Source organism: Girardinichthys multiradiatus, chromosome Y (assembly GCF_021462225.1).
Source record: "Girardinichthys multiradiatus isolate DD_20200921_A chromosome Y, DD_fGirMul_XY1, whole genome shotgun sequence".
In the NCBI taxonomy this organism is placed as follows: domain Eukaryota; kingdom Metazoa; phylum Chordata; class Actinopteri; order Cyprinodontiformes; family Goodeidae; genus Girardinichthys; species Girardinichthys multiradiatus.
Genome location: NC_061818.1, coordinates 25,620,047 through 25,735,409, shown reverse-complemented (window position 1 = coordinate 25,735,409; position 115,363 = coordinate 25,620,047). Strand labels below are relative to the sequence as shown.

General features: G+C 39.9%; 1 protein-coding gene across 1 annotated transcript; it reads left to right on the top strand.

The window, feature by feature from the left end:
- Nucleotides 1–2,413: 2,413 nt before the first annotated feature.
- On the top strand, nucleotides 2,414–94,866 carry LOC124864599 (BAH and coiled-coil domain-containing protein 1-like). Its single transcript, XM_047359444.1, has 30 exons — nucleotides 2,414–2,672; nucleotides 3,087–3,230; nucleotides 5,329–5,656; nucleotides 43,978–44,160; nucleotides 56,187–56,309; nucleotides 56,409–58,685; nucleotides 59,795–59,906; nucleotides 60,008–60,207; nucleotides 60,348–60,509; nucleotides 62,730–62,983; nucleotides 63,068–63,413; nucleotides 65,096–66,034; nucleotides 69,462–69,631; nucleotides 69,982–70,118; nucleotides 70,304–70,417; nucleotides 73,611–73,725; nucleotides 74,018–74,240; nucleotides 74,353–74,544; nucleotides 76,186–76,359; nucleotides 77,132–77,412; nucleotides 77,667–77,747; nucleotides 77,941–78,070; nucleotides 78,466–78,580; nucleotides 78,983–79,058; nucleotides 82,153–82,261; nucleotides 82,340–82,453; nucleotides 83,815–83,976; nucleotides 91,133–92,376; nucleotides 92,484–92,720; nucleotides 92,830–94,866. Exons 3-30 carry the CDS (start codon nucleotides 5,485–5,487, stop codon nucleotides 93,037–93,039), a joined length of 8,652 nt encoding a protein of 2,883 aa, XP_047215400.1. The 5' UTR covers nucleotides 2,414–2,672; nucleotides 3,087–3,230; nucleotides 5,329–5,484; the 3' UTR covers nucleotides 93,040–94,866.
- The last annotated feature ends 20,497 nt before the right edge of the window (nucleotides 94,867–115,363 follow it).

Below are 115,363 nucleotides of genomic sequence, written 5' to 3'. Positions count from 1 at the left end.
GATTCATTGTAGATTTTAAACAGATTAGTTTAGAAAGTATTTGTCAAAAATCCCCCAGTGGCTGAACATATGAAAAAATAACATATTGCAACATTCCTTACCCGTAATTTGCAAGAACAGCTAAAAAATATATTTTTCTACTGAAACAATGTAGTTATTTAAAATAGGACAATATATATAAATCAAATGCAAAGAGGTAAACTGTTGATTTATCCAAGTCAGGGGTGGCCATACAGAAGCCATTAAAATGTTGGTATTGTTCCATAAGTGTTGCCAGACCTATTTTATTGGGGCATATGCCCCAGGATATATCTTTAGTGGACCCAACAAATTCCAGATCAAACTTCAGCAAAACGTTGTGACCTTTAAACAGTAGCATGCTTAAAAATCCACTTTAAAAGATTACAAGAAGGACTGACTGCTTGGAAGAAACAAAAAAGAGAAATGAGTAAAGACAAAGGGATTACGCAAAGTACTGTTTATGCAGATGATAATGTATTGTAAAGCCAGTTATATAAAATAAATGTACTATAAACGTTCTGAATGTTTATGAAATGGTTTTTATATATGTTCAAAAATCTGAAGCCAAAAGATAGACAAAATGTCTATCTCAACTTTAAAGGTATTTACTAAAAGACCACGTTGTACCAAATAAGATAAAGGTTGTGATTTAGAGCATAAATTCAGCAGGAATCATGTAACTTTTTTTCAGAATTTCTCATTTCTCTCTATTTTCATGACATCTTTTTTTGACTGATAACAAAACACAGCTGGCTCACCAAAACTAAAAGCTGTTTTTGATATGGCTCTTTGCCTAGGGCGCCACTGTGTCAGGGGGTGGAACAATTGCTTGAAATGAAAAAATGTATAAAAGTTTTGTTTATTGCATGTGTTAAAATTTGGCTGTAAACCAGGGCTCACTAACAACGCTGGCACTGAGGTTGATGTCTAATTAGTGATTCCTGTGTAATACTAAACTAAAGGGCTATTGCAATGTTTTTTTTTTTTAGACTTTAGTTTGCATCTAACCTCTCTGGTTCAAAATTTGAAATATTTACATTGGTCAGAGCATTTAAATTGATTACCGCGTGAAAAATTGCAAAATATGGACTGCTCAAACCCAAATGAATTTTTACCTACTGAATAAACGGTTATCTAACACAAACTTTGTGAGCAGTGATACCTATACTCTATTTATGAAAACAAAAAAGGGGGTGAAGATAACCAGGGCACCATTCCTGCAAGAACTGCCAGTGGCCATAACAGAATTTTGATGGCTGAACTAAGAAGTTTAGATCACTAAAAAACCTTAATCCAAATTAGTGTTTTTGAAAATACTGTCTCTCTGTTGTTTTTCAGCCTTGATATTTAATACTTGTATAAACTGAAATCAGGCTATTTGTTTTGAAATAGAACTGTTACTTGTCTAGTTATACCGGTTTGTTGTAGGGACAGATCTGGCTCAAGATTGTGTGGGGGCTGATGAACAACTGTCAAACACTGTCCTTCTTAATCCTTTTTTTTTCAAATTCTAATGTAAATTTCAAATTTTAAATCGAAAAAAAATATTTTTAATTACATTTTCTTGTAATCAAATTCAAAGAAGGCTCCTTCTTCATAAATGCAACTACAAATATGCAGCTGTTCTGGTTTCTGTAAGCAGTAGCTTAGTTTGCCTATGCCTAGGGCAGGCTTTATGTAGAGGGATGGGGGATGGGAGGGTTATGGCAGAAGCCATCACTGTGTGATAGATGCTTAACAGTGGTGGGCTGTGAAGGACAAATCAATCGATCAATGAATAAATGTCCCTACTCTGTGTTTTTGTCTCTTAAATTACAATTAATAAACATATTAACCATGTAAAGGAGGGCACTGCTCAACTACCTCCCCACCCCAACTCCTGGGTGCCCCTTTGGTGCCACCATTTACCCAGGTTTACAATACAATGAAATACAATACCCCCCCCCCAAGATTTACATTTAAATGTTTTAAGCATTTTCTCTGCCGACATGTCCCGTTTAAAAGCTGCTTGATATGATTTTTCGTCATGGTTTAACAATGTCATTAGTAAAATAAACACCTTATTTATACATCCAAACAACATATTTAATTTTATTTTGACCCCATCCATCCACCACCACCACCCCCTTCTCTCCTTCCCCGCCTGTGTTTAACCTCATGGTGCATTTTAAGTTGTGCTCTGATGCAACGAGCTTCATTGTGAACAATCTCGCCATTAAAGTGCTTTAAATCTGGCGCTTGTCACTCCGTTTAGCACCGTCAGTCAGCATGCCATTGGCTTTCTCTGCGGGCCAATCAGAGGCTGCCAAATCTGCGGGCGGGCGGCACGAATCCATTAACATGCACTTATCCGACCAATAGGAGAGCGTGTTTACCCTGCCCAAGAGACGCCGAGGTGCGCAGTTGCATCGGGAGAGAAACCGCTGCTCGGAGATCCGAGCCGCAATCCAGCCAGGCCGGAAGCCCCAGTCCCACTGGCCTCTGCTTTCACAGACTGAAGCAGTCTACTACTGCACAGCCTCAGATGGAGATATTCCACTCTAGCCACACTAATCTCAGATTCTGATTTTAAATGGGCGTCGCACTTGCACCTTCTGTCCCAGAGTTTTGTGATTTTAGAATTTATTGTTATGCAAGGATTTAACACACCAGTAAGTAGTAATTTTATATACTTGATATATATATTTTTAATTTAATTTAATAAAACATTTTAGGGCCCGGCTCTTCGTTGCGAGATGACTGAGACAGTGTTTTGTCCAAAATGCTAGATGTGACAAGCTGTGCATTATACACAGCACATTGGTACGATTTTCCAAATAACAAGGCAGGATGTGGCAATCCTCTGGAATATTTATATTTATATTTTATTTATTTATTATAATTATTATTATTGCATGTTGCAGTTCTGTAATTACCTTCCAGATTTTATTTTTTGAGATTTTTCTACTTGTTTACAATTTGTTCATAGACATATTTTCGAAATGATAATAATAAATACGTTTGTAAGAGGGTATTTAAATTTCCACAGTCTAATTGTTTATTTTGCTAAAATGTGGCGATCGTAGATTACGGCAGTTTGTTGCAAATTCCGAGAAGAGGGGCATTGCCGGGAGAGAGCGGGAATCATGTACAACCGCTTCGGGCTGAGGTGCACTCCCAGCCGGCCAACTCAACCGCGGAGGTCGGCCTTCCTTCGTACGACCAGACCCGTACGTCATCATTTGATTTATACAAGCTGCCTCTCTGTAAATGCAACTGATAGTCGCTTAAATTTAATCCTTTGAATTTTAAAATTAAAAACATAAAAAAAAAAAAAATTTTACTGGGTGAACGAAGCCGCGCATATCGTCTCGTTTAAAAAAAACAGCCGCAACTAAAACCTTTATAAATTAAAAATTCGAGCATTCACAAAGCTGCAGCCGCTCACAATTCCCGTAAATGCGACACCTATTTTATTCATCGCTCCTTACTGGGGAATCCAGACTGGAAGGAACAGCATGGCGAAAGGGGGGAGGAAATGGCCGACAGCAAGGCGCTTTCTCAGTGTGAAGACAAAGGCAGTCCTCCCTGACGAGCGGCCATTCACCTTGGATCCCCCTTTCAGTGCACAAACCGGCGACCTAAATGCTACAGCCAGGCTTTTAAAAAATTTATCACCTTGTGAAATCACATACATGCTCAGAAATTAACACAGGAACCTCTCAGCTGTGGCGGATTATTTCTCCCCTTGCATTTGGAGCGGCTTTATTGTTGCTGTAGCTCTGAATTCTGGGCTGTAACTGGAGACATGGGGTGATAATAGAGCTGAAATGAAATGGTCTATATGATAACAATGTGCTTGGCCATTCTTATACGGTACAAATGTGACATATTTGTCTAGTAATTTAATTTATAGCTACGTGATATTTTTGTCTGAAGAAGTAACCCTATGGGACCTCAGGCTGAGTTTATGACAAACAACCCATTATTTGTTTAAATTCCTAATAATTTTGTAATATAACTCCAATCTGCCTTCTGCTGGCCTGCTATATGTTTTAATTATTGACAGCCTTCTCTGAGGAAATGAAAGCCTAATTTCAACCTTTAACAGCAAAATATATTTTATAGTCATTTTATGAAGGACTGTTTTCCAATTTATGCCCAATGATGCCTATTTTTTGGGGTTTTGTGTCAGAGGATGTCACTGTAATATATTTACTACTTAATTTGATTACCTGACCTGAAATAGGTCAAGTCAGATAAAGACAGTGAGAGTGCAGTTATTCACATGCACATACACGCACACACACACACACAAATGCACACGCAGAAACTCATGCAGGGTATGCGCATGTGCATGCACGCTGACACACACATGCAGAGCAGGGCTTTCAGGAGTTCCTACATCTCTCTTATCAAATCTATATGATATTTTTAATTCTAAATATTTCTCCTATTATTTTTTTGACATGCTCTTGAGCCTTATGACCTATGATCATGTTCATTTATTTGTCAATATCCTTCCAATAGGACGATTTGTAAAAATAACAATTATATTTCCACCAGATTTGTTACAAAGTATTTTATTAATTTAAGTTGAAAATATTCTACTTTCTACCGATTACATCGATTAAAATCAATTTGCTGTAAAATGTGGACACAGTTTGGGTTTGGAGATAACAGAAGCAAGAATCGCCTGCATCAAGCCGAGACAATGAAAGGAGCAGGAGATGGAAGGCAGCGTTGTTTACCTCGGAATGTTGGCTGATAAACATCATTTTAACCCAAATAGATAAACAATAACTTCCCCCCTCTTAAAACACAATCCTCTATTATAATTTGTTGCAAACAATGGTTAAAAAAAAAGACATATTGTATGTTAATATGGTTATTATTTTGAAGAGGGCGACTGATATTTGGCATTTGGATTGATTATCTGGAAGGGTGGTGCAGTATATATGGAACTTTTTAAGATTTGCCGCCCTGCCTGGTGTGCATGCGTGTGTGTGTGTACTTCATATCGGCCTATGCATCCAAGGTTGATCAATAGAGCTGAAGCTGAGCCTGCAGTGACGCCTCGCTGGCCGCCTGCGTGTACTGTGGCTACATTGCCAAACCGTTTTCACTCGAACTGTTTTTTTTTTTTCTCCAAAGATTTTATGCAAAAACGCGTGGAAATGTTTTAATTAAATAATTAATTACTTCATCATACAAGTTAAGCATTTTTCAAATATAAAAGCGCACTGCTATGTAGGAGTGTTACATCGTGAAGGAGCTTTTTATTTTGTCTGATCGTGACAGACGCTTTGAATTTCTCTGCCCTGACAGAAAAGATGATCGGGAGCTGCGCTTTTGGCTGGAGAAGCCTGCGATCGACTGGATGCAACACATAGACAGCGAAGGGAAAGGATTATTTTATGGGTTTGCATCGGATTTCCATTACCTTCCCCGTCCGGATTTCGGATTACTAAACATTCCCGCGGAATGGAAGGACGGGATTTTGCTGCTCCGGCGCACCTCCTTTCGGAGCGGGGCGCCCTGGTGCACCGAGCCGCCTCTCGGATCGATCCCTCGGGCCACAGCTCCGTTCAGCACGCGGGTCACTTCCCACCAGGGAAGTACTACCCGTCACACATACCGATGGCTCCCCACTCAGGTTAGTAGGAAATCCACGAATGTTTTGACATGTTTCTCGGCTCCTAATGGGGGGGGGGGGGGGTTCTGTTGTTTCTAATGCGCCCATCCGAGTATATGATAGGTATGTGTGGTGTCGTACAAAGCGGAAAAATATATTAGCGTTAATTGCTCAGGAGTGACTTTCGACCGAAATTCACTGCTCAAACATAAACTAACAATAAAATGAAATTACATTTGCATTAAAACCCTGATAAGACGTTTTTGATTAATCTGAATCTATACTTGAAGCCGCTTATTCCAAAAGGCAATGAAGGTAGTTTTGTTAAACAAATAAGTGATTTGATTAATAGGTAAATGTCACACATTTAAAAAAAAATCCGTTGAGGACCTGGTCTAGTTTTTAGACACAGCACATTTGCACTTGTTTCCCTGTCTTGCATGCAAGCATAAGGAGAATCTGTCACTTCACGTAAAACACATAGGTGTCTCAGCAGCGCCATCACTTAACTTAAATCTCTATATGTCAAACATTAAAGGTATACAGCTTGGATGGAAAGGTCTGCATGCCCTACAATGCAAGCTAATGGGGGTGTTAAAGGAATACAAGCAATGCTGGGGGAAAAATCCCATTCTGCATTGGGCTTTGAAGTGTCTGGGTGCAAATGTGTTCACAGTGCATGCATCAGGTTTAACAAGTGACTTAGGTATCATTTGAACCCAAATGAACACGTTACAAACAGGAGAGCATGCAAAGAAGAGTCAATGTACCTCCAAGCATGCATACTGATTTATGTGGAAAAACAAAAGAAAAACAACTCCATATGCAAAGCTCCAACAAAACAGACAATAGCAAATAATTTCACTTAATGTTTTACTTCAGAGCCACATCTGATATTGTTTAGTCATGAGTTATATTTAAACTTCAGTTCTAAAAATGCAAAAAAAAAATAAATATAAAAAAGACACATTTTACAGGTGTAATTGCTTTTATTTAGCAGGTACGTTATTTAAATAAGTCAAAGTAATGACATTTAGTGCTTCAAACAGTTCTGCTTCTAAAATATTGTTCTGTGATAGTATGCAAATTAAGCTTCTAAAAGGACTCATGCTGCATCTGAGGAGCCCTCATTTCTGAAAAAAAACAAATACATATTTAGCCACTTAAAGGTAATTTTATCTGCTGCAACTGTAGCAGAATTAAATATTTGTGTAGGTGGTCTAGCTGAGTTAGAAATCCATGCACCTCCTATATGTATTTTGTCTCATATTTCCCCACATTTTAGGCATCAGTTTATTTATTTATTTTTTTGACACCCTTTTTATGTTGCTCCAATATAAACAGTGTTGTGGCAGGCTAACTAAAGATATTTTTCAAATTAAACGTATTTGAAAAGGTTTTGAGGTAATTACAAAAAAATAAAAAAATAAATAAATCCAGCTAAACATGAGGCATAATTAGCCATTCAGGAGAATTTACAGGTGCTGTTCACGATTCATCTCTCACCACACGTTTGCTTTTGGCATCACTCATACATGTATGCACAGAGAGCCTGCTGCATTTGTGCATCTTTTTTTTTTCTCCATGCAGATGTCTTGTTGGGAACATGAACGCTAATGCTGGGTGCGCGATGCAGGTGCTTGCACCGTTCAGATGTTGTGTGCCTAATATTGAAAAATTTCAACATGCTGACTTATCCTAAAAATGTCATCACTATTCAATGAGCCGCAGAGGTGCTTTATTGTTCACCATGAATTGTCAGAAATGCATGTGAGGCACTGAAAAAAAGCCTTAATGTCCTGTAGATAAACATGGTTTAATTCTCTACATTTTCTGCTATTGATTAAATTAACTTACAGAACAGCCTGGCATAATTTCCAATGGTATCAAAACCTGTACTAGGTTCTATGAAAATTATTTTGCTATTGCGCTCAGCAGATTTGCAGTATTTAATTTATAGTTTAATAATATTTGAAAATGTCAAGCATGTCATAATGCAAATGGGCAGATGAGGGATGAAGCTTAATTATACATGATTTTCATTTTTAAGGTGGTGATGCACTGGAACAATAGATACCTGCTGTTAAAGTAGACTATTTCTCTTTAGTAAGTTCACATTTTTAGTGGACTACAAAAGTATTTATGTGACACTGTTTTATTTTTTTATTAAATTGAAGTGTTTTTAACTAAAAGCAGTATATTTATTTATTTTGTTGTTGTTGTTGTTTCTAAAGCTATTTATTTATTTATTTATTTATATATGTAAGAGTAATTAGAGATACGCCAATTAGGCTTTTCCTGGCTGATATCAATTTCCGATTTTCTTTCAGCAGTACTCTGTCGGTTCCAATTTTGACTGATTCAGAGTTTTTATTCTTAGGAATATAACACATCATAGAACATAAAATAAAACAACAAAATTCTTCAGGTTCTTTGATAGTGTTGGTAGTTTTGAATCCAAAAGAAAACAAGGGATTTACGATACATTCTTTTGGGTGATGTGAATTGTGAGTTTTTCGTTGGCGTGCATGTAATGAAGAGCAAAATAAAATCGGACTTCTTTTCCCAGCCGATCAACGATTAGAGCCTTTAGAATCCAACAGAAAGTCAAAGAATAACAAATTATGTAAATGTCTGCATCAAAGCACACATCCCTTAACGTATTTTGGTTTTACTTACTTTAAAAAAGTTTAAGTACATGCAGTTCTTTCACATGTTTATTGACTTTATTTTGATTTATGAAACTTGGAGCACTTGGAGAACTTTTATATTTATTTGAATGCTTCTGGTTGTGTTCAGATGTTTGTCTAAATGATGTGCATGTTTTGAACCACGCCAAAATAAATCTACCTACGGGTATCAATAAAGTAACACTGAATCTTTTAAATGGTGGAAGTTCTTACTGTTGGTGATTGTGAACTGATTTTTTGGTTTTGACCCACCGATTACCAATCAAGGGAATATTGAAAGATTTCAATCTCTGGCCGATCAATTAGTGCATCTCTAGTAATTATATTAGATCAAAATAGAGATTGCTCTTTTATTGAAATCTGCCTATTTGATCTCATCTGTTTGAAGGCATTTTTTGCTAATTTATTCTTAATTAATTTGAGCAGCTCTGGAGTTTTAGGATGTTAAACTGGTTGAGGGCTGATCATCGTGATGGACCAGGTCATTAGCCTTCCTTTGAGTGACCTTTGTGCAAGCAACATAACATCACAAACCATGCGTAGTGTTTGCTGAGTGTGTTCCGTTTCTCTGCATTTTACCCCGCTGGGGACTAACCTGCACACTAGTTCACATGAATACTTTACAAAGAGCATGAATATTTCAGGGTTGATGTAAAAATGCACTGAGAGGCAGGTTTCTGATGTGGCTCGTTGAAAGGCCTCGTCTGACTTTGCAGAGGTATTTATCGCGAGCGCTTCTGACACCTTTTGCTGTTGAAAAGAGGGATGGCAATTGCAACACTCTCGCTTGGCACAGTTCCCAGCAGGGTTGCAGAATTTTAACATATTATGGGACAAAATATTTTATTTTTTTCTATTGCACATGCTTGTGAGTTTGGCATTTATTAGGCTTCACCAGGCGCAAGCATGCAGTTCCACCTTACTTGCTGAACCATGTTGGTTAGAGCCGACAGAGATTCCGTCAGTTTCCATTTGCCTCTGTTCATCTTCACCTACTACAAGTTGGTCATTTGTAATGCACACCAGGTGGTTGGTTTATAGTGTACACTTGCACTGTGTTCTGGGAATGTGACATTGGAGCAGGTCCTCTCTTTGTATACTCCATGAAACAGTAAGTCCTTTAAATGCATCCAATACAATTTAATTGGGCCAGTTCCTTTACAAGGACTTTGAAATAGTAATTATATCTTCCGCAGGCTCCAGTGCAAAGTTGGAGACAGACTTGTCTTTGGCTGTGAAGCCTGTATTCAGATGTTGGGCAGTGTCAGTGCACAGAGACATAGAGGGGCTGTGTTCCACTGCTGGCATTTATGGCTGCGGGTTCATCTTTCAGCCATATTGTTCTGATCAGGCCACTCTGGCTGAGGTGTGGCTGTGTGAAAGCAGCGTGGGGGTTCAGAGCTCTGCTCTAAACACCCCATATAATCAAAGGTCATATTTGTGTCATCCTCCTCGCTCGGGCTCCCCTTCCTTTACATCTGCCCTTCTCCCTTTCCATAAGTTGTCCTCCCCATCCCTTCCAATGTTTCAGTCTCCTTTCTTTCCAGCAGGAAGACTCTTGTCTCTGGGAAGCAGTGGTCTTCCTGCCACTTCTGTTTTAGCTACCCTTCTCTGCCTCTAGGCCATTGTTGCAGACCCCTGCTTGGTGTGTGTTTTACAGCTGCTGTTAAAGATAAAAAACAGTCCCTTCCACCCCCTTTATTGTTTACTGGTAGGATGTCCCTGTCATTGCCTTGGTTTTTATGTTCTATCTGGATATCTAAGAGCCTCCTCCTTCAAAGGTTAGCCTGTCTGTCTGCCATCACCCCCCACCCCCCAAAAGAGGGATAAATAACTTTACAGAGAGTTTTATTGAATGTTTCATTGCAGGACTATCCCATGGGTCTGTGATTGTTGAGAAGACCCTTCAAAGACAAACGCAGACAAACATAGGTGTCTCTGGTGGAGTTAGCAAAGGGCCGGTTACAACCAGGGTCTTTAAAAGAATAAAACCTCAAGAAGTGGTTTACAGTTATTTAAGGGGAGGGAGGGTTTTGCTTCAAGGCCTTGGCACTCATGTTTTGTGAGCACTTAAAAGATTGCACCATAGTACTGTTCACCTATACCCGACTTATGTCTTTGAGGACCCCAGGCTGCAGTTTGTTTGAAGGGATAGTTAAAATTTTTTGAAGTGAGGTTCTGTAAAGTAAGTATCAGTAATATATACCCTACCTGTAATAGTCATGTCATGAGTTTAAAGAAAAGGGAATAAATCCCCAAAGAGGTTAAAGCCTAACAACTAGGCCAACAGGGGCCTTAGTTTAAGCTGATTTTAGCAACTCGGACTGAGAAGCTTCTTATCAGTGGGATACAACACTATATTAGTGTATTTTAAGGGTGCTTTGACACCAGAGCAGTCTGGTGAAGACTTGGTTCAAACAGGAGAGAAATGCTGAAAATATTCACACCTTCATTTGGTCTGACTCACTTTCACTCCATTACTTTTTACCAAACTGCCTGGACAATGCCATGCAGTTACAACAGCTACTCATTTGGGCCACTACAACAAGAAGCTGCCCAGAATGAGCAGCAGGCCAGGCAGCGACTTATCCGGACTTGTTTTTCTGTATACAAGAAAAGAATGCAGCGGTACAGATAAAACTGACAAAGATGAAGAGAGTATGACACACTGGTGTGGTTACATAGATGCAGAGTGAGGAATTACAAAGATTAAAAGTTTTCAGATCACATATATGATTGTAATTCATGTCACTTTCACCTTTGAGTTCACTTTAAATCTATCTCTTTGCTTTACTGTCAGCTGTGCTTCCATTGTAAAGGTTTACTTGCAAGTGAACCGAGACTTCCATTTTCAGGAGTTTGCATGTTTGGTCCACAATCAGAGTTCAGAGGAACTTTTTACCTAAATATAGTGGACTCTTTGGTTAAAAAAATCAAATGTCTTCACTGTCACGTGAGACTATTTTTAGTTTAGTTGCTTATTTCTCTGTCAAACTAGAATTTTATTTTTACTACACAAAGTTAAGTTGGTGGAGGCATCATCATTTGTGACTTTTCAGTAAATGGTCTGAGCTGACATAGAGCTTTCTTGTCATACCAAGCACTCAAAGCTAAGTAGCTTTCACCCATGTGCACTCTCAAACATTCACACATACATAGACAGATATACAGTATGGCTAGGTAACTTTGGGCTCTGTGTCTTGTCTAAGGAAACATTAACAATAGGGTGTCTTGTGTGCAACAGCTTTGAAAATGTTAAATTCATGTGATTCTCCATATTCTAACCCTACAGCCTCAACCAAGGTAACTCTGAGTAGTAACATGGACATTGCTTGGCTGTGAAAACAGCCACCAACCTAACAAAAGCCTCTTGGGTAAGTGCAGGCGTTTATTGCATTTAATGTAGCATTGTATCTCAAGGATATGAGCATTGTCACAGTTAGTCGTTTAAAGTTGCTAGTTAGCAAAAACAGGAGGAAGCATCCACCTGCAAGGCTGGTTTGCAAGCTCTGTTATTCTCAGGCTCTACCACTTCCAGTCCTTTTCAGGTTCCTGAGTTCATTGCTCTTGCGTGCTAATGCCTAAACCTAACATTAACTGTGAAACCAAACCTTTACCTCTTTTAGTAACTCTAACCTAAAATGCTAACTAAATTGATAAGTCACTAAAGTATTGTTGTCTAGGTTTTTGTTGGTGCATGCCCCAATTGGACACAATATCATGCATAAACCTGAAGGATTTTGGACTGTGGGCTTAGAGTAATGTTAAGAATCTGCAGCCATCTGTTGTTTAAAATGGTGGCCTCACATCTGACTAAATGTTAGCCTTATACCACCCTAAGGATGTCTTCACTGAAGTCCGCCTGAATAGTGGAGGCGTTGCTTGGCATCCTATACCTGGCTGAAATAGCACCTTGCCTGGTCCTGCTGCTGCCACAGCCATCTGTCCCTTTCCCCGTGACACTCCCCTCCTCAAACGTTTGGCAAGGGCGGTCAGGCATCGTCGAGAGGGTCAAATAGTTTTACCTATGAGAGTGAGATGTTTTCAGCGTATTCAAACATCTACACAATTTAAACACAGACAAGCCACAGCTCTTTTTAGTACAGTTTTTTGCTTATTTTGTAAGTTAAATGGTATTTGTAAAATCAGATTAAAGATTTAATCCAGTTTTGTTTCAGAAATTTCTCTGCTCATCTGCCAACCTTTTCCAGCTGTTTGGGATCTTTCTTTCAGGGAGAATTTTAGCGGCAATGTTGCAACAGATACTTGCCCTTCAAACAGACTTGTCCCCAAACTTACACCATGTGGCAGGGTGCCACACAACCCTCGCCTCGAGCGTGGGGCGTGCACACAGCCCCAACACAAAGGAGACTCACGGGTGAGGGTGACTGGCAGGGAAATACCTTCCTGTATTGGATTTCAGAGCACTGGATTTCAAAACCCTTTCATCTATTTTAAACTCAACATAAGGAAGTGAGAAGTTGAATTAGGAATTCAGTAGCTTTTGTTCACTTTCTTTGACTAAAGGTAAGGTATGGTAAGGTAGGTTTATTTATATAGCGCTTTTCAGCAACGAGACACTCAAAGTGCTGTACATACAATTACAATACAATCACAAAGCAAATAAACACAGATACAGACAGAAAAACAAATCAAATGATAAAATCAAACAACAGAGGTAATTTAAAAAAGTAAATAAAATAAAGAGAATAGAATGATGGACAAGAAAATGAAAGGAAAATTGGACTGAACGCAACTAATCATGCCTAAATGGCACAGTCAAAGGCCACTCTAAACAAATAAGTTTTTAATCTTGATTTAAAGCAACTTAGGGTTTCGGCGCTTTTACAGTTTTCTGGCAGTTTATTCCAGATTAGTGGAGCATAAGAACTAAAAGCTGCTTCTCCATGTTTGGTTCTGGTTTTGGTAAAGCATAAATAGTCTAAAAACTGATTCATTTACCCCAAATCTAGCACAGCAGTTTTGCGTTTTCTTTTTCTCTTTTTTCCTGTGTTTCTTTACCCCTCCTTCTCTGACCATCTCCCAACATCAGGCAGTTTCTCATTGGGCCGCCCCAGGCCCACCTCAGCGCGTGGCCATATTGCATGCGACAGCTGTTAGACATCATTAACGGCTCAAGCAGAAAATCCAGATTACCTTTTTTTAATTCCAGTGTTATTAATGTGAACGTTCAATGAAAAGAAAAACAAAACAAAAAAAGCGGTAAATTGCTTCATTGTTGTAATTTGATTTGCGGTCAGTGACAATACTGTATGCGTGTTAGTGGGTGAATATGTGTGTGGCAGTGTTTGGGTTGGTGGGTGGGTGGTATTGGATGGATGTGTGTGTATGTTTTTTCCAGATGTCCAGCATCCTCTTCCACAGCTGAGGCACCCTGTGGTTGGCTGTGAGGCGGGGACAGGTGCATTGTTAACCCTCCAATGACTGTTTGTCCCTGCTAGAGCTGAAGTTGAAAAATGCTTTAGGATATAAATGCAGTTTGTCTAGATGTTCCAGTTTATTCTGCTTTTATAGAAATGAGAAATGCTGCCCTGATGATGCAAATATTCTCTGAACAAAAGAAGTTCTCGAATTTTTCAACTTTCTGGCAACATTTCCGTGCATCAGTACTGCAGAGGCTAAGACTTGTACTTTACCACAAACATTTCTCATTGTGTGTGGAATTTTGTTTGAATAAAAATACTGACATATCCTTGAGGCTGATTTATCTGGTTTTGGAGATTTTAGCCAGTCCTAATCTCTCTTTAAGAACTATAAATAACAACATTCAAAATATTTCTTTCTAGTCTTCTTGCTGTGATCAGTTATTATTTATTTCTGTTAGGAGCAGAAGTGATATTACAGTTGCTGATAAACAGAGTTTTACAGAGTTACAGAGTTTTACTTATTATTTTAAAATAAAGACAAAGTGATGACGGAGTCGACATTTTAAACTGTCTCTAGCGTTTTATATTAACAATTAACAGGGTTAGCATGGAAGCATTACTAACTGTGTGCTGTGTGTATTCCTTAGAGAATGTAGAGACTTATCCTAACCAAGATATCCAAAAAGGCCTCCACCATTTCACCAGACAGCATGCTCCATCACAGACGAGGTTAAAAGATCAGAAGGACAAAACAGACAACTTTGTTGTGATGCAGCCTTTCTAAGTATCTGCTGGAATGGCGCTAAATCTATTCACCCCATTGCCAGTGCAACAAAATATCCCCAAGTTGGGTACAAAACAACCCAAGTCGCAAAAGTACAAAGCGTTGAAGGAAAAATGACACCTGCCCAAGTGTAGCTCACAGTTATAAGAGCCTGAATGAAGGGCCAACATACCTCTGTAGAAATTCAGTTTACTTTTAAATAACCTGCTTCTCCCATCTTCATACTTAAAACACCTCACTGATACAGAAAACATAACTTTGAGTCTTCTTCCCTCAATAAGAAACTTCCACACTGAAGAGTGTTAGTGCCTCATTTTAGCAACTAGTTTTATTGCCAGTTCTCATCAGCCAAGGTTGAATGTTTCAATTTTAACTTGGCTGCACACCAGTCAAGGTCGGTCAAGCTAAAACCCTGCCGATTCTGCTTACTATCCGATTTCTCGTTTCTTTTTACAGCATGCAGTACCAAATAAGGGTACGTTTTTCAGAGAGTAAGGATAAGCATCGGGAATTACAGTTTAATAAACCCCCTAAGACCATCCCGCCACAGGCCTGGTTGTCAATCCAAAGGAAACTTCTTTAACTGCAATGAACAAAATAAGCATATTTGCCTTTCTTTTTTTCTTTTCTTTAAATAATAAAGAGCTGTACATACAAATACATGTACATACATTTCTGTATCCATGTTTAAGTTCCTCTAAAGTCTATATATTAATACTTAATGCCTGTACGCTTAGATCACTTGTAACCAAATTCAAAATTCTTGTGTGTGCACACAATGTTGGCCATTAAAGCTAATTCTGATCATTTTTTAAGGATCCTTATCTATAACCTCCTCTTTTTCACATTCAGTTTTACCCTTTTGCATGTTGTCTGAAATGTAGTCATGCTTTAAAAGAATTGATTCAAATGACTTTAAACCTGTTAAAGATTTGCTCAACTGAATAATAAAACTCTAGAATTAACAAATGAGTTGTTTTCTTTTTACCACAACCGTATGTAAGAAAATTCCCTCGATAGCAACACTTGATAGCAATTTGCATTTCTCTTTTATCTGGTCCATTTTGCCTGTTATGACCACTAGGCTACACTGCATACTCTCAATACAGAATGCTTCACCAAGATGTGGGACAAACGACTGGCTTTGCAGCAACAGATGTGTGTTTGTCTGCTGTTGGTTCATGCATATTAGCTCATATTAGCTCTTCTCGCTGTGCCCATCCAGTGACCTAGGGGGGATGGGAGGACTGAGAGAGGGGGATGGGACAGACTTGTGTGCAGTGAAGAAGGAGAAAAAAAACTGAGACATGCAACCAGACCAACAGACACTGCAAAGCGACATCAAGACTAGATGCACACTGTCACATGCTGTTATACACTTACTTGTGAATCTCAAACAGAAAGACAATCACACACACACACATGCACTCCACACAACCATGCCACACAGACTCACACATCTCGCCTCCCAGGAGGCCGTGGGGCCAGTGGGACAGAGAAAGCTTGCGAGTCAGGTTCATCTGTTTACGTCTAATTATAGAAACAGGACTATTTCTGCAACTGCCGCTCCAGCTTTTTTTATATCCTTTAGAGAATAAGAAAAAAGGGGAAAATGAGAAAAAAAACAGAGCTTTGACAGTCCTTTCTCACAATAGTGAGCGGTTATCTCATCCCTTCAGCGCTGCTAAAGTCCGCAGTCCCTCAGTACAGTACAAGGAGACACATACAGGAAGGGGGAGAGCAGCTTGTGTTGTAAACCCTCTCATCTCCGTATAACATGAATGTGCAGATTTACAAGATGACACTGTCTTTATTAGCCAGCCATTAGACAACTACCCTGATTAAAAGAAAATAAATACTTAACCTCTGCCCTGTGGGCTCTTGCTTTGCTCCGAGAGAAAGTACTGTCCCTCGCAACAGCCACAACAAAAAGACAAAAAAGTAAAAGTTAGGGATTAGCATTGTATCTAATGCATCTAGCTCTAAAGAGACAGTGCCAACATGGAAGTTAATCCACAATCTTGGTTACTGATATCCAGCTGAGTCGCTGAGTGTCTGTTGTTTGCCAGGGTTGCCTGGAGGGGTAAGCAGTAAGGGGGAGAAATGGGAGGGAGACGGGGGGTGGGGGTCGCTAAGCCACTGCTTGGGTATGGCAGGTGAGAGCCAGATCAGGACGGGTGGTGTTGTGGTTGCAGCTTCATGCAGGTGCTTTCATAAAGATCCCCCAAGGCCAAACCCGCAGCCTGCTGGGTGCAACCTGAGCCAGGTGGTCCCCACCCCCTTTGTAGCAAACAAACCACCTCACAATGGAAATGTACTTGTGCGCACTCTGCTTCCAACGCCGACTCCACGTGTCTGAGACGTGGCAGGTAAATTAATTGGCTGTGAGGATGTAACATAAATGCTGAGATAAAGGTACGCAATCTGGCCATGGCGATGCATAACGGCCGTGATGATAGCTCCATTGTGTTGATGTTGAGAGGGGTGTTTAGCAGCAGAGCCAGCAGGGCCTATTCAGGAGGGCTGGATAGCATCTGATTATTAGTGGGGAATGCTTTGAAGTGACACCCAAGTCCTCCTGCTCACAGGCTAAAGGCAGTACCATCAGTATAGGGAGTGTTCCCTCTTCTTCAGTCTTCATTAGACAATTTCCCAATGCAGCTCTGTCTTTCCACCTGGCCTCCGCACACCTGCTTCTTTCAGCTGAGAACTTCTGGGAGCTTTCAGGCTTTTACTTATTATGTAATTGTTTCATGATTTTGTGTCATTGCACTTTGTCATGTTTTGGAGGTTTTTATTTTATTTAAAAGCCTGCAAGGAAGTTGTTATTGTGCGTTGCAAAAGTTCTCACACAGTTTTACATTTTTTCCTATTTTGTCACTTTGCTTCTACAAACTTCATAGTGTTTTATTGGGATTTTATGCAATTGAAATTCAAAGTTATGCCTATTCTGAAGTAGAATTACCATAATATATGGTTTGCAATATTTTTGTTACAGCAACGACTCAGAAAGGTGTTGCATCTTTATGCTCATATCCTGATACCCATAAATAAACCCAGTGTGCAGCTGCCTTCAGAAATCACCAAATTAGTAAACAGAGCCCACCCTATTAGTTGTGCCCTTTATGGCAGAGTGGCAAAAATAAAGCCATCATTAAAGAAAGCAATATGAAGTCCCATCTGCATGTTGGCTCAGCTCATATAGGGGATGCAGCAAACCTGCACAAAAAGGAGTTCTGTTCAGAAGAGACCGAAAATAAACTTTTTAGACCATATTGAAAATGCTATTTGAAGCAGAAAACAAACATCCTGAACACATCATCTTTACAGAAAAAGAAGACCGTGGTAGAATGTGGGGGTATGCTGAGTCAGGGTTTGAAAGATGCATGGAGGTAAATAAAAAAAATCAAAGCAATTTTATGTGTTTCAGCAGCCCAGTCAAAGTCCAATCATAGCTCCAAATATAAAATCATTAGCAAAACAAAAACATTTACACATGATACCCAATCCAACTGTGTACAAATGCACTCCACACAGATTTTATATGGTAAACAGTAAATCGCCTGAAATTGTATAGCGCTTTATGAAGTCCCCAGAGACCCCAAAGCGATTACACTACAATCAGTTATTCACCCATTCATACACACGCTGACGCTTCAGAGGTATGTAAAGACAATTAAAAACCATGTACTATTTTCCCGCCAATTCATAATTACACAAAACCTTGAATCTATTGAAGTTTATTGCAACATGACAAAATTCGCAAAAATTCAAGCAGTATGAATATTTTTACATGGCACCGTACTTTTAACATGTTAACAGTGGTCCAGCTAGAAAACTTACAGCATTGATGTGGCACAAGTGGGACACGGCTGGGGGACTATTACTGGGATCCATTTTGATCTCCCGTGGTGACAGACAAGCCACAGCTGTGGATGTGTTTGCGAGCAAGCGTGTCAGTGCATTTGGTCGTGAGAGTTTAAAAAGCCATGCCAGGAGAGGCAGTGTTGGGTCTGTCAGCTGTTGGAGTAAAGTAAACTATTAGCAGTGGGACAAGGCAGTGCTTCTAGTGAAGAATTAGAACCAGTTCTAATTGCAGTGAGGTTGGGCTATGATTACATGCTGGCTAATGCACTGACAGACCTCTTACTTGGCTGCCTCTCAGAACGATGCTGAAATGGCTGAATGTCTCTTGGTTATACAGCATAATGGGAGGGTGTGTGAACACACTTGTGTGCTCGCGTTGGCTATGTGTGGGTGGCTGCCTGTGTGTATATGTGATTAAACTTGATTCAAAGAGTTATTTTTTTGCAGGTTTTATTTTTAACGTTTTGCATTTTCGTTACACTGTGTGTGTATGTGTTTTCATGTGATATTGGTATGCTGTCTGTTCCTCGAGTGCTGTCATTATTTGTTGTAGAGGCAACTTTTCTTCCCAAATCAAAACTCAGCTGGCGCAACTGTCTCTGAGCAACGGGGAAGGGCTGTGTTTGAGATTTTATGCAGGCATGTGTTGTATTTGTTTGTGTGTATGTGTGTGTGAGCGTTCATGCCCACGGGAAACGGCAATCAAAGGAGCTGTGTAGTGGAGAGATTGTATGAAAGGAGCGAGAGGAAACAGAGTGGCAGGCAGCTGAGAGGGCAGCATGTGGGGATGGGTGCGGGTAGTGGGGGGACGGACGATGCAGGTGCCTAATTCTACCTCATACCCGGGCATTTTGCCTTCCATCCATCCATCTCGTTTCCAGTGCTGTACGGGCCTGTTTGTATCGTAGATCCACCTGCTTCAGTTACAACAGTGCTGTTATGTCTTTGAATGTAATTAAAATAATAACACAGAGGATCATTTATTCAGTGGTATTGAGAATATTTCCTGCAAGATTACTCAGGTAAAAGTAGTTTTTTATGTATATATCTAATCAAAATGCCAAAATGTGGAATGCAATGCGATTGCGTCTACCGTTTTTGTTTGGGTTTTAATACAGACATCCATGTATTTTCACCATGGTCAGAAAGTGACATAAATGATTGACAAGAATTTACTGGAATTTTGTTGTTTATCTGAGCTGATTACTTACTGGGTTAGTCATGGTTCGCCAACACCCTGAGGTTTCTTGGTTCCTATATTTATTTCAAAGTGTTTCTAAGCAATAGTTGAAGCTATGCATTTAGAGTGTTAGATAGAAACTGCATAAATGGAAAAAAAAAACAGATTCAGTTTACCAAACAAGTAAATCTATGCTTAATTTGTTTTGTCGGTCCTTGTTAATATAAGCATAAAAAAACTAAATAGCTTTGCTGATGACTTTTCTATGGGGTAAGAACGCTGTCAAAAACAATGTGTATGTAAAGATGGAAATGTGTGCATATTAGTCAATAGTTGTGCATAAGTAAAATCCAAAAGAGGTATTGTATATTTTCTCTGTAAGAATACAAAATAAAATGTTACAACTTCAAGAAATTACAAACACAAAGTTCAAGTTTACAGTTGTGGTTTATTCTTTATGAATACAATATGCTATAACAGTTTGTGAATATGATTTATTTTCTTTGAGAATACGAATTTACATCAGCGACTTGGTGTCACGTGATCTCAGGCTGGTTATTGAAACATAATTAGTCGATTCGCGTTGCGCATGCATGAAGAAGAAGCAGCACTAGCGCCAAATAAACGGACCAAGAAACTACGGTACAAAGCCAGGTAATGTTAAAAAGTTTATATATGTCTTAATGTTGTTAATATATGCTCTTGGTCCGTCACCTTGGCGCTAATGCTGCTGCTTCTTCTTCTTCTTCTCTTCTTCTGCTGGCGGTTCGCAACAAATTCAGAGATGCATACTGCCACCTACTGTACATCATTGTATAACTCCACCCACTATATTCTATGTTTTAGTTTTATATTTCATAAAAATAAGAACAATGCTTTATTTATAATACTCTTGATTTCCTCCCTATCTCCCCTCTGTTCCTAATATTCCTTTTAGACTGAATTACCTCCCATTCTGGCACTACGTTTACTGGCGGTGAGGAGTGTGACAGCGCATGCGCAACGCGAATCGACTAATTATGCTCCACTAACCAGCCTGAGATCACGTGACACCAAGTCGCTGATGTAAATTCGTATTCTCAAAGAAAAGAAATTGTTTTCACAAACTGTTATAGCATATTGTATTCATAAAGAATAAACCACAACTGTAAACTTGAACTTTGTGTTTGTAATTTCTTGAAGCTGTAATATTTTATTTTGTATTCTTATAGAGAAAATATACAATACCTCTTTTGGATTTTACTTATGCACAACTATTGACTAATATGCACACATTTCCGTTTTTACAAACACATTGTTTTTGACAGCGTTCTTACCCCATACTTTTCACTATCAATCTGGTTGTATAACCATGTTGAGGCATTAATGTCTTCTAAAGGTTTTTTTTTTGCCTTATAGCAGCACAGAAAAGCTTGAACAATTAAATTTTTCCAATACTGTTCAGTAGAAACACTTACAGCAATCAGTTTGGTAGCCAATTGCTAATCTCCAGTTTTTATAAAGCTTTGGTCTGCCAATACTGATTTTAGACCACTTAGCTTTGTCTTTTAAGAATTTTATTGTTAGAACATACTGTATAAAAACATGATTCCAAATATGTTTCTCCCCTTCATGCTGTAATTAGTCATTAATTATTTATATTAGGAGTAGAGGTGATTTCATGGCATGTTTGTGACAGAGCAGTTGCTGATACAAATCTTAAGTTAAAATATTTTAACATTTTAATATATTATTAACATTAATATATTTAAACATTTTAAGTTGCCTTTACCATTGAATATTAGGAGTTAGCATATATAGCATTACTAAATTAGCAGCCTTTTTGTTTACTCCTTTGAGAATGCAACCTTAATACCTTAAGTCAGAGATCTCAAAAAGGATTTCATCATTTCCACATACAGCATGTTTTATAACACAGGTTTAAAGCCCAAAAGGAAAAAAGAGCAACTTGCACGTATTCTACTCAGCCTTCCAATTGCCTTCTTCAATGTTTACTCTTGCTTGCACCTTGAAGGCATTTTGAAATTTGAAAGTAGATTTTTACCAATGTTTTCTTAAATTAACTGATGTTTTGTCACTGAAATATCAAAGTGATCCATGCAATATATAAATAAATAAGCACGCAAAAGTGTTCCTGATGTTACAGTAACAGTACAAAATCAACAGTTTTACTCTAAACATTGTTTTTGTTAGAAATCTTTTTTTTTCCAACACATTGGTCTCATCAGGTCTAAGCAAGGGAAGCAAAAGGCTTCTAATTGTCCTGCTGAAGATCCAAAGATATGCTTGTATTTCAGGGAAAGTGATGTGATAGTTGCATTATTTCTGATTCACAGAATCTTCCTATTATGAGGCTGACCCATTTTTTTATTGTAATAACCACCATCACATCCACCCATTTTATTTCATAAAAGTCTGCCTCACTTTAACTTTGTTGCTACCAGAGTTTAGCGGACACAGCATGTTTGTTCCCTTCAGAAGGCTGCAACCTTTCCAGCAGCAGACCTGCACCCAAGATGTGAGTGAAGAGTACACAGAAGGCTCTCCTCAATATCCAGCCATGGTTGGTTCAGGCTTAGTTGTGGCGCAATGGGAAATATGGTTATTGTAAAATTGGAAAGTTGTACGTTTAATTCTATCTACCAAGTTGTAATGTTCCTTTGGTCAAGACACCTAACCTCAAGTTAATCACTGATCTGTGAATTGGTGTATAAATGTGTGGGTATTAGTGAGTGGGTCTGTTTGAATGTGGCTCCAGTCCAAAAGCCTTCTGAGTGGTCAGTATAACTACAAGTTTCCTCTGCCCCAACCTTCTTTTAAGAGGCTTCCTTACAGACTCAAAGAGTCTCTGAAGTTTTTAATAGCTTGAAACAAAGAGACATTTGCTTTTTTCTGATAGATTTGGCTTATGTAATTTTTCAGGTCTGTCATAAAGTCACTTTAAAGCCTTTATTTGACAGAAAATATCAGGTTAATGTGGAACATAATTGCTATTGGTAGATGGAGCAAAAGTATTGTATTGTCCCCATGGCGGAGGAATTACCAACCTAAATGCAAGGCATCCCTGTTGATAAAATAATGCTATTACACAACAACAATGGCACCAGAAGATGAGTTAACAGGGAGCACAGTAATGGGACACATTTAAACTAAAGTCATGTTTCATTTTGACCATCATCAAATTAGCATTGGCTTTTAATAATTCTATTGAAAGCAATAATATTGCTGTTTCTGGAATACTTTAATACTATGCTATCACCAAACCCCATTTACCAGTGCTACTAGAACTAGCTTCGTTAAGGGCCAGTACGTAATGTCACCTACACCCTCCAGTTGCATATAAAATTCTGAATATTCTGTCCATTAAAGTTAATGGAAATAGAATTTGCATATTTGTATTATTGAGTGTTATTTTAGATAAAATTAGACTTTGCAGAAGTGAGGATGATACTGAAAGTTAAAGTGAAAATTGGCTGCTATTAGTTGCTAACACCTTGTTTCATTATGGTTGTTAGGAAACTAAAGGACATGTCATTGAGTTACTTTGGTGATGTAGAAAATCTGAACCACTCGGGCTAATGTTTGACAAAGCAGTGAGGTATGAGGAGAGAATTAGTCATCCTTGGTTACTGGACATTGCATGGGTAGAGTGTAATCATGGAAACCGGATGGATAATCTAATTTTCACATTGGTAAACTATGCAGGGATGGGTGGTTGGGGCTGCTGGCGCTGGAAGATTAAAAAAATACTTTTGCTTTTGGCTGTTTCCATATTTTAACTTTTTTGTGTTCAGTTTTAAATGTGTATGAGAAAATGTCTGTATTCCCATTTGACAGATATTCTTTCAGAAAGTGGAGCTGCTTTGAGGATCAATACTGAAATACTGTATGCATCAGTACACACATAAAACACACACACACACACACAAACACACACACACACACACACACACACACACACACACACACACACACACACACACACACACACATACACACACACACTTGTGCACTGTCTCATCTGTCACTTGACAGAGTTTTCTACTAGTCTGTGGGCTCTCTTTCCCTTAAAGCAGATGGCGAACATTCAGAATGAAAGCAGATCCTAAGTCCTTTTGGATCTCCATCAGTCCAATGGTCTCTGGGTCTGTTGTGCACATCGGCTAATGTTTCTCTAGCTCTAACTGAGCCTTTAGCTCTACAACCCAACAGTAGAGGTACTTAACCTTCCATAGAACACATAGGTTGAGTCCTGTCTTTTTGTCAAATATTTAAGTACGTTATATGTTGACAGTTTCTCCTGTCGGTCACGTTGTCTCAAACTCAAGAAATACTTTAAAAAAAAAAAAAAAGTTTTTTGGTGCTTTGGTTTCAGCTCTCTCACAACCTTTAATGATTGACATATCTTTATGGACCACATTTCCCAGATCTGCCTGTCCTACTCACCTGTAGTTGCAACTGCAGCACCCTGCTCTCTGCCCACTGTGGGCAAATGAACAGGGTTTACTTGTGCATGCCTGCTTGTTCCATGCTTGCTTTAGAAGCCTGCACCACTCCCAACTGTTAGTGATTTTTTGAGACCAGCTTCTGTGCTACTAAGCCAGGCTGCTGTGCAACAGCCAGACCGAGTGGGGAGCCTTAGAGATTCCATTGCAACACACAATATCTGGGGGACTGTGCTGTGCAAAGGCAGAACACATATTTCTGTGTTGGTATTTGTGTGCATGTAATAGGAGGAAGGTGGTTAGCGTTGGCTGTTAGGAAAAAAAGGAGTTTGGCTTTTTAAGTGGGGCCTTAGACTGCCTCTGCTTGCTTCTCTTGATTTATGGGCTTGTGTAGGAAATCTCCCATTTGTCACTTTTCATTTATTTTCCCTAACTTATCCTTCATTTTTTTCTTTCTGCTTTTCGCTCTTACACCTAATGTAAAGATAAATCCAAATAGAAAGGAATAAAAATCTATCTAAGCCAACAGGAAAAGGGTTTTTTCTGTGCAAATGTTTCCGTCCATGGTTAACAAAATACTTGTCTTAGTGGTTATGTTTTAGTCAATATTTTACATGTTTTTTGAGTTAACAATGTGTGCCATTAGGTGGCATATATGCAATATTTGTAAGAATTTCAAACCACTTGTAACTACATTATTGTAGCATTGTTTAACATTATGAGATTTCAAAATGCCCTGATTTTGTTAGGAGAACATTTCTCGTCAAAAGAAAAAGTTTTAACCTGGTTTGCTGCAAGTACCTACTAGCCATCACATTTCAGTACTGAGGTCACACTTAGGTAAGATTCAGTTTGAAGTCTGCATGTGTGCTGTGAAATTGTTGTGGGCAAGTGTCATGTTACACCTTCCTCACTCAGGTGGAAGCTATAAATCTGCCTTTTTCTGGTTGGCTGATGATAAAACTGGAGGTTGAAGTTTCATCCGTAGGTTAAAGTAGGGGAGGATAGCAGAAGGAGAGGAAAGGGTTGGAGAGAAAGAGAAGAACAAAAGAAAAGACAGTGCCTTGCAGAAGTATCCTGATTCCTATAGTCTTTACAAATTCTGTTGTGCTGCAATTATAAATTTCAGTGTTTTTAATTTTTTTAATGTGATGGACCCCGTGTAATGCATCATTGTAAAATGGAAGATAAATAAATAAAATGTTTCAAGTAAATTTTGAAAAATGTTGGATAGGGCGGCACAATATATGTTTTAAAATATTGTCTCTATATCAGTGTATAGACCTTAGAAAGGTTGTAAGCTGGGGACACACTATACGATTTTCTGCCCGATTTACCCCCAAAGTCTGCAGTAGTTGCAGTCAGTTGGCAGAGCGAGTCACAACAAAAATCTGTTACTGTGAGATGGGGTGAAGAGTGGAGCCTGCAAGTGTCTGAGGGGAACCAACCCAATCCGACCTCAGTCGCAGTCAAACAAACATGTTTGTATTTTTTTAGGTGGATATGGATGCAGTGGGGCAGTGTGAACCGATCACTGACCCAACTGCACATGAGTGTTGCTGACAGCCAATGAAAAATGGAGAAAGTGCTGGGACAAGGGATAAGGCAACAGCTGCAAGCCGACCTTTTTTTTTTATTACTCTATTTACATTATGAACATAAACGCACAAAAGCCAGTCAGTCAGTCAGTCAGTCATTTTCTACTGCTTATTCCATAGTGGGTCCCGGGGGAGCTGGTGTCTATCTCCAGCAGTCAAGGGGCGAGAGGCGGGGTACACCCTGGACAGGTCGCCAGTCTGTCGTAGGGCAACACACAAACAACCATGCACACACTCATTCATACACCTCAGGGCAATTTAGAGTGACCAATTAACCTAACAGACATGTCTTTGGACTGTGGGAGGAAGCTGGAGTACCTGGTGAGAACCCACGCATGCACGGGGAGAACATGCAAACTCCATGCAGAAAGACCCCTGGCTGGGAATCGAACCCAGGACCTTCTTGCTGCAAGGCAACAGTGCTACCAACTGCTCCACCATGCAGCCCCATGCACAAAAGCAATGGGTATAACACAAACTATCACCTAACTAATTACAATTCTGTTATGATATGAAACAAACAGAAAAAAACCCAACAGATTTTATAATGAAGGGCCTTATTGAAATAAACCATACAATTCACATGTTGAATGCAAAGGTAATGGGACTTAATTTAATGAATTGACATTTCTGAATAAAATATTTTCCATATAAAACGTTTGTTTGCATGATCCAACCCAAACATGACATTGTTTGTTCAGATAGAAATAACAACATTGTTAGAATACAGCCAACATGTAAAGTCATTCCAAACCCTCAAACAACCTCAAAGACACAAATAAATGTTGCTCTCACCATAAGTATAACAAAGAATGCAGTCAACACTATCCAAATCATATTCACTCGTCCATTAAACGCAACATATTTTAAATTGCATCTCTTTAATTTTTTGTGGGAGTTTAACAAATATAAATAATTCAAAGTCTGAGAATATCTTCTATAACCGCCTCCCACTGCTAAGTTTGCTCCTTTAAACTCTTGCCGTCACAAACATTTTCACGGGAGTTGCTCTCAGTTGGCTTCAGTTGGTCTGAAAATGTTTGTAGTCTGTGATTAAGCAGATGGCAGAGTTGTTTATTGTGACTTCCAGTCTTTCAGTTGTGAAACTAAAAGGAGTCTGTTGGTGTGAACACCTAGTCTTTCAAACTTGTGTAGTTTGTCCCCAGCTTTACTTGCATCCCTGGTGTTGCATGCTTTTGTATTCGATTCCCTTTTCTGGGTTACCCCTAAATAAAATCCTGTGCAACTAGTTGCAGCTAGGTATCATCAATAGGTTGCAAGTGATTTTATTTAAGGGTGTCAAAGTCATAGGGGTTGAATATACATGATGCAGTGCTTTTTGTTGGTCTATCACATAACTGGATTTTATTTAAGTATATGAGAGTACAAGGGGCAGAATACATATTACGCACAACTTTGTGCTGATCTGTCTGTGTGCTTTTGTATTCGGCCCCCTTTCACAATACAATAAAATAACAATCACAATAAAATACACCGATATTTGTGGTTTTAACATGTTAAAATGTGAAAAAGGGATTTGTATACCTTTGCAAGGCATTGGAAATAAGTAAAGGTGCCCTGGATACCATGATTATGAGAATGGCTGACAGAAATCAAGATCTAACTCAAAGAAGTCAATTAGCCCCCTCCCCTACCCTAATTATAAATAGATTGCTCCACTGGCTTTTTACTGTACTGATAGCACTGCTCAGCACAAGTCAATATGCAGGCTCATGCTGCCTGACTCAATAAGGAATTGTGTGTGTGCGTATGTGTGCCCTGTGAAAAAAAGAAGTCAGCTTTAAACTAATTCTATTTTACTTCTTTTCTTTTCTCGCACTACAATAAGAGAGCCAGTGCTGGGCTGATCCAGTAGGAGGCTCCACTCCCAGAGTCTTCTGGTCATCAGTGCATTAAGGCCTCAATGATGTCCAAACTCTGTGATCAAAGTAAATAAGCAGTGTTGGAGAATGTCAACACGACCAGGCGGCTCCTTCACAGCACCCACTGTTGACATAACTGCTCTCTTATCTGAGCTAAGAGCCACAATAGAGTGCTGTGCCAGAGCAAATACAGTAAGAGTTACAAAACCACACTCTCGTTCACTGCGGGTAATAGGGAATGCATTGCACTGGTGGCATGAGTAAAAGCTGCTGCTAATGCAGTGTGGCTGAGGACAGTGCATAAATAATGGTTGTAGATCCATGCAGCAGCAACACAATCAAGTAAAAAAATGGTTAGGCCAGCCTTACGGTCTGAAGGCAACGTATTCCATCAAAGCTGTAATGGATGAGCAGTTTAGGTTAGAGCATCAATTACTACTTGTGTGAGTGTGCCAAAACAAGCAGAAAGAGACACAAGACAGAGAGAGAGAGATGTCATTGGCCTGCTTTTAAACACGTGTTTAAGTACCTGTGTCACATTTGCTTTTTTCTGTGTCAAAACATTTCAGTGGAGCTTCTTCCCCTCATTGCCTCACATCATCTTAATAACTATTCTTTAGTCTTCTTCTCCGCCTGTCCCCACCTTCCTCTGCCTCCCCCTCTATTCTCTCCATTACGGCCTCTGCTAGCTCTAAGACTGAGCTCGGCTCTGTCTCTGGCGTGTGATAACCTGTTGAAAGCTGCTGCTCTCCCGTGAATATGCAGACTCCCAAATGAGGTTTATCTGCACAGCCTCTCCATAGCCTCGCTTACTTTAAATCTGACTCACTGTTTCATTTCCAAGAGTCTCTGAATCGTTTAACATATCATATTGCTATACTGTTTCTGCCCAACATAAAGCACAGCTCCACCACTTTCAGCAAAGTGAAAGCTCACATCCATGAAAAATTATAGGTATTCAGCTTATAGACAGTTAAATAGTTACTCTGGGATTTGGGGTTTTTATTTGAGATCCTTGGTAGGGCTATTGAGCATTGCCATTAGGAAAATATATTGTTTTAATTTTACTATATGTGTATGTGTGTGGTATTCTTGAGACCTTTTAGATTCTCTGCCTGTGCTTTTTTTTGAGGATACTCAGACACATCAAATGAGCAGCTGCAGCACATCTGTTAAGTTTGATCAGATGGTGCAGTCCTCATGTAACCCTGCAAGCTGTCCCTTCCTTCCATTTCCTTATACGATCAACTGTCAAGTGGGGAATTAGAGGAGGGGGCTGACACATATAATGTGCAATATCATCCTCAACAAGTAATGGTTCTAATTTTTTTTTTTTTCACAAAGGTTAAAAGGGCTATCTCCTTCATTATATCATGTTGTAGGATTTGCCAACTCTTTTTACATCAGCTTGATTTTCCTCTGCTCTCACATTAATTATATAAAAAAATTTTTTAACAATTTGAAATTGAGCTATATATATATATATATATGTAAAGGTATATATATACTGTATATATACCTATATATATATATATATATATATCTATCTGTGCTATAACTTTTGCAATACTTGTACAGTGACTGAAAAGTACATTTAGAAGCAACAGAACATGTCAAAATGCAGTGTCATCTGTGTGCTTCTCAGTATTATTCCTTGAAACTGTCCAAGATACACTGTCTCTTGCAGAGGGTTCCGTACAGTCACAACAAAACCAGGATTTAATAACTACTCAGCATAATTATTTTTTAGGGTTGTGGCTTAAGTCTTCTGTTTATACCAAGTTTAAAACGAGGGGGAGGATATTCAGGAGACCTTATATTATCATTAAGAAAGTTATTACAAGTCTGTATTATTAGAGCAGCTTATCAAGCAAGCAAAGTTTAATGAGCGGCTTATAATGATACGCCTTCTCCCTCTGTCCTTCATTCTGTTAAAGACCATCAAAATAACCCATGCTTCTTTGTTTTATTTGAAATGTTTTATGTTTTGGTAAAGAGGACCAACTGTCATCTGTAAAAGTTGCAGGAAATGCTCACATTTGCTTGTCCCTGTCTAACTGTATGGGTACAGATGTTATCAAGGCAGCATTCCATGGACAACCAGTGTCAGTGCTCAGACAACTTGTACACATTTGAAGTAGTCAGGTTGAGTTGGAGGCTTTGCACCAAAAAAGCCAAAGAGATGCATACATGTTTATGTTGTTCTTTGCAAAAATATTAATGCCTTCTGGAGTTTTTTTGAAATATTGTCATGTTACGACCACAATGTTCTACTGGGAATTTTATGTAATAGAACAACACAAATAGTGCATAGTTGTGAAATGGAAGGAAAACGAGACATCGCTTTCCATGTTTTTACAAATAAAAATCAAAACAATGACCTGCTTCAGTCTCACTGAGCCCATACTCAAATCACATGTGGTCTAAACAATTCCATTGTTGCTCTGGATGTATATCTGTTGTCCCACTGGAAGGTGAACCTCCATCTCAAGTCTTTTACCGCCTCTAAAAACTTTCCTCCAGGATTACCTTGTATTAAGCCCATCAATACTAATGAACCTCCATGTCCCTGGTGAAATAAAGCATCACCACAGCATGATGCTGTCACCAACATATCTCACTGCGAGGATAGTGTGTTCTGGACAGTGTTAATTTCTGCACAAAGTATTTTGCACATAGGTCAAAATATATATTTTTGTCTCATCAGACTGGACTACATTTTTGCACGTACCTGCTGTGTCCCTTACAGAGCTTGTGGGAAAACTGCAAATTAGACGTCTTATAGCTTTCTTTAAAAAATGGTTTTCTCCATGCCGCTCTTTCGTAAAGGCCACATTTGTGGAGTGCATGACTAAAAGTTCCCCTGTCAACATATTCTCCCACCCGAGCCGTGGATCTCTTCAGCTCCTCCAGAATTGTCTGCTTCTCTGATCAATGCTCTCATTTCTCAACCTGTTAATGCAGATACAAAGTTACAGAATATCTTGTTAATTTACAGTCGAGCCATTCTTTTTCCTTTTTCAGAAGGTGGACTGAACAGTTCTCGGTAAGAGGGTCAACACTTGGGATAATCTTTTATAACTTTGAGCAGCTGCTTTAAACGTCTGCACAAAATTATCCCTGACCTGTCTGCTGTGTTTTTAGGTCTTCGTCATAATGTTTCTTCACCAATGTTCTTTAACAAACCTCTGAGGCCTTCACAGAACAGCTGTGTTTACTCAGATTATATGACAAGCAGGTGTACAGTATTTACTGTATTTGACATTAAAAGCCAATTGATGCACTGGATTCTATTTAATGGTGTCAGAGCAAAGGGACCTGAAGGCCATACTTCTGAGATTTATTGCTGTAAATATTATTGTAAATTATCATCATATTCCTTCCAATTCCCAATTAGCCTCCACTTTGTGTTGGTCTATTAACATCTCAATTAAAAACATTGACGTTTTTGGTTGGAACAGGCACAGTACTCTATGTTCTTTACAAGGTAATGCTGTGTAATGTTTGGCCTTGGCTTTCTAGGTGCCTCATCTGCACAGGTTATCAGAGCAAAAATGCCTTGCATTTGTCTCGGCTGCAGCTACAAAAATTAAATATTTGTTCTTTGTTCCCCTTGTGAATCTTAAAGCAAATTACACTCATGGCCGCAGAAAGAACTTGGACAAGCCTGCTGGTGTAGCGGCTCCCGACTTGTTACCTGCGCTGTTCTGCCTCTGCGCCTCTGACAGGCTACATCAGACAGAGAGAAGCCAGAGCAGGGAGCTGCCTTCTGTTTTTTGAGCACGCAACTCCAAGAGTGTATCATATTATAAGTCAATCCAAGAAAACTCAGAGGACAGCAGTGAGGCAAGGCCTTGATGTCCACCACTGCTCTGTATGGCCTAAAGGAGGCGCCGGGCCGCATATTAAAGAGAGGCAGAGGATGGGAGGACAAATAGGGAACATGACATTCTGACAAGTCATGGTTTGCCAGTTGAATGCTGCGATGTTGATTTATCTAATGGAGGAAGGATGAACCTATGACTACCCATAAAATAAGACATTCATTGCACTCCCAGACAAACAAGAGTAAGGAAACAGAGTACAAGTGAGACAAGCGAAAGGAAGGGAGTGTGGATTTTTAAAGGCCCCAAAAAATATGAAGTGTTTTCATTTTGAAGTATTTGAACGATGGCAACAGAGGGAAGAAAGCAAGGTGATGAGGTAGGACAGAAATATAGAGCTGAGCACCAGGAGAAGGAGGCAGTGTGATGGAGAGGGTGTGAGGACAAAAAGGGAAAACTGAGAAGGGGAATGAGTGATGGGCCTCAAAGGAGCAGAAGGAGACGCGAGGATGAAAGTGAAAAAGGGAAAGACAGCAGGCAAAATCTGCTCCAATGACTCGAGTTGCTTGCAGATTTATGTGCTGTTCTGCGAACCATTATACATCAGCACAAGTGGATGTGGAGATTCAATTAATGTGATGCCTATGAGGTTGTGTGTGCGCGTGTGTTTATCTGTGTATGTATTGCGGCACATTTTCATTCCTGCTCTACATGCACTCAATTCCTCCTCCAAGGCAAATTGACTTCTGAGTTCTCCAGAAAGCACTCGCCTGTGGTGAAGCAACATCCACCCACATCCAAACGGCACTTTTCCAAAGCCAACCTTCCATGTTGCTGGTCGAAAGAAGAGCGGTTTAGACCACCCAGCACTGGGTAGTCAAAACTCGACTTTGATGTGGCACCAGCATATGTGGTACAATCACAGCCAAAACACACTCACAAAACACAGTTTTACTTCCTCCTGCACCGTATCGCAGCGCCTCGTTGCTGGAGTGGTGGGATGCTCAAGAAGACAAAGACGCAGAACGAGAGAGAGAAACAGCCACCTATTATGCCAGGCAGTGCAGGGCTGACAGACTGGAGCCGTATGGTTACCCCGAGGGAGGGGAAACCTGCCCAGTCTAACCACATCTCAATTAAGCAATTAAGTTGAAAAGTTACAGGGGAATAATTAGAGAGTACAATGCTGAGTACTTGTTTTCATGTGCCTTTTTCCGTCCACCAGACAAGTCTGTCCGGGACCTGGCTGGCATGTGACCTTCAACATAAACCCTGCAGTATTAGATGAATCAGTGATCACCTGTAAAAGAAACCAGATCTATGCCATTCCATTGGCTGTTTTCAGTGGGACTAGCTGACTAGGAAAATCCAGTTTCAGTGTTTGCAATAACAGAAAGGAAATCATCAAAAAATGACTTTTTTTGTCACACACTCTGTGGCTATTTTCTGCCTTCTCGTTTTTAGCCCTGCAGATGGGTTTTATTAGATGCCAAATGAGAGGTTTAAAGCCTTATTATTGGCCTATTTTATCTCAGCATATTCAGAACAATGACTTGCTTTTAAAGCTCCAGGCTGGATTGTGCTCCCATCTCTGACAATTTGCCTCTAGCAGAAAGTGTTTGGAACTTATAAATTTTATATTTGTGGCAAAGAGGAGAACTGGCGCTGCTAGACTGTGTGCTTTCAATGATAAAATAAATGAAGGCTGGATGACAGGATTATAGTGGGGCTGCTTTGAGCCAAATGTGTTTAGATTTAGGGTGACATCCAGATACAAGGCCTCTCAAAGGTATTCATACTATTTGAACATTTATAAATAGTTTCATTGACTGCTTAGTACTACAAAATCAATCAAAGGGGGTATTTATAAATCCACGTCATTTGTATTGGGCATTAGTATCTACTGCAAGAATACTTGATCCTATAAGTTAAATAATATATCAATGTGAAAAGTTAGAATTTGTAACACTTAGTTTTGAACGTAGTAATTGTTAACTATCATTTGCTATATTAACATAGCACACACCGTTATTATGATGCAGCCATAATGTACTATATATGTAGCTACATGTATATTATGAAAATGTTATGTTATAGAGCAGCAAAAGTAACACATAATTGTGTGTTGTTTGTTTTCATTAATATAAAAATATAGAAATAAGTGACATGCATTTGTCTTTAGCCCCATTTCTCTGATACCCTTTAACTGAATCTGGTGCAATCAAAAAGCATCCTAATTACCTACAGCTGAGGTTTGTTAGAAAACATTAGTGAACAAATTTCATCACGAAGACCAAAGAACACACCAGACAGGTCAGGGACAAAGTTCTGGACAAGTGTAAGACAGGGTTCGTTTCTTAAACAAAATGCTGACCCCTGACTATCATGGACTCAACAAATCGGGTCTTTATAGAAGAGTGACAAAAAGAAACCTATGGTTGAATGACAGCTAGAAGGAGTCTATTTTAAAGTTTGTTATAAGCCACGTACAAAACAAAGGTGAAGAAGATGCTCTGGCTAGATGAAATCAAAGTTGAACTTTTAACCTACATAGAAAACCCCGAACACACCATGACCACTCGGACACATGGCGGTGGCAGTGTCATGCAGTGGGGATGATTTTCTTCAGCAGCCACAGAGGAAAACCTGTAAGAAGCTGCAAATGATTGGAGATATACTATATATAAAGTCAGAGCTACAATGGAAAGGTTTAAATCAAAGCATATTCATGTGTTGGAATGGCCCAGTCAAAGTCCAGATATAGATCAAAGGAAAATCTCTGGCAATACATATAAAATTAACAGGCTCCATAATCCAAAGCGATTGAGCTTAAGCTATTTTGAAAAGAGGTTACATCTCAATATTTGCAAAGCTGCAAGCGGCAGATTTCAAAAGACCAGCTGCTGTAAGTTCAGCAAAAACTAGGTTTGCAAAGTATTTACTCATGGGGGCTGAATACATATGCACGCAACACTTTGTGGTTGCAACATGACAACATGTGAAAAGGGTACTTCATATAGAGAGGTGAGAAAAACTGTATCTCTTTGATTCAGTTTATTTCCCAACAACCGGCTCTTAAACTCCAAAGTGGTTGATTAGCTGTTTGTGTTCTTGCCTGTGTTCATGTGTGTGAAAGAGGTGGGAGTGGGAACAGTCAGGATGCAGTCTGAGAGGTGAAGGACTCCCCTGTTGTATGTGAGGTCCCGGAGGATTCATCTCCCCTTCCTTCTCCTTCTCCTCCTCCCCTTCTTACATTCACTCCTTCCTCTGTGAGCTCCACAATGCTGGGAAGAAATGTGTCATTAATGGAGGGAGAGACCAAAATAATGTTTATGGGCTCAAGCAGCACTGAAATCATTTTCCATATCAGTGCAACTGCATGGGCCCTGTGGGGGAGTAAATCTGATTTTCTCCTCCCTGTGCCAATGGGAAACATCATGGGAAAGAAAACAGATCGGATTGTTAGAGCGATGGCCTGACGCAGCTGTGGGCAGCTCTTTCTGTGTTTGGGCATTTTACTGTGTTTGTGTTTGCTCATATGTTCAACCGTGCACACCGTAAAAGAGAAGGATTGAAAAACGAGAGATGAGATGTGAGTGAGAGAAAGCTAAATCAAATGGGGATGATAACATCCACATGTGGATAAGCCTTTGCAATTGATCCCCTTTATTGCCTTGAAAATAAAGAGTTGGGAGGCACCACATGGCCCTAAAATAATCTCATGTAACAAAGGGTCAGTTAACGAGCATACCCGTTAAACCTCTGAAAGCTTTCAGCAAAATCACACCTCTTTTTGTGCTCAGACGACAAGAAACGCTTAACCAAACAACAAAAAACCTAATGGTTTAGTAGAATGCTGATGGCAACAACATCCTGGCGCCTGTAATGCCCCTCCTATTACATCTTGAACATTTGAGGCATCTGAACAAGGCGCAGTGTCCCGACTGTGTGTTGTGACATAATTTTTTTTATTGTGTGTGCCATTAAATCTGTGTTGTGGGAATAGGGACCAGGAATGGTTCAAATTGCCGCTGTTTCAGATCTATGCTCCCACCTTTGGTGTCCTGGTCTGGAGTTCACTGCGCTTCTCAAATTTACGCCAGTGACTTAGCAAACATCTGCATTTTCTCAGTCCACCTAAGTGAGCCCGAACCTTAATCTAAGCCTAAATTCAACTATTAATGTGCGATCTAGTGCTACATTACATATATTTTTAGGCTGCAAATGGGCTCTATGTCATCTTTATTTGCTGTGCCATAAAATTTCTCTTCAGCTGGAACTCTTCCAGACATTGCTATCACTTCCACGATGGCCACTCCCTGCCCGCTCCTCATCAAGATCGGTGGTGGTGAAGCTTTCCAGCAGCAATAAAGCCCTGGGAAAAAAATTGCTTCATGAATTATAGTTGTTGTAACACTGAGGTAGTGACAGTTTATTACCAATATATTAAAACCCCTTTTTAATAATTTTGTAACGTTACAGAATTCATTGTATTCTATTGGGAATTTTTTGTAAAAGATCAAACATAAGGTCCATAATTGTAAACTTATTTAGTGTTTTTTCCTTTTCTTTTTTTCACAAATGAAACAATATATATAACTGTGAACATCTGACAGATCACTGTTCAATACATCCTCTGCAAAGGGAAAGAAACTAATCACTAATCACCCTGAATAGACCATAACCCACGATGACAGGTAGTGGTGGCATCATGCTGTGGGGATGCCTTTCTTCCCCATCGTGAGGCAAAAGTGGTGGAAGATTTTTATGGGATACTGTTCAATCCATCATCCTCAAATTGAAATAGTTCGAGAACATCAATCAGAGAACCATTATACCTCTGGATGAGCTGGAGAGACTAATGGCTCAGGTGGGAGAATCGGACGACAGGACAACTATTATTTGCCAATCAGACCTTTCTCTGAAGGAAGAACGTAATTGTTGTTGAAAAACCGGAAGAAATCATGTTTGCAGTTTACTACAATCATGGTTATGCATCAAACTTGAAAAAGGTGCTATGTTCATATGAGACCAATATTGAACAATTTGGCCTAGCTGGACTCTGTACACACCACAGTCAAAGCCAAAGTCCAGATCAAAATTTAATTGAGACTCTGTCATAAACTGCTGGTAGACAAAATGCTTCAAAAGGCTTTAGATTGTCCTCGCAGCACAATAGTGTTCTATGAAGTATTAATTCAGAAATTGTGAATACAAATGCAGGTCATATGCTTCAGATATTTACTTGTAAAACTCTTTAAATCCTATTTATCATTTTCTTTCCACTGCACAATTTTGGGCTTCGTTGTGTTGGTGTATCTCTATCACATAAAATCCTAAAGAAATTCGTTAAAGTTTGTAGTTGTACCATGACAAATTGTGAAAAAGATCAAGGGGTATCCATACTTTTGTAAATAACTTTAAGCAGCCATACACATAGGATGACTCCTTTGTTGTCTCAAGATGACTGCTATGTTTTTGTACTTCTGTGCAATTAAAGAGTGTAAGAAATAATTTGACAGTGCGAAATGTGGAGAAATGCTCCTCTATAATAACTCTAAATGTGTCTCAGAAGCATTTCTTTGTGTTGCAATGTGTGTTTCCGTTAGGGCCTTAGCTCACTTACTGTCTTTTTCAGAGTTCCTGCCAAATTAGAGCAAGCCAGTTAATTTATTTAGGATAAGAACCTCTAATCCCAGTCATGTCTACTTGCATGTTGAATAAATACTTGGTCGAATTTTTCAATTAATTGTTTGACCCCTCAGAGCAATTTGTATTTGCAATCTACATCTGCAGTAGGATTTCCAGCCTGCCTTCATTGTCTTTACCCTGTCATCATTCTGATAGTGAACGACTGGCTGACCACCAGCCCCACTTTCCAAACACAGGCTGTCAACTTCAACAAGACTGCTGCCATATGGCCTCACAATCGCGCACACAGATGCTCGCATATGCTCAGCAGCTCCCACATGCTCTCTCACATTGAAACTTTCTCACAGTTGCTCTCACACTTATCTGCTCTAAACTTCCAACTCTTCCCCCCAGCCCCCCACTGGATGTTGCCCTGTATCAAAAGAGTCCTTCTCACTTTCTTCCTCCATACATAAATCCATCCATCCACCCATCCTTCCAACTGCTTCTTGCTTTCCACTTCTTCCACCCCCGCATTGACCACATCCACTAAGCTCATTCCACAGGCACGCAGTGTGGAGTGTCGGAGGCGTGCTCTGCTGGCACTTTCCCCCTCCCCTGCATTGGGCAAGGCTCCAGTACTGGACTGCCTGATTGCTCTCTCTTTCTCACTCTCGCTTCAGTATACTTCTTGATCAGCCCTGCCTCCCGCAAGATAGATGTTACCATCAACCCCCGCTTAAACGAAAAGAAAAAAAAATAACAACTTTTGCAACAATTGTTTTTTGAGGAATTTGGCTACCAGTTTCACAAATGTTTTCAATATGGCTTTGACTGTTTGAAGAACCCCCCACCCCTCCAACCCTTCACTTTAGTAGCCATTTCAAATTCCTACTGTGTTTTATTGTGAGGAAGTAGGCGATGGGTTAGTCAGCGGCCCTTTGGGATAGCATATGCAGTCTGTCTGTAGCTGCTCGTGTGTACAGTCCCTCTGTCCGGTCCAGTTTTTCTATGTTAAAAAACCCAGTCATGTATTTAGGAGTAAACGCTGGGGTGGAAAGTCTGTCTTCTTGTTTCATGGAAATCTAAATTCCTGGACAGGACTTGGAATTTGGTTGGTAGGAAAGTCTGATGGGAAAAAAACTGAAGTGGAGGTGAAACTTTTGTACCAACAGCCATCCTGCTCAGTATGTTTACACTTGGTAAGTCAGTATTCATTTCAATTGCTTTCAGAGTTGGGTTGCATTATAGTTGTCCCACGTTTATATGCCACAATTAACTGACTCACCAATGATTATTTTGTTGATGTAATTATTTTGTACATAGGCCATAGTTTCTAGAAAAGTTACAAATGATCAAAAAGATCTTATTGTACAAAGTATCAGTCAGGAGAAGGGGGCAAAAAGTTCCACAGTATTATTTATAAACCATGACACATTGAAGACTGTAATCAGAATTTAAAAAAAATATAGGATAGCAGTGAGTCCCAGGAATAAGCAACAGGATTGTGTCCTACATGTAACAGCAATCTACTGTGTTCTCCATATGTCTCTATCTAAAGAGTTAGGATGAAAGAGAGAAGCTTTATTTCTCCTGCCAAAAAATATCCAAGCCTGGCTAAAATTTCTCAAAACCTAGTAGAGGACTTTGTTATGGCCCAATGCAACTAAACTTAAAGGCGTGGGCCATAATTCCAAAAGGTATGCTTGGCACAGCATTGTGTTTTGGTTTTATATCAAGGTAGCCAAACTTCTGAAATTCCAAGTACCAGTCCGTTTTGACTATAGAAAACTGAAGATGTAGAAGGTTTTCATTTTTTATCACCACAGAGGTTAATACATCAAAATCAACAGACATATAACTTATGGTATATATGGGACAAAAATCAAAGATTTAAAATGGCTTTGGCAGAGTCCAGAACTAAATTTGCCAGAAAATCCGCATGGTCAACTGAGAGAGGCTGTGAACAAGAGATGTCCTCAAATTCTGAGAGATTTGGAGAATGCTTGCAAGGTAAAGTGGGCAAATATTGTCAAGTCAAAATGTGAAATGCTAATCAATTTCTACCACAAAGACTGAATGCTGAATATGTATGAAAGGTGCTTTAACAAAGTAATGGTTTATGGGTGTGCTCACAGTTTTTATTTATTCTTTTGTTCTAAGATCTGAAATAATTTATAGAGCTGTTTTTTTGTTTTGTTTTACGTCCCCACACACTGTCATTTTAGCAGGCGTTAGTATCCTTGTGAGAGCGACTGTATTATCATACAGGTAATTATTACAAACTCAATTTTCACACCATGACTTCCTACTTCCCAAACTCAACCAACTTGTGTGTCTCGACTGTTTCAAAGTTGCGTGGTCTCGTGAGGCACATTTCTATTCCCTTGCAATTGGGCTTCCTCTGGCCCATTTTCTGCAGCGCTCCCTGATCACTGAGCTGTGGAGAGCAGGTTGATGCAGTCACACCTGCAATTTTCTCTTTGTCTCCCTTCTCTCTCATCACCGTCACTCTCACCTCTCATTGTCTGTCGAGTGTCCTTGTCTAGACGACACGTCCATCCGTCCCTGTAGGCAGCTGACTGAAAACAAGATGGAGCACCAAAGACTTCCTGTGCCCATTTATCTAGAGCAGAGAAGGAAATGTTATGCACTGGGAAATAATAATGGGCAGAGTGCGAATGAGTGTGCATTTCCTAAGGAGAAAATGTTGGTGTGATTCCAAGCATTCAAAAGGACAACATGCTAGGAGTGGTTGCTTATTGTCCACCATTATTTTCATCTCCCAGATCACTTCTTGGTCCATGTAAGTCTGTTCACATCCTATTATTGTATACTTTTTTGTTAGGAGACCAAACAACAGCTCACATTTGAGTTATACCAATCAGCAGCATTGCTAACGGACCAGATTATTTCCATTAGGACTACAAAGAGCTGGTGTGTCTCTCCTAGCAGCCAAACAATTGAAACCAGATAACATTTCTTGCTAAGGTGTGTCTGAGAGTGTGTGGTTACAAGTGCAGCTTTCCATAGGCTCCAAGGTGGGCTGAGATAGCTGTTGTTGCTGAGCAGCATGTTGACCGAGTGTGTCTGCCCACCAATTGTTGTAAAGCCTACTAGCCTTGAGCGCCGTTTCTCGTTCGTTCCCATGACAACTGGGCCTTCATTCTTTTGCTCCCCCTCCCAGCATGCTGCTCACTCCCTTCCATCCTCAGGGGCCTCCGCATGGGCCCACGTTACCTCACGTGCACGCTTGTGTAGTTTTGTTCCTCCATCATCCTACAATGAAAGCTAGTTAGCACCTCCAGTTCAAGAGGTGTTGTGGTATCTGCTGATCGTTTCTGCAGGTGTTAATGAGATGTTTCATGTATAAAGGAAGAAAGTTATGATTCCCCAATTCTGGTGTCCCACTTACTATAATTCCATGATAGGATTCATCTCTATTTCTGTCGCCGTTAGAGATTGGTGCTGAAACTATACAACTAAAACGCTGGTAGACCAGAAAAATACATTTAAAACGTATTTAGAGATCAAATAAGTTATATTGTGAGTAGTAGTGATAGATTTTCCATAAACTGAATGAATTCAGTGCTTGCAATAATTTTGCTTTGGCCACTTATCCAAAATTTAAGTCTCCTAGAGCAATCATATGCTTGCTTTGTCACCAGAACTTCCATTTCATCAGAATTTATTGGCAAAAAATGAAATGCAAGGACATTTTTTTTAACCCTTTAAAAGAAAATAAATTAGAAAACAATGGATAGGATCATTTACTTTTTAGTTAGTCAGCCAGTAAGCCGGTAAGGTCAGTACATTATGAAGCCATTTTATCTTCTGCTGCAGATATTGGAGACGTTATCTTATCTGAAATAGACCACAGAAGGTCTGGTCTAATTGTTTTGGGAAGGGCTTTACATATTTTATATCCAGTCCCCCTATAAAATTTGAAATCAACCCTTAATCTAGCTTAAACTTTGAAAATCTCTTTCCCTGACACCTAGACATCCTTATTTATTGTTAACTCTTTTTTCATTTACTTGTCTCTCTGGCAGAAACTCTCCACTTTCATATTGTGAAGAGAGGCTTCTTTGGCTTCTTTGTTACTCTCAGCATCTCTCTCTCTCTCTCTCTGAGGAAAGGCTGTTAATAATGCAGGAGGATTAGCTGATTTATGTGAGCTGGAGGCGATGAGGAAAGCTAGAGTTCCTGGGGGCAACAGGCAGAGGGGACAAGTGTGTGCAGTGTAAAAGGCGGTGGCACACAGGAGCCCAAGTTGCTTGGATGGTGGAAGCTGGATGTGTGCCTGGTGAGCACGCTGGCCATAATCTGCCCCCCCTGGCTGCCCCCGACCCTCTTTGCCCTGTAGTTCGAAGAGCTGTGCCAGAAGTGCTCCACAGGGACAGGGTGATAAGAGGTGTCAGCAGAGAGGGACGCAGGGAGAAAAAGAATGACTTTTGGGGTATTTTACAATGCCACAATGCTCCTCCAATTGGAGAATCCTCTATCAGTTGTGTATGCTACACTCTTTAAATAGTTGCAGGAATGGTGCATCTTCTATTGTTTTGTGTGTTGATCTTTCTAGCAGCTAAATTTAGCTATTGTTGTTTTAGTTAAATTATCTGCATAACAGCAGCGTCATATATGCATTGCCCTACAATATTTTTATACATTTTGTCACGGTGCAACCAAAAACTTCAATGTGTTATATTTTATTTTGTCTTCTGGGCTTCAACCCGGTTAGATTGGATGGTGGCCAGTTGTGAACACATATTTTGAAGCCTTGGCATAGATTCTCTGTTTGATTTAGGTAAGGACTTTGGTTGGGGTATTCTAACAAATGAATATGCTTTGATCTGTATGTTCAGTGATGTTGTCCTGCTGGAAGGTTAACATCTACCTCAGTTTATTTCACAGCTTCTTTTTTCTTGCAAAGTTGCCCTGGATTTAAACAAAGGATTTTCAATTTTGGTCTTACCAGAGCATCTCCTTCTACAAGCTGTGTTCTCTACGTGTCTTGTTACCTCAAACAGGACTTCTTATAGTTTTTTTTAACACTAGCTTTCTTCTGTGAATTCCTGCAGCTCCTCCAGAGTTTCCATTGGCCTCTTGGCTCTTCTTCCTAGCCTTTTAGTTTAGGTGGGCAGTTTTTGTCTTGGTAGGTTCGAAGTTGTACCATTATATTTCTATTTTTAGATAACGGACAGAACGGTTTTCCATTAGATATTCAGCTTTGAATTTTGCTTTATACCCTAACTCTGTATAAAACAAAATTCAAAGCTGAATATCTAACTGCTGCCCCCGCAACCCGGTCCCGGATAAAGCGGAAGACGACGAGTACGAGTACCCTAACTCTGCTTCAAACTTTTCTACTACTTTTACCCTGCCCTGTTTGCTCTGTTTCTTAGTCTTCCTGATGCTATTTGTTCAATAATTTTCTTACAAACCTGAGGTGGTCACAGTATTAAGAATAAATCACACACAAGTGGGCTCTGTTTTGTAAGAGGCTTCTGAATCGGTTGTTTTGGTGTTTTATTTAGTGATATCATAGTAAAGGAGGCTGAATACAAAAGTTGTAAAATTTTAAAAACCGTCAATCTGTTTCTTTCCCCATCAAAATTCTACACTTCTTTGTGTTGATCTTTCACAGAAAATCCCCTAAAAACCACATTGAATTTGTGTGGTATTTGGTTGTAACGTGACAAAAAGAAGTTTGAAAGAAGTTAAAGGGGTATGAATACTTTGCATAATGCTTCCTTCTGTGTCTCCTAACTGAATTGGTAACATCAAGGCCCAATTTTATGGACATTTTTTTTGGACGTCCTGGGGCATTTCCACGTCTTCTGCTATGGTGCAATTCACGACATGCTCATGAAATTGTGCATCAGGAGATGTGTGTGGTTTTCTCTTTTGGCCCTTTTGTTTTGACCTTTTAGCCATGAGCTTGTTCCTGTAGGTGCATGAAGCAGACTGGTGGGTTAAAGCCTTCTAGGAGCCTTAAAGAGGTGCTCTTTCCCTGCTGACCAGATTAAGACTTTCAGACGTTTGTTCTTACAAGGGAAGGGACTGACTCAGTCCCCTCACAGGTTTATATTGGCAACCTTATACATATGTATGAGACCTCGTGGTTGTGTCACTTGGGGGAAAATGAATGTGCAAAGAGCTGGGCACCTGGGCCCCCACTCAAGTGCACTGGTGGGCGTGTAATGGGAATGCAATTTAAGCAGTGATTAATCAGTGTGTTTTCACCAGCTTGCCCAGCAATGCATAATAGACAATCAGCCCCCAGTCACATGGGCGTTGCTACAAATGGTCAATTACTCATCATAGTCTTGTTAAACACAAGGTTCAGCCAGCCAGGGACAAAATACTTGGCTGGTGTCATTACTATTGGGAAGAACAAAGCGAAGCAACACTATAAGTCAAAAAGAAACTTATAGAGGAAAAGGAAGGAGAGACAATAGGAATTTGAAGAGGCCCGGACATAGTGTATTTCTGCTCATTAAAATAGGAAAGAGAGGAGCGGAAATGGCTGTTTTGACAAAGAAGAGGAAGGGAAAACCAAAAATGGAACCAAAAAAGAGAAAAAGAGGGAAAAATAAGACTATTCTAGTCATGCTGAGAAATGCAAGAGTGAAAGACAGAAAAGAGAGAGCAGAGGTGAAATGGAGCAAAGCAATAAAAGTGAGAGATGGAGAGAGCAAGATAATGGAGAGGGAGAGAAATTGAGAAAGGGACACTGGGGAGCAGGAGAAAAATGTGTGAGAGCGAGAGGGAGAGAGCCTGAGAAAGTGTGTACTCAGCTGTGAGATGAGACCTCTGTCTGCCCATGGGGAGAGGTGCTGACAGCAAAGGGGAGGAGAGTCTCACACTCTTTCTCTCACACACACAATCTCTCATTCACTCATCCTCTCCAAGGCTTGATGATTCAACGTGAATGGCGAGTTTACATCTAGATATGCCTCTTCTTAAAAAGTTTAGTCAAAATCATGGCAACAACTCCTTTAATTCTAATCCTTGCTTTCTTTCTTCCCCTTTGTCCACTCGGTGATGCAGGCAGTGGATTGATGGGCAACTCATCGGCCTCTTTCATGGGGACCTTCCTGGCCGGTAGTTTGGGTTCCCCGCCGTCTCACCCGCCTCACCCCTCCCGACCGCCTTCCTCCCCCTCTTCGCCCTCCTTCCGAGGTGGACCTCACTCCAGCGCCTCGCAGATCTGGTTTCCCCATTCCCATGAAGGTACCTCACATAACACAAGCATATGCACACTCATAACCCATCACTTCATCACATCGTCAGTAAAAAGTGATACTTACATTTTGGCAGTACTGGAGACAGCTTTGGCTGGTACATTGTTATTGCTTATTTTGAGGGATTTTGTTTCTGCTAAAAGTACATCTTGTAATAATCAAGCAATAGTTTTGCACCAAAAATAGAAAAAGAGACAGAGGGCTGTGCTTCAGTTGGCTGAATAAGGAAACAGAGTCAATAATTCAGCCAAGGACTCTTCCAGTATTTAGTTCATGTCAGCAGGAATGTTACCCCAGACTGTGCGAAGCAGCACATGTAAACGTGGGCCAATAAAAAGTTTCAGTGATTGCAAAGCTTTCAGCCAGTGCCTCTATTGCAGCTTAATAGAAGGGGGTTCCCACCCAACACTCAGCTTTACAACATCCTAACTACACAAACACATGCTCAGACACCCCATATAAACACACACTCTAGGTTTAGCCCCCCAAACTTAGTTTGATCAGGAAGTCAAGAGATAAAATGGAGATATCTTTTTACTTTTGAATATACAGGGGTTGGACAATGAAACTGAAACACCTGGTTTTAGACCACAATAATTTATTAGTATGATGTAGGGCCTCCTTTTGCGGCCAATACAGCATCAATTCGTCTTGGGAATGACATATACAAGTCCTGCACAGTGGTCAGAGGGATTTTAAGCCATTCTTCTTGGAGGATAGTGGCCAGGTCACTTCGTGATACTGGTGGAGGAAAACGTTTCCTCACTCGCTCCTCCAAAACACCCCAAAGTGGCTCAATAATATTTAGATCTGGTGACTGTGCAGGCCATGGGAGATGTTCAACTTCACTTTCATGTTCATCAAACCAATCTTTCACCAGTCTTGCTGTGTGTATTGGTGTATTATCATCCTGATACACAGCACCGCCTTCAGGATACAATGTTTGAACCTTTGGATGCACATGATCTTCAAGAATGGTTCGGTAGTCCTTGGCAGAGACTCGCCCATCTAGCACAAGTATTGGGCCAAGGGAATGCCATGATATGGCAGCCAAAACCATCACTGATCCACCCCCATGCTTCACTCTGGGCATGCAACAGTCTGGGTGGTACGTTTCTTTGGGGCTTCTCTACACCGTAACTCTCCCGGATGTGGGGAAAACAGTAAAGGTGGACTCATCAGAGAACAATACATGTTTCATATTGTCCACAGCCCAAGATTTGCGCTCCTTGCACCATTGAAACCGACGTTTGGCATTGGCATGAGTGACCAAAGGTTTGGCTATAGCAGCCCGGCTGTGTATATTGACCCTGTGGAGCTCCCGACGGACAGTTCTGGTGGAAACAGGAGAGTTGAGGTGCACATTTAATTCTGCCGTGATTTGGGCAGCCGTGGTTTTATGTTTTTTGGATACAATCCGGGTTAGCACCTGAACATCCCTTTCAGACAGCTTCCTCTTGCGTCCACAGTTAATCCTGTTGGATGTGGTTCGTCCTTCTTGGTGGTATGCTGACATTACCCTGGATACCGTGGCTCTTGATACATCACAAAGACTTGCTGTCTTGGTCACAGATGCGCCAGCAAGACGTGCTCCAACAATTTGTCCTCTTTTGAACTCTGGTATGTCACCCATAATGTTGTGTGCATTTCAATATTTTGAGCAAAACTGTGCTCTTACCCTGCTAATTGAACCTTCACACTCTGCTCTTACTGGTGCAATGTGCAATCAATGAAGACTGGTTACCAGGCTGGTCCAATTTAGCCTTGAAACCTCCCACACTAAAATGACAGGTGTTTCAGTTTCATTGTCCAACCCCTGTAAATACCCAGGATGACAGAGGAAATAAAAACAAAGACATATCCAAGTAAAAATCTGAAAAGTGTGAAGTGCCTTTGTATTCAGGACTATTATGTCAATAATAGGGAAAGTGTCTGTGAACACCAATTTTAAAATCATGCCACAGATTCCTAATTTGATTTAGGTCTGGACTTTGATTGTGCCATTTTAACATATTAATTTTGATGTGAATTTGATATAAACCATTCCAGTGTAGTTCGGGTTGCATAGTTTAGGTTGTTCTCCTGCTAAAAGGTAAACAGGTTGTTCTCCAGGACTGCCCTGGATTTATCTCCACCCATCTTCCTATCAACTCTGATCAGCTTCCCTGCTTAAGAAAAGCATCCCCACAGCATAATGCTGCCACCAGTTTTTCACCAATCATATATAAAAAGTTCAATTTTTTTAAGGTTTCAGAATAAAAGGAGATGAAAACAAATGGATTCTAAACCTTTCAGATGCCTTTATTTGTAATTTCCCTCTAACTTTACAAATATGTTTTTCTTTGTGTTGGTCTATAACATAAAATCCAATAAAATGCATAGACGTTTGAGGTTAAGTGGCAATATATGGACAAAGTTTAAGAATTGTGAACACGTCTTCAAGGAACTATATCATTAGATAAAGAAAAAAGTAGACATAATTAGAAAATGATAAACTCCTAGTGAACACAAAAAAAAAGCTATATTTAAAAGATAGATCTAAGATGAAGATTAGAGATATAGTAAAAAAAATCATTATCTAGGCTACTTATCTTCACTTACATTGGTATGTTTTATCTATCTCATAAGTAGGGTGGTATATAAGTGCTCAGATTGCAAGTACAGATAAGTCAAAACAGTTTTTGTTCTGCTTAGGATCCCAGAAATGAGTACACCAAGCAAAACCGATTTCATTTTTCCTCCTTTAACTCCTAGTAACTGCCACATTTTCCCTTTTTTTCATTTCCCTGTTTAACCGCTGTTCAAACAGTGAATGGTTATATGCAAATTTATAATCAGGTTGAAGGTAGGAGTAAAATTCAAGTTAATAATTTTTTTAAAGAGAATATCTGTATGCCTGGCTATGTACTTCTGGTGATGAGATGGACGTTCTTTTTGCCTTACAGCTTAAACAAGCAAAAAACGTCTGAGTAATCCCCCTGACAAACAAGAGCTGTATCAGCAGATGTTTCATGCAAAAAGTCTTCAAAGATATAAAAGTGTTTTAGGAGTAAATCAACAAAAGCAGGGGCGCTGGGTGGCTTAGTTGGTTGAGCAGGTGCACCATGTGCAGAGGCTACGCTGTTGCCACACGGTTGTCCTGGATTCAGTTCCTGACCTCTGTCCATTTGCTGCATGTTTTCCTCTTCTCTCTCCATCCTCATTCCTGTCAAATTGCTGTTTAAGAAAGCCACTAAAAATATTCAAAAAAGAGGTAGATCAACATCCTACAAGAACTCTTTAAACTGGTGCACAGCCATCAATAAAATTCTTAAATTATTACTACAAAAGGCTATGGTACATTTAAAGCTTCAGACTGAGGCATCTTACACCCACCAACACTGTTCATGTTCCTAAGCTTTTATGAGTTTGTTGAACTGTCTATGCTTCTTCCATCCAAGGCATCATTGGTTGAGTCAGTTCACAGTTGCTACAATTCACAGAGAATATCTCAACTGAGATATCAACTTCAACATCAGTTCACTAAGAATCATTTTCCCTACAGGCTCATTTTTTAAGCATCACTGTTTGTCTTACCTTACGCTTTTAAGGTTTCATCGTCAAGCACTTTCTTTTGTGGAAAAGAAAAATAATATTAGGAATGATGATGGCAATGCCAAGGCTAATAAAAGTAATGGAGGTGATTATGACTGGGATTATTACTCAGTTGGCAATGGAGGCCATTATCTCTATTGCAGTTTAATTGCATATAACGCACTAAGAGCATGATTGAATCCAGACTGTTCATCAACCACATTCAGCTGTTCTCTCCTCAACATAATTGCACATTGTCTTTTTCCTGTTTTGCATAAAAACCAAGTCATCAAAATGAGCGGCACAATTACCCAGACTCTCGTCTCCTCTCTCTGGGTGTCAGCAGCCCCCCGCCGGCAGCAGAGCAAGCTCTGACTTCTGCATGTATTGCCACATTAGGGTTTCACTTGTATGCTCGTAGATATGCCAGGGATATTTTTTTTTCTTGTCTCCAAGTGTCCTTTTAAACAAGTTGCTTACATGCTAATTCAAATGTTGCAGGTAAAATTTAAAGTTGGCGGCTAGTCCAGGAAAAATGTGTTTTAGGCATAGACATCTAAAACCAGGTAGTTACAATGTAATTTTGTTCCCGTCTGCAGCTAGCCTCATTAACAAGGCCCTGGACCCCATGGACACTTTCCCCTTGCAAATAAATGAAATAAAAATTTTTTATTGATCCCATAATGAAGAAATTGTCCTCTGCATTTGACCCGCATGGAGCAGTGGGCTGCAACTGTGCAGAACCCGGAGAGCATTTAGGGGCTAAGAGTCTTGCTCAGGGACCCAGAGTGGCAGGCTGTGGGATTCAAACCAGGGTACTTGTGACCTCTCCAGGACAAAAATGCCCTGCTCTCTAACCACTAGCCACGGTGCTCTATTTTTCTATTAACATTCCTACACAACTTGTTTTTGTTTTTAACTACATATTTCCAAATTTATTTATGTCAGGTGTATGTTTGTCTCAAACATGTGAAACATTACTTGGCAATAAAGTTTTTTTCTGATTCTGAATTTGATTAAACTCTATGATTTGGATCATACATTTTAGGTATCCTTCCACAAACTGACCCTGTCATCCTGATAAAATGTGTAAGTTGTAGGCTGCCTTGCTCAAACACACCTTTTAAGCTTTGCTCACACATTTTTAACAGGACAGAGGTCAAGGCTTTGTGATGACCACTCCAAAAGATTGACATTGCTGTCTTTAAGCTATTATGTAACTGATTTGGCAGGTCATTGTCCATTTGGAGGACCCATTTGTGTCCAATCTTTAACATCCTGGCTGATGTGTTGAGGTTTTGCTTCCCTCCTGCAGCAAGATACCCCCATACTTCACAGTTATTTTGGTGTTCGAAAACTTACAAGGTTCCCACCTTTTCATCCAAATAAGAAATTTTTTCCAATAATTAAAGTATTTGTCCCTGATTGTATTTGCAAACTGTTATCTAGTTTTTTATGTTATTTTTGTAGTAAATGTGCCTTCATCCTTCCTCTTTCCTGAGTGACCTTTCATATCTGTGCAGGACTCATTTGTTTGTGCATACTGACACTCTCTTACCATCTTCAGCCAGCGCAATGTCTTTTGATTTTGTTCTAGTGTTGAAATGCATAGTTTGTACCAGAACATGCTCATCTTTGGGACACAGAACACATCTTCATAAACAACCTAAGGCTGAACATTCCCATGCTACTTGGGTATAAGATGCATTGTTGAAGGGGTGAACATGGCACCTTCAGGCATCCTGAAATTAAACCAAAGGATAAAAAAGACTTTTGCAGATCCAGAATGCTATTCCTTTTGCCCATGATCTCACACATGGATGTCCTATGTTTTAGGTGTTGCCTCCATTCATTTTGGCTTTCCCAAATACTTTATTGAGTTATGAACTGAGTGTATATAAACTTCTGAATTTGAAGGTCATAAAAATACATCACTGAAAAGTCTCTTTAATTTGACATTTGGCAAATACAAAAATTTGTGATAATCCTATCTGACCTAATATAGGAAATGATTAGTCCTTATTTAATGTCAGAACCTGAGGGAAATGGGTTATCTGTATTTCTTATACACTGTATGTAAACATCTGGATTTAACTGTAACTGTAATTGGGCAGAATGTTCTTTCTTACATTCTTGCTTTCCTACATTCCCCTGAGAACTGTTTTAATCTAAAGTTCAATAGATGATGATGCTACGGTGGCTCAGATGGTAGGGGTTCATCCTGTAACTGGTGGGTTGCTGGTTTGAAGCCCTGCTCTGTCTTTCTTCTTTTCTAATGGGCATCTGATGTATTTGAAATTGAAATAAAAAAGCTTCATCATTAAGCAATATGGAATCTGTCAATGCATCATCTGCCAAAACATTACTCCAAGTTTTATTTTGTTAATAGATAAAGAAAAAAATGTAAAATCGAACTAGATATACAAAACCCACAGTAATCAAAACACACACTAAGATAAACATGTGCCCACTCCCATGTCAAAGCTGACATTATCTCTGAAATACACATGGGGCTCTTTAGCATTAATTCTTTGATTTAATAAAATTTGGCACCAGGATTGAATTCCTATTTTTGAAGGACTGCTTTGGGTGTGAAAACAATGTTTTATTTCACTAGGTTAACATTTTGCATGTACCGTATTAATTTAAACATCTCCCTCTGTTTGCTTTGGATCAGCAATGAAAGCAAATTTAGTTTAAATGCTTTTCAAAAATGTGCATGTAGTACTGCACAGAGGATGCCATACATACTGTTGTTTACCTGCACCTGCTTCTCTTTAACTGTCTTGAACCTAATAAAGGACATCATCTTGATGCCAGTGCTCTATATACTGTAAGGACAGTGCAGATTATAGCAATCAAAAATATAGAGCCCTGTCCAAACTAACATGGGTATTTTGTAAAATGAAGATATTCTGCTGATCCTTTACTGGTGGCAAATATGAACATTTTTGAAATTGTTTTTCAGAATGGGGAACTACATTTTGTTATGGTGTGTCAGCAAGAATACTAATAGTTTTAATAATCTCTGGATATCTAGAGATTTTAAAATGTAAGCTAATGTAATTATAAGCTCATTACAATTAACAGATGAGCTGAGTTAGGACATCCTATCCTCTTAATAGTGAATGTAAACACCATTAGCTTGAAAGAACTTCATTGTGAAACTTCTTTTAGACATTTGCCCCACTCTTCGCTTTCAGCTGTTAGATGTTTGTGGAGTTTCTTTCAGATACAAATCATCACACAGAATCTCAAAAGGATCAATATCTGGATGTTGACTCTGCCCGGGACTTTCCATTTCGTAATTCTGAGCAAGTCTTTGGTGGATTTACTGGTGCAGTTTGGCTCATTATCACTTTGCAGGGTCCAGTTTTGCTGCTTTACTTTTTTTTATAGCTTGAGTCACATTTTCCTCAAACATCCTCCTATACATGATAGAATCCATGTTGGATAATATGATAGGGAGCTGGCCATGTCTTGCTACAGCAAAGGATCTGCAAATCATGACAGTTCTACCTCCATCCTTCAAAATTGGAATGTGACTCATTTTCTGGAATGCTGACTTTGGTTTAAACCAGATATGATATTGAAAAGTTTGAATTTAAGATTCAAAAGAACATTATTCCAGTAGTCCTTGTTGTTGACTTTCCTATGTCAAACCTTAGTCTGGCCTTCATGTTTTTTGGGAGAATGAAGATATCCTCCTTTCACAACCGCATTAAAGGTTGAAAGTTAGTTATGTTACTTGATTTTTTTTGTTTCTTTTGTTAGAAAAACATGTTAGAAAAACAGTCTTAATGTTTTCACAAAACTTTAAAAGATATGTTTTGTGTGGGTAGTGGGCATATGATTTATGATCTCTTAGATTGTCACTCTGATTACAAATAGTTAAAACCACTGAATGTAAGACACGAATTTGTTATTCATTTACTGACTCGAAATGCGTTTGTGTTCATCTGTTTGTAATAATGCTCGGGGAGGCAGTGCAATGTATATACCCTATAGAGACTATTATAATAAGTACTTTTTTTTTTTTTTGTCAAAGAGGCCTATGTGTGAAAAGTCACTCTTGCGTGTCACTTTTTTCCACTCAGCCTTCAAAATAGTTGAGTGGAAAAAATAAAAAGCGTTTTTCCAAAACCTGCTGCAGGCCCAAAGCCAGCTGGCTGTAGTTCAAATGACTTACCTTGTGCCAAAAAGAATCCCTCTCATAACTCAGTCTACACATATACACATACACAAATGCATCGATTGCCTGCACACTGCCTGTTTAATCCACTCCTTTTTGACATGCCTTTCCAAGCCTATCTTCAGTTGTCAATCTTTTCCTTCTGTGAGCACTACCTGTTGGTTTTTCTCTTGAAGGATTTAGGCCGGACCATCCACCTTCCGACCACCCCAACACACACCCACCACCCATCTCTCTTTACTCCACGTCTGCTTCTTTCATTCTTTCTGTCTCTTTTGCCAGCCTGCATGCCTTCCTTTCAATTAGTCAAACCTGAAGAGATACATCATGTGCCCCTCCTCCACCAGGTATCTCTCGCCTCCTCTCCTCCTTTTCTGTGTCTTGATGGTTCTGTCATTTTTTTCTCATTTAGCGGCCCTGACAGGCAAATCAGGCTGCTCATCCTTTTCTTTAGGTCTTCATTTGTCCTACTCTGTCCGTCAATTTCACTGGCTATGAATTTTTGCAGCAATTTGCTTTTTGGTGGGCAATATCATGATATAAGATAGTGATGGTTTGAAATATGTTGAAGATCTTTGAGGACTGAGAGATTGTCAAAAAGTAATAATTTTACAAAGAAAGTGGAATCCAAGTACATGTAAAACTCGTACAGTCTGGCAGTTTTGTACTTTTTGCATTTTCCCTTTATTGGTTGCAGCAGCTTTCTCTGTCTTTTATGTGAGTTGCTTAGCCAGGGCTAATCTCCCTTCCACACGCATTGTCCTGAGCACAGTGGAATTGTAGCCTCAAAGCAAAGTGCTAAAATAATGAAGCAGGAGAACAATTCTTTCTGTAAGTAAACCCACAATCAATTAACTTTCAGGTGCTAGAAAACTTAAAGCCAACCAATCAACAAGCCACATCATAACAGAGGAAGCAAGCTAACATTAGCCTGGTACCACTGCAAACACCTACCCATAATAAGATGCTTGACAGAAGCAAGATCAACCTTTATTGTAAACATTTTGTTTGTGTTTTATATATATATATATATATATATATATATATATTAATGTACTTTTTTTTCCAATTTCCCTTTGAAAAAAAATCCATTAAGTAAATTGTAGGCTTTAGTTGTCTCATCTCTCTTTTTTTGTCTGTTGTTTTAAGTCAAGTGGGAGCCCAAATGAGGTTGAGGGGTCAAAGATTGCTCCGTTTTCTTTAAAGGGCAGTTGAAAGTACTTGAAAAAATAAAAAAGATAATGAGAAATGAAGAATCACCCCAAAAATACAATTTGGACAAATGTTATGCCCTTTGCATCAACACAACTAATGTTATGCAAAATAAAATAAAAACAAACACACAGACATGTCCATTGATCCAGAATTGCAAAGTATTACATTTCGATTGTACTTGATAAAGCTGTTTTTACATATGAAAACTGCGCTTGCAACTTTGCCGTAAAACATTGTATACTGACACCTCTACACTTCCTCTAATATCTTTTTCACTTATTTTTATTTTTAGATAAACTTCACAAGTAATTGACTTGGCTGAGATGAACTAACTCTTTCTTTTGTTTTCCATCTTGTCTTTTAACTTTCTGCTGTAATCCACCATGGTTTAAGAATTACCTTTTAGATATTCAGAAAAAGGAATTCAGCTCTGTTTGATCTGTCTCTTGCCACTGCTCCTCCCACAGAATAAAAGACATGCACTGTTAACTCCCCTCTGTCATTTACTTGCTGATGCAGACATGTTTCTGTGCGTGCATGTGTGCGTGGAGACAGCACGGCTGCCGTGCAGTCAGCAGACTGCACTAAGACCCTTTTCAAGTCACCTGCAGCAGCAGCGGCAGCTCCTCTTGTCCTGAGGAGATTAATGGCTGAATGGGCTTTGCCGTGCCCAGCAGTCTCCCCCTTGCCGTACCATTGGAGAGTACGTTGAAACTGAGCAGGCTGGCATTATCGGGCACAGCCAGACCACACTGTGAAAAGGGATTACGTTGTCAATTCTCACACTCACAAACAACATGCTGCTGGAGGTAAAAGGCGCTCTCCCAGCTTGGATAAAGACTGGCAAACAGCTCTTTGCTTTTCTTCTGAAAATCAGAGAAAATGTCTTGCTTAAACAAAGGATTTCTCTCCCCCCACACTAGTTGATGAATTGGCATAAATGTGGATGTTTATTAATCATGACAGCAAAAAAAGACAAGGGGGGATGGGAAATGAGCATATGAGGTAGAAAAAACAATGAAAGTGAGGAAAAATGAAAGAAAATAAAAGTATGCAATTATCGCCCTGTTATCCTTTACGGAAAGCCGCACCTCCTGTGTTATTGCTGTGCTGTTTGCCCTCTCTGTGCATTTCATTAATTAAGATTGGAAGAAGCAGGGGCTGCAATGAGGCAAGGTCATTAAGCCCACCACAACACTCCTCCCTCTCCTGAGCCAGTTCTCAGCTCCAGCTGAGATTCAACACCCAGGCCTGAATTTAAAAAGAAAATAAGGTTCCGCCCAGAAAGCGACAAGGCCACGTGGACTGCATTACTGCTTTCCTGAATGAGATCACTTGGTTGTCAAGAAAAAAAAAAGTTTGTACTTGATTTAGCTTACAAAGATTGTATTCTGTTCCCTTCTGTTATTGCTCATTCACTATGTCAGTTGGAAAGTGAGACTGGAATGATTGATTTGCCTTATGTGGGCCTCTTCTGTTCTCTAGATTACCTCTGAATCTTTAATAGAAAACAAAAACTGGTCAGATGTTTATATACACTGTTTTTTCATTGTGGTCATATTAGCAAATTCAGTCAGTTTATAAATCAATAATTGGATGCTAAGCAGAGTTAAAAGTATATCTGCAAACTCAAATGTATGCACACACTAATATTTGGCTAAATGTCCTACAACAAGTTGGACTGCAACCAGCTGCTTTTTGCAGCCCCTAAGAAGATTCTGGTATACTCTGGCTAGATATTTGACCATGCTTTTTATCAAAATTGATAAAGTTTGTTAAAATTGGTTGGTTTCCTAACATGGATTCAGTTTTAATGTGCACACTCCATGCATTTCCATAGGGTAGAAAGTGGGGCCATTCTGGAAACTTAATGTTACTCTGTTTTATCAATACCAAAACCAGTTCTGATGTAAGTTTAGCACCATTGTCCTGTTAGAACACCCATTTATATCCAAGTTTTAACCATCTACGTTTGGAGTGCTAGTGGCAGTGGTTTATTGCCCTAGTGCAAATGTTAAAGAAAGTTAAAGCATAGTTAAAGCAAGCTAACATTAAGCTTATGAGATTATCGAAAATCCATATACTTCCAAACCTGTTCTTGTTTGAAAACTCGATTCAAGTTGCTTGCAACATGAAGAAGAATGGATTAAATGCAGCATTAAAGGCCTCCAAATGCTTTGACATTCATGCCAATGATGTATGTTTGTTTCACTAACTGGCACTGTACAGTGATTTTCAAAAAAGTGGCTATGCTCTGTCAATTGTAGGGTTTTTTATTATTCAAATCAAACCTCAAATGTAAAAATCAAATACATACTCCACATAATTGTTGTAGCTGTCCATAGATTTTATATCTAAATCTATTTTTGTATCCTTATTTATACAGTCATGTAAATAGGGTAATTTAATTTGCATTAATGTGTTTGGAGGCCATAGTTACCCAGTCGCAGTGGTGTTGTCATAGTGATGCCTGTCTTAATATTGCGATGGGGCTTTCATCTCAGTCCATTCTCTCTCTCTCTCTTCTCCACCCTCAAAGTTCTTTGTGCTCTCCAGTGTCCTATTTCAAAATTATTATGTTTTTCTGTGGTATTGTTGTAAACGTCCCCCAGATGGACTTGATTTAAAGAGTCCAGGTGTACTGGCTTATAGGCCCAAAATCCAAACACCCTTTTACCTCTAAACTAGGTTACTATGAGTTATAGAGAAGCTATTCTCTGTTCACACAAGCCTAAAATCCATCCTCATCACTAGACTCAGATGGGTATAGTTGCTGCTGTTGGTTCTCACAGTGCAATAAAGACTAAGCCATATGCCTTTAAAGAAAAATGTCATATTACACCAATCCCAGAGCTTTTCTTTCATTATCTAAATGCTAAACTCAGGCAAGAAAAGCAAACATTAGAAGCATAGCCAGTACTTATTTGCGTATGAACACCAGCAGCTGCACCAGGCCTCAAGGATTACTGCATTTAACTCCATCACAGTAGCTGTTGTCTTGTGTGATCAACCATCTCTTTTCCTGTCTCTCTTAGGTCCAGGATATCCTCGATTTTCAGGGAGTCTGGCCCACACTTTTCTTCCAATGAGTCACTTAGATCACCATGCCAATAGTGGTGTTCTGTATGGACAGCACCGTTTCTATGACACACAAAAAGGTAAGACATAAAACAGAATGTGAATACAAAGATGGTTAAGAACACATTTATTCTTCAAATGTAATTTTCTTTGCTGATATGGCTTTTATACTCCTCTAGAAAACTTTTATCTGCGGGGTCTCCCATCCCAGCCGTCGCTCATCTCAGCCAATCACAGCCTCCCATCAATGTCTAGGACAGGTCCAGGACACTCTCAGGGGTCCTGCAACAGGGACAGAGATCAAGGTATAGGGACAAGTATACATAAAGGTCTTAAGGATGGAACTGTGGAGAGAGGAGTGGTACCTGTCAAGGACAAAGAAAGATCCAGTGGCAAACAAGATGCTAAAGAACAGCGTCAACAACAGCAGCACCAGAACCACCAGACATCCCAGACCACACACCACCACCATTCTCACACCCATCAACATCAGCCTCACTATCCACATCACCCCCTGCCTCTAGAGGAGGTCAATAGTCGACCCCTGGAGAGACACAAAGCTTCACTCACAATAGAGTACACTAAAGATCACCATCAGAATATGAGCAAGCCCCTTAGTGCATGCTTACATAATGGCAAAATGCCAAATGGAGATCCAGGAACTGCAACAGGGTCGAAAGTCTCCTTGCCAAGCTGTGGTGGAGAAGGTACAGCCCTTCGATCTATGGGGGATGGGGGTAGCAGCCAGGGCAGACATATAGGGTCCAATAACAATGGTCGCTGCACCAAAGAAGGGGTAAGTGGTGAGATGAGGATAAGTGAACAGCCTTCTGATTGTCTGGAAAGGGGTCAGGCACCACTTCACCACTCTCTGCCCTACGTACCCCCACCCTTACACATGGGCTCTGCTGCCGGAGGCGCACATAGTCATCCCCATCCTCATGCTCACCCCCATTCACATCCTCACCCAGGGGGCTTTCATTGCCTTCAGCTCCACCCTAGCCATCCACACCACCCGCATCATTCCCACCATACACACCACCATCCAGATTTTTTCTGTCCGCCCCCACCCGCTCCTTTGGCCAACCCTGCCTCACAAGAAAGGGGAACAATCAATGTAGGACGGGAGCCTAAAGTTACAGGGCCAACATTTATACCATCTGTGGTAGATCTAGGGGACAAATTGAATGGACCTTTCCAGCTTGGTAACCCTGATTGCCATGGTGTGGGAAATGGAGGAGGTAGCAGTTCCAAGGACAAAGCAATAGAAAAGAGTGGCAGTGGGCACCATAGTAACTGGCAGAGAAAACAACAACAGCAACATCCATACAGAAAGACAGAGAAGTCTCTAGACTGGATGCAGTCCCACCATCAACATGTTCAGCCCTCACAGCTTCCTCTGCAACCTCAACAACAACAACAAAAACCGCCCCATTCTCAACAACAGCACCAAGTTGTACGATCAAGGAGCGCAGAGTGCATCAACAGTTCAGTGGATATGGATGTGTTCAGACCTTCACTTTCCCAGGGACCAAAGGCAGGGCATTCTGTCCCTCATTCTGTTAACTCTTCTCCTTACAGAGACTGTTCCCATCTGGGACCTCCACCTAATTCTTCCCCACTTGGAAACAAAAACATGGCGCAACATGCAAGTGCTGGAGCAGCGAGTGCTTCTGGAGGTAGCTGCTCCTTACAGAGAGAAGGCCAAAAGGTAGCTAGGATTCGTCACCAGCAGCATAGCAGACCTGGCCCAGACACTCCTTCTCCAGCTGAGCTTAACCAGAATAACAATCAGGAGCTTAAAAGAAAAATAGACATGTCTCCTTATGGTTATAACAACAGCAGTGGGCAACACCATCACCAGCAACCTCCAGTACCTCCCTGGGGTATGAGGCCTTCCCATCACATCTCACAACCTGAGGAGGAGCAGAGGAGGTCCTACATGGAGTTAGGAGGCTCTACTGGGCAACACCCACAACGACAGCAACAGCAACAACAGCAAGGAATAGGCCTCTCCACTTCCCAGCCCCCAACTGCACCCACTCTTGGTCAGCAACAGCTGCAGCAGCAACCAGACCCCCAAGGTCTAACTCAGGTTGAAAGCAGTGCTATGAAGAGCCTGCTGAAGTACAGCAACCAGCAACAGCCATTGCTTCTTTCTCAGAAGAGTCCATTTGGGGGGCTGGGAAGTCTCAAATCGGGCCCATCGGGGGGCAGCTGTGCCCTGCAGGGCAACAAGCAGACTCTCCCTTCCAGGAAGGGCCCGACTGATGGCGAGCGCTCCGATTATAGTGGACGGAGCCGAGAAATGGGGGAGGCAGCTCATGGGGAAAACGAGGTGCGGCAGCCACCGGTGGGAATTGCAGTGGCAGTAGCCCGACAAAGGGAGCCACCATGCCGTTCAGGAGATGGTAACCCCAACAGCCGGCAGGGAAGAGTACATAACTCTGTGAAAGGTGAGCACAGGATAGTACAATGCACAAAATTAGTTGAAACAAACTGTCCGAACAAATATTTGCATTACTTAATATTTTTTGCACCAATTAAACTTAATGTATTGCAAGAGCATTTAGTCTTAAATGATATAGTCATCAGAATTTTAAATACCTAAAAAATATAATTTGTTGTGATCTGTAGAACTAAACTTTATTTAGTTCTGTTATTTAGCGATGATTGGTCCACTTAGTCAGCATCCTTTTTAAACACAAATTGAACCGAAATTTAGATGGACATTACAAAGAACTGTTGAATTACATTGTGAATATTCACTGAAATACTATCATTTTATACTATCATTTTATCCAATGTCAAAATTTTGGTTTTACAAAAAAACAGAAAGGCTTTTTATTTGCATCCCCAACAGAAATTAATTGTATTGTTTTTTTCTTTTTTTAACATTGGAAGTTCTTAAAAAACTTTCACAAAGCATATTTTAAATTTTCATAACAGGCAAACTTTAGGTGTGAAGATTGTTTGAGCTGGCCATAAGGAGCAATGCTAATGTAACATCTAATTTTTTATTAATATTTTCTAAAGCTGTTAAGAGAAAGAATAACTGGAAAGTCAGTAAATGGTGTCATTAAAGTGGAGATACCACTATATACCTCCTGAGTTTAATCTGGCTGATAATATGCAGATATCAACACTGTCATGCAAAAATCTCAAATTTTAGAACTTTTCCTTCCTGTTGAAAATCAACTGTATTGATCACTATTCTCATTTGTCTGTGGCTTTATTGATAAATATACTTTGAAAAGTATCAAACAGCATCTGATTTTGACCACAGTATGACTTTACATTTACACGAAATAAGTTTTTTTATGTCCTCAAATGTTACATTGCATTATTTCTAAAATCAAACACAAAACATTGTTCAAAATGACTTGCATCAGTATATTATATCATTAGATTCAAAGCTGATTATTTAACTTTAACCATGTCAAAATTGTATAACTTTGAAGAAACATTTCACTTGCAATAACATCAATTGATATGTTTAATGCATAGATTTATAACAAGAAGACATTTAGAAGTATCTCTTTTTTATTTTGTGTTTGTCCCACAGGACTGCCCCGCTCCATGTATCCCTCGGATCACAATGAGCAGGAAAGGAAAAGGATAAGTGAAGAACAAATGGGTCTCACTTGCCTGGATAGAGAGAGAGATGCATACATCAGGTATGTAAATGTAAATCTCAAAACCACACTCAAATTTGCTTTGTAATAAATGTATGTATTCCATTGCTCAGTTGTAAATCTCTTCTATTTTATAATGATAGGGATAATAAAGGACGTGTGGAATTTGCAAGGATCCACCCATCCTCCAGCTGCCATGGAGACCTGACCTCTCATCTCATGGTCCCTGGCGGGACTCCCCTCCAGTCTAGCCAGTTAGGAGACCCTGCTGCACATTCTGCTCACCATCATTGGATGCCAAGAACAGGAAGTCCATCCCTCTGGATGACAGGACACTCCTATGGTAAAAAACTGTTTCTAACAGTTTGTTTCTAATTAAGAATTTAAAATTTTTTTCTCCTTCAAGTTTACTTTGATATAGATAATTACATACAAGTATTATATAAAGGGTTTGTAATATCAGTTATAATAATTTCTGTACAGCAGGTATAGGTCATACACCCTTGCATCAGAACCTGCCTCCAGGTTTTTCTTCAGCCATGCCAGGCCCACTGCAGCCAGTCCTTCCTCTGCCACAGGACCCTTCGGGCCAGTTAGTGGTCCTGCCCTCTGAGCCTCCTGCCCATCCGGCACCTCATCACCTGGGTATGAGATAACTTTACTGTGTTTAATGTAAATAAGTGTTTTATTAAGATGTTATAAATATATCAACCCTGCTGGTAACACAATTCAACCTCACATTTTAAAGATAACTTCAATGTATTTCAATGTTTGTTTGATCATGGAAAATTAAAGGAATTAGAAGTAATTAAAATTATTTGGTTAAGGTTGCAGACGAATATTCCATTTATGTGTTTGCTCACAGATCCACCCCCTACAATTCAGTATCTCCTAAGCTATTAGCATACTCCTACAAAGCTATTATACATGCATCTGTGTATCATAACCCTGTCTATGCCCACTTATTCATAAGGGGTAGCATTCGTGCCTATCTTCAGCTGTCATTGGGCAAGAAGCAGGGTAAACACTGAACAGGTTGCCAGTACCATTTCTATTCAATGCCTTGCAAAATGTCCCTTGAATATTATTTTATTATGTTGTCCAATTAAAACTAAGACCTTCAGTGTATTTTACTGGGATTTTATGTGATAAGCAAACACAAGGTTGTACATGCACGGGCTTTTTAAGAGTAGCAAGCAGAAAGTCGAGAGAAGTTATTTGCACTTGTTCCTATAGCCTTGTAGGGAAGCAAAAATGTGGATGAAACTGTTTAGCTCAGATGACACCAAGTTAAGCTGTAAAGTATACCTTCAAAATGCGTGTGATGAAAAACTAATACTGCACATCACCCAAAACACACCATCCCCATCATGAAACATGGTGCTGGCAGTATCATGCTGTGGGGCTGCTTTTCTTCCGTACGGACAGGGAAACTGTTCAGTGTTGAAGAAATGATGGATAGAGTTATATACTCAGCAATTCTATAAGGAAACCTATTAGAGGTAACAAAAAAATTTAGACTGAGGTTTGAGATTTACCTTCCAACAGAACAACAATCCTGAAAATACAGTCAGTGCTACAACTAAACTGTTAAGAACAAGGAATATTCGTATGTTAGAATGGTCCCATCAAGGCTCTAAGAGCTAATTTGCAAATAGGAATGGTACAAAATTTAAGGAACTAATGTTGGTAAACAAACCCCAAAAGACATTCAATAAAGTATTTACTCAGGGGGGGCTGTATTCAAATCATTGCCCCCCTTTCAGTTTTTTATTTGTTTAATTGAAAGTCTGTACTCTTTTTTTTGTCCACTTCACAATGATACACTTGTAAGTGCTGGTCTATTGCATACAATCCTAAGAAGGTACGTTAAAACTTGTTTCATGGCAAAATGTCAAGTAGTTTGAATACTTTTGCACTGTATTTGCACTACATTTAATTTTAACTGCATAGAACAAACAGAACAGAATGAATGCTTGTCATAAGTACTGTATGTACACATTTAGTTAACAGGCAGTACATTTTAATCTGCCCGTGCGTAGCCTTAGAAACTTCATTTCAGTCTTCACTCAACTGGACTAGCTACTGAGAAAGAAATAGTTAGAAACCACCCTATCGGAAAACATTGGCATATTCAGGTTTGCCTCTAATTGTTGGGATATGACAAAAGACGGGATTAGGAAAAAGTAGATGAACCTGTTAATGAGGAACACATGATAAAGTCACACAGAGAGGAAAAAGGAAAATGAGCTTGTTGTGGAGCTACTTAGGCATAACATCTGCTGTGAGAGAGGAAGCACACCCTGAAACATGGGAACTTGTATTTCTGAAATCCTCCTTTTATTGAGGTTTCGCTGAACAGGTGGCACATCTCTGCATGTTCCAAAGGGATATTTTTCTATTTTCAGCCTAGAGTTTGACCTCTAATCAACCTAAAACAACAATTCTCTGGTCTCATTTCAACATTGTCAAAACATTCCTCCTACATTCCAAAATTCTCAGAGCAGAATGTAAGAAAGTACTTTCTGTTTTGAACAAAGGAGGGAAAGTGTGGAATTTTTGGTGCCTGAGGAGATGTTATTCAGTGATGTAAAAAATCCTTTTCTTAAAGGATCGATGTTGCTATAAAAATGTGAATACAATGTTTTTAAAATTATATCTATTCATTATTGCTGTTTTACAATTGTTGTCTGACAGGTACATAATGATAGACAAGGAGAAACAAATTGCACTTGCCACTTGCACGGCACTTGTGTTATGCACAGTGACATGCAAAAAAAAACCATGTGAATTGGTGTGCATGCATGGGCTTTTGTTGTAGCGTAGACTCCCCTCATCGCATTCCTTCTTCCTTTTTCTCATTAGATGTGATCGAGCAGCAAGGGCTGTGGCCCCCTGTGTATGGCGCGCGGGGACCACCCTCCCATATGCAACATCCTGCTGTGTACTCTCGATCTCAGTTTCTACGGCAACAGGAGCTGTATGCCTTCCAGCAGCACCAGCAGCTCCAGCATCAGCACCAGAGTCACCAGTCGCAGCAGCTGCAGCTACCGTCTCAGCCTCAGCAGCAGCACAAAGCTGCACACAACATGCAGCATCAAGCCACGCACAATGAACAGGTGGGTATTAAGTCTAAGTGTCTTTCTCTTATTTAAATAAGACATGTATGATATGTGTATAAACTAAACCTTTCAATATGTTAGATAAACAAGAGACCTGACGAGCCACCAGATGAACTAGAAGAACTGATTACAGAGCCAAGATCGTCTAAGCCTACAAAGAGCTACTCTTATAACCCCCCACAGAGAAGCACCTCACCCCCAGGGGCCTGTGCCACTCACTTGTCCCCTTGTTACCAGTCCCCCTCACTGCCCCAACATCCCAGAAGCACCCCTTCTACACCCTGCCCAGCTCCCAGCCCGATGGCGGCCACCCCTCACTCTCCTGTAATCAGTCCTGCACCGCCTCAGATGCTCAAGGATCCTGAATCCCAAGAAAAGAGAAGTGAGGGACAGGCCCCTCAAGATTACCCAGATTCTCTGGAGCCTGGTAAGCAATAAGAAACAAAGTATTATAATGCTTTTTGGATACAGGTGCATCTCAATAAATGAGAACATTAGTTTATTTCAACAAATTAATGTAAATTACTTTACACAGGTCATTACACATAGTGATATATGTTATCCACTTCTGTTAATACTGATGATTATGGCAAGTAATAGCATAAAATTCAGTTTACTAGAAAATACAAATACTGAAAAAGACCAATATAGATTTTGTATTGGTCAGAAACACATTTTTCATGGTCTAAATAATCACAGGGAAGACTGATGATGTGACTCTACAAGAAAGTTAGGTGCTACAAAAGTTCTTTGCTAAAGCAGTGCCGAATCCAAGCATATTGAGTGGAAAAAAATATGTGGTAGAAAGATGTGTACAAGAAAGGGAATAAACACAGACTTCACAAGATTGTGGACAAAGCCTATTGAGTTTGGGGGAGATTCATATGGTGTGGACTGAAGCTGGAGTGAGTGCTTCCAGAGCCACCACACGCATATATTTATCAACGACTTATCAATGCTTTGCTACAACTGTCGCTTTGCTTATGTTAAGCCACTGCTGAACCAGAGACAATATCCAAAGAGTCTTACCTGAGCTGAGGAGAGAAAGGACTGGACATTGGTGCAGAGTCCAATTTTCAGAAACAAGTACATTTTGCAATGTATGTGAAATTCAATGTCCCTGAATCTGGAGTAAGAGAGCAGGGGCACAGAATCCAAGTTGTTGGAGGTCAAGTGTAAAGTTTCCACACTTAGTGATGATTTTAAGAGCCACATCATCTACTGGTGTTAGACTAGCACCTGCCCACACTGCCAAAAGTACCAGTACCTACTTTAACGACCATGGTATCACTTTTCTTGACTGGCCAGCTATCCGGTCTGATTTTTTGCGGTATTGTCTAGACCCAACAATAGAAATAACCTGACTAGTAAATCGGCCTCAACAGTGTGCCTCCATGCCATGCCACTTTGACAAGCCATTAATGGGCGTTGTCATCAAGTAAACATTTGAAATATCACAGTGTAGTAAATCCATCTCATCTTATTTATGAGTTTGTCTTTTTGAATTAAATTACTGAATTAAATAATTTTTAAACAATATAATTTATTTGGATGCATATATGCATCTTAAGTAAATAAGTCAAACAATTTGCTAACAAATGAAAAAATCTCAATGATACTGCACTGCTTTGAAAATACACTGAATGGTAATCGATGTTCTTGAGTATTTCAGATGGTGTTTAGCTAAAATGTGTGGGTGGCTCTTCTGGAAAGCCCCCAAATGACTAAACAACTCAAAGCTGAGGAAAATGGCTGCTAGCTGTGCCAGCTACTTTAGAGCACCGTTCCCTTCGTGACCACCAAGAAACACCTCAGCTATGTCCCCCCACCTAACTAGACCGCTAATGTCTTTTCATCATCATAATGTCTGGCTCGTGTGTCCTGGATACCAGAGGAATTGTTAGTGTACCTGATAAACCAAAGGTCTGGCCATCTTCAAATGGAACACATATAGATTTCTTTGAGCCCTCTGCCCCCCTTCTGCTACTGACAGATAAAGCCAAGAGCATCTTTATTAAGTTGTTTTTCACTTAAAATATCTGTACAAAACAGTAAGGCTTGCAATAATTTTCTTTAGCACCTATTATTCATAATTCTTTCTACTTGCAGATTTGCCACCTGGATATACGTACCCAGCTATTGCCCTGGGCTACAGAAATGGAACATCCCCGCAGAATGTTCGCCTGGCTGAGCCGGCCGACCTAGAAGCGGTGCAAGCGGAACCTACTGAGCATGCTCCCCAGTCTCTTACTAGTATAGGGGAGGAGTTAGACTGCCAAGTCTCAGTCATACCCCTTGCAGAACCACTCCCACTCAAGGAAGTGGAGCCAGAAGAGGAGGAAAGTGTGAATGAGAGAGCTCTAGAACTAAGGGAGGAGGTGGAGGTCACGGCGGTAATAGCAGCCAACTATGTGTCTGAAGAGGAGGGAGCAGATGAACAGGGTTCAGCTGAGGCAGATGTGCTGGCTTGCCCCCCTGCTGTGAGTTCAGTGTGTGAGACGGCTTCCTGTCCAGTTCCCCTCATGACAGAGCAGACTAGTGGGCTGGAGGCTGTCATTACTTTAGAAGATGATGATAAGGCAGGTGGTGAGGAGAGTCAGGTGATACGAGATCAAAAGGTCAACCTGCATGCAGAGCAGGAACCAGAACTGCCTGCCATCATAGAGCTTGACCCTGCTTCCCCTGCTGCTTATGAGTCGCCATGCCCGCAGCCAGAGGTAGCAAGGGAGAGTGAGCATGAGAACAAGATGACCCCAGAAGATGCCTCGGTAGAATTTCTGTGTCCTTCACCTGCCTCATCTTCTTCCTGCCGCCCTAGCGAAGAAACAGTTGCTGTGCACTACAAACCTTATGTGCCCTGCTACTGGAGTCTGGAGCTGCTGATTGCTGCTGCTTTTTGCACAGATGTACCCCCATTTCCCTTGTTTGTCCATAGCACGCCATCAACTGTGCCATCACAGTGCACCCCCAACCAGGGTATGGAGCTTCTAAGTGAGCTGGCAGATCTGGAGCTGCAGCAGATGAAGCACATCTGTGGGAAAACCCCAGGTGAGTGGCAGTGGGTCTTGCTTAACTCACACCTACACTGTCTTGCAAAAGTACTCATTCTTCTTGAAGGACTTCTGTTTTAATTATGCTAGAACACAAACTTTAATGTATTTGATTAGGATTTTCAGTGAAAGGCATTGTTTTCAGATTTTCTTACATATAACATACAGCCAGAGCTACAGTGGAATGGTCAAAGCATTCATGTATTGGAATGGTCCAGTGAAAGCCCAGACTGAAATCCAATTGTAAATTTGTGGCAAGACCTTAAAACTAAGGTACAAAGATGCTTTCAGTCCAATCTGAGTGAACCAGAGCTGTTTGTGCCAATTTGTCTTTTAATGTGCAATGCTGGTAGAGACACACTGAAAAATACTGGTCCTTCTCAAAATATTAGCATATTGTGATAAAGTTCATTATTTTCCATAATGTCATGATGAAAATTTAACTTTCATATATTTTAGATTAATTGCACACTAACTGAAATATTTCAGGTCTTTTATTGTCTTAATACGGATGATTGTGGCATACAGCTCATGAAAACCCAAAATTCCTATCTCACAAAATTAGCATATTTCATCCGACCAATAAAAGAAAAGTGTTTTTAATACAAAAAACGTCAACCTTCAAATAATCATGTACAGTTATGCACTCAATACTTGGTCGGGAATCCTTTTGCAGAAATGACTGCTTCAATGCGGCGTGGCATGGAGGCAATCAGCCTGTGGCACTGCTGAGGTCTTATGGAGGCCCAGGATGCTTCGATAGCGGCCTTTAGCTCATCCAGAGTGTTGGGTCTTGAGTCTCTCAACGTTCTCTTCACAATATCCCACAGATTCTCTATGGGGTTCAGGTCAGGAGAGTTGGCAGGCCAATTGAGCACAGTGATACCATGGTCAGTAAACCATTTACCAGTGGTTTTGGCACTGTGAGCAGGTACCAGGTCGTGCTGAAAAATGAAATCTTCATCTCCATAAAGCTTTTCAGCAGATGGAAGCATGAAGTGCTCCAAAATCTCCTGATAGCTAGCTGCATTGACCCTGCCCTTGATAAAACACAGTGGACCAACACCAGCAGCTGACACGGCACCCCAGACCATCACTGACTGTGGGTACTTGATACTGGACCTCTGGCATTTTGGCATTTCCTTCTCCCCAGTCTTCCTCCAGACTCTGGCACCTTGATTTCCGAATGACATGCAGAATTTGCTTTCAACCGAAAAAAGTACTTTGGACCACTGAGCAACAGTCCAGTGCTGCTTCTCTGTAGCCCAGGTCTGGGGAATGCGGCACCTGTAGCCCATTTCCTGCACACGCCTGTGCACGGTGGCTCTGGATGTTTCTACTCCAGACTCAGTCCACTGCTTCCGCAGGTCCCCCAAGGTCTGGAATCGGCCCTTCTCCACAATCTTCCTCAGGGTCCGGTCACCTCTTCTCGTTGTGCAGCGTTTTCTGCCACACTTTTTCCTTCCCACAGACTTCCCACTGAGGTGCCTTGATACAGCACTCTGGGAACAGCCTATTCGTTCAGAAATTTCTTTCTGTGTCTTACCCTCTTGCTTGAGGGTGTCAATAGTGGCCTTCTGGACAGCAGTCAGGTCGGCAGTCTTACCCATGATTGGGGTTTTGAGTGATGAACCAGGCTGGGAGTTTTAAAGGCCTCAGGAATCTTTTGCAGGTGTTTAGAGTTAACTCGTTGATTCAGATGATTAGGTTCATAGCTCGTTTAGAGACCCTTTTAATGATATGCTAATTTTGTGAGATAGGAATTTTGGGTTTTCATGAGCTGTATGCCAAAATCATCCATATTAAGACAATAAAAGACCTGAAATATTTCAGTTAGTGTGCAATGAATCTAAAATATATGAATGTTAAATTTTCATCATGACATCATGGAAAATAATGAACTTTATCACAATATGCTAATATTTTGAGAAGGACCTGTACATAAACGTTGGTTGTACATAGTATGGACCCAGGGGGAAATTGAACATAAATGCTTACCAAAACTTTATTTATAAACCATGTAGTCTATCATTTCCTACCACTTCACAATTATATGCTACCATTTGTTGATCTATCACATTAAACTCTAGCACAATATATGGAGATTTGTGGTTGAAACATGACAGAATGTGAAAAAGTTCAAGGCACTATATTAACAGGTACTGATGTACACAGAACAACATACTCCTCACCCTTCCTCCTTTTTCTCTTTCCACTGAGAGAGACTCCCTGTCCTGCAAGTTCCCTCCCAGATAATCATCTCTTCATTCTGGTCTCAGGAGCATTTGGTGGACTTTAACATGTCCCCAGAGAGACTCCTTTCATGCTTGCCTGGTGTTGCTCTGTTGCATGTTAAAGGCACTTTTTATTTCCTAAAAGCTACTTTTAAAGATGCAGAAGCCTCAAGAGAGGAAGGAGAAGAAGTAGTGCACTGCCGAACCCTCAGGAAAGGGTGTATACCTGCTTTCTTGCTGCTTCTCTCTCATGTCCAATCTAGAGAGCTATCTCACTGTCTCGTCAACCGGCAGCTGTTTAATCCACACGTGCACACAAAGCAAAATCAAAAAGGAGGCACATCGGTTTGTTTCCATTCCTCCTAGATCCAACATGTTATCGAGAGTCGGTTTGCAATCACAAAGGCAGTACATGTTTTTAAGCCCCTGAGCATTGCCTTGCTAATTAGAGCCTATTGTTTGAAGCTCCTTTAAAAGTGTTCAAAGCACCATGTGTTTTTTTTTATTCATGCAAAAGAATATTTTGTATTTACCACAGCATCCACATTTAACTGCTCCCTCATGAGGGATGTAAAAAGATATAATATGATTCGATGATAAGGAACATCATCGTCATGATGCAACACTGTTGACAGCTCAAGTCAGTTCAGAGACACAAAAATAGACTTTACCACAAAAAAGGTATGAAAAGCAAAAACAATCTGTGTTTTTTATTCATTAATTTAAGGATCTAAGGCAGGCTGCAAAGTGGCACCATTGTTAGGACTGTAACCTTACTTTAAGAAGGTCCAGGGCTCGAATTCTGGCCTCGGGGAATGGCTTTATGGAGTTTGTATATTCTCCCAGTGCATGCCTATCTCTTTGTGCTATTCTGGCCAAAAACATGACTGTTGGTTTAATTGGTCTCTCTAAATTACCCCTGGGAGTGTGTGTGTGCCTGGTTGTTTGTCCAGTGTGTCTCTTTGTTGCATTGTGGTAGACTGGCGACCTGTCCAGGGTGTACTCTGCCTCTCACCTAATGACCACTTGTCTGCTTTTTAGACTGTAGCTTACAACATTACTGGCAATATCAAAGGCATGTTTGGTATGCAGGAAACTTGATGAACTATGATACAGCATTATTTGGTGGGTCCATACAAGTATGACGGCTAATCTAATACACTAAATAATTTTTCTTTTGTTTCCTGACAGAGGAGGATCTGCTCATGTTTGATCTCCAAAGCCTTGCCACCCTGGCCACTGCCCGTGCATTGGAGGTGGGATCCCAGGAAAGCAGTAAAACTGGTCCAGAACAAAACTTTACAGGTCGTAGGATCTTCAATTTACGAAGAAAGTTCAGCTTGGTGCCTCGCAATGAGCCGGTAAGGCTTAAATCAACGGAGGGAGACAATTCAGGTTATCTATATAGCACCAGTTCAAAATACATGTAATCTCAAGGCACTTACCAGAGAAACAAAATGTAATCCAATCATACAGATAGATTTAAATGCATTACAATTTGATCCTAATTATCAAGCAGTGCAGCCAAGTCCAGTTCATTATTCTAATTGGATAAAAGGTTTTCTGTCTAAGGAAACCCAACAAATTGCATGGAGTCACAACTGACTATGTCCTAAATGTTTTCATTGATGTCTATCCATTAATAAATCAGCTATGAAGTCAATACTAAGCTTTACCATTAATATTTGCTTTTTCACTGTATGTACTTAAGGTATGCCCAGCTAAGGTTAGCATGGAAACAATGGATGGCTCTGAGCTTGCAATGCGTGTAAAATTGGCTGAGATACAGCGCCGCTACAAAGAGAAACAAAAGGAGCTGGCCAAACTTCAGAGGAAGCACGATCATCAGTGAGTTCTTTCCCTAAAGCTTCACAGCTTTTCAAGCAAAAGCATCCAAAATTACTCAAACTTAAACTAGCATCCTTCCGGTTTTACAGAGGATTCTCTTTAATGCTTCAAAGCTAACATCTTAAGGTTTAAATGCATTCAAGTTATTCTGTCTCTTGTATGTTTATATCTTCTTGTGTATTCAGGAAGGAGGAAACACCTCGTAGCCCTGCAAGACGAGGGCCTGGACGTCCAAGGAAGAGGAAACCCTCCCTAACCACGGGTCCTGTGTCCTCAAATGAGGGCCAAAGGAAAGTCAAGTAAGTGTAAATCAGTTCATCTCTACTGGCAGACTGTAATCAAAGCTTTAATGAAATCACCAGCAAACCTCACTGGCATAAACAGGATAAGGGAGACTTTAGGAATCCTTACTTGAACTCCTTTTAATCTAATAAACACTGGCACTATAAGCTAGTCAGTTTTATGCAATGTCAGTTATATTTAACCCTTTCTGTCCTTTATAACAAACATAAACATGGAATTTGCTAAACACTCCTGGGACTTTAATTAAAATTGTGTGCTTTGGTCAAATGATACTAACAAACACTTCAGCGGTTTTGGTGTGACGAATGATAAATATATATGTAGAAGCACCCTATATACATTGTTCAGTATGGTGGACTATCTGTAATAGAACTAAAAATGGGTCATCACATGTCAGTACCATCCTACCGGATTTTGTGAACTTCTTTTAACTTGTATTAGTATGAACTTGAAGGTAGCAGCACTGTGTCCCAGGCCCCCAAATGGACTGGGACACAGCATTTTCATCATGGCAACAAAAGGTTAAATTAAAAAACTTGGGAATGTCAGAAAAATAAATAGAAATACTCTCTGAGAATTTTTTGTACTGTATAAGAAAGGTGTTTGGTAGCGATCACCAGGGGACTGATAAACCATGATGCTGAAAGAACTCAAGATTTTTAAACAGGCTTTAATGAGCCTTGTCATTAGGGTTTGCATGGAATTAAGACACAACATGCCACCTTATGGCATTTCTTTTTCTCCATCTTCTACCTCCTACTTTTTTCTTTGGTTTCTGGGCAACAGTCCACAGTGTTCCCAACTGACCCTCTACAATGTCACTTCCATTTTGCATCCACCTGTGCACCTTTGCCCCCTCACCATGCAGTAATCAGATAGGGGACACTGATGATGGGTGACAATGACACCAAGATGAAAAGGTAACAGGCCAGGTCCCTGCAGGGAAGTACAGAAGACAGGACTCTCATTTGTACAGGTCAGAGTATAGTAAATCTCTCAATGTCCCTCACATGTACAAAACTGTAGTTTTTTTTCAATGCAACCCGGAAGGATGTGTTCACTTTTGTGTGCTATATTCAAGCATCTGTCCTGCTAAATACAAATTTGTGCAACTATACATAGATGCAGCTGTGTCGGGATTTATGCAAGAATTCTTTGTTTTTATTCATGCATTCTCTATTCATTTGAGCACTGGGTGCTTTGTAGTTAAGCTTTGATATTTTTTGCTTTATTTATTATTTTTTTTTGGGGGGGGCTGTGCTACCGCTTGCTGGCAAACCCCACTAATCAATTCGTTTAATTAGCCACTGCATGCTCAGCCCCCGAAGCCTCCCCATGGATGGGAGTCATTGTGTCATGTTGTGTTTGTCAGCGGCAGCGAGCAAGGCGCAGTAGGATCTGCCTCACAGGGACAGCTCGCACATCACTGGTACTAATGTCACTCAGTTTGTCAGAAGGAAGAGAAGACAGTCCAACTGCCAGACTACCCACTTCTGCAAAACACACACACACACACACACACACACACACGATTTGTGCAGAAAATGCTTAACCGTACTTTTCAATGTGTATTTTATGTGGAACAATATGCAAATAGAATTTGATATTGTATTTCACCAATATACAGTTATATAAGCTGCTAACTATAAATATATATATATATATATTTATATATATATAAATATATATATATATATATATATATATATATATATATATAAATATATTTATATATATATAAATATATATATATATATATATATATATATATATATATATATTTATAGTTAGCAGCTTAACAGACAAACACTCTCAGTTGTAGTTGTACCCCAGTGTTACCTTAATAAAATTTATAGGTTGGCCTCTTTTAGTGTTAAAGTTGTGATTCTTGTGTGCTTGACAACTGTAAATTGTAACTGTAAACTTGGAAAGAGGCATATTTCCCTGTCTTGTAAGCAATGGAAAAGATTATTAGCCTCCTTTCAGCCTGTTGATGATGTTTTCATGCAGTTTGCTTAGATACTAGGCTTATATTAGCATGTTTCCTTTATGTTTTGATATTACTCATTGATAATTTACCTCATAAGATCTCAATGCACTTTCAGGAAATTGTGTCTGGTCAGAAAATGTTTCTCTCCAGCTTTATAAAAGGTGCCTTGAATGTCTTGAATAACACACACACACACAGACAACAGCTGTCTAAGGATATCTGAGCAGGGTAGAGTATAGATACATGACACAGATAGACTAGGAGCTGCTATTGTCAATAAATCCCTTTAACTGTCAACTTCATTGTAAAGGGGTACACTTGGATTGTTAGGAAAAATTTGGACTTGTTAGATCAATAAAACAATGTGCTTAGTGTATAACAACAGGCATCAGAAGTTATTTAGTCAGGGCATCCTCTTAAGATGATTTCTGGGATTGTTTTGGAATATTGCTTCTTTAAACTTCAGGAAATTAATCTGACCAGTGTCTTCCTCTGTTGCCTTGTTCAATGAATTGTCAAAACCTGGCTAGCTCTAATTCTTAATTCTCTATGGCAGAATTGACTCCTTTTAAGAACTTTCAGGGTTGTTGACCAAAAGTGTGTAGCAATATAATGGGAGGGGAAAACTGGTGCTTTGTCTGGAATCTCATCTGAAGCACTTTAGAAAAAATGTGCCAAAAATGTTTTGTGGTTTTGAAAACATTTTTGTGGTTTTAAAGTGATTACTTTTTAAAAACACCTAAATTACCGCGATACTGGTAACCAGCCCATTCGTGGTTTGTAAAGATTTACCTGTGATGCTGCTTGTTATCTCTCAGTGCTATAAAAAGTCTAGTTGGAAAGAAAACCGTACAGCTGAATACTTATTACTGAAAGAATATTCCCTGCAGGCTTCAGAGAGATGCTGTGTTTAAAAGTCCAACATGCTTTCTCTTGATAAGCATTAATGCGTCCTATACCATGCTGCCCTCCAACAATCCTTATTAGAGCCTAGTTTTTCAAGTGTGTCTCAGACATTGAGCCCTCCTTGTCCTTTTTTGTTATTCTGTAAACCAGACACTGAAAGGACTGTTATTAGATCCCACAAAATGGTGACTCAAACTGTGTTTTTATCTGTAATCTCCTACCGTCCTCTTTTTCTTTCAAACCAACACCATTCTCCTCTGATAAATGTCTCACTCACATGTTTTGACTGGCAGGTCGGCGGGGGTGGGGCTCAGCTCACCACCTGAGGACCTAGGAAGGTTTGGAGAAACTCAGAGAAGGAAGAAGAGGCTGTCTGGTCAAGGCTTTGAGCGACTCAGCAGTGCACAGGTCAGGGTCCTCTTGTCCTGTTGCCTTTTGTCCTGTGTGCAGCCAGAAATAAAAAAGGCCACTGTCTTGGTTACTTTACATGTGATATATTCCTTTGTTGCACAGTATTTCTAATTGGGTACTACACATAGGAGTCAAATCCAATGCTCTCAATATTAATGTCCATTTCATTGAGGCGTTTGCTATTTTGTTTTCTTCTCAGTGTATTTGCAAATGAAGAGTCTGACATTCAGAGCTTTTGTGGGTGCTGTAACCAGGAGTGTAACTGGCTTTCTCTGTCTCTCTGTTGTAGCAGATAAAAGCACAGGGGTACAGAAAAAGCAGTGTTCACAGCGTGCTCAGCTCCAAGCTGGCTGGTGATGTGACTCATCTCAAACAGAAGGCCCCAGCTAAAAGGAATCTCTCAGCAACAGGCTCCAGGGACAAGAACAGCTCAAACCTCAAGCATGCACAAAGACGTCAGGGTAGAATCAAAGGTGAATCCAGGCGAGAGTCAGGAGGACAAAGTGATACAGGTACTTTCTTCAATTTATTGTACCTAAGTATGGCCCTTTTACTAGCTGACACATTGTTGTTTTGCCTATAATATCAACATTCTTTTTGGGTTGGGTTTTGCAAACTACACAGCAGCCAGTGGTGATAGTACTACGCAAGAAAGCTGGTCAGGACAGGTGCGCCATGGAAGTAAGAAAGGGTCCACGCAGGCACAAGGTTCCTCCTACTTTAACCAGACTCGATCAAAGGTTCCACTTGGTCATAGACAGGAAGCCGCAAAGGAGGAAGACAGCTCCTCAGCAGAGAGTGACTCCTCTGACCAAGGTGAGAAAATGTGTGGTATAATTTGGACAAGATGATTAAATCGAGGCATGTCCTAATCAGAATTTGAGCTCTCGGATAAATTTAAGAATAGGCCCGTTGACATTTGCTGCATGTCTTTCGCTCTCTCTCTTTACCCTGTTTCCTGTAGGTCAACTTAAAATAAAGGCCACTAATGACACCAAAAATAAAAAAAATAATGCTATGAACATGCTTGAAAGTTTGGCAGCTTTAACGTGCCCTAAAACACAATTTTACATTTCAGTAGTATTGAACGGTCTACACTAGTAATAGGATTGTGTAGCACAACCTTAACCCTAAATGCCAAATCTTCTGTTAACAATGTTTGCATGTAATTTGCAGAGGAGCTCTGCTAACTTAAACATGTTTACACTCTGTTTAGATTGAACCTGTTGATAATACAGCTTGTAACATATTTTGGTGTGGTTCCATGTAATCATGTATGATTAGTAAAAGGCTGAAAATAACTCATGGTAGTAGGAAAATCCAGATTTGTTAAACCAACAAAGTGATGTCTATGGACTATGATACAGTTTTACAAAACTTATGTAAATAGGCAAAGATAAAAAAAAAACTGGTCACGGAAAATGTGGCTTAATGGATCACCGGTGACACAACTGTGGTAGACCAACAATAGGGAGCTGAGTTTTGTCAGGGATGCTAATACTGATTATTTAAAAATACCTTAATTGGGATAATATATTTTATCAGATACCTTTCTAAAATGGCAGGTAATGAAACTGGCAACAGTTTTATTGTTATGGTTAACCATTTACTTTTATGTTTTTACTTTTACTGTAGCTTTTCCCATCAAGGATGTAAACAAAATGCCCAGACATCACTTATTTAACAAATTTCTGTATATTCCTACTGGTATCTGGATATACAGTTTTACAAATTTAAGTTAGAGATTAACTAGCTCTAATGTGTAACCTCTATGGTAGAACAGCCGTCTAGTAAGAACTCTTTGGTTGTTGATAATTTTGTGATATGATGTGCCAGATCATTAAAGATTAAATGCTGCAGTGCATGAATAGCATTATACATTTTTTCTTTCAAAAGAACAAAGAAAAACAACAGCTTATGTCTGCTAGTGGGAGTGTTTAGTGTACTCTCTGTTCAATGGATCTCAAAACCCCAAACTTATTTCCTCTGTTTGTAAATCACTTTAAAACTAATCATGGGGAAGTGTAAGAAAAGGTGTTGATAAATGTCGCAACAGGCTGGAATGTTCATGGATATCTAACGCCTCTGTGATTGGCCTTGTTGGCTGTTCTTGGTTAGATGTGCTGCTGCAGCTGTGGACACTTGGCTGTGAGAGACTTTGACAGCCCTGGAGACTCACAGACTTGGTCAAAGAGCTGTCCTGACGAAAGCACACACACACACACACACAAATACACAAACCCAAATGTTTTGATTCACTCCAGGAAATACCACTGGAGCAAAACACTTCATAAATCACCTCCAATACCTGTTAAGCTTTGTACGAAATTACCATTGGAGTGTTTGTGAAATGACGGACTGTACAGTAGACAGTATGTGTTGGTACAAATGCATATGATGAATTCATGAACTTGTTGGTGTAAACAAAACTTACACAATCTATGCTTTAATAATTAGAAAACGAAGAGGAGGAGGGAAGTTATGAGACAGATGAAGGTCAAGATTACAGAACCCAACCTCCACGAGACATCACTTCATGCTCCTCCATGATGGGCCCCAGTCCTTCATCTATTGTGAAACTGGAGGCCAACCAGAAGGCCAGAAACAAAAAACAGAGGCAGGAGCTGTATGGTGAGTCTTTCTTGTGAATATAACAACCCCTTACAAAAGTCTTCACATCCGTTGATCTTTCCCACATTTTTGTCAACCACCAAATTAGAGTGGTAGCAAAAAGACGCATGGTTTCTCTGGAGGAACTGCAGAAATCTATACCTCAGTTGGTAGAATTTGTTAAAAGGACAACTATTAGTTGCGAACTCCAAATTTCTGGCCTTTGTGGAAGAGGGGTTAAAAAAAGCCATAATTAAAGAAAGCAATGAGAAGTCAGACTTGCAATTTGCCACAAGCGTTACAGAGGAATACAACAAGCATGTGAAAGATGGTACTTTGGTCACGTAAGGCAAAATTAAACATTTTGACTTGCATGCAAAGTGCTATGTCTAGCAAAACTGCAGAGTATCAATCTGAACACATTATCCCCATTCTGAAACACAGTTGTGACCGCTCCATGATGTGAGGAGCCTTTTTCTTTAGCAGGGGAAGCAGGGAAGATGGATGGAGCTAAATACAAGGCAATCCTGGAAAAGACTTGAGACTACGGCAGGGATTGTCCATCTGTCAAATGGCAATAAATATACTAGTCTATTACATGAAATTCAGTAAAATACATTGAAGTTGGTGGATGTAATTTACAAAATATAAAACAGTTCAAGGGTTATGAGTAGTTTTGCAAGGCACTAAGTCAACACATTTGCCCCAGATTTTCATTGGAGCGTCTATTGAATGCTTTTTTAAATTTCTGTTAAGTTTGGTCTGAATATGAGTCTCTAATTGAACCACATAGGCTCCCAGATTCTCTCAGTAGCAGAGAGTGAAGTCAAAGTGAAGAAGAAACCCAATAATAGACTGGGGATTGTCCCTGCTGTGAAAAACCACCAACACCTGCGGCCTGAGGGAGGTAGGCGAACATGTGGACCCAGGTCAAAGGAATCCAGGTGGGGGAACCTCGGGACGAGAGTCCACCGCTACAGGAAGACCTTTGGAATGGCTACCTTCCCAACAACCAGTGAGAGGCTGAAGAGGGCAACACGCAAAAACACAATGTTGAGGGGAACAATCAGTAAGGTATTAAAGCTATTATTATTTTATTTTCCATCCATGTTATTGCCATTCAATAGCAATAACATAGATCGAAAACGGCAAACTTCTGCACAACTTACGTTTAACCACCCTGAAGTAGCTACCTCCTGCCAAAGTGTTTTAGTAAGCCCCTTAAGTTATCTCCACTATACAAAACAAACAAGATAGTCTTCAGCTTAGGAAAAAGATGCCAGGCATCGTGGAAAACATGTTTATGTCTGTTCTATTGATTTTATCAGAGGAGAAGCTGCTGGTCAGTCGGAGCATCATCTATGCAGAACGACGATAGAAGCAGAGGACAGAAAAGCATGGACCAACAGGTAACATTCATTTTTAATCCACTAAATAGAAGCACCAGCATTCCAACTTTATTTGAACTGTTTTTATATAGTGTGTCCTAAGTCTTAACATTTAGGGAGTTTTATCTTTTTAGCATTTATTCTATTCTTCTACCACTTCTTCCATCTTAATTTTCATTAATGATTATTGGATTTTTCTGTTTTATTTTTCCAGTCAAAGGGACGAGCTGTGAGTCGCCTCCTGGAGAGCTTTGTGGCTGACGAGGGCTTTCAGATAGATGGCAGCAGCTTCTCAGAGGAGGAGGAGGAGCACCGCAGTCCTTCAAACAAGAGAAATTTGAAAAGTTAGAAGATTTATTTATAAAACTGAATACAGTTGAAACCAGAAATTTGCATATACTGCAGGAAAAGACATATAGCTTTTTTTTTCTCCCTCACTCACCTTAAATCAGGACAAACGGTTTCTGTCTTAGTTTAGTTAGGATGAAACTGTACCCCAGGATGGACCAGACTTGTAGAAGTTATTATTCTGGCATTTACCAAATAGGAGCAAATTTGGAAATACTCATCTGGTTTAATTCAAGGTATAAATAGAAGCAGAAATTTTAAAGTTATGTGATTTTTCATACCACACAAGTAAATATCTGGTTTCAGTTGTATCTTGAAGGCAGACCTTTAGAAGTTGACTGTTTTGGGGATGTTTAAGAATGGATTTTAAAATTTGCTCTTACCTGTACAGTTCCTAATTGCTTCCTGACCAAAGAACACTTATGTGATGGACTAAAGGTGCTGATCTCCAAGGAGGATGAGCTTCTATACGCTGCCAGGGTCCACACTCTGGAGATCCCAGACATGTAAGTAGAAAGCCAGGGTTTTCTTCCAAAAACACAATCATGTACCAGATTTTTTCATAACTGTGAAGACGTTTACGTAGAAGTTTCGGCAAAAATCTAGTTATACTTACTAGGCTAGTGCATCCTCTTTCTTGAGTCTAGTCAAAAAAACTGAAATTTTGTTTCAGAGCACTTGCAGTAGTTTTTATCCCCATCTGTGTCTTTTTCCTTCTTACAAAAAACATTTATTTCATACCAAGCCCTAAATATCAATATCACTCCTTTGGCTCAGGGAGCAAAGAGATGCTATAACAACAGCGGAGTAGGAGTTACATATGACATGGGAGCCAGGCAAACATAATACAAGCCTCTGAAAATAACGATACCTATTTTTCTCTCTCTGCTGTGCTATTTTTCATGTAGCTTTAGCATTGTTATCCATGGTGAAAGGGGAAACCGACCCAGAATCTATTCATTGGAGCAGCTGCTGAAGGAAGCTGTAAGTTTACCTCACTGCTCAAAACCCACAAAAAAGCAACTCCTGATTCTCTTAACACGTTCTAGCCTTTTTACAACACTACTAGTCTCTTTGCTTATCCTGCTTCTCTCTCTGTGAGTCACTGAAGCAGTATAAACATATAAATGGACAGATGGCTAGGATTTGTAGTTTTATGTGTGTGAGTGAATGTGAATGTCCGTTAAACCAAGCTGTGGGTAGGATAATCCTCCACAACACCTGGATATATCCTTTTTTTCAAGCTAAAATGAGAGATGGTGTAAACATTGCACTTCTTTAAATACAAGAGCTTCCCTTTCTCACCAGTTTTTCTTAAAATGCAGCAGGAGCTTATCTTCACTGAAACAATGGTGGTCTCTTTGCACTTGGTCAACAACAGCAATGCCCACATCTCTTACTGAGGATACATTTTCAGCATTGCCAAACGGGACAAGGGGCAATAGGCTCGTCTACAATAGAGTATCCAAACAAGAATGAACCTAGAAGTGTAGGGCAGAGTTTAAACTGCTTGCTATCACTTTAGTCACTTGTTGCTGCTGTAATCTGAATAGAAGAAACTGCCTAAAGGTCACTCTGGCTGTGCAGGGGTGATCATTAGTGTTTTTTAAAGGTGCGTCCAGTGAAATAATCAGACACAGATAGTTCACTGTTAGAAATTATTAAAAAGAAAAATATTTCCTCCAGTTTATCATTGTATCTGTTGTATTCATGTTATCTTTTTAATGTTCAAGTTAAAACTCACCCTGTTTTTTAATGTTTTTAAAGCAAACTAAAATTAGGCTTTCAGCTGACCTTCAGTGATCAAGATTATTTTTCTTATTATTTTATATTACATATTTTATTAGAGCACTAATTTAACCTTATCTTTGGTTAACCTCGTGTGTGATTATTATTATTAATACTACTAATAATGATTACAATAATAATAATAATACATTTTATATTCTTATTTATTTTTATTATTTTGCTGTGATTGCTGAACCAATGTAACCATTGAATGAAATTCAGATTGTTTAAAATTTTTATTTGCTTTATTTCTTATCCTCCTTTTCATTATGGTATTAGCTTTAATACTCTTTTCTTACTAGTTTTATGGCTATCTTTGGTGTCTTCACTATCATTAAGACAATTGCATCTTCCCCTTTGTTCCTTCTTACTTCATCTTTATGAACTTCACATTTCTTTACAGTGCTGTTTTTCCCCTGTGCTTGATTAATAATTTGTTTGTAGTTTGATTTTTGTTTGAAGATAGATTCTTTGATGTTTTCCAATAATTTATACACAGTATTGTAAAGTAGAGGTTTGTAAAACACTTCAATATATTTTAAGATATATAAGATAAATTGGTCAAGGACATTGTTTTTTCTTCTCATCTTTAATATAATATGCATTTAAAAGTTAAAAGGATAACTAAAACCAATTTGTCAGTAGTTTATTATGAGGGTCAATCATGTGTCAACTTCTGTGTTTAATATGTGGTTACCTAACTTAAACGAAGCACTTTGTTTTTTTTTATAGAAAGTACTCAAGTTGATTTTTTTTTTTCTTTGCTAATTGTGTACTTTCTTTGAACTGCCTGCTGAGATAAGCAAATACTTCACGTGAACTTTTTAATAGCCAGATGGTAGTCTGTTTAGGTTGTCCAAGGTCCATGTGCACTAATGTACCATCATTAATGTTGGTTTTAACCAAGATAGCCAGATGGGTCCTCTACCTCTTCACTCATTATTTTCAAAAATACTTTCAATTTTAAATATTCAGACCAGAGAACAAGTTCCACTTCAAGTTAGACTTAAAATGGCATCAGGGACAAAGAACACAGCAATGTTTCTTGGAAGTTATTCATTTATCACTGATCTTCTTTGCATTATATACATTTTTCTTGCGTCTGTGGATGCACAGATGATTTAATTAGAAGTGCACTTGTGTGTTTTTTGAAAGCAGTCATTTAGAAATTGTTTTACTCTTGTCCTATGTAGATAGAGATTTTCCCAGAGACTCTAAGATAAATCATTCCTTGGATTCTCTTTAATTCCACGATGGGATATTTAGATTTTTGGAATATTTGCTCAAAGTCTCTCGAGAGTGCGACTCTGCCAACAGCAGTACCCATTTAAAAGGGCTTTTCTTAAAACAGCATATACTCATGTTCTTGTAATTAATAAAAAAATAAAATAAAATAAACTGCTGCTCAGTTTTATTTTTATCTATTTTGTTCATAGTATTTTTTTTTTGTTATATCAATAAATGTATAAATTATAACATTCTAGTTATAATTTACATTTAAAATATTTTTCAATTTTTGGCTTTAAATGTTCGTCTTTTTTAGCAATTCTTTTTATGGTTGCAAGATCAGAATTTTCAAATAGACAATATCGCCTCCCAACTGGATAATAATTAACTTTTAGTTTCACCTTTAATTTCCTCACCAAGCTCATCTTGCTTGCATGATCAAAGTATTGTTTTCCTTTCGTTTTTAACTCTCCTGCCATTTTAGCACCAAGCATTTCTGACAATGGTTCTCTTATCTAAACACTCAGCACACAGAAGCTGCTTCTAATTACGCCATACTTCCACTTTAAATGTGTCCAAAACCCATTTATTTGACTCTGACACCAATACCGCAATTTTCACTGATTCCCACCACCACCCCATCCCCCTATACACACTCTAACATCCACACCTCATCAGTCAAAAGGTCTCTCGCCATGGCAACAGTAAATGAAAGCAACCTGAAAGGGCCCCCAGTGAGCAGCGGATGCTGAGACTGGCTGCATTGTTGGAGGGAGGATCTGGCAACCTGCAATCACAAGCCCTCTATTCAGACCCTCTTTAGTATTACTCAGCAAGTCAGGATTTACTGCATCATGGCTTCCGCTCCTTTCAGCTCTAACTGGCACGTTGGCATGAGATAAGGACTGCTTGGAAACGTGGCACAGTGGCTGTCCATTCACAATGCTCCATTGCTCTCACACTGTTTGTATGTGTGTGTGTGTGTATGCATTCACATCTTTGTTAGAGTATGTTGTCTGCAATCTGTAATGAATCTTAATTATGCTTTTTGTTTGGTTTCCAGGTCTTGGATATACGTCCAGAGTCCGAGGCGGTGCTCACTGACGGAACCAGAGTGTGTGCTTATTGGAGCGAACGCTCACGGTGCCTGTACCCAGGCTACGTTCGCAGAGGTAAAACATCAAATACACATTTAACTGCATTCACATAGTTACTATTTAGCAGTAATATAGCATTTTTGTGTTTTACAGGTGGTTCAGTTGGTGAGGGGAAACCAGGAGTAATGGTTGAGTTTGATGATGGAGATCGAGGGAAGATTTCTCTCCCAAACATCCGACTTCTTCCTCCAGGGTATCAGATTCAATGTAGGTGGCCGCCGTTTGTAATTAAATCTCCTATAATCATTATAAAAAGAAAATACACCCTTTGACAATTCTAGTATTTCAACAAAGAAAATGATTGGGGAATGATTGACAAAGACTTGTGTGGATTTTCTACTGAAACATGGCTCAAATTGAGAAATACACACAAATAACTTCAGATGTTTAAAATAGAAAGTGCATATAAGTCCATGGACATTTCCTCTGCAAAATCCAAATCAACGTGGAAAAGAAGAAAGGAATGGACATCTGCCTTGACAAACAAATATACTTGTGATTCTTCTCTCCACGATTAAAATTTGTCACTTGCAGAAAGAATCTTCATAGAATGTAAGTTTAAGATGCTCTTAAATGAGTTAGATGCATAGAAACAGACTTGACAAGAGTTTATATTTATGCAAAATCTGAGTCTCAGTGTGTCCCAACAAAAAGGCGAGGCTGAAGCATGCCAGACTACATATGCTTGTATTGACATAGTTATGATAAACACAGAGGAACTCAGGGCTGCGTAGAACGCTCTGAAACTGTATTTTAACTAGCAAAAAACAGTGGGTCACTCACTAGTACTTGTAACTAGCAATGATGTTTAAGCTTGATGTACATCAGGAGCAATAATATTTATTTGCAGTAATAAAATTATCTGTTCCAACCATACTGTTCATTAGAATAAATAATCATGCATGTCCACCTCAACAGCATAACAAATAATGTTGTTAACATAAACAAATTTATCCTTTGATGGTATTTTTAGCAGTGTGTGTGCAGCTCATATTTTATTTTAAATACCTTTTGTGGTTATTTTACTATCTATACATCTGAAGGTTTGCATATGCACCCTTTGTATATGAGACCACAGAATTCCAACCTCAAGTGTAGAAAACCACACACTATGGGTTCCACTTTGTCATTTTCTGTTGAAGATAATGCCAAAATGGAAATTATTGCCGTGCATGTAGTAATGGTAGAGCGCAAGACCCATATATGGAGGCTTCAGTTCTCGACGCCACTGTTTCTGGTTCAAGTCCCGACCACAGCGATCTGTACTGCAGGTCTTCCCCCTCTCTTCACCTAATTCCTGTCTGCCTAATTAAAGGAAAACAAAAATAAAGGCCAATAGTGCTGCCACAAAAAAAATAAAATAATAATTAATTAATCTCACCCCAAAACTATGTACTATATATACCAGGGGTCTCTACGTTCAGTCTTTGAGACTACTGTCCTGCAGCTTTTAGATGTAATATGTAAACACAATAATTTTTGTTTTACAATATTATACCTGTAATATGTACATATAATTATCTCTATTTTTGAATAAAAGCTAATAATGCTTTACAATCCCTTTTAAGGTGGGGAGTCATCTCCTGCCCTGCTGGTACCAAGCGGAACGTCAAACAAGAGAAGTTCCAGTCTGGAGCAGGCCCCGATCAGTGACAGGCAACCTGACATACTCAGCTCCACCAATTCCATACCGAACACCCAAAGCCTAACTGTTATTAAAAGAAGACCTGGTAAGATTTAATGCTAAAAAGAAAATTATATTATTCAACTGATGTAAGGTAAAGCTGAAATCCCTCTTATTATTGATGGACAAAAAAATCAAGTTGTGTTTATCTTTTATTCAGTGACTCATTTTAGCAACATGCAGTATGTGTAAATTGTGGTTTAAAAGTACTTTAGAGATGATTAACCACAAGTGACACAGTATCAACAAAAACTGAGCAGTAGTAAGCAAAATGAGTCACATTAAACCAGCCATGCAGGAAGACAATGTCTCCTTGCCGGGACTGCTGGCAAATTCTGCACAACTGTGATTATAATTAAATAGCTATGGGGTAAGAACGCTGTCAAAAACAATGTGTATGTAAAGACGGAAATGTGTGCATATTAGTCAATAGTTGTGCATAAGTAAAATCCAAAAGAGGTATTGTATATTTTCTCTATAAGAATACAAAATAAAATGTTACAGCTTCAAGAAATTACAAACACAAAGTTCAAGTTTACAGTTGTGGTTTATTCTTTATGAATACAACATGCTATAACAGTTTGTGAAAACGATTTCTTTTCTATGAGAATACGAATTTACATCAGCGACTTGGTGTCACGTGATCTCAGGCTGGTTAGTGGAGCATAATTAGTCGATTCACGTTGCGCATGCGCTGTCACACTCCTCAGCGCCAGTAAACGAATGGGAGGTAATTCAGTCTAAAAGGAATATTAGGAACAGAGGGGAGATAGGGAGGAAATCAAGAGTATTATAAATAAAGCATTGTTCTTATTTTTATGAAATACAAAACTAAAACATAGAATATAGTGGGTGGAGTTATACAATGATGTACAGTAGGTGGCAGTATGCACCTCTGAATTTGTTGCGAACCGCCAGCAGAAGAAGAGAAGAAGAAGAAGAAGCAGCAGCACTAGCGCCAAGGTGACGGACCAAGAGCATATATTAACGACATTAAGACATATATAAACTTTTTAACATTACCTGGCTTTGTACTGTAGTTTCTTGGTCTGTTTATTTGGCGCTAGTGCTGCTGCTTCTTCTTCTCTTCTTCTGCTGGCGGTTCGCAACAAATTCAGAGCTGCATACTGCCACCTACTGTACATCATTGTATAAGTCCACCCACTATATTCTGAGCCTGAGATCACGTGACACCAAATCACTGATGTAAATTCGTATTCTCAAAGAAAGTAAATCGCATTCACAAACTCTCTTAGTATATTGTATTCATAAAGAATAAACCACAACTGTAAACTTGAACTTTGTGTTTGTAATTTCTTGAAGCTGTAACATTTTATTTTGTATTCTTATAGAGAAAATATACAATACCTCTTTTGGATTTTACTTATGCACAACTATTGACTAATATGCACACATTTCCGTCTTTACATACACATTGTTTTTGACAGCGTTCTTACCCCATAAATAGCTACTACCTGAAAATATCTTATGTGCACATAGTGGTAACATTATGGTATTGCTTTGGCTTATCAGAAACTTGCCCTTACACATACTGTCAGCATTAACATTGCAATTGTTGCTATTTTGGCTTATTAATCAACAGAACTAAAGCATTGTGGTCAGCAATAACAAAATGGAAAACTATGGAACATGTTTATAAGCACAATTATCTGCCTAGATGGATGCTTGGTAAAAACCAATAAACGGTTTAAAAACAATCCCAGCAGTAATTTACTGTTTACGCAGTGGCTTACTTTAAAACGAAAGTTACGTATGTAACTACGGTTCTTTGAATCCCGGATGACCGCCAGAGGGCGGTGCTGAAAGTACTGAATGTTCCTTTCACGCATGCGCAGTTCGAGTAATTATACCAACAGAGTCACACCTGTGACACACTGGATGACCACAGAGGCTACATATGCCTACGTCATCCGAGGCTCTGTTCCTACAGAATCTTGTTGCAGAAGCAAGGATTCTGAGTGACAGAGAATCTTTGGCGGTCATCCGGGATTCATATAACCGTAGTTACACACGTAACTTTCGTTCTATTTCATCCCTACTGACCGCCAGAGGGCGGTGCTGAGAGCACTGAATGACTAATACCAACCATGTCACAAGGAATCCTGAGCACATACCTCTCTGAGAGGGCCCAGCAGAGCCTCGCAAAAGAACCTGGGCCATGGGATGAGGGTCGGCCACATTAACATTGAACCTGGCAAACGTGCTTGGGGAAGCCCATGATGCAGCACCACATATGGCCTCCAGCGGAACCCCCCTCATAACCTGGGACCGCCATAGCACAGGAAAAGCTGGTCTGAGCGTCTAACAGCTTCAGTGGCCGCCATGTATGCCTCCAGCATCCGTACTGGGCACAATAACTCAGACCCATCTACCGTTGCACCTGACCGAGGCCGAAACCGAGCTAATCTCAATTGCTGGTTACGGTGCGAACTGGACAACACTTTAGGCACAAACGCAGTGTTAGGCCACAAGGCAACACCAGCATCATCTGGACCCCATCGGAGACATGAGGACTGACAGAAAGAGCATGCAGCTCGACAACCCTCTTAGCTGAAACAATAGCTAACAAAAAGGCAGTCTTATATGAGAGCCACTTGAGGTCTGCCTGCACCAAAGGCTCGAAAGGGGAGCAGCACAAAGCTTCGAGAACCAATGGCAAATCCCAATTGGGCACTCTCCGAACCAGCAGCGGGTGCAACCTATGCGCACTGCGCGGAAAAAGAGAGACCATATCATGGCTTCCCACCATTCGGTCGTCAACAGATGCATGATGACATGAAATTGCTGGGACATATACCTTGAGGGTTGAAGGAGAGTGGCCCTTATCAAGCAGAGACTGGAGAAACTCCAGAATAGTGGTCACCGGACAAGAAACCGGATTTTCATTGCGGGCAGAACACCACTGAGAAAAAAAACGCCATCTGTTGACATACTGCTGAAAAGTAGAGGGTGCCCTAGGACTCAATATAGTGTGCCTGACAGGGTCCGAACACCCAGTCAGCCTCCCAGTGGCCATGCCCACAGCTGGAGACGTTGAGGGTCGGGGTGCCATATCTGTCCCCCCAACTGGGACAGCAGATCCCTCCTGGTTGGAAGACACCATAGGGTGCCATGACACAGACTCCGAAGCAGCGGGAACCACGACCGCACTGGCTATTACAGAGCCCACAAGCAACAACCTGTGGCCCTCTCTGAAAACCTTCCGTAGAGTAGGCCAAATCAGCGAGAGGGGGGGAAAAGCGTACAGGAGAACCCGAGGCCAGGGATGAGCTACCGCGTCCTGGCCCAGTGCGCCTGATGCCCCTATTAGGGAATACCACAGGGGGCAATGAGATGACTCCTCCATGGCAAACAGATCAACCTCCGCCTGACCAAAGCGGCCCCAGATCATGCGCATCACATCGTAGTGAAGGGACCACTCTCCCGGAGCAGGGGCCTGGCGAGAGAGAGAACTGCGACCTGATTGCGATCCCCAGGTAAATACATTGCCCGTAGGGTGGATAGATGAAGAGAGGCCCACTCCAGAAGATCCCTGGACACCTCTAGAAGGTGTGCTGATCAGGTGCCTCCCTGATGGTTGATGTGGTAAACGACAGAGGTGTTGTCTGTTTGAACTAGCACATGCTGTCCCTCTAGGTGGGGCAGAAAGCCCCTGAGGGCCATGTGTACAGCCCGCAGTTCCAGCACGTTTATGTGTTCGGAGCGCTCCCAATGATACCAGAGACCCTGGACCGCTCTCTGCTGCCACACAGCGACCCAGCCCATGGGGCTGGCATCTGTTGTGACCACCTCCCTGTGACACACCACTAACCCCTTGGACAAATAAGTCTTGTCTCGCCATGGAGCTAGGGCACAAAGGTAAGTCCACATCACCGTGAGCCAGCGACGCCCGTGAAGCTTGGCGTCCATGCGAAATCTGTTGAGCCACCTCTGCAAAGGACGCAGAAGGAGCAAAGCCCAGGGCACAACACAAGTGACTGAAGTCAGTTTGCCTAGCAGCTGCAGGAAGGTGATGTAGGGAAACTGCTTGCCCAGCCTGAATTGACTGACCAACTGGAGTATGTCGGCCACCCTGAGAACAGATGGACGAGCACTCATAGTAGTCGAGTCCAAAAGCATCCCAAGAAAAGTGGTCACCTGGGCCGGAACCAGGCAACTCTTCGCCAAGTTGACCTTGAGGCCCAACTGGACACATGAGCAAGAAGGCGGAATTTATCTTGGGAGGCACCTGCCCGAGAGGAGGCGCAAAGGAGCTAGTCGTCCAGGTATGGAAGAATCTTGACACCGGAGGCCTGCAGAGGAGAGAGGGCCGCTTTCACGCACCGAGTAAACACCCTTGGGGAAAGGGAGAGGCCGAAAGGGAGCACCAGAATTGCCAATGGCGACCCCGATAAGCAAATCTGAGAAAACGGCGATGTTCTGCCGCAATAGGCACATGTAAGTAGGTGTCCGTCAGATCTATTGACGTAAACCAGTCTCCCTTCACAACAGCCTGGAGAACTTCTGACATCATAAGCATGTGGAAGGGAAGCACCCTCGGGAACTGATTGAGTCCCTCAGATCTAAAATGGGGTGAAAACCGCCTGTTTTCTTTGGCACGACAAAGTACATCAAATAGTAGTCCCTGGTTTGCCGCAGAAGGTATACAGCTTCAATTGCACCCTTGGCCAGGAGGGCAGAAAGCTCCTGGTCCAGTGCTTGGGATTTCACCGGGTCGGCAACCAGGATTCCGGGTCTGTCTAACTGGGCGGCGGACTGGCTGACGAAAGTCCCTGCCGGGTCTCTGCCGCACCTCTCGGGGATAGAAACTCCCAGATCTATCACCATGCTGAGGTGGCGGCCGAGCACTCGGACTAACGGAAGGACGGCTCGAGTGCTGAGGAGGAGGAGGGGGCATACAGCAGAAAGCAGCTGGCTAGTCTGGTGCGCCTGAACAGTTCGCTCCAGGGCCTCCACAGCTGCTGATCCAAACAACTCCCCCGGCACGACTGGGACACCCCATCAGCGCAAAGGCCTGCAATGCTGCATCGCTAAATCAAACTGCCGCAGTTGCAGCACCAGCGTCCTGAAGGGATGCAGAGAGGGCAAACATGAGATGCGCCATGGAATTGCCAAGGCGGCCAGCACGCGCTCCTGCATTGTATGCTTTACACAGGAGATCATCCGTAACCCGACATTGAGTACATGGGCATCGGACATCAGGATGCAGGGCTTCATGTGGTGACACGATCAGAGAAGCAACAGCAGGCTCATCTGCTGGCCTACGGTCCAGGCCTTCCTTGACTGACTAAAGCATGGCAGCCAACACTTGGCCATCTGTGGAGAGAGGTGACAATGCTCTTGGGTCTCGCCAACAGGCGTGCAACTCCCTCAGGTACTCTTTTGACGGAGGGACAGAAAAGGGAGTAGGAGCCCATCCACGCCTGAAAAAGGCAATTCCGGAAGCAGACTCCTCTCCTAGTGGGAGTTCCAGTTGCAGCTGCCTCAAGGCCATACACGTGACCTCCCACATAGAGCCGTCACTAGGCTCACCAACTGCACTTTGTGAAGAAAATGAGCCAGTCTCAGAGGCTTGGGAGGACTACGCCTCCTCCTCATCTCTGAATTGAGAGGCCGATGCGACCAGAGACAAAACATCCTCCTCCACAGACAAATCAGGCATGGGTGGGGAAGAGAGCCCAGCAGTTGGAAGTGAGGCATCAGAATGACGCGTTTGCAACAACGACTTCATCTCTGCCAACTCGGACGACAACTGCTCAACCCTTGTGGCCAGGCCCTGGTTAGACCTTGCTCGCTTCCTCCTAGAGGGGGGCACAAATACTGTGGTCTCACCACAGGGTTTTGAACGGCTGAGGGGAGCCACTTGCCCAGAGGGCGGGAGTTCAGCGTCATCCTCAGGGCACAACTGGGCTTACCGAGCCACCCTTGACTCACGGGGCATGAAACTACAATTCATGCAGGGGTTCTCAGACAGCGCCCCCACCAGGTGATCACGTCCAAGGCAGGTAGGGCACAGGTCATGGCCATTGCCTGCCTGAAGCACAGCCCCACAATCCATGCAGCAGTGGGAGCCATCCATATCCAAGATTGAAAACAAGACTCACCCCAATTCAGATGGGAAAATAAATATGCTAAAATTGGGAGAGGGGCGCTAATGCTGCCATCACCAATTAAAGCAGAGCAGGCAAACGAAAAGAGGGTAGGCACAACTAAGAAAAGCCGACACTGGGAGAGGGGGCGAACACCGCTGCCGTCACCAGGTATAAAGAACAAAACTAAAAGCAGCTTAAGATGGTAAGCCGAACAGGCCACAGTCGGTCACACTAGGAGAGGGGTGAACACCGCTGCCGTCACCAGGTATAAAAAGAAACTAACAAAACTAAAAACAGCTTAACACCGTAAGCTGAACAGACCACACGATCGATTACACTGGGAGAGGGGGCGAACACTGCTGCCGTCACCAGGTATAGAGCCAAATTAACAGCAGCGAAGCTGCAATAACAACACAGACACAGTAACAAAAAGCCGTTAGCTGGGAGAGAGGGCGCAAACGCTGCCGCCACCAACAAACGGCAAATTTACCTGCAGAAATCCTCCACGAAGATCAACCCGTTGCAGCCCTAGGAGGGCGAAAAAACCACAACTCCAGCCAGCAAGCGACAGGGCGTCCAGGCAACGGGGAAGCAAAGCTCATACGAACAGCACATGAGAAGAAATGAGGAACAGAGCCTCGGATGACGTAGGCATATATAGCCTCTGTGGTCATCCGGTCTGACTCTGTTGGTATAATTACTCGAATGCGCAAAGGGAGCATTCAGTGCTTTCTGCCCTCTGGCAGTCAGTAGGGATGAAATAGAACTGCTACTTTTCCAACTTCCTGTAACAGCTAGCTCTGCTGCAGTGCTAATGCTGCTAGCTGATGCTAGCAGAAACAATACGTACAAATCTAATTTCAACAGGGTTATTTTTTTCAGTTTTCTTGAACAGCATTTAACTGCTAGCAACATTTCAATTAGCTTTGTTGTCTATGGCAGGCTACAATGCTACTGCAGCCCGTGTAAGATTTCTGCTGAGCTAATTAAGTTATTATTCTTTAGACACCACACGTGAATACAGCAGTGTGGTAATTTGTAAAATATTTATTAAATGTAATAATTGTAACCTTTCATTGTTTATTCTAGGACGACCTAAGGGATCAGGGAAGAAACAAAAGCAGCAGCAGGCAGAAAATGCCAACAAAAATTCTCCAGCTTTCCTGGGTTGGGGTTCGCTGGCTAACACTCGGAAGAGACCAGTTGACAGTCTGTTTCAGTTCAATGGGGCACCCAGGAAGGTTTTAAGAGGAAAGGAGGACGCCTTGTTTTCTTTGCCTCAGACACAGCCCCTGGCCTCCCAACCAACCAAAGGCCTTTTCAGCAGCAGTTCCTTCGAGGTGGATTCTTTTAGAAGCATTGCAAATGGTTATTCCTCCTTCTGTACTCAGTCTGCAGGGGCAGGCCCTGGTTTATCTCTGGTGCCCAGGAGTGGAATGTACAATGAGAAGCGTAGGCAAGATGAAATGGTTCCACCAAGGAGCAGAAAGTCTGGACAGGAGTTTCTTATTAAATTGGACCATGAAGGAGTGACATCTCCCAAGACAAAGAACAGCAAGGCACTGCTGTTGCGAAGCGAATATTCCAGTGTGAGTGGTATGCCTAAAACTGAGGCGTACTCTCACCCAGTCCTGTTGGTTAAAGACAACAAGAAAGGTGGTGCCTCCAGAGTGGAACTCCTCCTAAAAGGAACTGTTCCACAAAGAAAGCCCTCTCCTTCTCTGCAGCAGGAAAAATATGGCGATCTGGGGTTTAGTTCTCATAGAGAGTGTCACCCTTCCTACTCTGACCTGGATGACGAAGAGGAAGAGGAACAGAGGAGGCGGGCTGCACTGGCTGTAGCCACAGGAAGACTCAGGATGCCTGGCCGTTTTCTTTCTCGTCTCTCTGTCTCCTCCTCCTCTTCTGGTTCTTCAAGTTCTTCCTCTTCAGGCTCCCTCTCCAGTTCCAGCTTGTGTTCATCTGACAACGATTCATCCTACAGCTCAGACGATGAGGATAGTTCAACCCTGATGCTGCAGACTTGCCTGTCGTCTCACCAGGGGCTGCTACCATCCTCATCTGAACCCTCCACTTCTACAAGGCCACGGCAGCGCTCCTTTGTCGCCAAGGCGGTCGCTGTTTGCAGTGCCAAAGGAAGCCCCTCTGAACAGTTGTCCAACAGCAAGTCCTTGAAGAGGAAAGAAGGCATGACTGCAGTCTCTAAACCAACAAAGGAATGCATGAAGAAACCCCGGATGCTTCCAGATGACACTTCATTTATTCCAAGGCCCAAGGTATCTGCATTCCTCGCTGGCCGGCAGATGTGGAGGTGGTCTGGAAATCCTACACAGGTGATAACAGTTATCCACATTTTTCCTGCATTCACCAAGCTTGTTTCGTAGCAAATATGTGAGGTTAAAAAGCATATACCATCAATAATTTTTCCGATTTTCCACAGAGACGAGGATTAAAGGGCAAGGCCCGAAAGCTTTTCTACAAGGCCATTGTGCGAGGAAGAGATATCGTGAGAGTTGGTGATTGTGCCGTTTTCCTCTCGGCTGGACGTCCTAACCTCCCATATGTGGGTCAAATTGAGAATTTCTGGGAATCCTGGACCTCAAGAATGGTTGTCAAAGTCAAATGGTTTTACCACCCCGAGGAGACCAAACTAGGCAAGAGGCATCGCGATGGCAAGGTATATTGCTATGCTACAAGCTTAAAATTCGTAAAAAAGAAATGTATAGAATGATATTCTCTGTATTATTGATTAATATTACCATGCTGTCTGTGTGTTTTCTACATAGTATGCCCTTTACCAGTCCTGTCATGAGGATGAGAACGATGTCCAGACAATTTCTCACAAGTGCCGGGTGGTGAGCAGGGAGGAATACGAGTGTCTGACGCGCAATCAGAAGCCGAACACTACTTATCCAGACCTCTACTACCTGGCTGGGACGTACGATCCCACCACGGGTCAGCTAGTCACTGTAGAAGGGGTTTCTATCATGTGCTGAACCGCCATAGGGACACTACTGAAGGACATCTTAGAAAGAAGGCTTGTGAATAGAAAACGATTCCATGGGTGTGTTTGAAGGGTCCACTAACTGAATGTCAGTCGCCAAATCCGGATCGTCTGCGATTACACACTGGAGTATGCTGGCATCTACAAAAGTCCGGGTCTTCCTGGGGATCACAAACTTGAAAAAGTGGTGTTTCAATTCCATAATGAATCTATTTTTTAAAAAAAGATCTCTCTCTTTCTCTCTCTCTCAACTGAAAACTTTAAGACTTCTACTTTTGGCTCTTATCTATTGTTACAGAAAGAGAGTTGTGATCGCACTGGATTGTGCAAATTAACACAAGGCCCAAATTGTCACTGTTGACTGTGTTTCAAAAGGCTGGCCTTGTCTGAGTGAATGGAAGGAAAACGTAAGGCATGTGCGGCGTCTTCATGCCATTTCATTCCAGGGAAGCTGAAAAGATGTAAAGGTAAAAAAGTGTGAAGTTGAAAATGTACATATTTTGAAATCTTCCCCAATCAAGCCATACACTTCAGTACCTCTCACCTGTCTTAACTGTTCAGGTGTACATTGTACGGTTCAGTTATTGTATTGTCTCTTGTCTATATGTACATAAAAGCTATTTTATATAGGAGTTTATTGTATATATGAGATGTATCTTTCCATGTTTGCAATTGATCTATTTTTATATGGGTGTAGACTACATTGCATTGTGTTGTTACTTTCCCTTTGCTTTGGAAAGTTGGGATTGAAGAGATTAGTGTTGCACTGCATATGCCCTGCTGAGACAGACCGAGAAAGAGAGAGCACAGACGGAGACAGAAGGATTTAATCTGTAACGGGAGAAGACTCACTTTCTCAAAGAAAGTAATCGTCCTGTTAAAAACAAGTGTTTTCTTTTTAAGTGTTACTATGTTTTCATAAAAATCTTTCTTTTGTTTCTTATTTAATTCATGCATCATCATCAAAATGCAGATCCCACTGGACTGCCGTCACGGGTCAAAAATGAGTGTACCATTATGAGAAAATATTTGTGTGCGATAAGTGTTCTGGCATCACTATAATCATGTCCACACAAATAAATAAATAAAACCTAGGTCTTTCAATGAATATTTGTTTATTGGGTGTTGCACTCATCAGAGCATAGTTTAGCACATTATGGCCTACAAAATACCAAAGTGTCTTCTTATTGAAGCACCTGGGTTACTGAAATTCAGATCAGAAATCACTGGTAACATTTAAGAATGCTTGTCCTCCACTGTGTGCATATATATTGGCTCTGCATCGTGACAATGGTTTGTTGCAAATGTACCTGCAGGTTTGTTTAGTGCAAAAATATGCACAAAAAATGCGACCTCTAGGGATGTGACAATGAAGGTCAAAATACTGGCAATGGTACATGTTGGAAGTTTGTTTGAAATTGATTATTTTACTTTCATTTGCAATCTGTGTCTATTTTGTACAGTCCATACACTATCTCAGTGCTAACTGTGAAGGACAATCAGGTTCACAAAGCAATGGACAAAGTAGGTTCACTCAATCTGAAAAGTTTATTTAATTTGTGCCAAGTACTTTTTTTCTATTTTTGTTTTGTCTGATATGCAAGCTTGAGTATTTCTTGTTTTTGTTGAAAGTTTTATTTTGTTTGCCAACGTTTTATTTATTGTCAATTTTGCTGTTTGTTCATGCCAAGAGAGCTTTATGAAAATGTAATGTTTTTTTTTATTTTATTTTTATTTTGTGGTGTGCTGTCGCATTTCCATTCTGGTCCTATAGAGGCCATCTAGTGAAAAGAAATAAAGCAACACTGGATTCTTCTAATCCGCAAAACGGTCTGTACTAATTGCAGATGCTTTTTTTTTCCTTTCTCTTTATTTTGCTTTGTCTTGTAGGAATTCTCATATCTTGCTATTATCACCTCATATCACCACATTGTGGTTAAATCCAATTTTGTTCCGCAATGTTTGCTGTTTTTAAAACATTGCTTAAGTGATTAAAGACAAATTAACTCAGAATATAAATTGAAAAAAAGAAAATATTTATTTCAGAGTTTGGTGTTTGATAAAGGTAATTGAACAGAAAAAAGTTATTTGTGATTAATGCAGATTCGGATATTATTGGGATGCCAAAGATAATCTTAGTAAAGCTTCACAATATTGATTATTTATTAAAAGGTAAAAAAAAAAAACCATGATTAAAACACCATAAACATAAAAGGTAAGTGGTTCAATTAATACAGGTTAAGAAGACCATTATAAATGGCTGTAATTCAAACTTTATTTAACACAAAGCTTACTTTATGCCAAATTGTTTCACTTGTTGATTCTGATGCTTTTATTTAAGTGTAACTCAATCAGTATATTATGGCCTTACAAAAGTATTCATTCTCCTGGACACAGCCACAAACTTTAATATTTAATTTAGACCCACACAAAGTAGTAAATAGTTTTGAAGTGGAAGAATTGATTTTATTTTTAATTTTATTATGTCTAAAAAGTGTAGCAGATTTTTTATATTCAGAGTCAATAAAAGTGCATTTTTCTGCAGATATGGCTGCATACAAATTTATTTAAATTTATTACTACTGTGGCTTCTAAAAGCAACTAGTTATAACTGAATTTATTTAGGTTTATTGGTGTGAAGGGAACACAAACACATGCCACACTTTTCAGATTATTTGTAAAACATTTTGATAGCACATTTTTGACATAAAATCCCAATGAAATACATTTAAGTTTGTCTTTATAACATGAAAAATTGTGGAAAAAGTGTAAGAAGTATAAACATTTTCACAAGGCACTCTATGTAAGTTTTTATAGTCCGCTGTAAATAGAGACAGGTTTGCTGCAGCATCGCATAAAGCCTCTCGGGCTTTCGTGCTGCACTTCATAAATATGAGAGTGATTGATTCAAAGATGGATGAGTGATTCACAATAAATAGATCTTATTTTCTAAAATAAAGTAATTTCTTTCTAAGTGATATATTAGTGGAGGTGAAAGAATTCCATGCAGGAGGCCTGAAAAAATTCAAGTGTTAATTTGCCATATTAAGAACGAGATTACAATTAGTAATTTAAAGGTTTTTAGACTTGCAAATGTCTAAATTATAAATATGTGCTGCATGTTTAAAGCAATAGCAAGAAATATAAGAACAGTTTGTTTTTTTCTGATAAGATATAAATAATACAGCAAAATCTTTTTTTAAACCAAATTTTCATTCAATCAGATAATAGAATTTAAATGGAGAATTTATTGGTAAATGGAAATTGCTAAAGGTAAAATAGGGTGCTCTCTAGTGGAAAATAAAGCATGCTGCATAACCGGAAATAAAATAAAAAATTTTTGCCTACTTGAATGTTTTTTTTTATTGGAGCACAAAATGCCTTCAGCAACATGTGCCCTTCTCTTTTCACAGCCTGGAGCTGCAAGTATATTCCTCTATCCACCCACACCGGCCATAACCCAAAGCATCTGTCCGTTTGCATACATGCTCATCAGCTTTGACAAAGCCAACGTCCGTAACCTGAATCAGTAAAATAACCACTGGCTATGCCTGGAGGCGAGGAGACAATATGGGTCACTGACCTTTCTCTCCAAACCCAGGGGTCTTTTTTTGTCCTGCATGCAGCCAGAGCGCCATCACCACCCATCCCCCACATGCCCAAGCAGGGGCTAATGGGCACATCAGTCATCTCCAGCAGCGGCACAGTGACCACAAACAGTTCTGTTTACCACCACAACCTTTTGTGTTGACTGTGGCCGCTGCCCTGTGTCTGAGTCGCGACCCTTCCTGCATCAGCAGCATAAGAGTAAGAGGCACTCTCCACAGTGTTTGAGTTGTGGAAAAGGTTAAAGTGTCTGTATGTTGAGGTTAAAGTGTTTTGAAATAGTTCTAGTTCATTAACTTTTACATGTTAAGCATAATATTCATCAGGAATCTACTCATTTAATTCTGGCCCATAATACAAACATTAAGAAGGAGAAGGTCACCAATTGATTACGTTTAGACTTTACTCATTTGAAGGAACTTTTAGAAAATATCTAATGCAAGGGCCATTATGTATCACTCGACAGAGATGTCTGCTGGCCACCTGGTTTAGCTTGTTCAGCCTCCAGATTGTTCCTCAGTGTCAACAGGAGGAATGCTTTCCTGCACAAATATCTACACCTCATAAATGTCTCACCCTTTGCTTGACCCTCTCTGGCCTTTAAATGTGAGTGGGTTGAGGAGGGGACTGACAGCCCACTGTGTGTGTGTGTGTAAGAGAGTTGGGTCTGTGAGTGAGAAGCAGAAGGGTTGAGGTGAGGTCTTGGGTCTTAACAAGGTGCTGGGAGAGGCAAGCAGAGCAAACAGATTGCTAAGGGACACACTACCTCTTTTTAAAGGCCACTCATGATCTTATTTATTTTAAGCATATGTGTTGCTGTAGAAACACTCCACTCATAATGTATATTTAAATGAAGCAGGTATTTCAAGGTATTGTTGTGTGATGTTAAGTGCAGTCTTATTGTGGGAAGTGTCTTTGATATGCTCTTTTAGTTGCAAGGGACAATAAGAGTTGAAATGAGCAAATGTACCATTTATAAGGGGAAATGAATGATGCACCACTATAGCATCTACTTACAATGCATAGACATATAGCTGCACTGTGCAAAGAGTTAAGAGTTGGCAATAAGATAACAAGGGCTAAAAACAGGGCTGTTCTTTAGGAAAACCTGCTAGCAGATGCAAAAGACCAAAGGCCTAGAATGAACCTAAACATACAGGAATATGGACAATGGAAATTAGTAGGAAGTTAAAATGGTCCAGTCAAAGTCGAGACCTAAATTTTAATTGAGAATCTGTGGCAACAGCTGCTGACAGATGACTAAGCTTGATCTACTTTGCCAAGAAAAATGGCCAACAACTTTAGTGTCTACAGGTCCTTCTCAAAATATTAGCATATTGTGATAAAGTTCATTATTTTCCATAATGTCATGATGAAAATTTAACATTCATATATTTTAGATTCATTGCACACTAACTGAAATATTTCAGGTCTTTTATTGTCTTAATACGGATGATTTTGGCATACAGCTCATGAAAACCCAAAATTCCTATCTCACAAAATTAGCATATCATTAAAAGGGTCTCTAAACGAGCTATGAACCTAATCATCTGAATCAACGAGTTAACTCTAAACACCTGCAAAAGATTCCTGAGGCCTTTAAAACTCCCAGCCTGGTTCATCACTCAAAACCCCAATCATGGGTAAGACTGCCGACCTGACTGCTGTCCAGAAGGCCACTATTGACACCCTCAAGCAAGAGGGTAAGACACAGAAAGAAATTTCTGAACGAATAGGCTGTTCCCAGAGTGCTGTATCAAGGCACCTCAGTGGGAAGTCTGTGGGAAGGAAAAAGTGTGGCAGAAAACGCTGCACAACGAGAAGAGGTGACCGGACCCTGAGGAAGATTGTGGAGAAGGGCCGATTCCAGACCTTGGGGGACCTGCGGAAGCAGTGGACTGAGTCTGGAGTAGAAACATCCAGAGCCACCGTGCACAGGCGTGTGCAGGAAATGGGCTACAGGTGCCGCATTCCCCAGGTCAAGCCACTTTTGAACCAGAAACAGCGGCAGAAGCGCCTGACCTGGGCTACAGAGAAGCAGCACTGGACTGTTGCTCAGTGGTCCAAAGTACTTTTTTTGGATGAAAGCAAATTCTGCATGTCATTCGGAAATCAAGGTGCCAGAGTCTGGAGGAAGACTGGGGAGAAGGAAATGCCAAAATGCCAGAAGTCCAGTGTCAAGTATCCACAGTCAGTGATGGTTTGGGGTGCCGTGTTTTATCAAGGGCAGGGTCAATGCAGCTAGCTATCAGGAGATTTTGGAGCACTTCATGCTTCCATCTGCTGAAAAGCTTTATGGAGATGAAGATTTCATTTTTCAGCACGACCTGGCACCCAACCAGTGCCAAAACCACTGGTAAATGGTTTACTGACCATGGTATCACTGTGCTCAATTGGCCTGCCAACTCTCCTGACCTGAACCCCATAGAGAATCTGTGGGATATTGTGAAGAGAACGTTGAGAGACTCAAGACCCAACACTCTGGATGAGCTAAAGGCCGCTATCGAAGCATCCTGGGCCTCCATAAGACCTCAGCAGTGCCACAGGCTGATTGCCTCCATGCCACGCCGCATTGAAGCAGTCATTTCTGCCAAAGGATTCCCGACCAAGTATTGAGTGCATAACTGTACATGATTATTTGAAGGTTGACCTTTTTTGTTTTAAAAACACTTTTCTTTTATTGGTCGGATGAAATATGCTAATTTTGTGAGATAGGAATTTTGGGTTTTCATGAGCTGTATGCCAAAATCATCTGTATTAAGACAATAAAAGACCTGAAATATTTCAGTTAGTGTGCAATGAATTTAAAATATATGAATGTTAAATTTTCATCATGACATTATGGAAAATAATGAACTTTATCACAATATGCTAATATTTTGAGAAGGACCTGTACATGCGCAAAGACAATAAAACACAGGACAAATTATTTTAAGTTATATTTGCAGCAAATGTTGATTTTTCAAAGCATTGACTCAGGGGGACTGAATACGAATGCATGCTTTATTTTATAAAGGTAGACTTTTTAGGTCTCATTTTTTTCACTTTTTTATTGACTTTTCCCTTTTTGCTGTTTTAAGCACACACTGCACAACAATATAATTAACAGCATGACTTACTCTGATACTAGAATCACTTTTTCTTTGAGGGTTGAAGTTTGTTGTTTTTTATTTGTTTTCTTTTTCCTTCTGCCAGTGTACGAACGTGGTGTTTCCATAAATAAATCAACAAAGTTAGGTCCAGAGAAGATGAATCAGCAAGTTCCTAAAGTAAAGCAAGAATTAAAAAGAAAATAATGGTATAAAAAATAAAGTTAAATCTTGGTATGGTTGCAGTTTTAAAACAGAACTTTAAATTTTTAAGATTTAATTTCCCTGCCTCAGTTTATTTTCTTTGCACATGACTGTGAAAGGAAATGAGTACCCAGCATTTAATTTAGCTGTTTTTCTTTTTTTGGGGGGGGATTTTCTGCAGGTTTCAGCAAGTAAAAGTTGTAACTTTGTAAAGTCTGTTTAAGACTTACATTATTTATACAAATAATATAAAATAAATAACTTATATTTAACGTACTTGCTATCTTAGCAAGTTAAATGCTGGCTATTTTATACAGTATTTTTAGGCATGTGATTCGACTGCTTTTACAGTTATGTTCCCTAATTTCAAAGCCTAAAGAACGTATGTGCCAATTTGGAATTCTAAAAGTAAAACCATAAGTGTTTTTTTTAATCTAATTTCTTTTACTGTCCTCTTTCTATTTTTTAGAGAGGAAAGTCTTAATTATTCATTCTTAAAGGATTAGTGTAGATTTTCTGAAGTGAGGTTCTGATATTATTGGTATTCAGTACCTTACTTGTGGGTATCCCATCATTGTTAGCTTATTGTTAGCTCGTTTGAGCACTAAGTACATCCTCAAATGTGTTAACAAGCTACTCAGATATAATTTCCAAACTACAAAATCAGGAAAGTACAGGACAATTCTTTCAAAACAACACACCAGCTTCAATTCCGATGTACAATTGACAGAAAATGCAAAAAGCGAGTGACTTTTGCTGCATACAAGCAGAAAAACTCTGATCACACCTGCACCTTTTCTAGCACATCAGTAAAAGGATTTTACTCTGCAACAATGATATGATGGGAAATATTATGCTTTTTATAAACCTTTCCGCAGGAATTATTTATTCCCTGCATCATGGGATTTGTAGTTTTGTCACAGCATAATAAATCCTGAATTTTTCAACCAGACAGACAGGACATAGTATTGAAAATTTGAATGTTTTATTACTTTATAAAGCCTAAAATTAGGAGTGGTAAAATTAGGATTTTTTTTGCCTTTTTAGGGGTTGCTCATCGCTCCCAAATTCTCTAGGTCTACACATGCTTATTTAGTCACATTACAAGGCAATACTGTTCTAATAGCTGCAGTCCACAAAACCTAATAGACGCAACAACACGGAGAAAATCTACAGCCTATCATTAAAGGAGCCTTCTTATAGTGCTTTTTGTAATCACAGGACAGCTAGAACACTCTATGAATCATGAACAACATTAATTTTATTAATTATACAATTTCTGACCTTCTAAATCATTAAAGGAGCTGCAAGCTTAAATAATCAGTTGCATGGAAAATAAAATTAAATTATGTGAAAGATAATTACAGTGCCATCAGATGCATGCTTGTAATTGGTATCCAGTCAGAAAAAAGTCATTTCTTTGTATGAGAACTGTGGTTAGAGTAATGGTTCTTTCATAATGCACTCCTCTCATTTCTTCCCAAAGCTGCCTATGTAGTGGTGTTTGTGCATTCCTGTGTTGACAACCCCTCCATTTAGTTCTCTGGGGTGTTTACCCCCACTCACGGTAGCAGAGATCCAGCCCCCTCTCCTCCCACCATCTCATTCTGTTTACACTGCTCTTCTCCTCTATTTACTCTGTGCTCCAGCGTCCTGGCGCACCATGCTCCAAACAGCTGTTCCATTATAGAGAGAGGAGGCGCTTCAGCTGATCAGCGCTGCCACACAGCTCTCTGACAGCCCACCACGGTCGGTGCCGTAGCTCCCCTGGCACGCCTGCCATTGTTGCAGTAAAGCCCACCCTTTTTCGGTGCCAGAGTGGCTTCTGGGTAGAGCCAACCCCGGAAACTGTCAGAGATGGTCCTCAAACCACAAGGCAAATTTGCAAGTTCAGCTTTTGGTCATCTGGCTCTGTATGGGATTCTTTCAAGCTTAAATAAGCAACAAACAAATCCAGATGATAAAGAAATTGCTGTCCTGTTCTAGAATTATATAATATGTGGTTTTCCTTCCTCTTCAGTACTTTTCCTGGATGGTGTCTGACGAAGTAAACACTAATGTCTATCTGAGGTCACTTTACCCTATGAAAACTCTTGTGAATTATCATTATATTTTCAGCTTTGACAAGTTCTTTTTTTCCTGCTGGTTTGCACAGCTGGTGCTGAATCAGGAGACAGGAAACCTAGGACAGAGGCCACCAAGCATCTGCAGGCTCTCTCTGGAGCGATGTATAGCCCACTGGCTACAGGGACAGGACACAGTCCATTTATCACAACACAATAGCTGCCTCCAGCTTGTGAAATACAAATCTGTCCTAGTCAATACAGCAATGTTCACATACATGTGTAGGAGTAGTAAAATGTGAGTGGGAGTAGGTGTGTGTGTGTGTGTTTGTGTGTGTTTCCTAAATAGACCAAATTAGGTTATCTCAATTACCAAAATACAAACACCGTCAGAGATAAGGTGAGATATTTAAATGAATATTCAAGATAAATGAACTTTGTTTAGTTTTGAGAAACTTATTAAAAATTACACCATAAAAACAAGTTACTATGATGCAATGTTGTATAGATTTTACTGAAGGGATGTACAGGGGTTGGACAATGAAACTGAAACACCTGTCATTTTAGTGTGGGAGGTTTCATGGCTAAATTGGACCAGCCTGGTAGCCAGTCTTCATTGATTGCACATTGCACCAGTAAGAGCAGAGTGTGAAGGTTCAATTAGCAGGGTAAGAGTACAGTTTTGCTCAAAATATTGAAATGCACACAACATTATGGGTGACATACCAGAGTTCAAAAGAGGACAAATTGTTGGTGCACGTCATAAATAAAATTGTATTGAAAAAAAAGAGGAGAAATCTGTTTCAGTCCTGGGATGCACATGCTCCAAGCAAATGATAGACTGTACACTTTCTGCACCACAAAGACCCATTTGTGCAGCACTTTAATTTGCTGTAAGCACATCCAGAGAACATCTGACTTATATACAAGTGCAGCAGCATGACACAAAAAGGAAAGGTATTTTTGCATGTATGTTGGCATGGGAGGAGAGAGTTTGCATCAGGCATGGAGAAGAAACATAAACCTGTCCATGCCTTTGTACGTAAGAAAATACTAGCAATAACAGGATTTAAAAGAACGCATCTTAGTCCCTCACAGGATGGCTTTGCTTTGCTCTCCTCCTCAGTTATATATTGCACTTTAAAAATATACAAACTGCTCAGATACTAGGCAGTCATAAGCTCCATGACTGGCACGTGGACATCTTATCAACATGAGTTGAATGCCCTGGGCAAATAAGCAAGGCTTTGATTAGATGTTTTGGAGACATCTCACATTTTCCTTCAGTTAAAACCAGTGGGGGTTGCTGTGCTAATTTTATAACAAACAAAGCACAAAATGTACCTTGTGATGTGAGAAACAAACACAACTCCACATATAGTTTTTGTGTTATTACAGAGGTAAAATACTGAAAAGCAATTAGCATTTTAAAATGTGGAAAAAAAGGAAAAGAAGAATATCACCATGTATAAATTCCACTATGAAATCAGATGACAAACATTTCTGCAGCCTTAATGGGGGCAAATAGCCTTGTGTCCCCTGAATTGCCTGTGACAGATACCCCATTTTACCTTATATTTTCTGTTGAATGTTCACTGTGGAACCGGTCGGTGGGGGAGATGTAGAGAGTGAGCACACCAAAGAAAGAGATAGAAAAGTCAAGCCCACTGTTCAGCAGCTGAACAGTGGGAGAGAAAGTGAAAGAACTAGACAAAAAAGAAGGATTTAGACAGGAGAGAAAATGAAAACCTAAAAGGACCAATTCAGTTGGCGGAGTCCTGCAGAGAATTCACCTGAAGGTAGTCTTATGTCCGGTTTGTGTCTTCTTGGAGAAAGGCCCCCTGAGTGTGTGTCACTGTTCAGACTGACATTAGTCCAGTAACTAGTGCTGCTATTGATTTCCATAGTTTTAAAGTTAAGATCAGCGCATAAGTGGTGAAGCCCCCTGATGCCACATGAACTGCAAAGCATTATCTCAGGAAATTGATGCATATTCTTCTTTTGTATTACAAGTTTGTATTACATTATTATTAAGTGTTAAAGGGATCGTTCAAGATTTAAGCAGTAATGTTCTATTAAAAGATAATCAGGATTTCATTTTTTACATGCAGTATATTAATCTCATATACCTCCATCTTCGATATCTGCCTTTTGTTTCAGTAGCATTGGACAACGCCATACTATAGGAAATCTGTGCTCCCACATCGCCTTTCTATGGATTTCAAACTGCAACATACACAATTTAACCTCCAGGCCAGGCTAAGCCAGGCTGGCACAGAGCTTTGTCACTGCACTCAAAGAGCAAACATTTAAATTTCCTTCCAACTAACACTTCAATATGAAAAAATACACTGAGATGGTAACATCACAGAAAAGAACCATACTGGGTCAACCAGTAGAACACTGAATTCCACCCCATTCCAATACAAAAATATTGACTTTATAAATACGGGCAATGCAAACATGACAAGGGTTTAAAGGTGTGATTATTAATAGCTGAACTCTGAACTGAATCCAGACCAAACAGCAAATCAGCTAGAAACTAGTCAACACCCTGTTTTAAAGAACAGCCAGTTTATCCAACAGCCACGTGAGACAGACTGGAGCACAGTGCTGATCTAACACTTGACACTCATAATCGCAAAGTTGAAAGCAAATTGCCTAGTTTATGAAGAAGGAGAACAACTCTTTTTGTAAGGTTTGTCTAAACACGATTGATTGGAACCATGTTATGAGCCATATGATCCATCCATCCATCTTCTTACTTGCATATTACCTGCAGTCCCAGGGGGACTGGCACCTATCTCCACTGGTCATTGAGCATTGGGGTAGATCCTGCACAGGTTGACAGTCTATCAAATAGTAACACAGAGAGACACAAGAGAAGAAAAAAATAGTCCTTGGTATCCACTGATACCAAGGACTATTTGGAGAGACCAAATAATCTGACATACTGGTTTTTCGACGTTGGGAGGACGCTGGAACATCAACAGAAAATCCATGCATACGATGTGAGAACATGTAAACTCCATGCAAAAAGGCTTCGGCCCAAATTCAAACCTTCTTGCTGCAACACAGCAGTGGTAATAGCTACTAACTTTTACTAATATGATGGACTAAGTACTAACTTGCCAAATACTAATTAAAGCTTTCCCAAAGCATGATTTCAAAAGATCTTGAACTGCTCCTTTAAAATCATTCTTGGAAAAAAAACTTCCTGAGTTTCCTTAGTATTAATAATCTGCCTGCAAACGTTTCTTCCTTTGAGTTGTTTAAAGACATCAACCAAATTAGTTTCACTCCTGAGAGCTTTACATATGATGTTGCCTTAAGACAAAAATGCATTTATGGTATGGGCTATATCAGGGTCTTCTCCCTCATTTAGGCAGTTGTCTTTCATTTCAAGGCTATTTTGTCATCTTATGCCTTCATCAGCTCTACTTATGCTATGACTCCATGTAAAACAGATCAGAGGCTCACCGGTTTTAACTCAGGGTCTTTAGGACAGTGTCAGCTAACAGGCCCCACTCTCTTCACTCAGAACATTATAGAAGTTTTAATAGATGATCAGGGCAGCTGTTGTCGACACAGTGTGATTTACTGTGGTGAAGAGAAAGCTTAATGACTACAAAGCCAGACAGCTTTTAACCCATTGATGTGCAGTAGATGATGTAACTGGATCTGGTTGCTGCCCTCTGGGAAAGTTACATGCACACTAATGTACTAATATAGGAATATACATTTATTTTGGGTCATACAGCATCTAAAAGACCTTTGAAAATGGAATGCAAGCTTATTTTTGTTGTAGACTTCAAACAAGACAAGGAGTTACTTGTGTCACTAGTCAGGGTATACCTTCTCCACGCTACATACAAACTCACACATATAACACATCCACATACAGTTGTGTTGCTTGGTGGCAGATTGTGCATGCTTAAGGGAATACAAGATTGCCTACAACAAATAGCAACAGCACACTTAGCACTTCAGCTGGGAGACACTGGTGTATTTATGCACAAGCTTGTAGTATTGAAACAATGCAGCATCCATCTCAAAGGTCAAATGTTACAAATTATGTTTGCATCTTGAACACAATGAAATCCTATTTTCTAGAGTGTGTTTGACATTGCAGGTGTACAAACAATGGGTACTGTCCTGGCCAAAGAGTCGTGAGATAGATTAAACATCCGATGACCCATGAATCTGCCAAAATGGAACCAAAACTCCAAAGTTATGCAAGCACCCCTCTGAAACTCTTGTTATGACTAGTGATACTTTGATGAAAATTTTAAGGTTGGGTCCATATGTCTAAAAGCTGCTACAGTAATATGCTACCTAAGAACATAGTAAACCAAATCAAAATGAATACTGATGAAATATCTCTTTCTGTGTCATCTAATAGCTTCCTCCTTTGTGCCCAGGCAAAAGAAAGCACTTCAAAGTTATGTCCAACTACCAACTTATATTCCTCCATTTAGCATAGAAAAGGATGGTAATTAGTATATTATCTTAAAATTGAAAGAAAAGGACTGAAAAAAAACATAAGACGACATATTTGTTGTGCTTTTTGAATGTTGCAAAAAAATAGTTTTACATTCAGTAATTCATTGTACACTACTGTATTTGATGTAATATTATTAGAAAGTTAGTATTTTAACTAGTAAAGTGAATCAGATTACATATCCCTTTCTGGGCGTGTCACCTCTGGCAGCCATGTTGAGGAGGAGAAAGAGGAACCCTAGTCACAAACAGCTGTATTAGAATGTGATCTGGCAGGACCATAAATTTGTGAATATATCATACAGTTTTAGGTAGCTAAGAGAAACATGGCACAAAGTACAAAAATGTGTATGCATACAGGAAATATTTGATTTGTAATTAATTGTTGATGAATATGTGACAATGATGTGATAAGTTGTTTATGTGGGTGTTGGGGTAAGCATAAAAGGTCAGTTTAAATTGACAAAGTGGTGTCCAAGGGTGAAATAATTATTTGATCCTTTGCTAAAGTAGGAAATGTATCCCCTTGTTGTATATGGAGAGAACAAGACTCCGGTATTATCTTGTTACACTATTTTCTTTCATGAATGCTCACCTGATCCAAGGGCACAACTGAACAGAGGACACTGATGGTTTATTCTGAACAATAATCAAAGAAGAAATTCAGCAAAATGTGAGCCATAATAGCATCAACTTCATCAGAAAGTGTGCTCAATTAAATTAGTTAATGCATTTAATCTCTGCAGAACCGCTTTAAATTAGTGGAATTTGATGTAACCCAAGCACCACTTCTATGACCATTTCAGAAAAAAACACCATAACATTTAGAAGATGGCTCTGCTGGACTTACCATAAGACAACCTAGCCTACTCCAATAAAAGTGCTTATAATGCAACTTAAATAGAGCTGGTGAGGGCTGCTCTAAAAAAAGCTCCAAGCAAAAAATGTTGCTTATTACTAGATTGTGTTTGCTTACTTGACACTTGCAACACTTTAATTGATTCAGAGCAAAGAGAGGGAATCTAAGGAGGAAACCTTATATAAAACTTTGCGAAAATTGTTCAAATATTGTTTTTTTTTTAAAAAAGGCTGATGTCTTTTTTTTTTGCTATGCTTAAAAGATGGAGACCAAGGTATTCTGATACCATGCATTCAATCTCTGCACTAGTTGTATACAAATCACAGTACTGTAGATGTCATCTGAATGTCCACATTTATTAACTTGACTGAACTGTACAAGGTGAGGTCTGTCAAAAAAGCCAGATCGATCCTTGTTGATCCAGATAGCCCGCATCACCATTAGTTCAAGCTGCTTTCTTCCAGGCCCAGATATCGGCTGACAAGATGTAGGACGAATAGACTGAAAAACTAATTTGTTCCCACAGCTCTGAGATCTTTAAATGAGTTGTGGTGATTTTTAGCAAATGGTTGTCACATGTTGTTTTTGTTTTTAAACTGTTGCTGTGAAATCAATCATCCTTAGGGGACAATAAAGATTCTTGAACTTGAGCTATAATTGAAACAAAAACAAATACAACCAAGTTCTCATCAAGTTCAATAAAAAACACAAAATATATCAACAACATGGTGGTGCTTCAAGAAAAATCTGCAGTCTTGCAGGTGGGTAGTCATGAACATCTGAACAAAATGTTGTCCAAATCTATCATATAAATGCTATCCTGAGATTTTCTTGATGGATGTTGATGGCATTGTCATTATAATTTGTTCTAATGAATTTACCAATTTTTATTGTAGCCCCTGTTTATTTTTTTTATCCCAAAGTGTTGCCATCTTAAGAAGGTGAAATCAGACGACCTATTAGATGTTTGACCACTAGTTGGATCAAAGCGGCTGACCTTCCCAAAGCCTTAAAATATGCACTGTCACCAAAGTGTCATGTTCACACACACATGAGAGAAAACCAACAATTGTTCCTGAGCAGTAATCATTGCTGAAACAACTGACAATTTGTGCCAATCAACTGTTTTGAACCCCAGCATAAACCTTACTGACCGGGCCCCATTAACCCATCTAGTAATGATGACTAAATTGTCCACTAGTTTTCAGAGGCCGTCCAGGATGTAATCAAAAACAGACTGAATAATCAGCAGAAGCTCTTTCTGTTCCGGTAAGGATGTCTCCCAAAAGCACATGAATTACACTGAAGCGGGCGATGGGAACTGTGAATGATGTTGGGCTACCAGCGCCAGCCAAGTCAGTGTCTCCCAATGCCAAGTGAGAGGATGCCAGACACTTCCTGCTGTAAACAATCTACCCACAGACTGAGAAGGAGGGGAGGGAACCTCTCAATGAGAAACAACCGGGGACAGAAAAGACCCAGTTGCTCAATGAAAATTTCACTTGTGAACAAATGTGCTCAATTTGTCAGACAAGCTACAAAAGTCTGTTTGAGGAAACTGTGTTTGTGTGTAAGTGTGTGTGTCAGGACTAATGTCATTTCTTTCTGTACTGAAGATGAACTTAAAGCAAGTGCTTAGAACTTAAAAAACAATAGCTGAATATTCTGTGCCTTGCAAAAGTATTTACACCCTTTGACCTTCTTCACATTTTGTCACATAACATCATAGTACTTAATTTGGGTTGTATTTGATAGACCAACACAAAGCTGTGCATAATTGTGAAATACGTGATTATGTATCTTTTTTACAAATAAAAATCTGAAAAAATGAGAGAAGAATTACCTGATGCTACCATCACAATGTTTCACCATGGGGATGTCATGGGCAGGGTAATGTGTTAGTTTTCTGTTACAAGTAGCCTTTTACATTTAGACCAAAAATTTAAATTTTTATTTAATCTGACCAAAATCTGAGCTGCCTTTATGGGAGGGTGGAATAAAAAACAGTTATAGTTAAATAACAAGCTCAACATAAGCCCTGTTTACAGTTTGTCACAAGCCATACAAGGACACCACAAATATGAAGACCAAACATTTTGCTTGCTGCTCAGAAGCTTTTCTTCAGCAGGGACAAGGAAGTTGGTCAGAGAAGGGAGCTAAATTTAGGATTAGCAAATGGAAAAAAAAATTTTAAACAAATTTATACATTACAATTTTGGCTTGTTCAAACTATGTAATATGGCTTTCCCTGTTCCCTAGCATTCTCACCTCAAGTGGTGTCCTCTTCGACAGGTTTTTGTGACCATTACCATCTTTTGTTTTTTGACATTCAGAAATATCGTACTAAAAAGTAGATTTAATTCTATAAATGAATGAGAATCTCTATGATTCTGTACTTTGACTGTTTAGGCTCTGTCTTCTCTTATCCCTTTGGCTATGGCACACAAACAACCCCATTTACAGGAAAAGCTGGGATACTAAACAAGCATGCTCATTTTACCCTCTAAAGAACCTTGGGCTATCTAAAGCATTTGAATCAGCAATATCTACCATCAATGCTTTATTTCCAGCTCATAGTAGTTCTTCTCTTGTTTTCAGAATGCCATATTTTACTGTTTTGTGTGTGAGAATGCAATAGAAATTCAATGAGGAGTTTGATGCTCGTCTGGATCATTTGAAAGGCTGTGCTTGTATATAAACCTCTGACTGGACAGACTCACATGTAGGCACTCTAAAACACATGTGTTTGCACAAAAATGACCATGTATGCATATACATACACTCCCAGGAATAAACAAAAAAACTTTGCTGCTTTGAATGGAGCTCTCTCCCAGAGCGAGCACATTTCTTACGTGCCATTTTAAATCACATGATCGCTCTCTTTAAATGAAAGACACATTGAATTGTCAGAATGGCAGCAGCTGAGGCCACATATTAGGCCTGATGTCAGAGTTGGTGAACCAAGAATGACACTGATGTGAGAACTCCTGTCCCTCAAAGCCCACCCTGTCTACGTCGAAGCCAGAGCCCAGTCGGAGCAGCTGAGCTCCGTCCGCTAGTATGCAGCTTCATCAATAAGAAACTCAGCCGTTTTTACTGCTTACCTATTTACAGGATGCTTTGCTTGAGAGATGTGTCTGTGTCGATAATTTATTGCACTGACAGCAATAACCTCGAGTTGAGTTACACCACTGTCTCTTGCTGTATGAGCAGCCTTCTGTGTCTGCTCCTCTGAAACAAGTTTAGGTCACTCTAAAAACAAACATGGAAATATAACCAACCCTTAAAAAGCCTGAAATTTACCACAGCTTAGCTAATATATGGCTTCTCAAATTTAACTTATTGAAAGTCCCAATTTGAAAGTTTGAATGCCATAAAGTGCCATACAAAAGACTTCACATTGTTTTTTTTCATTATTATTTTGCCACATTAGAGACACAAAGATCAGTGCATTTTATGAGATAGAGAAAGGGTCTGCAGCTCCAGTCTTTGTGAGCCCACTGTCCAGCAACTTTTAGATGCATCCCTTTTCCAAAACACCTGACACAAATTAATGAGCAAATTATGAAAAACGTGATGGCAAGTTGAGGAGGTAATTCAGCCTCTGGATTCATGTGTGTTGGAGCAGAAATGCATCTTAAAGTTGCAGGACGGTGGCTCTAGAGGACTGGAGCTAGAGATTCCTGTGTTAGCCCAACTGAAGGAAGCACATAACGGTGAAGTGGAAAAAAATAGAAATAGATTTTTAGTAAATATCTAATAAATCTGAAAAAAATGCAGAAGGGCAACCTTACAGCACGATGCTCCCAACACTGAGGATGGCATGTCCAGGGTAATGTGAAGTGGAAGCCAAAAAGTTACATTTTGATCTCATTTGAGCAGAGGACCTTCTTCCACATGTTTGCTCTGCATCCCTACATAGCTTTTAGCAAACTGCAAACATTTAATGGTTTTATTTCAACAATGGCTGTCACTGTTTCTTTAAGAAATAATCTCCTTCCCTGACATGCCAAATTAGGTAGATGACCATGTATTTAGAGTTCACAGTTTTGCTGCACTCTTTCTATTTTCAGATGATTGACTGAACATTGCTATGTTCAAAGCTCGGGTTGCTCTTTTTAAAATTTAATCCTGAGAAGAAAAAAAAAAGTAGGGGAATAAATTATTTTGCAGGCACTGTAAATCAGGAGCGGCTGGGTAGAGACTGGGCTGTCACTGAGGAAACACTCTAGGGTTTGTTTTTAGCTGCCTTTGGGGGTGTTCGTACTGTAGATCAATGAACAGCTGGTTTGAAGGGGTCAGTGAGCACCAAGCTGGTGAGGAAGGAGAATCCCACTCAAGCAAGTCATTTTACATTTTACTTTAACTGGTTGTCACATAGTTTGTTCATTTTCCGCTGCTGGTTTAAGAGGGGGCAGCTGGAGGGTCCAATTGGAGCACAAGAGAGCAAAGAAAGGATGTTTTTGGATCCCTGTGCGTTATGTAGGACATGCTTGGATTGGCCGTTTGTTATACTATTCTGATTTTATGAACACACATCTGCTACAAGGACAAAATTAGACAGAAATGACTGGTTTATGCCAAAATATATTCCAAGAAAAACCATCCGCAAAATGTTAAACATAATAGAATCTGCTTTGCCAAAAGGTCTGCCCTCTTCATTTTTCTCCATAACTGCATTGTCTTCAGAGAGAGAGAAAAAATACATTATTTCTGTGACAATAAAAATAAAAAAAATCACCTCAGACTCCCCTAAGATGGCCCTCCTCAATAAGCCACAACACAACCCTTGACTACTCAATAAAAGTGCTTTATGATGAAACCTAAACAGAGCTAGTGCTGGCACTTTAAATGGAGCGCAGGAAGGGAAATGGAGTCTAAAGGTGCAAATGGATGGCAACTTGAAAAATGGTCTTATCTAAAAAGGTCCGGAACAGTAATAAATTCAATAATTGTGCTAGGAACATTCATCCACATTTGTGTCATGTAAGAGTAGATCAGAGCTCACAGTCTGATCTGTTTCTAAGACTGTGTGTGTACATGTGTGCAAACCCATCTCTCCATGTGTTTGTGGATGCCAATTTCCATGCTAATCATCATTTAACTGGAAATGTAACAAAGTGACGAGTATAAAATAATGGAAAAATCTTATGAAGCATTTAAAGCCAGAAAAAGAAATTAACATTTAGAATGTGGTGAAAATACTGAACCAGCAACATTTACATTTAATGTAGCTATTGTTCATGAGACTCTGGAAAGCATTTAACATTTAAATGGAAATAATTCACAGACAATGCTGTCCTCTACTGGTTAGCAATAAATTGCAACAACAAAACAGCTTTCAAGTGGCTAAATTGCAAGTTGACAAAAAAGTGTAAAACATGTTGTAATTGGCAATTTTACAAGACTAATGCATTATAAAGTATAATATTCCTATCTATGAGGCCGTTTTTCATAGCATTTTAAAACTCCAGAGTATATTTGTAAAAGTAGGTCTTATTTTATGTTATGATCAAATGGTCATGACAGCATCCGAAATTTTTTTTTTTTAATCTATTTAGAAAGTTGGTTAATTAGCTAGATAATCATTTAAACACAACGGATAGAAGACAAATAAAAAAGGTCAAACATAAAAAATTGTACAAAAATAATTAAATAAAAATCCTAAACTTGATTAAAGTCCTGGATAAATGCATGATACACAAGGTCCAAAAAAGGGTCAAGGGTAAATGTTTCTGCTTTTAAATATCTAGCCTTCTCTCAAATGTTAATCGCTGGAAGAAATAAAAATATTTCAAATAAGCCAATTTTTTTCGCCCATTTCAGACAATCAACACAACAATCAAAGCAAAATAATTACACATCAGACGGAAGTTCAGATTTACATTTGTTTTTTGTTTTCAAACCTTTTACAGTCTCAAAGAAACTTTATTCGGACAGTAATTATTTGTTTTATTGTCACTTAAAATATTCCATAGATTCTCTTCTTTAAATAAAACACAGTAGCTAAACATTACTCATTTAATGGAGACAATCTTAGAACAAAAAATTGTTCTCTTGGGTCTTAAATGCTCTTTTCTTTCACCCAGTATTTCAGTATTTACCGGTAATGGCTTCTGTTTTGTTTTAGCCTATACATAATTTGTGATGTTTGAAAACTTTGAAGTTTTGTTATTTTTATGCTGGCAAAAAGAACTACTCTCTACAAATACATTTTCCCAAAATTATAATTATCATAATTTGTGTGTGATTGATTCTTAAATTTTTCATTTAATATACTTTATATGGTGCTTTTTACATTTACTTCGCAATCTATAATTACATCAAGAACATTTTTATAGACAGAAACAGATTAATTAACCTTCATTTTGAAGCAAACCTACTATTTAGTTTGTTTTCTTTACATCCTGAAAACAAAGATCATTTACACAACAGTAATCATTTTTGAAAATGATCTATTCTTGATTTATGTACTTAAACCACTGTTACGCACTGTACAAAACAATGCTTCCACCCAGTGTGCAGACGGTGAAAACACATGACAAACACTGCACTGTGTGATGGAACTGTGAATATATTAAAGGGCTGAATCGCTGGCAGAATATAAAAAAATTTGCTTTCGTTTAGCACCATAAAGTTTAGAGAATACATTTTTTTTCACATTTCAATTCACAGCCAATGCAATTTTGTTTGTACTATTGGTTGTTAACTGCAAGAACAGAGATAAAGCTAATGCGTTTCAAAATAGATGTATTTTAGTTGAAATATTAAGTGAAATACCTAGAATAACCACTTAGAGACCTTTGATCAAATAAAACGAGGATAAATTGACATGTATGTGTACTTAGATAGGTGACTGACTGTAGACAACAGGGTTTCTTATTTTGAATATTTCTGTAAAGAAACTACAAATTTTAAGCCACGAAAGTCTAAGGGAAAAAAATCTTGACACATTAAAAGTAAAGTTATTTTCAATGAAGACAGTGATAACATGGTTACTCTGAAATGTCTAATGCTCTCAAAGTGTTCTGGAATTGTGTTGATAAAATAAAATAAAATAGGAAGTTGCTGTGGCAATGATATATGAGTATCCCTGTAAGATGTTTTTTTGTTTGTTTGTTTTCTAATCCATTTTTGGTGCTTTAAAGCCTCTGTGCCGAGATGGAAGAACCAAACAATTACTGAGGGATTCAGAGTCTCTTGAGGAAAGCTGTCAGTACGCTTCCAGTGAGGTGCTTGCGTGATGGTTGAGCAGCACCTCAGATGGTGTATTTCAACAGCTTTCCAGCTGTGGAATCACTCTGCTGTGTCTAGCAGTTTTTGTAACTTCATAAAAATGACACACCAACACTGAGAAATGTGCAGGGTTGGATTTTGATTTCTCCCCAAAGCTCTGTTGATTTTTGGTGTCTTAAATATAAATTTGAAGCCAACTCAGAAAAGACTGCATTTGCCTATCATATTTCATTTAATCTTTGGAAGCAGCCCAAAGCATCATAAATAATAATTTATTTTCAGAGCATTGGTTTAGTTTTTCAAATTGCTATACTTTTGATTTTCCCAGAGAAGATTCTAAAGAGGCATTTTGATAAAAACCTGGGTCATGTGCTCAAAGCTTGACATCTTTAATGTTTCCTTCAGTCAAGTCATCATCTCCAGATGCTCCACAATCATCCTAGTAGCTATATAAAATCTGGCAAGTCCCACCAATTTCACTAATCTCCTTTTTGTGCAAAATAATGTACCAGTTTACCCAACCAATCCATGGAGGAGGCTATATCTACCATACTACTACGCACATCTGGAAAATAAAGACACCTATACCAGCCAGCTAATCAGTACAGCGATTTCTACAACTTCAACATGCTAAGCACTCGGTCACCTCAAAGTTGTGTGCTTTATCCATTGCTGTTAACACAGTTAACACACAACTGTGCATCCACATGGGAGAAAACATAATTATTACATTTGCAGAGAAGGACTCATTAATGGGAG

Coding starts and splice junctions, on each gene's coding strand:
- LOC124864599 (XM_047359444.1), top strand. CDS start 5,485: ATGGAAGGACGGGATTTTGCTGCTCCGGCGCACCTCCTTTCGGAGCGG. Junction 5,657..43,977: donor ACCGATGGCTCCCCACTCAG/GTTAGTAGGAAA, acceptor TCGGTGATGCAG/GCAGTGGATTGATGGGCAAC. Junction 60,208..60,347: donor GATGACAGGACACTCCTATG/GTAAAAAACTGT, acceptor ATTTCTGTACAG/CAGGTATAGGTCATACACCC.